The following is a 132,225-nucleotide window of genomic DNA, read 5'->3' as shown; positions in this document are numbered from 1 at the left end:
CGGCTAACGAATTAAGTCTTAGTTCATCCATTAAAGTCGATGAGTAGAAAAAAGTACAATTACTTAAAAATAAGTCAAATCAGATTATTATTTACAATACAAATATGAAATACCTATTACCGTAAAACACCCTATTTTCGCCTACTTTTTGACATATTTTTGAAGTTTCCTCTTAGGGTACATGTTTATTGTGTCATCACTAGTATCTAAATGGTATATATAATGATAACACCTAAATTTATTTTAAAAATAACCCAACTGTATGTATAATTATAACTAAAAAAGGAGCTCAAAGACAATAGGCGAAGTTTCATCTTTTTGCCTAATTTCGCCTACCCTATCAAACATGACTGAACATAGGCTCATTCCATTAAAATTAAGGTCTACCCTCTGTATGATTGACGTAATTTATATTGAATCGTACGCCGGTGTTATTAAGGTCCTATTACGCACATATTTTCATCATAGGCGAAAATAGGAAGACATCCAGCGTGTTTTCATACATATTACTACGATCGTTCAGGGTTGTCAAAAATCATGTTTTTAACCAACTGTCGCAATTAAAGAGGGTTTTTGGTTTTCATGCCATAAATCATATAGGTATGAGAAAAAAAAATCATTTCAAAATCAACCACAAAATGTATTTAAAGAGTAATATTAATTAAGTACTTACTTAACAAAAATCCCGCTTACGTTAGGTGAAACATAGATAAATCAAGCTGCATAATTGCATGTACTAATCAAGTGTCCATGCAATTTTGCAACTGAGTGTGCATGATCGAAAATAAAGGTTTGTAGGGACCCAATAAGTAACTAAATATTTTATATCACGATTCAAGTTATCTTGTAAAATACCACGACACAAGAAAATAACTTTGTATAATCAATTTACAAACGCATAGACCATGCGTTTGTAAATTGGTTACTCAGTTAGGTACCTACTCAAAAAATAATGTCAACAAAAACACCACATGACATGACTCAGTTAAAATTTTAGAATGACCTGAACACAACACAATAAACACGTGAATCGGCCATTCTGAAATTAGTCAACCAGGACCGTTATGGATTCGTCTTGTCTGTCTGTCCGTCTGTCCGTCCGTATGTCACAGCCACTTTTTTCCGAAACTATAAGAACTATACTGTTGAAACTTGGTCAGTAGACGTATTCTGTGAACCGCATTAAGATTTTCACACAAAAATAGAAGAAAAAAAAAAACAATAAATTTTGGGGGTTCCCCATACTTAAAACTGAAACTCATTAATTTTTTTTTTCATCAAACCCATACGTGTGGGGTTTCTATGGATAGGTCTTCAAAAATGATATTGAGGTTTCTAATATCATTTTTTTCTAGACTGAATAGTTTGCGCGAGAGACACTTCCAAAGTGGTAAGATGTGTCCCCCCCCCCCCTGTAACTACTAAAATAAGAGAATGATAAAACTTAAAAAATATATATCATGTACATTACCATGCAAACTTCCACCGAAAATTGGTTTGAACGAGATCTAGTAAGTAGTTTTTTTTAATACGTCATAAATCGCCTAAATACGGAACCCTTCATGGGCGAGTCCCACTTGGCCGTTTTTTTAGATTTAGGTTAATTTTAGATTAGCTTTATTTTAGAATAGTTTTTAGTTTGTATTTAGTTTAATTGTAATTTTAAGTTGTCTTTATTTATTGTTTTTTTGTCATGTTTTTGTACAGTGCGTAACACATTTTGAAATACAAAAAAATACGCAACGAGTTCCTATTTTTTTTTTTCATTAAAGTGACAACCCTAGGGGTAGGCGAAATTTGGAAGGAACATGGCGTTTTGACCTCTCAGCTGACATATTACAAGATAACTTTTTAATTACGAGGGATACGTGAAAACTAATTATTTCATGCGAAAGATCATTAAATTTCGATTATAGATTGAAGTATTTTGTTGACTCACCTGTTAAACATGTGCCGCTGGAGACAGAAGTATTCACGAGCAAAAAAATCTTTGTCACACCTAACACCCTTTAAGACACTCTAAAAGTGAACAAGCTGAAGGTAGACACAAAAAAGTAACAGCAGTGTTGCCACAAATAAATTTCCCAATAGATATGGTAGTTAAATATGCCACGTTTGATACCAATTTTAGTAGAAAATTTAATATTTTTAATTTAGGCGATGTTTGGCTTGACAGGCGAGATTAGGGTGTTTTACGGTACCGCACAAGTTCGTTAATTATACATGCTTAACAACATGAAACGCAATAAAATATTTGAAAAATTTGAAAATATATTATGAGCTTAAAAAAAGGTTCAAACAACAAGTTCCATATTACGAGCAATGTGTGTTGAAAAACAGTTTCACTTTAATGAATAAGACCGCGCTGAACGGCGAATACTTAATCCAATCAGCAAGTTTGCAACGTTGCAATATGTGAAGCACGTTTGTACAAGTTTGGTTTAACTTCAGCAAAAATAGGTTCTATCGTCAGTTCTTGTTGTTGGCGAAGAAAATACGAAAAAATGATAACACTTTATTTAACCCAAGCAAACATAGGGGCATGGCACACCGCGTGCGTTTCGCACGACGCTCCAAAGTTAGGGTTTCCCCACAAAAAAAGCTTAATATCTAGGCAATAAGAGCGAAAAAGTCGTCATTCTGCTCTGCTCGCATCGGCCGACGCCTGCCGATGCGTCGACGGCTTTTTCACTCTTCTTGCGCAGACAAAGCCTTTTTCTATCGGCTTTTGCCGATTCTGCGTCGATATATCTGGGGAGACCCTTATAGCGACACGACATCTCGATCACACGTCGGCGCGACGCGCAAATCGGACAGTGTGCCAAAGAGTAAAGTAAGTATAATAGCAGTGTGCCATACCCTATAGAGTGCTGAAAGACTTGAAAGTTTAAACGTATGTCGAATATATTAGTTTCGCAGTGTAGTACCTATTTCCGTACAAATACGACCTTCAAACCTTCAAGAGGTTAGGTAGCCCCAAATTTAAAGGCTCGCAACGCACTTGCGACCCCTCTAATGTGGCAGGTGTCCACGGACGGCAATTGTTTACCATCAGGCGATTCGTTTTTATTACGGTTCCGTACCCAAAGGGTAAAAACGGGACCCTATTACTAAGACCCTATTACTGTCCGTCTGTCTGTCACCAGGCTGTATCTCATGAACCGTGATAGCTAGACAGTTGAAATTTTCACAGATGATGTATTTCTGTCGCCGTTACAACAACAAATACCTACTTACTAAAAAGTACGGAACCCTCAGTGCGCGAATCCGACAAGCACCTGTTTTTTGTTTTATTTTTTTTGCAAGATATACAAGTACTTATACATTTCTCTGTATTCTTTGTGGCCCTAGGGGAATATCCTTAATAGAAACCCACAATAAGCACTCGAAGAAAGAAAAAGAAGAAATGGAAGATAAATGACGATAGGTCGCATTTGCACTGTGTTCTAATTTATCGCTGCTATTTAATAGCACGACCAATATTGGACTTTATATAATTGCAATAAGGTTTGTTTATGGTTAGATCTGCCTTGGTATTGGAGTAGTGATGTGGCGTAATAATCAACTTTAGATTAATATTACCGGCAATGAGTAAAATATGTTTGGTTGATGTATTTCTGCAGGTAAGTACCGTTCGGATTCAGACGTCTAGCATTACTTAACTATTGTAGTGCGCGTCGCCATTGCTGCCGACCGCATTGCTGCTGAAATTGTCAAAAACCCGGCCAGCATCATCGAATTTGACATTTAAGGCAAGCAAAATATAGTCGTCAGTAATGTCGTGCCACATTGCTGCAGCAGTAATGCTGGTGTAGTTTGAATCCGAACGGTAACATATGAAATGACGACACGGTTGCCGTTAGGGCTTGCAATATCGGACGGTTTCCAATTCCGGAACTGATTTTCGATATTCGTTCCCAATTCCGGAATTCCGGAACTGGTTCCGGAATTAGGGTTTATCATATTTTTATTAGATTTTTTAATCAAAAACAACAAAAAATACGAAATACTGATACTAGACATTTATTAAAGAAAGTATTGTTTTAGAGAAATTTAATCTGACGTATTATTAATCGAAAAATATCAATAAATTGAGTACTTAGTGCCGTCTTTGCACCTTATTACTATGGTCACTTTTATTCACTTCAATGATACGGTGTATTTATTTGGGGAAACTACGGATGCTAGAAATCGGTTACATGCCCAATTTTATATAATGTATACATGTAACGGCTTCGTAGCCTAGTAGGTATGTAGGAAGTGGCCCTGTTTACGAAGATGAAGGTCCTGGGGTTCCGATCTCGGTAAGGTCATTTATTGTGCTATGACGATTATTTGTTTCGGAGTAAAGGTTGTTTTCTATGCATTAAAGTAGGTATTCAGCTATACGTATTATACATATTACCTTTATGCATTGCCGACTAGTGCCAAAAACGCCATCCTTATTGAGATTACGCTTTTTAAGTATGGTTTTTTCCTTACTAGTTCCTAAATTCCTAATTCAGAATATAAGCTTCTACAGGATCCAAAAATTCCATCGAGGAAACTTCTTTCTGAATTGAGAATAAAATATCCAAATGTTTATAAATTTTAAATCAAAAGTTTCGTGTTGGTAGGATTCTGGGCAAGTAAATATATGGCTTTGCTTCAAGTATAAAAAGTAAAAAAAATATGGTTACGTTAACGGGGCATGTTAATGCATGCTTCTAGACTTCAGACTTTTATCAGTGACGGCTAATAACACCAGCATATTGTAGTTTTCTTGGAAATTTTAATAAAAGTACTTAAATCTAATTCCGGAATTTTCGATATTCAGTGGTCTCAATTCCGGAATTGTAATATCGGAAAATTTGTCCGAGATTACGGAATTTCGAAATTCCGGAATTCCGGAATGCAAGCCCTAGTTGCCGTACCCGCCGTAATGTCGAATAAGGGTCTCCCCAAACTTATCGACGCGGAATCGGCAATGCCAATAGAAATGAAACTTTATGTCCACGCAGTAAGAGCGAAAAAGACGCCGACGCGTCGGCCGTCGGCGGCCGAACGGAGCCGAACCGAACCTTACCTGTTTATGCTGTTTACTATCGGCTTTCGCCGAATCCGCGTCGATAAGTATGGGGAGACCCTAACACATAGTACTACGGTAGGTAGTGTCACCCAATGTATGGGAGGTGCAAATTTTGGTATCGTCGGATGAATTCACTTGGCACAGATGGACTGGCCCTCCTGCCTTCCTGACAGGGGAAGGCGGATGGCTACCGGGTTCCATTAACTTAGCTTAACGTATATTACATCTGTGCTAAGTGAATTCATCCGGTACCAAAATTTGCACCTTATGGCACTACTTCCCGGGCTATAGATAGACACATACCCTATACTACTTAATAAAGCGAAAGAAGACAAATAATGGATGAGAATAATGCATCTTCTTTGGTTTATTTAAAGGTATAACATTTGAAACAAAAACTGTTGAAACAAAAAATAATCTTGGGTACTTTTCGAAACATTCCCATGGCAGAAATATCGGCCATGAGAAAATCCACACATAAACTAGACAATATTTTCAAGGGCAAGCTCTAACCAAAAGTTTAAAAGGTTACAGTTGGCTGGATAGGAAAAAATCACGAAATCAGGTATAGTTTTCATTAATTTTCAGTTGAATCGCTACCCCGCATACCAATATAGGTAATATTGGTATGCGGGCTAATTAGTGGTTAGTGGTAAATATCCTGGGCACTTTTCGGGAACATTCCCAAAGCAGGAATCTCGGCACAACTCTATAATCTACCGGGTGCACTAGAGGAAATTACGACTGTGACTGGCTTATAGACAATTTATTGCAACATTTTCGTTAAGACTTTGAAGCTTTACATTTTCTGAATGGAGAACATTCTGCTTTGGTTTCATTGCACCTTCATTTCATTTTATTAATTGCACCGTAATTTCATCTTAAAACGGAATAATACACTAACCAACTTGGTAGTGGCTAAATTTCAGACAACTTAACTTTTTTCCCCGAAATAACTAAACTTCAAATCGACGTGGTGTCAATGATACCTAAATCGCAAATTACCTACATTAATAAGGCAATTTTATCCAATATTAAGGTCTTTAGTTCATGAAGTGTTAAAAAATATTTTTGACACGACAAAGGTTATAAAAAAACCGGACAAGTGCGAGTCGGACTCGCCTACCGAGGGTTCCGTACTTTTTATCACGGTTTATGAGATACAGCCTGGTGACAGACAGACGAACAGCGGAGTCTTAGTAATAGGATCCCATTGGGTACGGAGCCCTATTAAAAAATAGTGTGTTCTATGCCTTAGAGGGCTTAGTTAGAGCCACCCTACACTAGCGTCTTTCGAGCGTCGGCGTCTAGTCAGAGTAAAATGGCGTCGCTGCGCAGTTGCGCCAACGTTGCGTCGAGCAGCAGCAGCCATAGAGTTGACTAGACGCCGGCGCTGGAGAGACGCTAGTGTGGAGTGGCCCTTAGGAACACAATTTCCTGCCCCTAACAGGCTCGTATTTCAATACCGCCGATATTGAATTGGCGGATTAAAAAGTTCTTGCCGAGCTGTATCCGAGTTTGTTGACTGCGCGTTATTGAGTTTAAAGACGTACACCGAACGTTTCAATAGAATATATTCGTAAGCACAAACAAACGAGACAATAGGTACATACGTAATATAAAAGAAAAACTCAAAATAAGATTAAAGTGCCACGAAATGGCCTTATCTCAGCATGTTGGTCGTGGCTTCCAGCGCTGGTCTTCCGATGGCTTAGATGGCAAGAATTTGGTATTGGGGGTCCCTTTGTTTCCCATAAAGTTTTAAGTCATAATGTATTGTTTGTCATATCGTCATTAGTCATAAAACTGAAACCGTTATCTTTTCAGGATTTTCGTTAGGTTATCCCATAGACTAGGAATCCTCTAGACGGAGTTTAGAGCAATTATTTCATGAAACCGATGCTGCCAAAAATACTGGGGTGCGGGGGACGAGGTGAGCGAGTCCCGTGCCGTGATTGGTCCGTTCAAAGACACGGACGTCACAGAAAGACACTTTGACTCGAAAATGGAGTAAAACTTTATTTTTGTGGCAGGGGGGCAGCGCTACTATGCTCAGTCTGGAGGATGTCTTGTCTGTGGGTTATCCTATAGAGAAACCGGTTAGGTTAGGTTCGTTTTATAGCAATCCTGAAAAATGACGCGTTTCTGAACCAGTTGAATTATTAGTAACGAAAAATGCGGGCAAACAATATATTATGACTTAAAACAATTTGGGAAACAATAGACCCACCTTATTCGTATTTTCGCACAAACTTCGTATACTTCATTTGATTTATTCGGTTATTTCCAAACTTCCACTATCAGAACGGAAAAAGAAACGCGTAACCACTCTGGTGTCGGAAATTGGAACTTTTGGGTCCGGGAGCCGAATTCGCTGTTACCATCCGATTAAACTTTATAGTTGTGAAGTTTGCTAATCAGATAATGAGAAAAAGCCTTTTTGTAAGCAGATAGCTTTTAAATAGCCATAAATTAGCCACCCATTAGCTAATGTGCATTTATTATTAGTAGGTTTTCGATTCCGGCCTCGGCAACTCGAGTGCTCGGTGTTTTTTTCTTTAACTTATGATATATGAATATGACATCTATTTCAGTTTATAACTTCAAGTTAAATTTAAATACATTATTAGTTCCCTTCAGAAAGATCTAATTCTAATCTAATCAAAAAATATTCTTTCTAGTTCTACATAAATTATAATAATTAATATTATTTCGAAGACAACGTTTCAAGTATTTTCATTTCATCGACAAGAAGTCATTGCGTCGAAGAATCGATACTAGTTAATTTAAATCTGGGACTTTTAATTGGTACTTGAGTTATTTTGTGTATAGTTTATATCGTGGTATTTCTTTACGGGTTTTCTTATTTCATTTTGGATTGCATTTAATAAAATTTATTACGCATAATAATTATTATTTAAATTTATTCTTTAAATATATTTATTAAACTTTTCAATAAATTTCACATGAACAAAGGAACAAATCACACATATTATATCGCATAGCAAAATAAAATAACAGCATGGAACGATATCAAAATAGCTCACACCTGCCAGCCTATTATGGATATGTCGGCGGCAGATCGTAAACTCGGGCATATCGAGATATTCCTAGGCATATCATGAAACGCCGCCATTTCATGATCTGACTAGCGACTACCAGCCATATCGTTCAAACATCAACGTTTGACGATTTGCCTGGCGACGTTTAGGCATATCAAAAAAAGGAGGGTGTGATATTCCTAGGCATATCATGAAATGCCGGCATTTCATGATCTGCCTAGCGCGACCATCAGCCATATCGTGCAAACCTCAATGGGTGATATTCCTAGGCAGATCATGAAACGCCGGCACTTCATGATCTTCCTAGCGACCACCAGCCATCTCGTGCAAACCTCAATGGGTGATATTCCTAGGCAGATCATGAAACGCCGGCATTTCATGATCTGCCTAGCGACTACCAGCCAAATCGTGCAAACCTCAATGGATGATATTCCTAGGCAGATCATGAAACGCCGGCATTTCATGATATTCCTAGGCAGATCGTGAAACGCCGGCATTTCATGATCTGCCTAGTGCGACCATCAGCCATATCGTGCAAATCTCAATGGGTGATATTCCTAGGCAGATCATGAAACGACGGCATTTCATGATCTGCCTAGCGACCACCAGCCAAATCGTACAAACCTCAATGGGTGATATTCCTAGGCAGATCATGAAACGCCGGCATTTCATGATATTCCTAGGCAGATCGTGAAACGCCGGCACTTCATGATCTGCCTAGCGACCACCAGCCATCTCGTGTAAACCTCAATGGGTGATATTCCTAGGCTGATCATGATACGCCGGCATTTCATGATCTGCCTAGCGCGACCACCAGCCAAATCGTGCAAACCTCAATGGGTGATTTTTCTAGGCAGATCGTGAAACGCCGGCATTTCATGATATTCCTAGGCAGATCGTGAAACGCCGGCATTTCATGATCTGCCTAGCGCGAGCATCAGCCATATCGTGCAAACCTCAATGGGTGATATTCCTAGGCTATCATGAAACGCCGGCATTTTATGATATTCCTAGGCAGATCGTGAAACGCCGGCATTTTATGATCTGCCTAGCGCGACCATCAGCCATATCGTACAAACCTCATAGGGTGATATTCCTAGGCAGATCATGAAACGCCGGCATTTTATGATATTCCTAGGCAGATCGTAAAACGCCGGCATTTCATGATCTGCCTAGCGCGACCATCAGCCATATCGTGCAAACCTCAATGGGTGATATTCCTAGGCAGATCATGAAACGCCGGCATTTCATGATCTGCCTAGCGCGACCTCCAGCCATATCGTGCAAACCTCAATGGGTGATATTCCTAGGCAGATCATGAAACGCCGGCATTTCATGATCTGCCTGGCGACCACCAGCCATATCGTGCAAAACTCAAGGTGTAATTTTAGTAAATACGCATGCTGTTCAAAAGGAACGTAAACTTGTATTAAAATGTACGATCTGGCAACACTGGCGGACGCAGCGCCACATAGAATGCATTGACGAATACATTGCTCCCATCGATCTGCCGCCTCTTTTATCAGACAGATCGTGATATGCCTGAGTTAATTTTAATCAGATCATGAAATGGCGGCGTTTCATGATATGCCTAGGAATATCTCATCAATTATTTTACGATGCGCCCGGTATGAAGCTAGGAATATCAACGAATACATTGGTCTGACCGATCTGCCGCCTCTTTTATAAGGCAGATCGTGACATGCCTGGGTTAATCTTAGTCAGATCATGAAATGGCGGCGTTTCATGATATGCCTAGGAATATCTCGATATGCCCGATTTTACGATCTGCCGCCGACAGATAGCTTTATCCATCTTTATCCACGTGATAAAATAACTGTCACTGTTTAACACCGTGGGAAAGAAAGTGACGGACACCGTTTTATCACGCTGTCACGTAGACAAGAACGACCATCATATCCGTACTGAATGAAGCCCGTACGAGCTGCTCGGAACCAGCTGCCCCTCAACCTTTTACCCCGAGCGCGCTGGACTGCAGAACCAGCCCGTCTGAACCCGGCGCGAGCCGAGTACTCGTTCTTCAGCCATCTACTGGTACCACAGGTTCCATCGATGTTACCCAAGAGGTCGTGGACAACCTCTAGTCAGGAGAGGCCGTGTTGGCAACACCGAGTCTACCCCACCTCGCATAGGGTATAAAAAGTAAAAACCGGTGCAAACCGTTGCTCGGGACATTTTGCCTTCGGCCGCCATCGTGTTCGTGTGAGCTATTTTGATATCGTTCCATGCTGTTATTTTACTTTGCTATGCGATATAATATGTGCCATTGCCTAAGCGTTAGTGTGTGCCCAGATATTTTTGAGAACCTCGGCAGTAACATTCAAACATAGCGTAGGCGGAGGTCAAACAACGAGCGATTTAATTTCATACTAACATAACTAACTCAAATAAGTTCTCCTATTACTAGTTGAATTATTTCCAACAGTTGATATGAAAGCAGAATTATTATTAGGTAGGTATGTTCTATTTTTAGGATTGGAATTTCGTATTGGAACAGATAATTACATAATTATATGAAAACATATCTAATACCTACTAGTAGGTCATCAATTCATCATCTTCCTCGCGTTGTCCCGGCATTTTGTCCCGTCTCATGGGAGCCTGGGGTCCGCTTGAAAACTTATCCCAGGAATTGGCGTAGGCACTATAGTTTTTACAAAAGCGACTGCCATCTGACCTCCCACCACAGAGGGAAAACCACCTTACCCCGTAGTCCCTATAATTGGGGTGAGATGGGATTTTATACAAAGGTGATTTTGGAAGATTGTTGGATCGATTTTTTTTTATTATGAGTATTACTATAGCTCCATTTTAAATTGGAATACATTATTTTTGTAGCCTTAAAATTCCATCTCACCCCCCTTTCATCCCTTCTCTCCCCATTCATAACCCAACTCTCCCCGCGAACCCTACTCACCCCATTTTACGGTAATGTCTATTATATACTTATTTATTAAATGATTTTAAATTGTCAATTATATATTTGGTTTATTTTACAAAGGAAACGAGTGCTTCTTTTTTAACCGACTTCCAAATCTAAAAGGAGGAGGTTATCAATTCGGTTATGTTTTTTTTTATTTTTTTTTTATTTTTTTTTTATGTTTGTTACTCCATATCTCCGTCATTACTGGACCGATTTTGAAAATTCTTTTTTTGGTTGTATGTATATGCATACAGATTGGTCCCGTTTTTGTCAAAACCCAGTTCTGATGATGGGATCCATGAGGAATCGAGGGAACTCCTCAAATCTTAAAGGCACACATATAGTGATTTTTGTATTTTCATCAACAAATCAAGCATATACATAAAAAAAGTGACATTTGATGAAGTGGAACTGCTGATGATGATCAGAACAGAACTCTTCAACGACGCATAGTTCACGTTTGGCGATTTGTCCTCTTCGTTATGTTTGTTAAGCAAGTTAAGTTTTTAAGCCACAATTTTGTCAAGCTCGAGTTCTGATGATGGGATCCACGAGGAATCGAGGGAACTCCTCCAATCTTAAAGGCATGCGTATAGAGATTCTTGTATTTTCATCAGAAAATCGAGCATGTTCATTAAAAACTGTCGCATTTGATGAAGTGGAACTGCTGATGATGATCATAACGGAACTCTTCAACGACGCATAGCTCGCATTTGGCGATTTGTCCTTTTCGTTATGTTTGCTAAGCAAGTTAGGTTTTTAGGCACATTTATGTCAATCTCAAGTCCTGAACATGGTATCCATGAGGAATCGAGGGAACTTCTCAAATCTTAAAGGCATCCGTATAGAATTTTATATATTTTCATCAGAAAATCAAGCATTTACATTAAAAACTGTGGCATTTGATGAAGTGGAACTGCTGATGATGATCAGAACAGAACTCCTCAACGACGCATAGTACATTTTGTACAGTGTACGTTTTGTGATTTTCAATTTCGTTTTTGACTTGGATTGGGCCCCAGACTCCGGACTCGGACCCGTACTCGGACTCGGACCCAGACCCAGACCTTGACCCGGAAAACCACTATGATACCTAAACTAAATCAACCACTATGATTACCATAAAATGTATACATATTACCAAATAAAGTAGGTATAAGCACCGTTAAGTGGGTTAGGCTAGTAGTTAGAGAAGTCGGTTTTTTTCTATTAAAGATTATTATCTATCAGTTGTTTAATTAATATTATATGGGTCTATGTTTGCAGCATATGGTATCATGTGTAGTTCTTGCATAGGTACCTACAGGTATCTTGGGCAAGTTTTAATGAGATGTTCAATTGTCTGCTTAGTAATGTCGTCATATTTTACAGGAACCGCTGTTTTATGACAGCATCAATGTATCCTGTTCCCAGTTTCTCTCCGGTAAGTAGGTTAGTTGTGTTGAGGAAAATGCGGCCCTGGCGGAACGGGAATGTTGCCAGTAGGGGTAGGTTCGGAACTGAGATGTTCATGAAGTGGTATTCTCCCTGAAAACATAAAGTAACTATTTTAAACACAACTTTGGGAACAAATCAATTTATTTTATTAAATATCGCCTAGTCTTAGTAAGTGCCATCTTATAAGACTACCTATCTATAGTCGAGAAATTGGGACGGGTTCCACCGTGGCGGGTGGCAAAGGGGTTCAAGGCGTTAGCCCAGATTGCTAAAGACGCCGGTTCGTATCCGGCCTTCACCACTGGAGGGCTTCGTCACGTTTTCTTTAATGTATTACATCTATTATTTCAGTTTATAACTATTTTATAATTTTTGGTTTTGAATTTTTGTGTTATGTCGACTGGTCTTGCCTAGTGGGTTGTGACCCTGCCTGTGAAGCCGATGGTCGTGGGTTCGAATCCCGGTAAGGACATTCATTTCAGGGAGTCTTTACTATGTATATGAGGAGGCCTTAGCGTCTATTGCAGACGATTTATGGTGTAAGACCTGCATTACTCTCTAGGATACACTGACTTATTATTCCACAGGAAAGGAATACTTGTGGAGACAGGTCTGCTGCATGAATCTGCCGCTTATTTCAGGTATCACGCTTCTATTGTTAGGGCGTTAGAGTGCGTGTTCAGATATTGTGAACATCTTGACCGCTCCGATATATCTGATGGCGACTGTACACTGGACGGCCCATTATGTAGACAGACCGTACAGACTTCGATAGCTTGTGATTCGGCGGTTATGAGTATGAGGCAGTAATAATGGTACTTGTTTTTACGGAGAGGATGGTTAGCATTTTTGGCCCTGGCCCCTGATGGTTAAATAAATGAATGAATTGTGAATATAATGAAAGAACATAACCAACTACCCAACCTTCGTAAATAAACTAAAATCTTTCCTAATAATTAAATGTCCATATACTCTACAAGATTTCATGGACACTTAGCTCAAGTACTAGTTTAAGACGGTGCTTAATTGTTATAAATTTTATGCATATTGTTCGATATCTTTATCTTATGGTTGTGTACAACTTAGAAGATTAATTATAGTTTTAAAATGTTGCCACGCCCTAGTAGCGTCCATGTATGTACTGAACAAAATAAGAACATCTTGTAATACCATGGCTGCAATAAACGATTATTATACAAACCCTTACCTTTGGAAAAGGGCATGATGAGGCGTTAATGTACTTCATGTAGAAGGGCTTGAAAACGTCGTACTTCGTGTCGTTAAAAACGTCGCAGAACCTAAAACGCATTTCGAGAATGCTGGGCCGGTACTCGTTGCTCAGGAGCTCGTACACGTTACAGTCGAACTGTAATTAATTAATTAATAGGGAGTATTACTGCAAACGTTTGCCGCCAGAGTTCAGCACTAGTGACTTAAGTATACCATAGAGTTAAGAGTAACTTGTACATACTGTACCTTAAACTGTTTTTTGACAAGTTTTCACAGACAATCAAATATGATATTGATACATCAAGGCGGTTTATTTACAAAGGGCCTACCGGGAAACACGAAATCGAAACTCAGCTATCTGCCTCTTTATCGCTCGAATATACAAGAGTGATAGAGAGGTTAGATAATAAAATTTCGACTCTCTCGTTTGCGGTAGACCCTTAGATTGTGAATTATTTTGAGAGTGGCGCCCCCTACGCAGACTTTCGCGTAATAATCCCTATTAGCACACAACTTTGGAAACAAATCAAGTTATTTTATTAAATAGGTATGTTGATTTGTGTTTTTTAAGTAGTCACACTACTATTCGTATATATAAATTATAAACTGAAATTGATGTCATATATAAAAGAAAAAGTGACAAAGCTCCAGTGGTCAAGACCGGATTCGAACCGTATTTAGCCCGATTGCTAAAGACGCCAGATAGCTGGGAAGGGTGAAGGTAACCGTTGATTACTTCATCTACGTAGGCGAACAACACGCGAACACGAAGCGAAGCGATGCGGCGCGGGGTGAATCACTCCTTTGATACGTATAGGAGTGTCCTACGTGGGCGATCTCGTTGCAAACGCGAACGCCGTGGGCCCGCCGCGCCGCTTCGCTTCGCGTTCGCGAGTTGTTCGCTTACGTAAGACGCAGCGTTAATGAGGTTAAATATTTCGAGTTATAGAGGTTTTGGGCTTAGAAGGGAATGGCATTTTATTTCGTCTTAACGAGGATTTCGCCTTATCGAGGTTTGAGTTATTGAGGTTCCGCTGTATATAAATTATAAATCAAAAAGTCAACTCACTTTAACTTCGTTGGCAAAGGAAACGTAACTTTTGAAATGAATGTTCAGATAGTGGATGGGGTCTCGGCGGTTGTACCTCTGGGCTGTGAACTTCACATATTCGAAGTATTTTGGATTCCAGTACGTAATGTTTGGATGTTCGACGTCTATGTAATATGTCTAAAACAAATTAAATATTTAGTGAATAAGGGTCTCCCCAGATATATCGACACGGAATCGGCAAAAGCGAACAATACGTCGCCGTGTCACGTCGGCAGGCGCCGGCCGATGCGAGCCGAGCCGACCGACGACTTTTTCGCTCTTATTGCGCAGACATAATGCTTTTTCCTTTCGGGTTTTGCCGATTCCGCGTCGATATATCTGGGGAGACCCTAAGATTTCATTGTCCTGTTTCGGGCCATGCATTATCATCGTGAGAATTTTCGATAAACTAAACTGACAGCTTCAGATATCATAAATCTGTGTTCGAGATTTTCAGATTTTTACTAATGCTCGACATGCTAATGCCCAATAGATGACACCCTGCCGTCACCTCTATTGACAATGACTTAAGTTTCAAGATGACATGGACTGGGACCGCATCGAGCACCAGTACGTTTACCTTATTACCTGTATATTATGGCTATGTCCTAAAATTTAAGACACCGGCAACACCAATATTAGAATGGGAGTACGATCTTTTCTTGAAGGTTTGAAGGTCGTATTGGTCCATTCCACAGTTTAGCTGTGCGAGACATGAAGTTTCTGGAGAAATGCACAGTTGAGGATGAGGACTGCCAACCATCTAAGTGGACCATCATTGGACCCTTGGCGCCCCGCTCAACACGCCACTGGGCTCTCGCCTCAAAAGCTGTACTCTAAATGTGTCTTTCCATTAAAAAAGGGTCCTATGCTTAATGTGAAGCCAAAATGCTTGTGTTGAAACACGTTTTTATTCCTAGAGAGTGTTCAAATTACTGACCAGTTCCTTGGCGGAGAGCATAGCAGCGTAACCGACGACTAACAGCATCGGCCACATATTGCCGTTGAGAAAAAGGACCCCGACCAGTGCCCTGGTTATCAAAAGCTTGTTACTTGTTGTACACATCCACCCTTTTGACAGCTTTTGTTAGAAAGGGTCTTCCACTTGTATTACAAGTTACAAGCTTTTGATATGACAAGTTACAAGTTTTTGATAAACAGGGTACGGGCTAGGTTATTGTAAGTAAATAATTCAGACGTATTACCTAAACACCCTAAAGCACTGTACTGTACTGGGTTAGTGCATGATAACCGCGCCATTTTATGCTTTTTATAGTACGCATTAGTCACACATGAATGCCTATAAAAAATTATCATGCTTTTTTTTTGTAAATTCTTAAAATTATTATAATTACAAATTGTATAGAGGAGTCGGGGGCTTAATGTAACAGGGGTAAGTAGTAACGCTCAATTTTGACGGGGAATTAAAAACATTTTAATTATTTTTTTGCTGAATGACTTTCTTATAACTCGAGGAATAACGTAAACACCGCCATTGCCTCGCCAGACAAGCGAGTGGATGTAATCGGAATTAGTGCTTAGATTACAAACCCTCATACTCAGAATCATAAAATTAAACATGCCTATTTTAGACAATACGTACAGGCCTTTTTCCTAAAACTGTTAACAACTCCCAGTTTTTCAAAAAGTGTCTGGTGTAAAAGATCCCACCTAGAGTTTGCACGACGGATCCGAAATGTATGGGAAGATCCGCGGATCCGGATCGAGATCCAGATAATTTCATACATTTCGGATCCGGATTGCAAACCCTAATCCCACCAAAAACATAAATGTAAAAAAGGAGAGCCAAGTTCAATACAAAAATTATGCTTGGCTGTGGGCTTCGCCGCAAAAAGAATGGAGATCTAAATGAGTGCCAAGTTCTATGCAAAATCCAAATATGTATTTATAGGAAAAAAAAAATATATGTTGAATAACTTTATAAAATGACTGATGTAATGGAAACTGGCCAAGTCAAATCTAACCTACTTTAAGATCTCACATTTTTTTTAAATAACAGCAATTGTTATAGGTATCCAATAAAGCAAAGAAATAGAGTTTAATACTTGTTCATAATGTTATTTTTTTCCTATAAATACATATTTGGATTTTGCATAGAACTTGGCACTCATTTAGATCTCCATTCTTTTTGCGGCGAAGCCCACAGCCAAGCATAATTTTTGTATTGAACTTGGCTCTCCTTTTTTACATTTATGTTTTTGGTGGGATATCATTACTTTTTGTAAAGAAAACTAGGCAGGTATTCAGATTTAATCGTTGGCTGGTTGTTTAGCGCGTATTACAAGTTTTTTGTATGGGGACACTACTTATTTTTTGACTTAACTTTATTTTTATATTTCTGTTATATAGAAAATATAATAATACATATACTGGGATAGTTTCAAATAATTGCTTGTAACGGTTCCAACGCTACAATAAAATAAAATAAATTGTATGGGGACCCCCCCTATTTTTTAACTTTTTTTTTTAGATTTTTTCCTACGCTTACACACAATTACCGAGCTGGATTCCAAATTTCATCATTCTAGGTCATCTGGAAGTAGGTTAGGTTTAGGTACTATATGTCAGTCATACAGTCAGTGCTAAAATTCACGACTTTTTGACCTTCATATCTTTATAACCGTTTGAGCTAGCTTCATTAAATTTGGGCTTCTAGATGTCCTTATGGATATAATTAAACACACGTAGTTTTATGTGTTTACGTTAAAGAGGTTTTGAGTTATAGAAGGGTCAAAAGTGGCACCAAGTGGTTCGTGTAATATTACACTCGGCGCTGGCTAGCCAGTTCCTTTGCTTGAACTTGGCTTGACACACTGCCGCGTGCCTAGATGCGTAAACATTTAAAATTATTTTGTAATCGGAATTAGTACTTATATAGATTACAAACCCTCATACTCAGAATCATAAAATTATACATATCTTAGACAATACAGGCCCTTTTCCTAAAACTGTTACAACAAGCCCCCCCCCGCTCCCCTACAACAAATAAAAATATCAAATTATGTTATAAGTAACATAATAGTAATAATGTATTGCTCCTGTTACAAGAAACACCCTGTATATTGTGATTGCTTACAATCACAATACATTAATACATTATTAAACTGTAGGCTGTACTCCTCAAACTGACCAACATTTGTTCAGCAACTTTTAAAAATAAGTAACTTATGTTTTGATTTTTATTACACTTTAAAGTTTATTCTAAGACGCAATGTATTGCAAATTTTATGTTTAAAGCGTGACAAGCAACGTCAAACACACTGATGTCAGCATACATTGAAGGCAATATTTATTTTGTATGAAAAAGAGGAAGTCTAAAGGATTCATAATTTTTAAAAGTTGTTTAACAAAAGTTTTATACATTATTAAATTGTACAACGGGACTTAATCGCGTATCTGAGTTTTAAGGTTTACCTCCGACGTTTCGAGGACGGCGTTATACCCGTGGTCGTGGTCATAGTGGTCGTGGTCAAAAGTTTTATAGTTTGAGGAGTATAATATAATTATGTTTTAATTATTTGCTCGTGTTATAGGCAACACCCTGTAGATTTTTATAAATTGACATTAATGTAATTTGCAATGTAATCTATTTAATCTAATCTATAACTACCTACATCCGTGAATCTAGCATTAGATCATAAACATATCATTAAATTGCTATTATATTTTGAAATTTAGTGAAATTAATTTGCAGTTATGGTATCATTAGATCTCATATATGTTTTATGTGTGACGTAGGTACATGCCTAATAAACATGAAAAAATTTCGTTGCTATGGGATTGAGACCAAATAGGTAGGTACCTATTTACTTTTCTAGATTTTTCGATTTCATATTTTTATTTCTCTTGCATGAGAAAGTTATATTAAACCTAATCAAATATTGAATACCTATACGTAATAATAAAAAATCTGGTTGAATCGAATCTTATAAATATTTAACCTTTGACCCATTGGTTGACTGGTAGAGAATGCCTTAAGGCATTAAGTCCGCCATTTGTACAATTTTTATCGTGCAATAAATTTTAAATAAAAAAACCTTGCAATAAAATTGTCAAACGAAACTTAATATAAGTAGCCCATAAGAAATGCATTTATTTTCAATAAGTATAACTTTATTATATTGTATAGGTACAATGGTTTCTTAGTTTACAAGGTGCCTGGTTCCATAGAAAACGAAGCGCTGGACGCTCCGGCCCGGCCCCGGCCCGGTCTAGCCTCCTTCCTTAATACAACGCGAATACGCAATAATCGGAAGTTTGCGCTAATTTTACGGCCCGATTCGAATTTTAAGATACGTCAATTAATAGATCTAGAAACGATAATGTTTTAGATATAAGGGAAGTCAATTTATTTATCACCAAAATTACATTAATTATATAAAACATCACATAATTCCACACTACATTTTTACAAATTACATAACACAAAAATAAAACACGAGTCAAAAACAAAGCAGGCAGCAGTCAGTCAAAAATCCCACCCCGCGTTATCCCAGGCGCAAAGGTGCCCAAAACGCTCGCCGCATTACCGCGCTGAATCGCGATGGACAACCTCTGCACCAGGAATGACCCGGAGCGGGGATCCAGGCCTCTATCTCGCAAACGGATCCCAACCTCCTTAAAAAACTCTCTAGCCTCTAAGCACCAACAGCCAGCCGTTTCGACCCATAAATCCATAAATCCATATCGTTTCTAGATCTATTATTTGCCGTATCTTAAAATTCGAAACGGGCAACTTGCGATCATCGCGTAGTCGCTTTGTACGAGTATTAGGACGTACCCCGAAGACCCCGCCGAATTGGAAACTTCTTTTTGAAGTCAGTCAAAAATTACCCAAACATTGGTTTCAAAAGAGTTAAAGGCAAACAAAGCAAATTCATCAATTATTCAATGTATGAGGAAGCCTTTTCTAGAATACCGTCTAGAAACATAAATTGACATCTAGCCATACGATTTCATATCCAATACTTTAGAAGTTAAGGTTTCTTTTTGCACGCGAGTGCGTCGTTTGAGGCTTAACCGAAGCATTTGCTCTTAGATAATGCATAAGGCGCCGAAGTGTTTTCGAATTAAATACCTACACGAGGGAAAGTCGTTTCAGGGATCGATAATAAAGAAATCATAGATAGTGACCTATTTGTGTTGTGTTTTTTCATCGAGGAGTTCCATTGTCTTCCTTCCGACTGCATCATCAGATCAGTTCCATGTTAGCACACCATTATTGCATTGTCAGCGGAAAAAGAGAAGAAAATTGGACACGTTAACGTTCGTCAAGTCGTTTCAAGGATCGATAATAAAGAAATCATCAACTCAGCTGAAAACTTCCGAATTGAAGGTAAAAACAATAAAACTATATCGCAGTAGACCCGTTTGTGTAATTAAATATAAAGTCTTTCTAAAGAGTTCAAAATTCAAACAAGGTATAGTTGAAATTTTTTAAGCTAACCGTGTAGAACTATTGGAGCTCATAGTTCTACACGGTCAGCTTAAAAAAATCAAGTACTTATACGAGGTAATTGGACCTTACTGCATTTGTTAGTTAGGTACTTAATACGCGGTAGGTATTGCAGAGTCCCCGACGAGAATTGGCGCTCTTATTACGCTCTTATCATTCAAAAATTGCTTCAAATTGATGTCGATAGAAGAGTGAATATTTAACTAAGCACTAGCAGAAGTGCATTTTTGCTTCTGTCAGACCATCATCATCATCACATCATTTTAGCCCTCGGTCGCCCACTGCCGAGCATAGGTCTCTCTTCTTCTCTTCTTGTACGCCACTTATCCCGGTCCTGTGCTAGTCTCATCCAAGTACCCCGCGATTTTTCGAATGTCATCCACCCAACGAGCCAACGGACGCCAGGCGCCTCTTTCATCCGAAAGCGGCCACCAATCCGTCAATATTTTGGTCCAACTGCCATCACTCTGCCTAGCAACATGTCCCGCCCAACTCCACTTAAGCTTGACAATGACGTCACCCGCGTCCCGCACCTTGGTGCGGCCTCGGATTTCGATATTCCTCACTCGGTCTTGCAGTTTAATGCCAAGCATGCTGCGCTCCATGGCTCTTGTCAGACCTTAGGGCTAAGATGGCCGGCTCTTTATCATTTGTCACCATGGCTGTCACGTTCTAACAAATATGTAAGTGCGAAAGTGACGCATAGGATGACAGGTGATAAAAATGCGACCATGATGCTGGTCAGGGTTTGGTAATTTCACCCCAACTCTCCTGCCGATACAAACAGTGGGAATACAGGCTGTCAAACAGGCTGACATTTGACCCAATTCGCAAACCTTTCATGATTCAATTAATAACCATAATAATAGCGCGCTATTAGGATTTATGATCAAGGCGTAGATAATTAATCATTCGGTGTCAGCATCAAAAGCAGATCAAATTACGCAACAAAATATCTAGGTACCATTAAATCAATAAATATTATCATACTCGTACACAGATCAACCTAGCTCCAAACTAAGCAAGCTCTTGCGTAGAATCGTGATCTTAAATAAAAATTTGTCAAAAGTTTTAAAAAAATGTACACTTTTTTTTAAGGTTCCGTACCCAAATGGTAAAAACGGGACCCTATTACTAATTAAGACTCCGCTGTCCGTCTGTCTGTCTGTCTGTCTGTCACCAGGCTGTAACTCATGAACCGTGATAGCTAATACAGTTGAAATTTTCACAGATGATGTATTTCTGTTGCCGCTATAACAAAAAATACTAAAAACAAAATAAAATGCATTTGCGTAATGGTACGGAACCCTTCGTGCGCGAGTCCGACACGCACTTGACAGGTTTTTCTAAAAAAGCACAGCTGAATCGGAGACGCATGGCGCTCTATGCGTCAACAAATAACAAATAGAAGTCAACATCCTACAACGCAATTAATAACTTACTCGTAGGTCCTGCAGCGGTATCATGGTCGTTTTTTTATCACCTGTCATGTCATGCGTCACTTTCCCACTTATATATTTGTTAGAACGTGACAGGCATGGTGACAAACGATAAAGAGCCGGCCATCTTAGCCCTTCTGGACATGCAATTGGACTAATATTTTATCACCCAACTAAGAATTCAGCACTAACAGCGCACATTAATCTCAAACTGTCTGAAACTCGGCTGGATAACAAAACATCGACTGGTCGCAGTCGCAAATGCGACCAGCCCGAGCGACCGAGCGTCAGTCTTCCGCAGAACGCCGCGCAGACAGCACGCGCGCCCGCCGGCGCTTGTGACATACCGAAACTTTTCACTAGTATGCCATGTTCGGACTTTGAGGTGTTTTACGAAAAAGGTACCTTTGTGTTGATGTAAGAGGATTTTAGGGTATTTGGGTTTCGACTGTTTTATGCTTGTCTGTCGTAAGTGTTGGTGAAAAATAGTTTTTTTTTGTATGTTACATTTTTTGTTTTTACTGGATTTCTATACTATAGTACATATCGGCCCTTTAGAAATTGGAATAATTGGGTCGTAGGAGTTAGTAATCTACACTAATGTTAAATAAAAACTTTTACCATACCAAATACCTATTAGGTAAATATCAAGTTTTTACCATATAAAGATATTTAAGTTTTCTATGAATTCGTTTGAGTTGAGATTTCAATTAGATGCAATTTTTTGGTGAACTTTGTAGGTACTAGACAATTCAATTTAAAGTAGATTTACCAACTTTTAAAAAAATACTACACTTGGTAAACACACATCGAACATATATAAACTGATTAGAATGAGTTTTGTATTTGAAAACAAATACTAATATAAATAATATCTTAATTTTATCAAATCACAGCACACTATACAAAACAACCTAATTAAAAGCACTATAGACTTTAAAGATATCGATTAATCAAACCCTTTACTTTTCCAAAATAAAGTAAAAAAAAATAGCAAAGGAAACAAGTCCTCGTTATTACAAGGAATAATTAATTACATATAAATGTACTTAATTAATCTATAAATTGTAAATACAGATGTCATTAACAAAAATCAATCGGTCAGATGTCAAAGGAAAAATATATTAACATTTATGTATTTAATTAAAACGAGACACTCGTATTTCAATTTGATATATAAATCTCCGTTCTACTGCTTTAACGGTAGTGACCCTGCGGAGCAGGGAGGTCCCGGGTTCAAATCTAAATTTAATGAAAACCCGGGATTTAAAAAATCTATACGTATATTTTACGTATTATATACAGGGTGCTTCCTGTAACATAACTTAAACTGTAGGTTGTACTCCTCAAACTGACCAACATTTGTTCAGCAACTTTTAAAAAGAACTTATGTTTTGATTTTTATTACAATTTAAAGTTAATTCTAAGACGCAATGTATTGCAAATTTTGTTATGTTTAAACCATGACAAGCAACGTCAAACACACTGATGTCAGTGTACATTGAAGGCAATATTTATTTTGTGTGAAAAAGAGGAAGTCTAAAGAATTCATAATTTTTAAAAGTTGTTTAACAAAAGTTGTATAGTTTGAGGAGTACTTATAACATTTGTTTTAATTATTTGCTCGTGTTACAGGCAACAGCCTGTATATCCGGCACGGAAATGAAATCCCGCCTATATTTTCTTTCCCATCACGGAACAATGGTGTTCGGGACCTTTGGGAGGCGTGCGCGGAGCCGAAGCCAACACGTAGTCGTAGAGTCCCTTTATACACTTTCATGAAATATAAGGGGTACGGTACACCGAGCGGAGTTCTTGCCCATTTCATGGGACGTATGCAGAGCCAGCACCCGCCAGGGTGTAGGCACTATTGAGAGTTGATGGGATTTAAAATGAACTATTAGGTTATTGGGTGAAAGCCATATTATTATTAAACTAGCGACCCGCCCCCGCTTCGCAGGGGTTAACAAATTATACATAAACCTTCCTCTTGAATAGAGTTTGCACGACGGATCCGAAATGTATGGGAAGATCCGCGGATCCGGATCCAGATCCGGATAATTTCATACATTTCGGATCCGGATTGCAAACCCTACTCTTGAATCACTCTATCTATTAAAAAAACCTAATCAAATTCCGTTGCGTAGTTTTAAAGATCTAAGCATACATACAGACAGACAGACAGCGGGAAGCGACTTTGTTTTATACTATGTAGTGATGATTTGATGAAGACCCGTGACTTGTAAAATCAATATTTTACGTATTATCCGGCAAGGTTCAAGGTGAAGCAATATTATTACACTAACGAGGGGAATGATGACATGGTGTTAAATTTACGAGTATAATGGGGATGACACATGTCATGAAGAAAAGGGCGTACTCCCATCTTCAAGGTCGGCAACACACTTGCAGCCAGGGCTGCCAGATCGTAGAATTGTATACGAAATTCGTATAATGGAATTTTTTTCGTATCCATTACGTATGGATACGAAAAAAAAAACACCGATGTCAAACTACTGACAATAACTTCAAAAACCGTGTGTCAATACTGTTATAGGTATAGCCTGACCAGTAATATATGATAATTGTCAAGAGGGCGCTGTTATTCTCATGTATAGGGTGACAATTCAGTGTAGTATGAAAAAAATAGTTCCAGTGAAATTCCGCAACATGGCGCACCCTCAATAGATCCTGGTTCACCTATACAATTTAATGGAACTGTACGTCAACGTCAGAACTATAATTGCGAAAATCGAAGATCGCAAATTGCGGGCGTCCCTCTCTGTCACTCTTATTACGCCTTCATAGGAGTAAAAGAGAAAGACCCCCCGCAATTTGCAAATTTCGGTCTTTCCGATCGATTTATTATTAATCGTTTTTTTTAATTGTGTTCTCGTATAATGCAATCGAATTTCGTATAATTGCAGGCACTGGATCGTATAATAAAAATTATGTACTGGCAGCCCTTTTTGCAGCTTGCAACCTCTCTGGTGTTGCGGGTGTCCATGGGCGACGGTAATTTCTTATCATCAAGCGATTAGTCGTCTGCTTCGTATAATAGATATTATTAAAATGTAGAATTTTACGTAATCTTGCACTAATCTTGTTCCGTGGTAGGAATTTAACAACAAATCATAATACATGTCATGAGCCAGGCATAGACAAGACCAGGTAAGACTGATAATAAAGTTGAAAATATACAAATGTTGAAATCTAAAATAATGAAATATTTATACGTAAAAATGGAAAAAAAAATACATTCGATTTGTTACATTTCATTAAATAAACAATTGTATACTAACATTCATAGTATATTACATGTAGTATTAATATTTATCAACCCTATATGGGTTTTTTTGCCTAAGGGTTTCATCAGCGCGTTTTCAGTGCATGAGAGGCATGCGGGTTAACGCTGTACGGGATTAAAAACCCGGGCCAATTTGGCTGATTCAATTTAAAATGTTCGTGATCCCGTGATCCATGGGCTTCCATGAAAATTGAAAAACGAACTGTAATTCAAGTCCAGGAAAAAAAATGAAAACCGTTTTGTCTGCGTTTGTTGGGTATTCAATTTGTAAAATTCCCGATATTTTTAAAAGGTTACATTAGATAATTGTTTGCTGTTACAGCGTTGATGCAGGAAATGTCACTATAAGACGAAACAGGAGCTGAGATTTAAATATTTTAGGTAAATATACCCGTCTCGCTAACGGAAGCGGCTCCTAAAAGTAGTGCGATAAGGACAAGGCGAAAAATCCTGCGTAAAAATCTCAAAAATCGAGGTTTCGTACTCGACTGTTTCCTCCTCCAAAACTTAACCAATCGTAACTAAATTTGGAAATATAAATGACTATGAAATTATCTGTGTCGGACCGTTTTGCTTTTTTGGCTAATTGATATCAATTTTGAATACCACGCCTCTCATTTCGGCATAGTCAATTAGGCCATTTTTGAAGGGCTCTAGCGCCTTAAAAAACAAAAATAGCAAAAACATCAAAACGGTCCGACACAGATATTGACAATATTAATCTGTGTTGAAAAAATCATTGCTCTAGCTTCAAAACCCACGGAGGAAACAGTCGAGTACGTTTGTATGGAGAAATGACCACTCCTGTTGGCTCTTACAGCAATGGCAAGACGAAACAGGAGCTGAGATTTAAATATTTTAGGTAAATATACCCGTCTCGCTAATGGAAGCGGCTCCTAAAAGTAGTGCGATAAGGACAAGGCGAAAAATCGTGCGTAAAAATCTCAAAAATCGAGGTTTCGTACTCGACTGTTTCCTCCTCCAAAACTTAACCAATCGTAACCAAATTTGGAAATCTAAATGATTATGAAATTATCTGTGTCGGACCGTTTTGCTTTTTTGGCTAATTGATATCAGTTTTGAATACCACGCCTCTCATTTCGGCATAGTCAATTAGGCCATTTTTGAAGGGCTCTAGCGCCTTAAAAAACAAAAATAGCAAAAAAATCAAAACGGTCCGACACAGATATTGACAATATTAATCTGTGTTGAAAAAATCATTGCTCTAGCTTCAAAACCCACGGAGGAAACAGTCGAGTACGTTTGTATGGAGAAATGACCACTCCTGTTGGCTCTTACAGCAATGGCAACTTTTTTTTGTATCATGTGTGTGAGTCAATCGGTGCTCGCTAGAACGCTAGAAATACGGGCGGCCAGTTGCTCTTTATCAGCAAGGCGGCAAATAGAGCAACGCAATTTATCAATAAAGTTGAATATGACATTGATTTCGTGAACGCTGCTACCTAGCTATACGTATAGTAGTTTGACATAGTATGTAGTAGTATAGTAGTAAAGGTGGAATTTCAACGCATATTATTTTTATGCTTTAAGAACTTTATTTTCTGAAAAGAAATTGTACATTTCACTTTATGGGAATACCTACATACTAAAATAAATGTAAATCAGCTTCGCAAGGTATACAAAACAAAAACAATAAAAAATTATGTTAATTCTCTTTTGTCACAATAACAAGTAACAGGCTGCATTATAAAAGTCCAGAACCTTACACGTAAAATGCAGAACAAGTTATTTTTTAAGGGTTTATCAGGCATTATATACATTAAAGTGGCAGGGCACTTAATAAATGCCGGGGCTGATTTGGCTTTTATTTAAAGTATTCATACTCGTATCGTAAAATTGAAAAAGTTGTACCGTAAATTAAGAATTCGGGGAAAGGAAAAAAAGAGAAGAGATGGCCATTTCGACAGCGTTATATATTATTTGATTTAGAAATTTACCGATCATTTTAAGTTAAAAGTGACATTTGTGCTGTCTTGCGTTGTCTTCCAAATATTTTACGAGTAAAGAAGCAGATTTTTCCTTTTCTATCTATCAAAGGAAATTCCTTTTTATCTTTAAAAATCGTCGAGCCTCAGAGGGTATAAAAATGTGATAAAATCGTTAAATTAATTTGATTGACACCTGAAATCTTTTGCTCATTTTATGATGAAAACGCTCTAATAACAATCATTTTGTTCAATTGTAGATAATTTTGGCAGGTACCCTCTTCTTCGTTGTTACACATTTGACGTCGTTTTGTCATTTGCAGATATTTTAGTCATTTTAGAGGCCGTTTTAGCGAAAAGTAAGAGTGCCTCTATTTTTTTTATGTATACAGGTTCTGTTTTCGAGGAGTGCAATAATATTATATTGTGTCACAAGGGAGCAAAATTGATATATACATGGCGTGCGTCCATTGAATCCTGATCGTAGTGAGGGATAGAATCCACGTAGGTAATCGATTATAAAGAAGTGGTTTATGTTGCACACTATTTACATATTTCATTGTTATATTTTGTACTAGCAATAAAATGTCCTAGAACAGAAAAGTGCCACTTTGATCCATCCTAGCAGGGAATAAAAAGCCCTTTGCCGAATAGGTTAAATAAAAATAAATTAATAAATATTATATATTAACAATATTTTTTTATAAATACCCACAACAAGCCTTATTGAGCTTACTGTGGGATTTAGTGGATTTGTCTAATATTGTCCTGTAGGTAATATTTATTTTTTTATTTATTAAATTTTACCTTCTTGATAAGATATTAGAGAATGTACAGTCACGCTCCCTGATTATTACGCCATTTAGGGTTCTAACTAAATTGGACATTCCATAGCGTAAGTATCGAACAACCAATTTATCCAAGTATCGAGTAACAATCCTGTGTGGTGACTGTACCTATCTAAACAGGCGTCGTCTGTCCGTTACTTTTGATGCTAACTGTACTTTTCGGTTTCGCCGAAATAGGGTAAGTAAACAATTTTAACAAGCACATTTACCCCGCCATTTGTCCCATTAACTTGTTTACTTACCTTGGCGAAGGACTCGGATTATCAAAATATTTACTTCTAACTTTATAATTTCAGGAAATTTGCGCGGAACTCTGATTTAACAGCTTTAATTGGACCAGGTTGTAGCAATTTTCATGTACTTTTAAGGTTTTGAAAATGTTTGTGCAGAGTCGAAGGAATTTATACGGTTTCCTCACTACGTTTTCCTTCACCAAAAAGCGACTTGTTTATTTCGATTACGTACATACAATCAGCCATATTCGAACTTTAAGATACTTCAAATATTAGATATCCAAACGATATGGATTGGATATGTCAGTGTCAAACAAGTGTCAAAAGTGAAAATCCTTCAAACAAAAACGTCACTTTTGACACTTGTTTGCACTGACATATGTTATGTCTAATAGATATCTAATAGATATCTAGTTCAAAATCCGAATCGGGCCCAATATCTCCTTGAGCGTTAACACATGAATCTATTTTGGAATCCTTCGCTTCGTTCAGAATTCAATGTCAAATATTGTCAATATGTCATTTTGCTCCCATCAATTATTTTCCCATCAATTTCGGTTCAAGTATTAACACGCGAATGGCTGCATGTGATGTGGGATGGCATCAAAGCGTTCATTTTCCTTAATTGGTGTGAAATGGAACTTAAAGAGAGCGGAAAGCGACCAAGTTTGTCAAAGCAGGTGTACAGCCATAGATCACCTCATATAGAATCCGTTTTGTTTTAATGTTTATTTGGGCACAAACGGTACAATAATTCTAACAAATGGTAATATTATTCAAATCATGAACCAATGAAGTTGCCACTAACTAATAACGCGTACCTATACAAAAAATAACGGAATAACACAGATATATCTACAGAACAAACATTTGTCTATTTTAAAAGGCGTTACTTCTTCTTCTTCAAGTGCCGTCTGATATCGCAGTTTGGCAATCATTATAGCAATCTGAACCTTCGACACAGCATTTCTGAAAAGTGAGCGCGTGCTTTTTTGGGACCATTGGCGCAGATTTCTAAATCACGATATTCTTATTCCTCCAGCAATTCTTTTACTGTGAATCTTCTTCTCATTAGGTACTACATTACACATTTCGATAAAGATAACGTATTTAATAAATATAATGAATATCATACTGTATCGCCAATCTGTAGTGAACAACGCGAGTTGTCTCACATGCTCCATCTATAGTAAAATAATCTGTGGAAACGCTAATTACAGAGTAGGCCGAGCTCCAAAACGAGGCTTCAGTCGACCTGAAAAGATGTTTTTTGCTTCACTTTTCTCGCTAGAGGCTTTTGAACTTTTAAATTCTGATCTTGATTAGATAATGTTGTGCTGCTTGCTAGCAAATACCTATATTGAAGCATTGCGAATAATGATATTATTTAACATTATAAAATCAATTAAAAATCTTAAGGTTTAGTTAAGGTTGACCGGGACACTAACAACTATAGGATTATTCCGCCTAATTGAGTTGTTTTTAGGGTTCCGTACCCAAAGGGTAAAAACGGGACTCTACTAAGACTTCTCTGTCCGTCTGGCTGTCTGTTTGTCACCAGGCTGTATCTTATGAACCGTGATATCTAGACAGTTGAAATTTTAACGGATGATGTATTTCTGTTGCCGCTATAACAAACAAGCAACAACGGTTGCACTCCGGGAGTGCCGATAGAAGTGAAAACTCACCTCACTACATATGTTACCGACGCCCGGTAACACGATACATACGTTTAGCGGAGGTATTCTATTTATTTATTATATATTATTATCATTCTCAAATGAGATCACACTTTTTCATTGACATGTTTATTTACATACTGCCATGACAACGTCAAATTCCATTCAAAAGAGTCCGCAACATAAATGTCAAATAACATTGAGTTTTTCTTTATTGATTTAAATTTAATTTAAATTATGAGTGGTCATCTAAACCTTACGCCTCTTATGGTCACGTGATCGCCTTACGCTGTCTCGAGTTTATCATTTTTTCCCCACCTCAAAAAGTGCCCAGCGCCGCTAAAGAAGTTTTCACTTCAAAAATACTAAAAAGTACGGAACCCTCGGTAGGCAAGTCCGACTCACACTTGTCCGTTTTAAACAACGTTAATTACAAGAGCTCCCGTCATTTTACGATAAAAGCCTGGGTTACTTGGAAATAAAACAAAACAGTGACCTAAATTGATATATGAGGATACGAAAAATAATTTAGTATAACAAGCAAACAAACAAATTGAAATAATTTATTGAGAAAAGTATAGTAGAGTGGATGCTCTTACAGACTAAGAATTTATAATGACAAGTGGTTTACAAATAAAATATAATAATAATATTCGTAGTCATGTTTATAAAAAATGGCCGCCACTTTGATTTTTTTTTTGTATAATCATGTAAAAAATCCGATAAAGTAACATTGTAAACGACCTACAACCTTTGAAATCTGCAATATATTTCGATGTTTCTCGGACAATAAAAAAAAGTTTTATAATATAAAGGTTTTCTTCTCGAAACGTGAGTAGCCTCTTAAAAGGGACAGTCACTTGTAAAAGGGGACTGAAAATTTGTGATTCAAAAGGGACCTTAGATAAGTGTATATTTATTTTTATAACTAGGTTGATCGCGTCCTATAATAATATGGAAAGAGAATATTGAATTTTAAATTGTTTATGTACAGCCTTTGACAAAAACTGGGCGTTGACCTTTATATCCGGTCCCGATTAAAGGTACCATTCGGGTTCAGACTACCTACACCAGCATTAGTCCCTACTGCATTGCTGCCGCAAATGTTGATGTTGCTGCCCGGGTTTTAGACATTTCCGGCTGCAATGCAGTCAGCAGTAATATCGATTTTGTCATTTGCGGCAGCAGTGCAGTTGGCAGTAATGTTGCGCTGCAATATTGCTGCAATATTACGGCCCAATACGAACAATGATTATATGGCACAAGCTATACGATGCTAATCTGTCAGTATCAAAAGTGACATTTCTTCAAACAAAAATGTACCGATCTGTCAGTATCAAAAGTGGCATTTCTTCAAACAAAAATGTACCGATCTGTCAGTATCAAAAGTGACATTTCTTCAATCAAAAACGTCACTTCTGACACTGACAGATCGGTATCGTATTACTGTAAAATCTTATAAGAATTGTTCGAATACAAACATGCTGGCAGAATTTTCTTGTTTTAAAATGTATGTCGAATATCCCCCATTAAAAACTCGGCGCGGTCGCCTGGCAACAGGGAGCAGTTTAGAGGGATTTATTCGATATACTCTTAGGGACCTCTAGTTATTCACATTGCTTCCATGATCGTAAGAGGCCAATTCGAACGTACATCACTTGACATCAAACCGATATCTGAATGATGTCTATAGGGGGTCCCGTTGTTTCCCATAAAGTTTTAAGTCGTAATGTATTGTTTGTCATATTATCATTAGTAGTAAAACTTAAACCGTTAACATTTCAGGATTTTCGTTAGGTTATCCTATAGATAGGTTAGGTTAGGTTTGTTTTATGGCAATCCTGAAAAGTGACGCGTTTCTGAACCAAATAAATTATGAGTAACGAAAATGTGACCAAACAATATATTATGGCATAAAACTATTTGGGAAACAATAGAGACCCCAAAACCCCGTACTTGTATCACAATGACGTTACAATAGGGTAACTTGGGGAGTAAATGGAGCGGTGTTAATGAACACGGCTGTGTTAATTAAAATTTAAATATCTGGGAAACCGAGAAAAGCTCGGAAAACATATAAAAACTCGAAAATGCGCGTTTTCCAGGGATAAGACTTAGCTAGATCGATTTTTCGCCCCCAAAAACCCCCATATAGCAAATTTCATCGAAATCGTTAGAGCCGTTTTCGAGATCCCAGAAATATATGTATATATATACATAAATAAATAAATAAACAAGAATTACTCATTTAAAGGTATTAGATAATCAAGGATTTAATAATGCGAAAGATTCTAAAATTTTACCGCGCAGAGTGAAGTGAGCCTTAGCGAGTAGTTCAGTAGTTCGAAAAGTGGAAACTTAAGCGTTGCGTGGGCTTAACTTTGTTACCGAGTAAAAACAAAAATGTTATCTTATGAATTTAAATTAGAAAATACAATCTTGGAAACATTACAAGTCCAAATGAACGTAAGGTAAACTACTAGTACTCGACATGCTAATGCCCAATAGATGACACCCTGCTGTCACCTCTATTGACAATGACTTAAGTTTCAAGATGACATGTACTGGTACCGCGTCGAGCACTAGTACGTTTACCTTACTTACATATTTTATTAAAGTCACTTAAAAGTTAATTGAGACATTTCCATAAAAAAACCAATGAGCAAAAAATTTTGCATCGAATTACTTTGCCACTCTTGTAGATATAATGCTTTATCATCAGATTTAGCTTTTACGAGCTGGCGTGTTGAAATTTTATGACAAAAACTTTAGATACCTATATCCCGCCAAGCAATATTAAATAACACTCACAGGCCACAGCCATCGACCCTCTTTGAAGGATTTACTCTACGCAGATGACAGGGGCTTTTACACATGGGCCTAAAAAGGTCGAATTAAAATTGTTAAACGCCAAGAATATGAGATGACATGGACAAGAATGAAGGGATGGGTCGTTCTTCAATGTCACTTCATATTTTTGATGAATTAGCTCTAAATTTTGACAGCATTTCTGGTCAATGTAGGTATTTTATTTTACATTTTTACTTGCAAACTTTAAAAAAAAAAAGTTATACTTAGGTAAGGTAAACGTACTGGTGCTCGACGCGGTCCCAGTACATATGTCATCTTGAAACTTAAGTCATTGTCAATAGAGGTGAGAGCAGTGTGTCCTTTATTCCATCTGTGCATTACCATGTCGAGCACTAGTACGTTTACCTTAGGTCACATGGGGCGCGAAATTGCAGTGTACAGTTGGTGACACCTCAACATGCTTCGGCAGCTTTTCGTGGGAGCTTTAGGTACATGGCAAGCCGCTGCTGGAACAACATTCCTCCACCTCTCAGGAACCTACAAAGCATAATAAGTTTTAAAGCCAAGCTTAAACTATGTACACTACAACACCAGCGGCAACAGGAGACTTTAAGACATGATACTAGCTTCTTTTAGTATAATTTCTTACTCCAATAATTATGTGGTTGTTACTTGTTTTACTTTTACTTTTTACTTTTTACTTTTTACTTGTGGGCAAATCAAATCAATAATATTGTTAAGTCGAAAATATTGTAATATAGGTTACCTGTCATTTTATGTCCCATCCTCACGTTCACTAAATGCGTCTGAAAACTGTTGTTTGTTGTGAATTCTTTAACCTTACAATTCTTGCATCACCATTCACCATTGTGCGTTATATTTATATTTATATTTATGAATTTCATCTTCTTCATGTAACTCGTAAAAACGAAAAGCCAAACTTTATTTTAGTTCTTGTCAGTGGTAGGTAGAAACTTTCACTTCGGCAAAATAAACACATTTTCTAGTAGTTGTAAACCATAATCACCTTGGTAGTATTCTTTGTTTTATATTGTAAGATTGTAGTTTATTGTTTTTTTATTCATCATGTAATCACGTTTATTTTCTTTTGTGTTTTGCACTGATACTAGTGTTTTAGGAGATAATTCTTATACAAATAATGGACTTGTTATTTTATCAGCACGTGTTGTACGACATGGCCTTATGTCATCATGACATCTCACCGGCAGATAGATGGCGCTGATGCCCGTCCACTTCCCACCGCTAAGGCGCGTTCGGTTTTATGATGGGGCCGTGTCGTACAGCTGCGTTTTCGTTTCGTGACCCACAAATGGCCTCGCCGGAAGATCAGCGCTAACTTCTGGGTTAGCATTATGCTGAGGCGGGACCATTTCGTGGTAAACTATGTATTTATATTATCTTTAATTTTCTCTGTTTGTTGTGTACTTGTGTATGTTATAGTTTATCACGAATAAATGCGATGATTATGATTATGATTACCTTATTGTAGGAATAATTAACTGTGGCTAAGCAAACGTGTGTGAATCGAGTTTGCTCCATCTTGACGACGCGGCGCACGCACCATCCACTCCTTGAATATGTTCGGTTTCTAAAGATACTGATGAAACTATGTTTGTCTCTTCCACAGATGAAGGCGTGGACCGCGACAGAGCAGGACGTCTCGTTGCCATGCTGCCGCACGCTACACATCAAGCATGCGGCGTATGCGAGCGCACTCTATACATTGGTAAGTCTCATAGGGTTCCGTACTAGACGTGTGCGCCGATTAAAAAATGATCGGCGGCGGCGTTTGCCAAAAAATCGGTGGCGGCGGCGTGTTTTCGGCGTGAAATCGGCGTGACCTTGACTTTCAGGTTTCTTAAGAAAAATCATTAATTTGTTGTTTTTCTTGAAGATTTGATCAATCCAGGTTGCTGGTCAGTGAACTACATATAGTTTTGAAGACTGTGAGTAAAATAGGGGTTGTAAATGAATATAGAATAGCTATAATAACTTAAATTTCTCTAGTAACTGGCTTGCATTAAGGGGTTACCTGGTCCCAATGACCTTCGATCAGATCGGTAACTCTCAATTTTCTCACGATTTCATTAGCTTATCGTAATACAAATGACGTACTTTAACAAAACAGAACTCCAAATATCCTTGAAGTTTGCTAGACATAGTGGACTGCTATGGCTTCTGTTTATTAGTTTTCTTGTCGTACAAGCAGTAAGCACCAGGCTCACTGAGACGTATCTTCTTTATCGTTTTCACATTGCTGAGGATTTACGACCACATGTACTTTGTCTCCATTTCGCGCGGTCAGACTGCCGCAAACCGACCTCTTCATAGCGTTCTACCATCTTACACATGCTCCAACTCGAGCACGTCTGCCATTCGTTCCTAAATTCGTGTGTTTCTCCACATCATGCGTTGGTTAATAGGTATGTCCGAAGAATCTAAGGGCTCACCTATGGCATGTTGTGAAGAGCTGAGTGGCGATATTGAGCTCTCTGAGAAAGAATGGAGGGGTTTGTTCTTCTAGCTGACCAAGGTTTATAGCAGCAGTCTTCGTTAACACTAGATCTCAAAAGCGCCAACCACTTCACATTTTTTGAGGCTCCATGTTTCGGCACCATACCACCACCGGCACTGGTTATCAACCCAAGATATAAACTTACTCGCTTTTTCGTAATCGCCTTACTTTTGGAATGGTTGATCTTAAGACCTCTCTAGAACTTTCATCTTCAAGTTTCTTCAGAAGAGTCGCCATTTCGATGTATATCTTGTTGTTAATCCCGTCAGGAAGGCGATAATAGTAGCACAGTTTGTTACAAGAACTTATAACCATAGCATCAACTGACAAGATAATGATGCTTTACCCATTTACAGCTAGCACATTTCCGCGGGGCAAGCATTTGCGCTGTTCGTCAGATTGACAGTGAATCTACAGTGTTGTCACTGTGTCTCTCTCTTCTCGACATTTTTGGCACACGACTTTTTTTAGGAAACTCAGGGTCTCGAGAATTTTTGCACACCAATGTTCTCAGATTTTTGCTTGACTCGCATTACATGAGCCCTGTTTTAGTTGTCTAGTTAATTGTAAGTATTTTCATGATGGAGCATCTGCCTTCGTATGCGAGGCAATGTGAATTCACTATTAACAGGAAAAAATCCTACTTCATAATCCTTATCTTTACTTTACTTGGTGTATCAAATAGTTTGTGCAACTGGCTACTCTATTTCATTTAATTAATAATTGATGTATATTTGACAACTGTAACATATATTATACAAAAAATCCATATTGTAATTTAAATACCAACTCGGAATAGCTAATTAACAATACTCAAGGTCACGCCGATTTCACGCCGATCATTTATCGGCGGCGGCGGCGTGGCAAAAAAGGCCGGCGGCGGCGGCGCGCCGGCGCGGCGCACACGTCTATTCCGTACCTTATAGAATCACTCGTGCGTCTGTCTGTCGTTCTATCTGTCTGTCTGTCTGTCCGACCCCCCCCCCCCCCTTAATCTCCGAAACGACGGGGACTAAATTAAAGAAAAATACACAAAATAGTTCTTTACCTTTAAATGACAGGAAAATCTATTAGAAATGTAGTCAAGCGTGAGTCGGACTTAATGTAGGGAACACTTGAAACGCGAGTCCGACTCGCACTTGGCCGGTTTTACTTCATGGCATTTGTAAAAATAGGTTAAAACTCAATATAAGTAATACCTAACTACAATTTTACGTTAGCTCCCTCTTAAGTTAATACCGATCCAAAGGAGATGAGAGTTCAGAAGTGGGATTTGATCTCAAAGGGTTCTATAGTCGTTCTGATTGTCTTTGAACCCGAACAATCGAAGTTAAGAATTAATTTCGTATGGTGTGAGGGCTCACTTATATAAACTCCACGAGGATTTACTATTTGAAACTTCTGATCTTATATCTAAAAATAGGTTATAAGGTAAACGTACTGGTGCTCGACGCGGTCCCAGTACATGTCATCTTGAAACTTAAGTCATTGTCAATAGAGGTGACGGCAGGGTGTCATCTATTGGGCATTAGCATGTCGAGCACTAGTACGTTTACCTTATAGAAATGTTTTTATTCGTAAACTCACAAACGCAAGAAGTACCTAACAAAAGAAAAACGTGGAAAGAATAAAGTGCCACGAAATGGCCTAAAAGCTTGTAATCATTGTCACTTGGCTAAACCCGGCATGTTATGTAAAGTACCGGTCTTATAAAGGATGACTCACGCTTGACCGGCCCGTGCCCGGGCCGAGGCGCCCGACATGTCATTTTTTATGACGGCTGATCGGTGATCACGTGGTGCTTTCCATAGAAAACGAAGCACCGAAAGCTCCAGCCCGGGCCCGGCCCGGTCTAGCGTGAGTTATCCTTAACATCCCAAGAATCCGTGAAACGTTCTTCACTTTATTACACCAAAAATTCTCGAGTGCCACATACCAACCGCGCCGGAAATTTAAACTTTAAGCTTGAACGATTCTGCCTCCCCGATATTTGTATACCTGGATGTCTACATCTAGGTATAACAGCACGGACATTTATTTTAAATAGACGTCGTAAGAGAACTAAGTGAAGTACCTACATTATTTGACACCTTAAGGGCCCGGCCACATGTCAGCGGTGCGGCGCCGCCGCCGCCGCGCGGCGCGGCACCGCAGAAATCTGCGGCGATGCCCGCCGCAACGCAAAATTTTGCGGTGCCGCGCTGCGGCGCCGCAAAGCGGTGCGCGGCGCCGCGCGCGGTGCCGCAAAGCGGTGAGTTTCGCCGCGCGCGGTGCCGCCAAGCGGCGTGCGGCGCCGCGTGCGATGCCACGCCGCATAGTAAAGAATAAAATTCGACTACCAGTCAGACATGGATCCCTTCACACGTGTTCTGCTCTTGCTGTTATTATAGCGATAGCGGTTCGCCAAAAAACGCTGCAAATGGTGTTAAAGGTATGAAAATCGGTACGATTGATCTTTAGGACATTTGAAACAATTTGACTAAGAGCAAGTACCAGGGCCTCATGAGTTACTAGAAGGTGTCGCTGACCATCCGGCCGTGGGGCGCGGGGCGCGGTGGCCGGGTCGCGTATCTTAGCTGTATACTTTTGGTTTGTTTACCTACATATATGTCCTATATGATTCCAGCGCAGCGCAGCGACTCGCCGTGCCGCGCACCGCACACACCTCGTCCCGAGTTATAACGAAACGGGTTTTTAGTGTGAAGAACATAACATCATTTGCAACTGCACTTGAGTCTATTGATTGGAAAGAGATAGTGGCTAGGCACAGTAGCAATTGCAATCAATTTGCAACAAAAGTCGTGAACACCCTCACATACCTACTCGAGATCCATTTTCCTTTAAAAAATATTAAAACTCATCTCAAAAATAACCCGTGGATTGATAATGAACTGAAAGATTTAAAATTATTGGTTTTTGATTATATTCGTTTGTCAAACAAATACCCGGGTAATATTTCCTTACACGACGCCTCAAACAAGATATTGAAATCGTACAACAATAAATTAAAAAGTAAACGCACTTTGTACTTTAACTCACTAATTAGTAGCAACCCGAATAAAAACAAAGCGATGTGGAAGGCCATAAACACCGAGCTAGCTCGGGCGCCGCGCCCGCGCGTCGATTACACGGAGCTGCTCGTGGACAGCGCCGGCCGCCCGTTCGCAACCAAACAACTCGCGGTGGACGAGCTAAACCATGAATTTGTAACGGCTGCCGCTGCTTGCGGTGCGCTCGCCCCCGACCACAACTGCTGTATCGCTTCCCTATCTGACGGGTATGCCGCCAGCGATAGCTCTATAAGACTGAGGCCTTTTACACCTGTAGAAGTCGCAGATATATTTAAAACTTCTATCGCGGCCAAAAATAGTACCGACGTCTACGGCCTCTCCGCTAATCTTTTGAAACGTGCTAGTCCCGCAATTAGCTATGTTCTTTGTGAACTCTTCAATAGTTGTATGCGATCAGGAGTGTACCCCGAAAGCCTGAAGAAAGTAAAAATATGCCCACTTTACAAAGGGAAGGGCAAAAAGTCCCTAATAAAATCCTACCGCCCCATTTCCCTAGTCCCAGTGCCCAGCAAATGTTTCGAAGTTGGGTTAAACAAAAGGCTACTCAGCTTCTGGGCACCAAGGAATACATTGTCGGATAGCCAATATGCCTACCGTCATGGCAGGTCCACCACAGACCTAGTGCGAGAGGTAGTACGCTGCGTATTGTGCGCCCGCGAGACGGGGCGCCATGTGGCTGTTATCTGCTGCGACCTGTCCCGTGCCTTCGACACGGCAGATCACGCACTCGTCGCTAATAAGCTGGCCCACTATGGCATCCGAGGCCCAGCCACCAAGTTAATATTGTCATTTATGTCTGACAGAGCGCAAGTGGTGGTAGGCGACGGAGGGAAGGTCGTATCAGGAGAGTTAAAAAATTTGATGGGTGTCCCTCAAGGATCGTGCCTCTCCAACACCCTGTTCAGCGTTTTGTTGAACGATCTGCCCAAGGCGATTAAAGGTGCCGAGATATTCATGTACGCAGATGACGTCACGGCAGTCGTCAGCACTACCGCTGAGCGGGAGTTGGAAGTGGCACTAAATTTCGTTATGGAGCAATTGCATTACTGGTTTCAGAGAAACGGCTTAGCCCTAAACAAAGAAAAAACCAGCTACATGACATTCAAGCTAAACGGCCATACAAGCCCAACCATGAGGGTGTGCGCCGGCGGTGCCCCTATACAGCACGTGGACGGCGCACGCCTACTCGGCTTCCATCTTGACAGCGCGCTAACATGGGAAACGCACATCGACCAACTGTGCAAGAGAATGGGAAGTGCGTGCTTCGCGCTGCGCCGGTTGACGATCACGGCCGGAAGGAGTGCAGTGCGTGAATGTTACTTCGCGACAGTGCACTCGCTCCTGACTTACGGCGTCGAGCTGTGGGGCCGCGCCTCTGACTGGAGGCGTGTGTTCTCGCAGCAAAAGCGCGCCATCCGTGCGATGGCCGGCAAAGCGGAGGATGCCCCGGCGCGTGACCTTTTCCGCGACTTAAAGATTCTCCCCCTTCCTTGCTTACTCATATACCAGGTTTCAGTTTTCACACACGAGAACCTGGATATGTTCAAGCGCAGGGGCGTTAACGCGAACTACAACCTGCGCAGTAATAAACTCCACAATAGGCTGGTCGCCGAACCTCACAGACTCGCCAAGTCAGAGCGATCTGTATACTTTTTAGGCCCCTCGATTTACAATCGCCTGCCTAGTTCGATAAGAGATGCAACTTCCACCTTAGCATTCAAGGTTCGGCTTAAGAAGTGGTTGACGCAGGAGGCATTCTACTCATACGACGAGTTTTTTAGCCAGCCGATTAGTGAGTAGGTAATTGTTAAAAAAATAATAATGATATAGCCGATATAAAAATTCAAATTAATAAAATTTATATTCTATTGAATACGTAATATTGTACCTACGTGACATGTAACAATTGTTATTAATAAACAAATTTCATTTCATTTCAATTTCATTTCATTTCATTTCATTTCATTTCATTTCATTTTTCATTTCATTTCCACTTGTTTAAAGTATTATTTTTGTTGAATGAAAAATATTTGTTAAATTTACATTTTTTTTTTCAAAGTAAGTAAGTCGTAGTAAGCTTGGTCGTAGAAAAAGTATTGTATGCAACGTTGTTTAACCGAGTCAAAAAATACTCGTGGCGTCTTTATTAACAAATTTGGGATAACAACAATAAAGGTGAGATTTTTCAGTTAATTCTTACATAAATAATTTTTACTACGACTTATAGATTCCGAGATATAAGCGACTTTCTGGAAAACCGTTATAGTTATATTAATTTTATGCTTTCTATTTAAATATTTAATTGAGAGATTCATACATCACACTTTGTAAAATTGAAAAATTAAAAAAAAGTATACTTCATGTAATTATTTTCAAAATTGCTTTCTTAGGGTTAGATACCTAATATCCTCGTAGGATATTAGGTATAATTTGAGGTATATTTTACAAAAAAATATTGAACGGTATTGTATCTGGAGAAGCCCAAACTTGGTATGTTTTGAAAATTATTTTTATTATAATAAAAAAAAACCGGCCAAGTGCGAGTCGGACTCGCGTTCCAAGGGTTCAAAGGGCACATTACACAATTTTTAACAATATGTTTTTTTAATGAAAAGTCAGTAAAATGTCTTTAAAAAACCCGTAGGGGTCGGATCAAAAACTAAGTACTTAAGTCCGACTCACGCTTGACTGCATATTTCTAATAGGTTTTCCTGTCATTTATAGGTAAAGAACTATTTAGTGTATTTTTTTCAATAATTTAGACCCAGTACCTAGTTTCAGAGATAAAGGGGTGGAAAGGGTCATTTTTTGCCTATTTTCTTGAATAACTGCTGAACTATTTATCTTAAAATGATCATTCCAAAGTTTAATTAATAATTAAATTAATAAACTTTATTTTGAAACACTTTTAGGTACAGAAATTTACAAACTTTTCTCAAAATGAGCTCTTTCATTTGATATGTAACACGATATCTTAGTTTGAAAAACTTTATTTTTTAATTTGCTCTTTTACCCCCCAAAAGTGGCCTACATATTTAAAATTCATTTGTTTACGTTACATATATGTCCGTGTTTGGGTCACAAACTTACATATGTGTGCCAAATTATAACTTCATTAAAAGTGAGTAAAATGTCTTTAAAAACCACGTATAGGGGTCGGATCAAAATCTAAGTACTTAAGTCCGACTCACGCTTGACTGCACATTTCTAATAGGTTTTCCTGTCATCTATAGGTAAAGAACTATTTAGTGTAATTGTTTCAAAATTTTAGTCCAGTAGTTTCAGAGATAAAGGGGAGGAATGGTAATTTGTTGCCTATTTTCTTGAATAACTGCTAAACTATTTATCTTAAATTTATAAAAAAAAAATTTGAGATTCTTAAAATGAGCTCTTTCATTTGATACACACACGATATATTTTGAATAACTTTATTTTTTTATTTGCTCTTTTACCCCCCAAAAGTGGCCTCCATATTTAAAATTCATTTGTGTACGTTACATGTCCGTCTTTGGATCACAAACTTACATATGTGTGCCAAATTTCAACTTATTGAAAAGTGAGTAAAATGTCTTTAAAAAACCCGTAGGGGTCGGATCAAAAACTAGTACTTAAGTCCGACTCACGCTTGACTGCACATTTCTAATAGGTTTTCCTGTCATCTATAGGTTAAGAACTATTTAGTGTATCTTTTTCATAATTTTAGACCTAGTAGTTTCAGAAATAAAGGGGGGGGGGGAATGGTAATTTTTTGCCTATTTTCTTGAATAACTGCTAAACTATTTATCTTAAAATTATAAAAAAAAATATTTGAGATTCCCAAAATGAGCTCTTTCATTTGATATGTAACACGATATACTTTGAAAAACTTTATTTTTAAATTTCTCTTTTACCCCCCAAAAGTGGCCTTCATATTTAAAATTCATTTATTTACGTTACATGTTCGTCTTTGGGTCACAAACTTACATATGTGTGCCAAATTTCAACTTTATTGGTCCAGTAGTTTCGGAGAAATTAGGCTGTGACAGACGGACGGACGGACAGACAGACGCACGAGTGATCCTATAAGGGTTCCGTTTTTTCCTTTTGAGGTACGGAACCCTAAAAAAAATGACTAAAATGTAATGATATGATATTTTTGGAATCGGCTTAGAAAGCCCTTTCGTTTAATACCACACACGATAGGTTTCAAAACAGTTTTTTTAAAATTCCATACAAAAAAAAGCTAACTCATCTCGTTTTTTTTTAATGGTGCTTCGGGTCAAATTGTTTCAAATATCCTAAAGATCAATCGTACCGATTTACATACCTTTAACATCATTTGCAGCATTTTACTGAATTTCTCGGTGTACTGCCAGCGCTATTAAGAAGGCGCAGAAATAAAAAAACAATTGAAAAGAAAATTTTGGGTGAACCCATATCTTCGTATAATGAATGAAGATGCAAATCATTTCAAAAGAAAATACCGGCGCGGCACCGCAGAAATCTGCGGCGCCGCACGCCGCTCGGCGGCACCGCGCGCGGCGAAACTCACCGCTTTGCGGCACCGCGCGCGGCGCCGCGCACCGCTTTGCGGCGCCGCAGCGCGGCACCGCAAAATTTTGCGTTGCGGCGTGTGTCGCCGCAGAGCGGTTTGCGGCGCCGCGCGGCGGCGGCGGCGCCGCACCGCTGACATGTGGCCGGGCCCTAAGATTAATTGTTTGTAGGTACCATCGCCTACGCTGTTAACTGTACATCGTTGAACCTTATGCCTATTTGTAATAAGGCCCACCTATGTACAGTTCTGTTTATATGTGTTGTTGAACAATTCCGCTTTTGCATCATTTGTACAGTCACCTGCAATAATATTTTACTCTTCGAATTGTGCAAAAATATGTGACACGCTCTTATGGCTCTACAAATAAGAACATGTTAGATATTTTTGCGACCTTCGTTGTATAACATATTATTGCAGGTGACTGTACATGCCTTGATATCTAGGTGTAGGTAAACGATCGTAGATACTCGTAGGTATATTTTTCAAATAGATATCGTGAAAATCAAAGAACTAACTAGGTACCTACACTATTTAACATTTTAAGGAAGACTCGTGCTAGATCGGGCTGTGCCCGGGCCGAGGCCTCCGACATGTCATTTTCTATGACGGCTGATCGGTGATCACGTGGTGCTTTCCATAGATAACGAAGCGCCGGAAGCTCCGGCCCGGACCCGGCCCAGTCTAGCGTGAGTTATCCTTAACTTCCCAAGCATCCGTGAAACGTTCTAAATGTCAACATACATTTTGGATCTAAGATGAAAAACTTTTCTCAGTAGATCCATTTTGGATCTATCGACTGGATCTATAGAGAATGATTGAGCTTTAGTCAACCTTTACCATTATAAGTCATAATAGGACATATATTTTAGCTCGAAGAGTTGTCAAACTTTTTCGTTGGTGTTTTTCGCCTGATGTGATCATTAGTTTAAATAAAAGTTACATTTTAGTAGCGTTACTGACGATTGATGCTTGTCATCTTAAAACTTAAGTCATTGTCAATAGAGGTGACAGCAGGTTGTCATCTATTGGGCATTAGCATGTCGAGCACTAGTACGTTTACCTTATAGAAATGTTTTTATTCGTAAACTCACAAACGCAAGAAGTACCTAACAAAAGAAAAACGTGGAAATATACACCTGTGCCGGTACGTATTTGATTTTATCTCTGAACACGTAATTCCGCATAACGATTGAATTTACGCATGAATGAGTTTAATTGCTTTCTCGAATATTATAGCAAACGGTGGTTTAAATAGTAGAAATGATTACCTTTGCCTTTGCAAATGAATACGCAATCAGCACCCCTAGTGTATTCGATAGCTTGACGTGACGTACGCGTTTGCATTAAGGATGAGTCACGTTAGACGGGGCCGTGTCCGGGCCGGATCATCACGTGATCACCGGACATCTGTCATAGAAAAGTAAGCGCCGGAAGCTCCGGCCCGAACACGGCCCGGTCTAACGTGAGTCATCCTTTAAGAGTAATTTTGTATGGGATTTTAAGATTCCACAACGTCCCGCTTGGCATCCTGTATGGAAACGGATTATATCGCGTAGGTATAATCAATTTAATCGTCGTAATACGTCGGGATATATAATAATTATTCGCGATTTAATCCGTTTCCATATTTTATTCCATGAATAACTATCGCGGTAACCGAAGACAATATTATTTAGCACGAGTCAAAATTCGAACAATCAGATATAGACCAGAATCTCTAGAACTGTGTCGTATGCATAATTTTTAGACCGCAGTTTAACTTCTGATCCTTGTAGCGGTGCTCACAAGCTTCAAGGAACTCGATGTTGCCGGGCTGAAAAGTGGTGCCGTTTCCACCACCAGCCCCTAAAATTTTCCCTTTATAATTCTCATAGAATCGCTGTAGCAAAAATTAAACCTTTTTCACAAATAGGACTTATGTGGGTCTAGATCTTAGGGTATTGGCACTACATAATTAAGATTGGTATTAATTGAAAGAACGTTTATTTACCTTTACAAGGACATATTTTAAGTTTACAGAAAATATTGTCCTATTGAGTTTAAGATGTTTGAAAAAAACATGAAAATAACTGTTTGAAGGGTGGCGCGTTATGCTAATTTCTAAAGCGTCTCCGACTCTCCGTTATGGTAAAAACGGCCTGAAAATGGTCAGGATCATACTTATGCACTTAACAGATGTTAGATAAAGTTGTGTTTAATGCTCGTTTCATAACTCAAGACAGAAAATTATCATGAATAATAGAAACTACTGGAGCTAGATCAGTTAAAATGGTGGACTAGTTCTAATAAGAGTTGGGTCGTATAATATGTTTACGGTAAGTGAATTCAGCCGTTTTGGCATTTATCAGGTTTTCAGTGATCTAAATAAATTGAAAACTACATTTCAAAATGCTAAAAAAGGTTCTTATGATGCACATTTCATACGGGCCTCTGCTTTTGCAAACATACACAACACCGGCCCTTCAAACTTGTACTTGCAACTTTTTTTTTAAAGTCCAAAACAGGGATGTTGCGGATGCCGATTTTTTGACATCCGCGGATGCGGATTTTTAAAGGCTCACATCCGCGGATGCGGATGCGGGTGTCAAGATAGGTACAAAAAATCGTCAAATATTAAATTTTAGTAATTTTTATTTCAAAAAACTGGCCAAGTACGAGTCCGACTCGCGTTCCAAGGGTTCCGTACATTAAGTTTTTTTCGTTTCCGTACACTCACACTTGACTGCTAATTTCTAATAGGTTTTTTTGGCTAATGACTAAATGACCTAGCAGTCTAGCACTTACGCCGATGCTAAGACGTTCCTGTACCGACCTGTTCCACATCCGCATCCGCATTAAATCCGCATCGATTTTATGCGGATGCGGATGCAGATATTCGCAACATCCCTGGTCCAAAACTCAAATAAATAATATTTTTTGCAAACAAAAAATATGTCATTGTAAAGGTAATTAAACGTACTTTCATTTGATATAATTTTTAATTAGGTAGTGCAAATACGCTAAGAGCTACATAAGTCCTATTTGTGAAAAAAGTTTATTTTTTTCGACAGCGAATGTATGAGAATTGTAAGGGGAAAATTCAAGGGGCTGGTGGTGGAAACGGCACCACTTTTCAGCCCGGCAACATCGAGTTCCTTGAAGCTTGGGAGCACCTCTACAAGGATTAGAAGTCAAACTGCGGTCTAACAATTATGCATACGACACAGTTCTAGAGATCCTGGTCTAATATCAAAACACAACTGAGTAGGTACTATTCTCATCATTATCATCATCATATCAGCCTTTTATCGCCCACTGACTGAGCATAAGCCTCTCTTCGAGTACGCCACTTATCCCGGTCCTAGGCCAACCTCCAGAAGTGACCCGCAATCTTCCAGGTGTCGTCCACCCAACGAGCCAGACGCTTCTTTCAACCGCGAACAAAACGCGAACGCGAAGCGAAGCGATGCGGCGCAGGGTGAATCAATCTTTGGATACCTATAGAAGTGTCCTATGTGGGCGATCTCGTTACGAACGCGAACGCCGTGGGCCGGCCGCGCCGCGCCCCGCTGCTTCGCTTCGCGTTCGCGAGTTGTTCGCTTACGTAAAGAGCACTCCACACTCGCGTTCGCTGCTACGCGCTGCGATTTGTGCACGAGTGTGGGGGGGGCTTAAGACGCAACGTTAGCCGATCTTGAAGCTTGATACCTTGATAAACACAACTAATAAACACATCACTAACAATCATATCTAACAACACAACTAAGTAGGTAACTATTCTTATATCCCACAAATTACGAACACATAAATTTCCCCTCCCGTCTCCTGCAGTTGATAAAGGCGTACATAGACGTATTAATTAAGGTAGGCAAGTCAAGCGATGGTTATCGCTAAATTGTCGTATCTGGAAGGCCATTTATTATGTACATTCCGCGCGTTAGGTATTTAAGGAATCCCCTCTCCCTTCCGATCTGAGCGATTTGGAGCGCACCTAGTTCAAAGGAATTTGAAGATTCTGTTTTGTAGTTACACTACCTGTAGGTGTAATGTAAATGTATAAACGACCCGCCCCGGCTTCGCACGGTTTATCAAATTATACACCGAAACCTTCCTCAAGAATCACTCTATCATTGATAGGTGAAAACCGCATGAAAATCCGGTCAGTAGTATTTGTGTTTATCGCGAACATCATACAAACAGTAAACAGGCGGGGGACTGTTTTATAAGGTTTAGTGATAAATCATTAGTAACTGCTAAATTAGTACATTAGGTACTAAATGGTACAACAGAATTGGAAGAAGTTTACAAAATATAAAATGAATTTGGAAAAATCTCAAAAATAAGTGATTTTTTTTTATTTTAAGTATAACTGATTATTGCTACGCACTCAATTTATTTTCGTACAGAAAATCCTTTTTGAAAGAAAATCAATTTCAGCCTAACCGTATTCGACTATAAGATAACTATACATTTTCATCTACCACGGTTTAAAAAAAAGTTTCTTTTTATAATATCAATATTTATTTATCTTTTTTAATTTAGTTTTATTTAGTTAAGTTAGTTTATTTATTTATTGATGAATGTACATTTACCTGTTAATTTATTTATTTCATTAAAAATATACTTTACATATCAACTACACAACTGAATAAGAGTCACCTCACACTAAGCGTCTTTTGAGCGGGTCTAGTCAGCGCTATGGGAAATGGCGTCGCTGCCCAGCTGCGCCAACGTTGCGTCGAGCAACAGCCACAGAGTTGACTAGACGCCGACGCTCGGGAGACGCTAGTGTGTGGTGGCTCTAATGAAAACGCTACTAGAAACTTTCTAGTAGCGTTTTCATTAGAGCTTAGAAAGCTCATTAAGCGCGTTCGCCCGTAAATATGTAATAAAAAACCGCTCCCGCAAAACTTGTGACAATGACCACGGCGTGTCAATTTTATGAGCCCTGATACCTAACCTATAAAATGGACATTAAACGGGCGGGCCCACTTAAGAGGAAAGGGGACCACCACCTCCATACAAAAGTAGGTATTCCCCATTTTCCTCCCTGAATATTGACATGGAACTTGGTTTAAATTTTTTGAACTAACCGAATTTGCCGCTTCCAGGCTTCGTTGAGCAGAAAAATAGTATCCAGACCTCGACCAGTAAATAAGAAAGCCACAGATCACATTTAATTGACGGTCGAGGCGAAGCCGAGGACGACAACGTCGACATTTCTTACTTACTGCCTTCTGGGTATACCGGGTGGGGCTAATAACAGGCGTAAAAAAATTAACTAACCAACATTTATTCAGCGACTGTAACAAATATTTTTGTGTTAATTTTTAGCACACTTTAAAGTTTAGGTATTCTTGCAATGTATTTTAGGTTTATTTTTTTATTGCGAGTTGTGTTTAAGGCGTGTCAACGTCAATTACAACGATGATGGCGGACATTGAAGATAATATTTAATTTGTATGAAAAATATCAAATCTAAAGACTTCACAATTTAAAAAAGTTATTGAACAAAACTGTCATCGTTTGAGGAGTACAATCTATGTTTTAAATATTTGCTCGTGTTCCAGAGCCCGTACCATGAGTCACTGACAGTGTCAGAACTGACATTTACGCTATCGAGAACGTAATTTACTTTCTATACATCTCGTTTGCACTAATATGCGAGTACGTGCGAGATGTATAGAAAGTAAATTACGTTCTCGACGGCGTTTATGTCAGTGACAAACTGATGGTAGCCGTACAGGACACACCCGGTTTACATGACATTATGTACCTGCCAGATATTCTAATTAGCAAAATCCCTGCTTATGCAAATATATGCATGAATACGTTGACTTAATTACTATTCAATCATATGGTAATTGTGTTAAAATAATATCGCGGCCATATTGGAATTCGTAATATAAGTTAAATAATGAGACTACAATGGAATTATGATTGCAGGTAGAATCTGTTATTTTGATACTAGCTTTTGCCCGCGACTTCGTCCGCGTGGTGTTAATCTAATACCTTTAAACGAGCAATTCTTGTTTATTTATTTATTTATATATATATATATTTCGGGGATCTCGGAAACGGCTCTAACGATTTCGATGAAATTTGGTATATGGGGGTTTTCGGGGGCGAAAAATCGTTCTAGCTAGGTCTTATCTCTGGAAAAACGCGCATTTTCGAGTTTTTATATGTTTTCCGAGCGAAGCTCGGTCATCCAGATATTATTATAGTAATTTGGGTAGGTAGCTTATTTTTGATCCAATCTGCTTTTTATCGATTCCCCATCAATCATATGGTAATTGTGTTAAAATAATATCGCGGCCATATTGGAATTCGTAATATAACTTAAATAATGAGACTACAATGGAATTATGATTGCAGGTAGAATCTGTTATTTTGATACTAGCTTTTGCCCGCGACTTCGTCCGCGTGGTGTTAATATTATAGTAATTTGGGTAGGTAGCTTATTTTTGATCCAATCTGCTTTTTATCGATTCCCCATCGATTTCCCCTTTTCACCCTCTTAAACGATGACTTCCGGGATAAAAACTACTCTATGTCCTTCCCCGGGACTCAAACTATCTCTATACCAAATTTCAACTAAATCGTCGTCGTCGTAAAAATTTCCAGAACGAAAACTAGTACCAGACATAATAATACTTCCAATGAGAGGTAAAATGAATCCGCAGTGAAAATAACGAATCTTAATTGAATAAAATAAATTAACCTCGCGCACGAGATAACGCGAAGAGCGAGAAGGAACGCTGAAATGATAAAGGAACAATTAAAGCTATAAATTATAACAATTTACGAGATAGAATGAGAAGGATAAACGATAACACAATTGAAATTCTGTATGCCACACCCGCACACTTGGAATGAAAAATACAACCAACAGAAATTCATTAAGAATGAGTATTTAGAATTTTAAAATAAGATACCTATTAGAACCGATTTGAATTTTCTTGTAGTTATCTTTTCGTCAGATTCCAATAAAATTGGATAAATAGATAATGTTAAATAGAGCGTGCATGAACTATAGGGGGGGAGGACGTACGAGAACGGTAGACGGTAGCACTTGCTTTGGCAATGTACATGTTTATGTTTCCGATTTAGGCCACAAGATGGCAGACCCTCCAACGCACACGGCACTTATTAGGTATAAACCAGGGATGTTGCGAACATCCGCATCCGCATCCGCAACCGCGGAACTTCCGCATTATTTTCAACATCCGCATCCGCATCCGCATAAAATCGATGCGGATTTAATGCGGATGCGGATGTGGAACAGTTCGGTACAGGAACGTCTTAGCATCGGCGGAAGTGCTAGACTGCTAGGTAATTTAGTAATTAGCCAAAAAAACCTATTAGAAATTAGCAGTCAAGCGTGAGTGGGACTTATTGTACGGAACCCTTGGAACGCAAGTCCGACTCGCACTTGGCCAGTTTTTTGAAATAAAAATTACTAAAATGTAATATTTGACGTTTTTATGTACCTATCTTGACATCCGCATCCGCATCCGCATCCGCGGATGTGAGTCTTTAAAAATCCGCATCCGCATCCGCGTCCGCGGATGTCAAAAAATCGGCATCCGCAACATCGCTGGTATAAACGCAATCTCACTGTGTCCTAATAAGTACAAAATCTTCCCCTGGGTTACGGAAACTTATAGCATTTTCGTTACTCAACGGAAAACTAAATATACATTTTTATGACACTGAGATTCCGTATTATTATACCTACAATAGATTTAGTAGTGATAAAAATTAAAAGGGTTGCATTGCACATAGGTACCTACTACAATTTTATCATGGCAACGAGTCCCTCTCAGTCAATCGTGAAATCGTTATCACTGACCTAATTAAAACATAAACAAGTAAAAAATAAGTTTTTGACAAAAATGTCATTTTTGGTACACGCTTTTATCGCTGACTGTACTTTTCTTACGACAGACAACTAATACTCATCGAGACAATTCTAAAAACCCCTAACACAATTAGGTTGCGTTGTTTCATCACTGAGTTCCTATGGCAACCTCCTGTCTCCATCATCAGATCAGCTCGATAGTACCATAATATTGCATTGTCACCCGACTTACATGTGTATGCAAAGTTTCAGCTCAATCGGAAACTGGGAAGTGGATCAAATTTAACTTGCAAGATTCCATTACATGTTAGTTACATACAGGTCGACCTAATAAAAGCGTGTTAATCTATCTAATCTAATCTAATACCTTTAAACGAGCAATTCTTGTTTATTTATTTATTTATTTATATATATATATATATATACACATATATATATATATATATATATATATATATATATATATGTCGGAGCGAGACACCAGAAAGACGTATTGCAGCATTACAGTTCATAGTTGACGCCTGTAAAAGTCGATTAGCAATGTTTGGCTATGTATTATTTGCTTGTAATGAAATAATGAAGCTGCGTAGTGAGTAACGCCGCCATCTATTGGTGTATTGTTGAACGAAAATGACAGGTAGAAGGCTTTGGAACGTCAAGAGGCGTATCTTGAGTGAACGTAGGCACGAGCAGGCATTTTTGTCGTTATGTTGGTAGACTGGTCAGGCAGGTTTACCAACTTGAATTGGAGGCGGGAGCGGTTGGCTCCGCCGCTGGGACTGGCTTCCTTCTTCTTGATCGGACCGCGCTAGAGATCGGACGTTAGCCAAGCTCGTGCCTAATTCGCTACGTTCCTGAAGGCTTACACCTGAAGGATTATTCTGAAAGCTTATAGATTCTCACGTTGTTTAACCGTTTAGCTAAGTGTTTTATTCCAAGTGTTATTTTGATTTCTTATGTGCCATTAGAAGCTTACTTTTGTAAAATAAAGAAACTATGTGTTGTTTTGAAAAGATGTGTCCCGCCGAGTTTGTTGCCGGGTTAAATCTTCTCGGGTCAGAGGTGTAGGGTTGGAACCGGTTTAGTTTGACTGAAATAAAGATTTGAACGATTTCATGTGATCTTTTTATTTGCAATTTAACCAGTCAACATTCTAATAGCAATTAGTTCTTTTCATCATTTAGTACTGAAATATAGTAGGCACTAGTATGGTTAATGAGTCCGAATATTTATTTCATGCGTTGGTAGCATACCTACTATTTTGGCTGTGAAGTAATACATCTAGGTACTACCCCCACGCGCCCACCGCCATCGGGACCATCCGTCGCCGACATCAGCAAGTGGGATAGATGCGGAGTTTCATGTATTGCTTACACAGCCACCTGGGAGCGTGGTGTATTTCTGGTGACCTACATTCCATAATCTGGACACTTTGTAATGGTAAGCTCACGTGTCTAACCTTGATTGAATGGTGAGTGTAATTCATTGTTATTTGGTGAGAATTATTGTGAAATTGTGAATTATGATTGAGGCAGTCGAGCATAGCGGTCGTTACGTGACGTCATCTCTGGTATCGCCGCGTTTCTTTACAATTAATTTTTGTAATCCATTTAGATCGAGGCGATCTCGAGTTATTTTGATTTGAAATCCATACTGTTAATTAAAACCAAGTATTAGCTATCACGACGTGATATTATTTCATCGCTCACTTGTGAATCTACCCTCAATAATTGATTTGAAAATACAATTAATTTTTAAAATCCGTTGAAATCTAAGTGATCTTAAGTTATTTTGATGTGAAATCCATATTGTTAATTAAAATCAAATATTGGCTGTCGCGACGTGATATTATTTCATCGCTCACTTGTGCATCTACCCTCAAAAAATATTTTTTTTCATAAAAATACAATGCACCGTTAGAAATTGATCCTGCTGATTTGCCAATGCAAGCATTATGTAATCTTTACCCTGTAATGTTTAGTAATTAATAAAATTGCGACAAATTATTGCTCGTAATGCCGTGATAGATCGCAAATCGTGTATACTATGGAAACATGAGCTACGCATATGAAAATTAATGTTACAGTGTCCTGCAGCCAGAGCCGAGCGAACTTGCAGACACCATTACGCCCGTGACACAGAAGCAGCTGTGCAGTATCTTCTGTGCTGGAAATTTGGAAATAAAAGGACAGGTTTCGTTCTAATTGTTTATTAGTGAATTTTATTTTGAGTGTAATGGCGAAGCATAACAGTCGAACGTAACTAATAAGCTGTCACTTTTCGTATTGGCCCATTATACCGTGTTACTTATTTTTGGAACACGTGTTTGTTTGTTCATAGAATTAAATAAAACGCACTCATTGAAGTTTAAATTTTATTCTGAGATTTTTGAAGTCCCGTATACATTGGAAACATGTTTTTTTTTGTGTCTGCTACCTTGCATTTCATAAACCTTTTGAGTTTAGCCTGTATACATGATAAACCTGATACCGTGCTAATGATGATTTCAGTAACAGCCAGCTATGTTGAACCACATCGTATCTCTCGAAATCTGCCGCAGCAACGGCAACGGCAAGCGGAAAGGATCAGCCTCCGTGCTTGGATTGGACCTCACCACCAACACCTTTGACTTGGTCGCGTGCATCATACTTTATTAAGCTGGTGAGCAGTTCCCATTTCGTTGGGATTATTTTGAGATGTTTTACTTCTGCATAGAAGTCTTGAGCGAGTTTCTGTTGTTAAAGCTAAAGAAGAAAGCTATCTTTAGTGATTTTGATCAGTAATGTTCAGTTTCAGTTGATCAGTTGACGCTGATAGTACCAATGGTTCTGAGTAACATGATTTAAAGACCTGTTTTTATTTTCTTTTTTTTGGAATTCACTGTTAACATTGTTTTGCTTTCGACGGACTGAAAGCTTGTACTTTCGTAGGACTGAAATTACGCCCAATGGACTGGGCACTACTGTTTTGCTTTCGATAGACTGAAGGCACGCCCGATGGACTGGGCAATACTGTCATGCTTTCGATGGACTGAAGGCACGCCCGATGGACTGGGCAATACTGGTTTGCTTTCGATGGACTGAAAGTATGCCCGATGGACTGGGTATTTTTTTTAGTGACCGCATCAGAAGTGCCGGAGCATGTAAGAGGTGCACGTGGTCTGCTTTTTATGTGCAGAATGCTCTTTGCGAGGAGTAGCACTTACGCAGCTGAGATGGTTACTTCTGACGAGGGTCTGGTTATCTGGTATCTGCCGAAGGACTGGCAATGCACCGAAGAACTGGTGTTGTTTTGTTAAAAATGAATTCCCGTTTATGTACTGTGTTCATATGAGTAAAATTGGAACTATCAATTCAGAATGTTATTTATTTTAAGATGTCTTACAAAAATTTTGATCACATATGACCAATTTTTTTTTAATGCCAGATTACTTCCCCGTAAATTGATATTGATGACAATAGTAGTGATACTGTCGAGCAATGAATTAGAGCTGTTGTGATTTGTGTTTTTGATGTTTGGGATTGTTTTGTTTTCACATAAATTTGTGAGTATCCGCCAGATGGAGGCGATGATTATTGGAGTGTATCCGTTAGATAGCAGCGATGATTACTGACGAGTATTTTTATTTAGTCGTTGCTCGATGGACTATTTTTGACTAGAGAATTGAGGATTGTTAAAGTAATTTTGAACAATTATTTTTTTTTCTGGTTTGATTGATAACAAACTTTGATTTTAATAGTAATTTGAATGAGACCCAAATTGTTGGTCAGGAATGACCGAGCGATGACATACTGTGCTGTATGTTTTGTTTCAGTATCAAATGCGTACACCCACACACGAGGACGTGTGTAGCGCAGGACGGCCGTGTCGGAGCGAGACACCAGAAAGACGTATTGCAGCATTACAGTTCATAGTTGACGCCTGTAAAAGTCGATTAGCAATGTTTGGCTATGTATTATTTGCTTGTAATGAAATAATGAAGCTGCGTAGTGAGTAACGCCGCCATCTATTGGTGTATTGTTGAACGAAAATGACAGGTAGAAGGCTTTGGAACGTCAAGAGGCGTATCTTGAGTGAACGTAGGCACGAGCAGGCATTTTTGTCGTTATGTTGGTAGACTGGTCAGGCAGGTTTACCAACTTGAATTGGAGGCGGGAGCGGTTGGCTCCGCCGCTGGGACTGGCTTCCTTCTTCTTGATCGGACCGCGCTAGAGATCGGACGTTAGCCAAGCTCGTGCCTAATTCGCTACGTTCCTGAAGGCTTACACCTGAAGGATTATTCTGAAAGCTTATAGATTCTCACGTTGTTTAACCGTTTAGCTAAGTGTTTTATTCCAAGTGTTATTTTGATTTCTTATGTGCCATTAGAAGCTTACTTTTGTAAAATAAAGAAACTATGTGTTGTTTTGAAAAGATGTGTCCCGCCGAGTTTGTTGCCGGGTTAAATCTTCTCGGGTCAGAGGTGTAGGGTTGGAACCGGTTTAGTTTGACTGAAATAAAGATTTGAACGATTTCATGTGATCTTTTTATTTGCAATTTAACCAGTCAACATTCTAATAGCAATTAGTTCTTTTCATCATTTAGTACTGAAATATAGTAGGCACTAGTATGGTTAATGAGTCCGAATATTTATTTCATGCGTTGGTAGCATACCTACTATTTTGGCTGTGAAGTAATACATCTAGGTACTACCCCCACGCGCCCACCGCCATCGGGACCATCTGTCCCCGACATATATATATATATATATATATATAAATATATATATATATTTCGGGGATCTCGGAAACGGCTCGGCTCTAAGGATTTCGATGAAATTTGCTATATGGGGGTTTTCGGGGGCGAAAAATCGATCTAGCTAGGTCTTATCTCTGGGAAAACGGGCATTTTCGAGTTTATATATGTTTTCCGAGCGAAGCTCGGTTACCCAGATATTAATGTATAATACAAGTAACCCCAAATTCCTATCATGTTCAAAAAACCTAAATATTCTTTAAGCTTATTACGCGGTCCACTTTTCAAAATGAGATATTTGTCTGTCCAAATTTCATCGTGAGGGTTTCCCGCCTAATTTAGATGCTATCTCCAATTTGCGTTTTATTTGAGAGCCCTACACTCTACAGGCCTTCGCGTCTCGACAATAAAACTGAGAAATATATTTGGATTTTATTGTTTCTGCTACTTTCTGTGATTTGAATCTAATTCGTATACTTATCCCGTTTTAGGTTGCTAAGAGATGACGATTACGAAAGAAATGAACCGCCCAATTCGAACCACAGAACAAGTTAGAATGGCGATGCGAGCAGGGTACGTGTCGCAGCCGGTTTTGAGCAAACGCTCACATGCTACTCGCCCGCGCTGACCGAAAACGAAGTAAACATGCCTTTTTGCGCCACAATAACCTTCAGATTAAGAAGCCAGACATCAAATCTGTCTAAAGGAGGCGTATCCATTCACCAGGCACACAAGTTTTTACTACCGTTGCGCGAGTGTTAGAAAATGTGGAGAGGAACGAGCGGCGACACCGGTTCCGATACTAACTAATGTTCTGTGATTCGAACAATGCTTAAAAGATGTGACAGCGATACGATACCTGCTGTCAGCAGCGTTACAGCAGCGTTAGTGATAGTAATGCTGTTGCAGTCTTCATTCAAATATCACCATGGTTTACTCGTAGTATGTATAAACATGTTCTGCTTATTAAAACGAAATATTTACGTGAACTTCAAACAAACATTTCAAAAACAGGAAAATTTGAAAATACTCAACAACAAAAGTCTTTCCGATTGCGTGTATAATTTATCAAAATTTACCTTTTCTAATTTCCCTGAAAGGTGCTTTAACTTGAAAGTACGTAGGTATACATAATTTAATGAATCCAACATTAAAAGCCTATTGTTACGAGTCGGACCTTTGAGACTACTAAACTAACAATAAACAATAAGTAAAATAAATAAATAATAAACAATACCTACTCTAAGAGTCGGACAATGAATAATCTTAAACTGGATTGCGATGCGTACCTACGAGAATTTGTTCCGTATGCAGAGCATTTTATAGTCTGTCAAGCTGGATGTGTCAGTAGCAATGTAAAGCAAACTAAAGTATGGTATCCCTAGGAAACGAACAAAAAGCAGCAACGTACATCGAACAACTATGAATTGTACACGAAAGACCACAGATAAGATATAAATGACACGCGATTTTCGAACAATTCAAACGTAGTGTCGCTAACCCGCGTTTTTTTTCAAATTTGTCGCCTTTTTCTACTGACAAGATTTGTTTGACCAAGTTTCCCAAGTACGTTTTACTAAATTTCTATTAAAATTTGATTTTAAACGGATTTGTTGTACATTTTCCATTCTGATATTTAACTCTCCATTCCATAAATATTATAAAATTATATGTATAGATAACGATACTTTTACCTAAATTGTCAATTCTAAGTAGGTAGCTACAAAACACATATATTCATCGTCTGAAGTCTTGTTTCTCTCAAGTGTGCTTGACTCGACTTAGACAATGTACTTTCTCATTAAGACTTGTTACAAAAAAGGCATTGTTATGTATTTAATTCAAGGGAAACGGCAAGAAAACATAATATTTTTGTGGTTTGTAATTCATTTTGAAAGATTGGGCGCCACGCGCCTTTTTTGACCTATTTAATCTATTTTTGCTTTTTATAACCTGGGACTCAGTACCTAAATGTAAGTCAAAATATTAATTAATTAATATAACAAAATACGTTTATAGGTTTTTGAATATTATACGTACAAGCGTTTATACTAAACGTTGAGAGTGAAACATACATATTTCTGATCACGACTTATAAATTCCCCTGTATAGTTTACTATATAGGTAGCGGTACAAATCCCGGTACAAACCGAATGAGTTTTTCGGAACTTATGTACGAAATATCATTTGATATTTACCAGTCTTTTCCGTGAAGGAAAACATCGTAAGGAAATCGGACTAATCCCAATAAGGCCTTTGCCCTCTGAGTTGGAAGGTCAGAATATGGCAGTCGCATTCGTAAAAACTAATGCCTACGTCTATTCTTGGGATTAGTTGTTAAAGCGGACCACAGGCTCATGATCCGTGGCAAAATGCCGGAACAACGCGAGAAAGAACTATACTACAAAAATCTCAAAGGAAAACTTATCAAAATGTGAGCGAATAATCTTTCGCTATAATGTTTGTAGCTTTGGCTGAAAGATGGTCTAGCAAGTTTAAAGCTGCAGTGATAGAACAGCTTCCGAGGGATTTTGTCTCGTTTAGTATAAGGAAAGGGGAATGAAAACCCTTTTCTTAAGTAACTTTAGGAGGAACTAAAGATAGGGGAACGTAGGCACCATTCAGACACTTTTCAGTATTAGATTTTTCAAAAATTGGTAATCAAAGATAGATTGCTCAAATTATTATAACATTCTGCGTACATTAAGCTCTTTACCCCACCGAGGGGGCACATTCGTACATAGGTAGGGGAACATTCAGAAAATATCAAAATAATTATCAAATATCGTTTTGATTGGCCATGGAAATAGCAAAGACGTCATAAATAAAAATGTTGGTATAATCATATTATAGGTAATGTTAAATAATTAAAATAAACCACTTTTTTAAATTCTTGTTCTCCTTTTATGCATTTTTTGTCGTTTTGCGTGGTTTTGCTAGGCGTGGTTCACTCCGCGATTTCGTCGCGTCGCTACAAGTACCTACAATACATGCGGCCCACACCAATTTTTGTGTCTAGCCATAGTAGTTGCCACGTTGCACGCTTGTGCCACCTAGCGGTCATGTCTGTTGTAATAGATAGAGTTTTGTTAGAGAGTGAATCTTCTGTACCTAGTACTATTAATTATTCTGTGGTTTTGCGTCGGAATAATGTGCTAGTTCTTCCTCACATTGTTTAAAAAAATAATTTTAACTTATAATCTTTTTCTTTGTTTCAGAACATATCAATATTAGTGGTGCTGTTATACAGTTGGAGGATTGGAGTTAATGCCAAGCGGTATAAGGAGTTGGACGATGTTTATTATGGTGAGTTGCGAATTATTTAAATAGGTAGATAGACACTTTACTCATTTCCATAACATACATTTATAAAAGAATAGTTATTTACGATACAAGTGCGGAAAGTAGGAAATTCGCAACGAGTGGTGATACATTAAAATACGACCGAAGGGAGTGTTTTAAATCGAAACGAGTCTCGAGTCTATAATTAACTCCAGCCTGCAGCTGTCCTGAATCTATAGAAACATTTTAACGGTAGATTAAAGGCAGGTAAGGTCAATGTGGCTAATTCCGTCATAGGGACTATTCCGTCCACGAGCGTAATATTTCTTTGCTTTTCAATCGTAGGAAACAAAACCATCTGCTTTTGATTGCTTAAAGTAAAAGCAATCGCTGTTTTGTCGATGAAATTATCAATTTTGTTTGTTGTTCAAGAAAAACGCTAGTAGACGGAATAGTCCCTATGAAGGAATTAGCCACATTGACCTTACATGAATTTTACAAAAATCTACTTTAATTTTAATGTCAAATAATTTCTAAACCATAAATCTTATGGGTACCTAACTGAAGATTTTCTAGGAGTCATATTTGCTCTTTCACTGACCCCACCCGGTAGCGTTTTTATTGTTCTTTTTCCTAGGTATAAAACAGTATAAAATAGTAGTAGGTATAAAATAGTATAAAACAAAGTCGCTTCCCGCTGTCTGTCTGTCTGTCTGTATGCTTAGATCTTTAAAACTACGCAACGGATTTTGATGCGGTTTTTTTTAATAGATAGAGTGATTCAAGAGGAAGGTTTATGTATAATTTGTTAACCCGTGCGAAGCCGGGGCGGGTCGCTAGTAAAATATAAACTCAAAAAACCGAAACAAATTTACATAATTTACCTATCCATCACAAAGTAATTTTCGCCTGTAAATATCCATACAATCTAACCAGAATGTAAATCTTCGTCTTAAGAAAATCGTGGGCATTTTGTCATTATGTTATTATTCCCTTCGGTATTCAGTCATTGTCAGGTAAATGAGAAACGTCGCAATTAGGGACTTAATGGGAAAGCCAAATTAATGCCAAATAATGTCTTTGTAATCATAATTGTGACTCGTTTTACTAGCATTATTGTATTTATATTATCTTTCTCTCCTCCACGGGACAGGCATTGCCTAGTGTGGAGGTCAGTAAAAACTGTATCCAAGCGAATATTATTCGGAAATAAACGATTTTAATTTTTTTTTAATTAAGAGCCCCACTAGCGCCATCAACGTGCACACTAGCGCCACTGCTAAATAATCGTGATTATTTAAATTTAACTAAATATATTTAAAAAAGGGGGCCGCTACGTTGTATTAAAGTACCTTTGTTTTGAGTACATAAAACTAGTTTCTGTTGTTGGATTCGTCAATCTATGCGTCCAAAGTTAAAACGGCCGTTTTTGTTTTGAGTTTATAGATTGACGAATCCAGTAACATATAAACTAGATTGATGTATTCAAAAGGTACTTTAATACAAGATACAGTACGTAGCGGCCCCCTTTTTTTAAATATATTTCGTTAAATTGAAATAGTCACGATTATTTAGCAGTGGCGCTAGTGTGCACGTTGATGGGCTCTTAAGATGTGCGTATACAAGTAATTATAAATTCAAATAAATAGATAAAACGTCAATTCGGGTTTTGAACTCTTAGGGCCACTTGTACCATCCCACTAACTCGGGGTTAAGCCGTTAAACCATATACCCAGTGTCAAATTGTACTGGTAATGACTATCATACTTATCCAAATAAAAGGAGTACCTTTCTTGTGGATAAGGGTTAAATAAAAAAAATACTTTATAGCCTACTTTTGTGTAGGTATGTCTCCAGGAATGACGCGAACACAGTTTTGCGTTTGACCCAGTTATAATGTTAAGCAGCGCTCTGGTAGGTAAATGGTCTGTGTTAAGGGCCTACTGCAGCCGCGTCTGGCGCTTCGTAAACCACGCCCGCTAGTTCTTCCCTCCCCGCTAACACGCACACATGGAAACGCTTCGCGCCGCACGTGAAGTTTGTGTGACCTTTTAGCACCATCTAACGTTACAGAAGTTAACTACCATTATACGTGGTCGCTGCGGTCGGCCAGAAACTTAAATTCGGAAAAAATTGAAACAGATGGCGTTGTTACTTGTTCATAATAGCAAACAATAAAATAATTAATTCATAAACCTGCATATTTATTGTTGTTTTGGAAGATGTTAACATCATAGAAGCAGCAGCGTATATAGCATATAAGTTAAGAGTATTGATAATAAGCAGGGGTCGGACAAAAAGTGCCGATGACGTAAAAATGACGTAATCTTGCACACAGGATGATGTTTGAGTTTGTATTTAAACTTCCGTGTGACATGTAGTAACAAAGTAGTATTAATGAAGTAACAAAATAATCGTAAATAAATCCATGGAATTAATAATACAGGTGGTAGGGTGATGTAGTGAATAAAATAAATTTCTTCGTTGGTATATCTTGATTACAGCAAGAGCAGTATACGTGTTTGTCACGTACCTCCAAAAACGGAAAATTGCCACAATATTCGAGTACAGATGACATTTTAGAGCGTTTTCTTATACATTAGTAAATATACATTTTAGCTAAATATAATCGTGAAGATACAATAGCTAAACAATAACGAAGTCAATTTTTTGTTCATCTGATTGACAATGTGTCAGTCAAAAACGTACTTACTCATTTCAAGTGGCGATATCGTTTAATAAAGAGGTTGATAAATGATAAGTGATAATTGTTTATGAAAATCAAAAATACTATTTGAAATCATCCTATAAGTGGTTTGACGTCATCCGCACTTTTTGTCCGACCCCTGATAATAAGAAAATAGCACAAGAACAGAAAAGAGATTATTTTTGATAAAATATGATGAAAACAGATTTACTTGATTACGCTCACCTGACTTTGCGGTCACTAAATGCAAATTTCAACCTTATTGTTATGGGGTTACAATAACCCTGGGGTTGCAGGCGTCCATGGTCGTTATTATTATAAATGCTTTGGTTGAAATGCTTTTTATTAACCCTCGAATTTTTCATAGGTACAGTCACCTGCAATAATATGTTACTCTTCGACGGCCGCAAAAATATGTGACACGCTCTTATGGCTCTACAAATAAGATCTAACATGATCTACCGCAAAACGGCCTTCGGTGTGTAACATATTATTGCAGCTGACTGTACTCGTATTCATTGTTGTATAGGTAGGTATTAATATCTTTTATCCGATCGATTTGCATTTATTTGAAATAAATCACAGTGTTTAGTAATTATATGTTTTATTGAATAAGAGATTATTTAGGTATGTAAGGAATACAGGGTGCCTTTTTGAAACACTAATTTTTAGGGTTCCGTAGCCAAATGGCAAAAAACGGAACCCTTATAGATTCGTCATGTCTGTCTGTCTGTCTGTCCGTCTGTCCGTCCGTATGTCACAGTCACTTTTTTCCGAAACTATAAGAACTATACTGTTGAAACTTGGTAAGTAGATGTATTCTGTGAACCGCATTATATTTTCACACAAAAATAGAAAAAAAAAATTTTTTTTGGGGGTTTCCCATACTTAGAACAACTGAAACTCAAAAAATTTTTTTTCATCAAACCCATACGTGTGGGGTATCTATGGATAGGTCTTCAAAAATGATATTGAGGTTTCTAACATAATTTTTTTCTAAACTGAATAGTTTGCGCGAGAGACACTTCCAAAGTGGTAAAATGTGTGTGTCCCCCCCCTGTAACTTCTAAAATAAGAGAATGATAAAACTAAAAAAAATATATGATGTACATTACCATGCAAACTTCCACCGAAAATTGGTTTGAACAAGATCTAGTAAGTAGTTTTTTTTTTAATACGTCATAAATCCCCTAAATACGGAACCCTTCATGGGCGAGTCCGACTCGCACTTGGCCGCTTTTTCTGGATAATTTTGAATTTCAATTGTCAGGGGTGCCTACATTTTTACTACATTTTTAATACATTTTACAACGACAACAAACAAAAGTTCAAATTCGCCGTATTTTTATTACCCGGGTCGATCGCAACAAAATAGAAAATCATGTTTTTCAAATCTAAGCGTTATTGTAATTTATCTCAAATAACCAAAAAGTCAATCTGACTAGAACTTAAAAACGAACTGAATTATTTTAATATGTCGATTTTTCTTGGTGACCCAGGAGAATTTTTTTTTATCCCATACAAAAAGAGCGTATCCCAATCGCGTATCGGTTTTGGTTTTTACTTATAAGTGTGAAAAATATATTCTACCATATACGAAGGATGTGTGTTTTTTCATGTTTTATATGTCTTTTTGTACAATAAAGTGTTTTACTGCTACTAATATATCATATTAACGATTAACTAAAAAGGTATTTACATCTAATTTAACTGGTAAATTATTACAGTCCGCTAAAATTAATATATATTCAAAAAAATATTTGTTAATATGTCCCAAAATCATGGCTCATTTTTTAAGTCTCCTGACTTACCAAACATATCGCAACGAAGGCAAGGGTACAACGCGGCATCGTGAACCTAATAACGTAACGTTTCAGTTACTTTTTTAGTCGCCGACCATTTTATCCGGGGTACGAAAAGAGGTATTAGATCTATCCTGGGTCTAATATGTTATAAAAACATAGTTTTTTGAAAAATGTTCGTAGGTAGTACACAAAATTTACATTTTCTTTTAAATGTGATTTGGGTCATCGTTCTCCCTGGTGACTTTTCTGGTGACCCAAGAGACATCAATTTTATTATGACTCAGGAGACTTTTTTTCTATGCACTTTGATTTTTTTGATGCGCTAATTTTGTAATCTAAAATAACTTTAAACTGCTGATATACTTATATCACTTTGCTGATGAGTGGAAGTGGAATTTAAACTTAATTTATTGTTCTCTCCCTTGACATTTTGGCATACATTTGACATGCTGCAGTGCACTCCTAACGTTAATAAAGACATAATTTTTAGAAAAAGCTTTAGGAAAACTCACTCTTGAGCTTAAAACGATTAAGTCCTTATCATATTATGTTAGATTTTTAGTACAGACCCCAAATCAGTGAAAATGTGTCTTAGCCAACTAAATTTGTCTCTGAGAAAAGTACGATATCCCTAAAAATTTTACGTACATTTCGCATTTTTCTGAAGGAACGGAATTCATAAATTGGGTTATTATTATTTTTTCAGATTATTTGATTGCATTGACATATCACCAAGATAGATAGAACATTTAAGTTACCAGAAGAAAAGCATTTGTGTTCTTTAATAGTGTGGAAAAAGTAGGTTCGATTCCCGGGCGCGATTAAGCGAATTTAAAAAAAAACAACGTGTTGCATTCCGGGAGTGCCGACAGAAGTGAAAACTCAATGACTAGTCCAAAATGTCTGCAGCACTATGTATAATTGACCCATCCTCCTTTCTATTGAAAACTTTTGGTTCCGAAATTGCTGGTCAGTGAGCTTGTTTAAAATTCGAAAATCAAATTTATTAATTATAATAATTTATTTATTTGGTCATGATATTTTGAGTTTTATTCACCAGTACTAGAGTTCACTTTTATTAGCGATTTCATCAAGATGTAGCTTTATTGAATTATATTTGAGTGATATAAAGTTATAATACTGTGAGATCCTCGTATTTCAGCCCGTACAAGATTATAACCTTTTTCATGTAATGTCATTGAGTTTTTCTTTATTGATTTAAATGCCATCTAAACCTTACGGTCACATGATCGCCTTACGCTGTCTCGAGTTTATCATTTTTTCCCCACCTCATAAAGTGCCTAGCGCCGCTAAAGAAGTTTTCACTTCAAAAATCTTTGAATGCAGTTGTTTCTTTAAAAAACAATAATGTTTCATTTAAGTAAAATGAGCAAACTTAAGGTTTTAAGGCACTTTCCCTCCAGGGCCCATAATTTTTTTCCACCCGGTAGTAGACAACTATTTTTTTCGACTAAATGAAGTTTTATTAGATAAATCTTTGATCACATGGTTCGTTTCACACATCACATCAAATCGTTTGTCATCACAATCAAAATTTGTCAAAAGTGATGAAATTTATGCCAAAAAAACATAAATAAAACATATAAATTCAACACATTTTTTTAATAAAAATCTTTCTCGATGATATAAAAAAGAACATCGACAAATTATGTTCAAAGAATTAATATCAAAACAGATGTCATAATTAGGATTGGCTACTTTAAGAAAGGGACAGAGAGATTTAATCCTCTCGCTCTGCACGTTTTTCTCATTCCTCCTTGTCAAGCCAAAATAAACTATAAAATGATAGTAACACAGTACATTGTAATATTCACTTTTTCCACGGTATCATGTCATTGTAAATTACTTATGTGAAATTGTAGTGGCGTGCGACTTTCAAACCGGAGGTCACGGGTTCGAACCCCGGCCCGTACAAGTGAGTTTTTGTAAGTAGAGACCTTTTTTAGTGGTACTTAAATATAATAACTTTTCGTATTATTGAAATAAAATATTTTATTCAAACAAACTTAATAATATAATAATTAAAACGAGTAATATCAATTAGTTTTTAATATTTATTCAATTATTTTAAATTATTTGAGCATGAAACATACTAGATTTATTTTTATCATTACAATAGAAAAAAAGCAATAAATATATTCTTATAGATATTTTATTTTCAAACAAAATAAAGCAAAAAGTTACGGTTAGATTCTGATGGCTAAATACCAAACAGCTACCGATACATTTCAATATCTGTCGAAATTTCCTAACCCGTTGTAACTGACAAAGAGTATAGATTTCGACGTAGCATGACGTAGCTAAGCAAACACGCACACATGCGTAACGTATAGGCCTGTAAGAAGGCACCATCATAGGTTTACCTCCGATTCCGTTACTACTCAATGGAGTTACGACTCAACGTTTATTGGATATTAAAATTTTACGTAATTCGGAGCGCTGCGCGAAGTGACATAGGTCTTACCTCTTTGAGGCACGACGGCCATCTAACATTACTGGCATAAAGGATGCATTTATGACTTTGACGCATGACAGAAAGAGAAACGGAACTGCGTAAAATGGGCGTTTGCTGTTGAATTCATAAAATCAAAAATCGATAATAAATCCATCGGTAAAGGATAATAAGTTAATATTTAGTTCTTTGAAAGTTAAGACGAGATGAAAACCTTTGCTGTAAGGTGGGTTGTGCTGGATATGGATGTGTTTTCTAGTTGCACGAAGCTAAAACCGAAAAATGAACACGTAAGTTTGGATTTATTTTCTATCGAGAAAATTTTAAGCATTCGTGTTTCGACTACTACGAAATCTCTTATCATATAGTCAAGAAACATATATCCGAAAATCACTACTGTTTGTTTCCGGGGCTAGCCACTGCCACCTTTCTAAGATCCTGTTATTTTTCGATGCACGGCCTTAAATCCACAAGCGGCCAACAAAGGTGATTGCGGGCCACAATTTGTGTATTTTCCGCGCACAATTTCCAGGCCGGGTTGATCGATGACCGAAAGAACTCAATTGTTTTGGCCGTTTTCATATTTCAGCCTCGGGTATACAGGGTGGTTTAGGAGACGGGACTTTTTTGTAAATTGTTTTTTTTTTATGTTTTAGAACCTAACTATTTATATAAAGATTTTTTTTTGTAAAAAACAACTTAATATTAAGCCACGATATTATGTGGTCCGGATGTGGAAGTTAAGGAAATAAATGTAATATACTTTTTACACGTTAACTAAAATTAATTTAACATACCAATACTAACGAATTAAATACAAATCGCAGTTAAGTCGCGCCTGGAATAAACTAATGATATCATAAAATTTTAAACCAAAAGTTATAGGCAAATGTACCTAACCTAACTTAATCAGTAGGTCTTTCATTTTCCAACATTTTTTATACATTTCACGCAAAACAATTAAATATCCAAGCATTACCAAATTTCCATGAAATAAGACTTGAAAGGGTTTATGGCCCCAAAACCACAAATAAATGTTCCCTGTATAGGGACATATATTTTCTCAGCCGATACAACGCTTAAAGGAAACCAATTTTGCCCGTAGATGAGGGTGACTACACGTCCCGATTTGTTGGGACGTCCCGATTTTCAGACCATGTCCTGATATTTGGGGTGTTCGTTTGGGACAGAACACTGTCCCGAATTTTGATCAGTATACACCAAAACGGAATAAAAGTAAGCTATTTTTAGGGTTCCGCACCTCAAAAGGACAAAACGGACCCTTATAGGATCACTCGTGCGCCTGTCTGTCCGACCATCCCTCCCCTTTATCTCCGAAACTACTGAGTCTAAAATTTTGAAAAAAATACACAAATGAGTTCTATACCTACATGACAGAAAAAAACTAATAGACATGTGCAGTCAAGCGTGAGTCGGACTTAATGTACGGAACCCTTGAAACGCGAGTCCGACTCGCACTTGACCGGTTTTTAAGTTATAATTTTGATTTCAAGTAAATGCAATATAATTACTTAGGTATTATAAGTCCTGCATTTACACCCTCAGTCCCATATCACAGAATAAGTACCTAATAATATTATCATACAGAACGGCCACGCACCGCCCCGCCCCGACTCGCATTACCTCGCCCCGCGACCATCCCGCGACATGAATCTGGCGGACTTCTGGCGTGCTCTCAGTAAAGCGACTTACCCACACATACACAATGACGCGTGTACAGACGTGCCGTGCACACATATAAACGCAATTGATTTTTGATGGTGAGTTCGACTAAGATCGGACACCGGGTAAGATCGTATGATTCAAATTTCTGCCTGTTGCGGGGCTTTTTTTTTAATGCTGGCGATGCAATGCGCTGTTTTGCAATGTGTTTTGTCCCGGGACAAAACAGCCAGCATTAAAAAAAGCCCCGCAACAGGCAGAAATTTGCATCATACGATCTTACCCGGTGTCCGATCTTAGTCGAACTCACCTTATGGCGTGTCCGCCCTGTGCCCATATTTAAAATGTGGCTGTCCCGTAAAATAGGGAATCTGGGGTGACCCTACCTTATTCAGGTATAAAGAATGAGCAGGTATTAGGAAGAGAATGGGCGATTACGAATAATGAATGTTTAGAACCCGCACATTGCGCTGTTTAGCTCATTATCAGGTTTATTTTTCTTTATTTTCCAACTGTCATCATTTCTAAGGACAAAGGAGAATGGGGTAATTACAAACACTTGAGAGAAACTAGAAAAAATCGTTTAGCATCATCTTCCTCGCTTTGTCCCGGCATTTTGTCACGGCTCATGGGAGCCTGATGGGTTCCGCTTGGCAACTAATCCCAGAAATTGCTTAGAATAGTTCTTACGAAAGCGACTTCGATCTGACCTTCCAACCCAGAGGCGAAACTAGGCCTTTTTGGGATTAGTCAGGTTTCCTCACGATGTGGGACTATGTCGATCTGTGTAAAATTGTCCTATTTGTATTTTTATTTATTTCTCGCCGTCCGTGATTGCCCGACTTTTCCCTACATTACTGCGGCTTTCGCCTCATTGCTCCAATTGAGAAAATTCTGTTATTTTTCAAGCAAAAAAGCTTGTTAGAGAATATTTCGTAAGCAAATCGTCTTTTTACGCTTATTACAAGTTCAAGGCGTTATTGCGAGACGTTTTGTCATTTTGTATAATTTTTATTGTGGTAAATACACCAATTTGTACTAAAACGCCAAGTACGATGTGCAGAGTGTGCATGGAAGAAGAGGAAACGACTAAACACATTCTTCTGGACTGCAAACAGGTAGAAGTATACAGGAGCAAATACCTAGGGACTCCGTGCACATTAAAAAAGGCAGTCAGCAACCTTAAAACTTTGCTATGTTTCATGGAGGAGCTGGGGTGGTTAGAGTAGCGCTACCTCGCTTCACGCAAAATAGGCACAATGGTTGTCGATTTGCGGAAAAATGCCCAGAAGCATTAACACTAAGAGCGGTTTAGCACTACGTCCGATCCGAATCCGATCCGAATCTGTACTAGATCCGTCTGATTTCTTTCCGAAATCGGATGACGGAGTGCGTAAATTACCATAGAAATAGTTCTACGGCTACTTCGGACCATATTTTCACGGATTCGGATCGGATTCGGATCGGACGTAGTGTGAAACTGCTCTAACTAACACTATGACAAGAAGAATGGCACCAGAAAATAATTTTGTTAACGAAAATAAAAAATAAATTACTAATATGCCTATAAGATTTGAGGAGTTCCCTGAATTCCTCATGAATCACATTATCAATCAGATTTTGTCAAAAATGGAACCAATATGTACCTAAATGAGTTCTAAGGTAACAATTAACTATTAAAAAAAACATACAGCGGAATTGAGAACCCTTGTCGTGAAATCCTCTTTTAGGAATGTTGAAGCCGGTCAAAAAGAACAAATCCGACTTTGGTACAAATTAACAGCTAAAAACCGGCCAACAAAGGCGCACGAAGGGTTCCGTACCATTACGCAAAAAATGCCAAAATAAACGTTTCTTGTATGAGAGCCCCAATTAAATATTTATTTTATTTTGTTTTTAGTATTTGTTGTTATAGCGGTAACAGAAATAACATCATATGTGAAAATTTCAACTGTGACATCCAGCACCGTGATAGCTAGCACGGTTCCTGAGTTACACCCTGGTGACAGACAGACGTTCAGATGGACAGCGGAGTCTTATAGTAGTAGGGTCCCGTTTTTACCCTTTGGATACGGAACCCTAAAAACTCGATGTTTCAGTACTCTATCCTGAATTACGTGGCAGCCCAAGACTATTAACGTTACTTTGCTTATTTTATGTACTCTAGAAAGAACAAATTTCAATACCAGGGGCCGTTTCTCAAAAGCTTGTAACTTGTAATACAAGTGGAAGTCCCTTTCTTACAAAAGCTGTCTAAAAATTACATCCGCTGGTATTACAAGTTACAAGCTTTTGAGAAACGGGCCCCAGGCCAACAATTCGAGTGCAGGAAATACAGCGAGTCCTTACTTATTCAAAACCTACGGAAGCTGTTTTAAATTTCAAGACGCGATTCGGTCGTAAAATACGCTTACCTTACATCAATATGTGCATAGGAAACTATACTTTACTTTAAAGTCCAGAGCCCGTACCATGAGTCATTGACAGTGTCAAAACATACATAAACGCTTTCGAGAACGTAATTTACTTTCCATACATCTCGCTTGCACTAATATGCGAGTACGAGCGAGATGCATAGAAAGTAAATTACGTTCTCGATGACGTTTATGTCAGTGGCAAACTGGTGGTAGGGGTACTGATCTAAGGCCCGGTTCACATCTAAGTACTCCAGTAGCTCTTCAGAGCCCGTACCATGATTCACTGACAGTGTCAAATCTGACATGTACCTACCTACGCTACGGGGGATTTCAGACAAAAAGGTACCATTTACTTTTTTCGAAAAACCATCAACTTTTGGGTTATTTACACTCAGAATCACGAGAGAAAGAAAAAAGTGTCCCCAGTTCTTAATACAAATTTTGGGTGTCAGTTAGGTGGGAACGGTCGAATATACAGACGCACGAGTGATCCTATAAGGATTCCGTTTTTTCCTTTTGAGGTACGGAACCCTAAAAATCACCCTGTATCAAACACAATGTATATATTGCAAATGAATTAATAAATGAAAATGAAAAATGTATCAGCACATCATAATAATATAGAATATTGAAAAATGTTTCAATCCTTATTAAATTCTTTGTGGGCCCCTATTTTCGTATTTTTTTTGTCAGAAAAGTTTCAGAAAGTGTTTCAGCCGTGACGCCTCATACATCACGGGATTATGGAAATGAGAGTGATGTATCAGATATAATTTATGGGCGAGATAAATTAATTTGCTGCGAGTGAGGAAAGTAACAAGTTTTTTAAATATAATTTACGTCTTTAGGTATATATAAAAAAACTCAATTAAAATCAAGTGTGAATGTCAAATTGAAATCAATTCGTTAAGTGCGAATATCGTTCTTGTTCGAAGAACCAGAACCCGTACCATGAATCACTGACAGTGTCAAAACTGACATTATACATCTCGCTCGCACTAATGTGCGAGTACGACCGAGATGCATAGAAAGTAAATTACGTTCTCGATGGCGTTTATGTCAGTGCCAAACTCGTGGTAGCATGTTCTATTCTAGTTCGCAGTGGTTTGGGCTCATAAATAATGTATTAGTTTGAACGCGACAATATTACAGTTGTCACTGTGGTAAGGCCTGTAGTGTTAAATATTAATTGTCCTGTGTAACGGAATTACTTCCCCAGTTAAGGTGCTATTTGAATTCTGGCAGCAATGTTGCTTGCAGCGGCGATCGAGTGCTGCGACGCAATTCAAATTATTTAGGTTACTTTTAAAAACTTACATCTTAAAGGGCCCACTTTGTTCGGAGCTGTCAACTTTTTGTTCTAACTGACAGGCCAATATCGTCCGGCGGACTGTTAATCAGTGGGCCCCTTTGATTTAATTCAAGCAAGCGTGGCTCACTCCGCGATTTAGCCGCGTCGGTGCAAGTACATGCGGCCTACAACAATTTTAGTTGCCATAGTAGTTGCCGCGCACCGCTACGGAACGGATGGTTGCTCGCGCTTGCGCCCCCTAGCGGTTAATATCTGTCGTAATAGACGCGTTTTGTTAGAGAGTGAATCTTCTTTATCTAGTACTATTATTTATTCTGTGATTAAAATTGTATCTAACGATTATTGCTCTTTTGAAGCTAGAACGTGAAAGTTCGTGCATCCAATTTAAAATATTTGGTCCTCAGCTGCCTTAATAATTACGTAATTTGAGTAACTTTGTAATCGCACATATTTATATAGGATTACAAACATAGGTTATGCGTGCGAGACTCGCATACGTAACTTTCTAGATTGTCCGGCAGAGAAAGTTTCATCAAAACGATCTGTCTTTTTTCGATAGGTACTTTCTTTTATTACCAACTAGCGACCCGCCCCGGCTTCGCGCGGGTTAACAAATTATACATAAACCTTCCTCTTGAATCACACTATCTATTAAAAGAAACCCCATCAAAATCTGTTGCGTAGTTTTAAAGATCTAAGCATACATAGGGACAGACAGCGGGAAGCGACTTTGTTTTATACTATGTAGTGATAAGTGCGAGCGAGATGCCTAATGACACCAAGTCCTGTCAAGTTTGTATCAAAACAATATCAAAAATGTAATTTATAAACTCTAAATAGCGCTCTGTTACGCTTAATTAAAGGGTTAATTTATTATAATGATGAAATATTTTGAAAGCAACGTTGATTGATTTATTTTAATTTGTTTTAAAAATCGCTTAATATTAATGAGTTGGCTCAGGTGATTGCAATAAACATTAAATTGCTTTTGTTTAAATGGCGGCAATTTAAATTATCAGAGTCTGTGCGGAAAGAGAAGAGTCGTAGAATGTATTGGATTCCATACATTTCACGACTCTTCTCTTTTCGCACAGACTCCACATTATACATGCGTGTGTTCTGAGCGACTGACTGACCAATGAACGCAAAGACATCACTACATATTATAAAACAAAGTCGCTTCCCGCTGTCTGTCTGTCCATATGTATGCTTAGATCTTTAAAACTACGCAACGGATTTAGATGCGGTTTTTTTAATAGATAGTGATTCAAGAGGAAGGTTTATGTATAATTTGTTAACCCGTGCAAAGCCGGGGCGGGTCGCTAGTAAGAACTAAAAAAAGCTTTTAAGGACTTCCTATGATCCATATTGAAACCAACACCCTGTATAGGGGCATATTCACTTACCTGTGTACCGTTAACGGCCGGTTAGCAATCGTCACAAAACTGACGGTCAATTTGAAATCCCATACATTTTGTCAGGAATGTGACGGTTAGACGTTACTGAAACACGACTTAAGTCGCGCTTTAAAGTACAAGTTAAAATTAAAATGGATATTGTATATTATGCCTATTACACCCCATACTTTATACTGAACATAATATTAAATTAAAGACGTCCGAGACAATTTAGACTCCAAATCGTTTAAAGATTTTATATTAACGAAACGCTCACATTTCCTCTTAAACTAGATAGTGAGAAAATTCTTGAATCGGCACCTGAGGATAGCAGTAACTAGGAATTCTCATTATCGGCCCGGGCAGTCTGAGGGACACCCTGTATACTGAACAGAGCCGAACGCGAAATTTGTGGATTTTAGAATTTTTCTAAAAGGACGGACGGACGAACGATATCAAATTTCATTGTTTTCTTTTCGTCATCTTGTGACGTCAAAAATTTGACGGAGTGGAGCTTTTTGTATGGGATGAAATTTAGTTTTCACCATACCAACTGGTAAAGGCTCTCTCGATTCTTCGAAAACTGATAGCAAAGTTGCATTTTATTAACATGTGAGGCAAAGTAATCATATGCAAATTTTGAGTTGTTTTCTTATGTTTGCTGGTAGAATTGAATTTGAATGATAAATATTAAATAATATTCATTTGAATTAGATTTTGTTTGATATCTTACATTCATTATTATCTTCGGGTTGGTGCGGTGAAAAATATTGTGTTTCACTCGGGGGCAAAAATTTTGTTTAACCCTCGTGCTTTGAAACGCTCGCAACGCTCAAGAATCCACTTTTTATCCACTCGCTACGCTCGTGGTTCAATTTTGGTATCTTTCGCTTGCTCGGGTATCAATATTAGCACGAGCGGTTAAACAACAACTTTGCCCCCTTGTAAAACAAATACTTACTGCTGTGGCGCAACGACCCGAAGTGGATCTTGGCCTCCGACGCCAAAGACCGCCACGCTACTCTGTCCAAAGCCGTTTCTGTCCAGTCGACGGCGCCGAGTTTGCTAAGGTCTTCCTGCACTTCGTCTTTCCAGCATTAGCAGCTGCACGGTGTCAAAGTGATATGCCGTTAGTGATTTTCCACGACATTGTTTTCGCCCAAGGGTCTCTCGCTCGCTATTTTGATTATCGATGGACTATTGTAGACTTCTACAGATATTTAAATAAGTACCGTAAAACGGGGTGAGTAGGTTTCGCGGGGAGAGGTGGGTTATAAATGGGGAGAGAAGGTTTGAGAGGGGGTGAGAAGGGATTTTTACTACAAAAATAATGTATTCCAATTTAAAATGGAGCTATAGTAATACGCATGATAAAAAAAATCGATCCAACAATCTTTATATACACCATTCAGTTTTCATATGTAATAATAAAATGCTATCGAGGTTTTAATTTCAGTTTTGACCCTACTCACCCCATTTTACGGTAATGAGAAATTGAAAGGGGCTAGAATTGTATAATAATGATACGGCTCAGTGTTTAGAGTATTATGTATGTACAATTTATGATTTATGATTAAAACTTCTTATACAGGACTCGAAATAGGTACTTACGCTCAAATAAATTCAGGTTTTTTAGCCCTTATTTCAATATTATATTTTTCTTTTAAAAGCTAGGGTTGAATCAGTATGAGCCACCTTATATACACCTTATGTCATAAAACAAGCCGGAATTATTTTCTATACACGCCATCAGATATATGCCCAAAAATATCTGAACAGGAACTCTAACGCGTTAACAATAAAGGCGTGTTCAGATATTTGTGAGCATCTCGGCCGCTCCGATATATCTGACGGCGACTGTACATCGTTGACGTCGTTGAAATATAACGGCCCCATTTGAAATAGGAACGATAGAATATCGAGAAGCAATTGTTTCCGATCCCTTCGGCATTTAGCTGCGAGCATATTTCTGATATTCGCTGCAATTTCAGTTGAAGATAGACTTGCAGTCTGTGTGGTCTACAATTTAATATCACAGAGCGTATTGGAATAACTAATAATAATAGAAGTCTGACTAGAGCTCAAAAGCCGGCCAAGTTCGGACTCGCGCACGAAGGGTTCCGTACCATTACGCAGAAACTGCAAAAAAAACACGTTTGTTGTATGGGACACTACAATATTCATAGGTAGTCATGTTTAATAATATACATATATGCTTTGCAGTGTCTCTGCCCGACCGAGCGAGGTTAGAATTTTAAATCTATAGAGGAGGTTTGTCTAGAATCTGTGCTACATTTGGCTTAGGTATATGAATTTTAGAATACTATTAAATTGTAAAACGGGACTTAATCGCGTATTTAAGTTTTAAGATTTACCTCCGACGTTTCGAGGACGGCGTTGTCCCCGTGGTCTCGGAGAAGACTTGTTTTACAATTTAATAATGTGTAACAATCGTGAAAGTTTAAATCTGTATCTGTATTCTTTTGAATACTCAATATAATTTTGAATATGTTTACAGATGTGTACATATATGTGTATCGTTTATATAGGAATTGTTCATTTATTAGGTACAGAAATTTACAAACTTTTAATTTATTATAATGTCTCAAATAGCATCTCAAGTATTTTATAACATTACAAATTTTCTTATAGGTAGGTATATTAATATTGTATTAAGCAAAAACGTCTGTAAACGTAAACGAGACGTGAGTTCTTAAAATTGTCCTTTATTTTTAAGCACATTTTCATCGAATTATAACACTTCACTCTGACTTACAAGTAAGTAAGTAAATAAAATTAGCATTGGTCTTATTTCCTACTTACCTATTTACTGAGAAGCTTTAAGGAGCAAACACTCTGGAGAAAATTGTGATCGACTTTGCCCAGTTGCTCCTAACAGGCTGAGGAGCATTGGCCTCAAGTATACCTAAACTAATGTAAGTATAGTCACAGAATAAATAATAGTACTAGGTACAGAAGACTCACTCTCTAACAAAACGCGTCTGTTACGATCAGCATAGATATGGCCGCTAGGTGGCGACAGCGCCATGCGCGGCTTATGGCTGGCCACCAAAATTGGTGTGGAACGGATGTACTTTTAGCTACCTGTAGCAATAGCGACGAAATCGCGGAGTGAGCCACACCTGGTATAGTGAAAAAACCGATATATAATAAAGGCACATTGCAGTGAACCCTGGGTTACCTCAAAAGACGAAGTTCGCAAATTGCGAGTATTTTTCTCTTTCACTCTAATTACGCCTTCATTGAAGTAAAAGACAAAGATCCCCGCAATTTGCGAATTTCGGTTTTCGCGGTAGCTCCTCTGCTCTAAGCATGGCCTGTATCGCGGGGGTCAAGGTCGCGAGTTAAAACTGTAGAAATTAAATAAAATGGTATTTAGTTAATATTATCATTTCTCCACTAACTAAAGGTTGTCTGGAAGAGATCGAAATCGCTTTTTAACGATAAGACTGCCTGTTGTTACCTCTGTCTGTATTATGAAATATCTCTGTAAAAGTTTTATTGAGGTTGTGCAATAAAGAGGATTTGTATTGTATTGTATGCCTTCAGGTCACTGTGAACTTAACTTTCTAATTAGTGTAAGGCTTGAGTGGACGCTCGAAGCGGAGCGTTCGGCGGGGCGTGCAGCGTGGCGTCGGGCTCACAAGTGATTTGAGCAGCGTGCGCTAAGGCCGCTACTAATACGTTTGCATTTGTTTAACATGCACGCCACACGCCCCGCCCCGCTGCACTCCTAACACGAGCGTCCACTCAGGCCTTACACTTAGGAATTATATGATTGACGTTCGCTGCTGCATCACTGCCGCGATTATGACTTTCATTCCGTCACTCATTTTATCAAGGAAATTGATAGAGAGGCGGCAGTTGACATCCGAACCGAAGTTTGAATCCTTCAAATCCCTTCTACCCTGTATATCCATATACAGGTTGCTCGAATCGGAAGTAATGAGAAAGAGATTATATAGCGATCTCGAGGTCACAGATGTCACAGTTAGTTAGTCGACTCTTAAAGCAGATGACTCAAAGGACTCGAGTCTTAATCAAAACTAGTTAGACTCCTGCGAGTTCCTTCCACCCTGTATAATATACAGGGTGCTCGGAAGGGACCTGAAGGACATATATAGCGATCTCGAGGTCACAGTTGGTTGGTCCGACGTATTCTCGCGTATAGCGTAACCATAGCAACGGGGCCAGATTTGTTCTCGCTCTCGGGAATCGATTGCGTTTCAAGTTTCTTTGTTTGTTTTAAAATGCTGTGTGATGGAACGGGACCAGTTAAGGGGAAGATGTATGCTTGGGTTCTTAGTATGAGAACTTCGATTTTGAAATTTTCAACTATAGCCGGACTGACAACTTTGTCAGTAGAAATATATAGGCGGGAAAGACACATTTTCTATGGGACGATTACCCTTCACGCTATTTCATGAAATGACTGACGGAATTGATCGATTGACAAATTAATTCAAAAATTATAAACTGAAACAGGAGTTAGACCAGAAAAGGCTGCAACGATTTTAATAGCACACGCAGTGCAAGTGTTGTTTAAACGTCAAACTTCTATGAAATTATGACGTATAATTAATAATAACACTTGCAATGCGTATGCTATCAAAATCGTTGCAGACTTTTCTTGGTCTAACTCTATCATACAACAAATAAAAAGTGACCAAAACTACCAAACAAAAAAACAAATGTAAAAATATTTTTCATAAAATAATTTTATTTATTCCCTAGTTCAACCAAAAAAAAAGAACTAACAAATAACAGTCGAGAAAAAGTTTTTATAACATTTATATATAAAAGTTTTCCAATGTCGAGGAATCCTTAAATATGTGAGAGCGCTCCGACACACATTAATTATTACCAGAGGTCAAAAGCTTCATCTGTTGATTCTAAATGAAGTGAACCCATATGGTCTGATTCGAACTTTAAGATACGTCAAAAATTTGCTAAAGATACGACATGGATCGGATATGTCAGAAACGTCACTGAAGAAATGTCACTTTTGACACTGACAGATGGGTATGGTACCGCTGTTGCTTAAGCATTGTTCGAATCAGCATTAGATTAGTATATGTTATTACGTTGTTGGTAAGATATTTCATGACAGTTCCTAAAAAGAAGCTGATTTGATTTGTCAGCCAAACATGTACATCTTATTACATACCTACCTACGTTTTTATCCATTTACGTACTTTCTTGACAGCCTGTCTAACTTTGACGTGAAAATTTCCATGGCTGAGCTAAAAAAATAACGTACGAAAATTCGGCACATGAATTTTTTGGATTCGTTTAAGACACCATTAAATTCAGTGACGAACTGCACTAGACTACCCGTAACATCCATTGGAAAACTCATTGGAATCACTACATTATCACCGCGCGATAGGTCCCAAATTCAAACGGCTTTCCAATGGTGGTTACGACTGTGTGTCGAGTTGGTGAATGTGTGACGAGAACGCCGAGGAAGTGTGGAATTATGTCATTTAGGCATGTCGCGAATAAATAATATGATCCTTACCTGAAATTGGGTATTAAAAGTTTCAAGGGCGTTGGTGTGATATCTCGATGATATGTCTGATAAATTATTACGATTTTTGTTGTGAATCGTGACTGAAAACGTCCTTGAAAACACGTTTAGGACGACCTCTGCTGCGCCTTTTAAAACACGTTTTACTAATACTTGCTCAAATATTGATTTACCGGTCTACATTAAGGATGACTCACCCTAGATGGTCTGGGCCCGGGACGAGACTTTCGGACACTTCTTTTTCTATGACAGGTGATCGGTGCTCACTTGATGCTTTTTATTTAAATCTGAAGTGTCGGGTGCTTCAGCCCAGGCCCGGACCGTTGTGGCGTGAATATACTTTATATTATCTTTACTATAAACTTATGCTACAGTAACTCTGTCTGTCTGTTAAGTACCTCTTCATGCTTAAACTGTTCACCCGGCTTAGATGAAATAGTATGGAGATAGTTTCAGTTCCAAAGAAGGACATAGAATAGTTGTATTAATCATCATCATCATCATCCCACTCCTAGATATTTTCATTTTATATGCACACACATACAAAATGAAAAGCCCTCAGCTATCTTTCAAACGTTTCAATTTTAAATTATATAGCTATTTAGGCCATATTTTTTCATTTCATTTCACAGCAAGAACTTTGTTCAGAATTTCATAATCCCATACCAGTTTTGCAAAGTAGCGAAAAAATTAAATACAACCGAAACCGTTCGTCAAAAATCCGATCATGAAATGAAAAGCCCTTAGCTATCTTTCAAACGATGCGATGGCTTAACAATGAAGCCGGTGCTTCAAAAATTGAAGCACACTTCATCCGATGGAGGCGGCAACGTGTTCCAATAAAACATTAACGTATAGGGTGATTCTCGACACATTCAAAAGTCGACACAACTTTGTTCAGTACTTCCGTTTTTACCGTGTGTACAAGAAATAATCGCACGTATGTTGCGGGTGCCGATTTTTTGACATCCGCGGATGCGGATTTTTAAAAGCTCACATCCGCGGATGCGGATTTCAAGATAGGTACTAGGGCTCTCGGTATCCGTGTTACACGCCGAAACGAATACCCGTGTTCTTAAGCCCGGCGGTGCTAAGAACACGGTTTACACGGAACCGCCGGGACCCGGATACGTATCTAATAAACGTTCCCAAGACACGTTTCTCAGATACGTATCTCCGTTTACACGGGTACTTAACACCGGCCCGAACGGATCCGAAACAGGTTGACCCAATCAATGCTCTAGGTCTGGGTATGTAAGGTCTAATATTGAATGTTGACTTCAGATGAACTCGTTTGGCGTACGATTTTTTTTAAATTATTTATAACATATTTAGCCAACTATACAATATATTAATCGAAGTAGGTGTCCCTATCCTATATTGTCTACTATTTTTAATTTTAAACCTACTCGTCCCTAGTTTAAATTAAAACCTTCATTTTTTTACTATTATTGCTTTTAAGCTAACATATTCATTATTAATTACATAATTAATATAATTATATTTCAATCAAAGAAATACATTTTATACATGTATAATTGTGTAAGTAATATAGTTGCGTGAAGAATAGATGTGCAGACAAATACTACTTATATTAGTTAAAAATAACAGTTAAGAAAATAAGTATGAATTACTTCGTGGTTATTTCTTCTTGCAACGGGCGACCCCCGCGCGGGTAGCTTTCTCGCGCAGAGAATTGCAATCACAATTCAACGCGGGAACGCTGCCTGCGTATTGGGCACCCTCCCGAGGGCACCAAATCTTATTATTATCAATTTACTGCTGAGCGAAAACAGCAAATCTGCCAACGACGCAAAAAAAAGTACACACAAGCGGCATTCGAAACGCAGGATTTCACGCGAGAACCTTAAAAAGAAACCCATGCTACCTTGGTTACTTAGCGATTATATTGTTAAGAACATTAAGATAGATCTCAAAATTGGTAATCATTCATGTTCACTTGGGTCACTTTCACACGAGTGTTCAGGTAATAAATGCCGGCCGCTGGTGTTTCATTCATTAGAACGTGTTGTTTTCCAATACCCTTTTGTCTGATATCGCCGAAAACAAGTAGGTTCCCAAACCATTATCAGAACTGCCACAACCAATTATAAGCTTTATGTCGGTGTAATAAGGTGAACACGTCTACACAAGAAATTGTAACAAATGCAGCGGCAGATACATATGATTATTTATCATGGTTTACTATAATACTTAATACCTAGATGCCTGGCTTACGTAAGTTAAAAAATAATACGATTAAAAAATATACATTTCTTATTGACAGAATATTTATTCGATAAAATATACCTATTCAAGACAACTCACACATACATTGTAGGTAATATCAGTAATATGATTGACAATTGATTGAATTTTAATTATGATTATACTTATAGGACTTATATCTACAGATTATTAAAAATATAAGAACTGTTTAATAATGTGCAATTGGTAAGAATATTGTATGTATTACCAGATCATGCATGGCCAGTTTTTATCGTACAGTCTTCTCTTTATTGCTTTTATTTTTTATTACTAGCACTTTATATTTATTGCTATCAAGTTATATAATAAACCATAAAGTATTAGTATTTGAAGTCTTATATAAAATACTATTTTGATAGTAGCATGTAGGTATACCTACTGTATTTCTAATTTTCTACTCGTATTGCAACATTGCAAGCAAAAACTACCTGCTCAGAAAAGGGTTTTGTAAACCGTTTATTGAATTTCGACTCTCTGAACCACGAAATAAGGTTAAATATGACAGAAACTCCTCATGAATCTTTTGTCTATTCATTTGTAGCTCTGAAGTACCTACGCCGGTTCGTTCCTTCGCTACTCGTCAAGGACGTCTCCGGAGCCACGGGTAAATAAGATCCGTTTCTTCGAATACCCGTTTATCCGTGGGAACGGATCTTAATTACACGTTTCTTAATTACATGTGCGGAACGGGCCAGAAAACCGTGTACGTGTTATTCGGAAACGGGTATTCGAAACGTGTAAACGAAACACGGACTCGACCGCGAGCCCTAATAGGTACCTACATAAAAAACGTCAAATATTACATTTTAGTCATTTTTATTTCAAAAAACCGGCCAAGTGCGAGTCGGACTCGCGTTCCAAGGGTTCCGTACATTAAGCCCCACTCACGCTTGACTGCTCATTTCTAATAGGTTTTTTTTAGTTAATGACAATTACCTAGCAGTCTAGCACTTACGCCGATATCAAGACGTTCCTGTACCGACCTGTTCCACATCCGCATCCGCATTAAACTCCGCATCGATTTTATGCGGATACGGATGCAGATGCGGATGTTGAAAATAATGCATTAGTTCCGCGGTTGCGGATGCGGATATTTGCAACATCCCTGGTTCCAATAAAACAATAACGTATAGGGTGATTCTCGACACATTCAAAAGTCGACACAACTTTGTACAGCACTTCCGTTTTTTACCGTGTGTACAAGAAATAATCGCATGTTTTTCGTAGTTACGCCTTAAGTAACTATTATTAAGTATGTATCTAAATATAATAAACAGTGTTGTAAATAGACAACGCATAGTTTAAGCTTTTGAAAGTAGGTCCTTTTTGGAACATATTATTTTAATATTGAAAAATATTCATTTTATTGAATTATATTTTCAGAAATCATTCAGCTTTCTGTTTCTAAAATAACAAAACCGCTGCCAACTGTTCTTACAACAGACAAAATCTGCACACATATAAAATATCCACATCATAATAAAACGGAAAGTTAATTTGCAAAACGCAAACAAGGTTATGCCGCCCTGCCTCGTGCCTTTTGACGACCTCGCTGAACCCAAATAGGCGTAACACAAACTCTTTGCAGCCGAAACGCAAAGCTACATTTAATAAAGTGTGTATGTACGGAATACCCACATCCATCACCCATAATGTCACGCACACACGCACAAACGCAAAACAGAAATGTTTCACCCAAAGAGAAGGATGATATTCGCAACACTCACTGCCAAAGACATAGGTACGGTGAAACAAACTGAAATATTACACTCAATAGCAATAAAAAAACAGTCGAATTATATTCCCCCCTTTACATTAATCTATAAGTGTAAAAGTTATTTAAAAAATAATAATTTCAACCTATATACGTCACACTGCTGGGCACAGGCCTCCTCTCATGCGCGAGAGGGTTTGGGTTATTATATTTAAAAAAACTCAGACAAAATGTTATAAACGTACTACAAATAAAACACATTCTTAAAAAAATCGTAGTACGCATCTTTATATTATTTTCTTTGCAGCCTGTTCATTAAATCAAAAATAATAGTTATTTGTTTTACAAGGGGGCAAAGTTGTTGTTTAACCGCTCGTGCTAATATTGATACCCGAGCAAGCGAAAGATTCCAAAAATAAACCACGAGCGTAGCGAGTGGTTCGATAAATGGAATCTTGAGCGTTGCGAGGGTTTCAAAGCACGAGAGTTAAACAAAATTTACCCCCGAGTGAAACACAAATTCGCCCCGATGGTAATGAAATGACTAGTGTTGTAATAGTTTTAATTTATCAATTTGCCAACATTCTGCCTTTGTGCAATTATTAAAAATTACGCCTTTAAATTTGATACAAAACACATTACTTAAAAAGTTAGTAATAACTTATAATTCGCCGAAATCTTACAGGATGTAAATAAATGGATCCGAAAGTCCGAGACCTATTTTGAGTTAGACACAATTTGCTCATATAAACAAAATCATAATATACATATGATGACTAGACCGTTTATTCGTCAATGTATAACTTCACCCCAGACACCATTTATTTTTTCTTTTACTAATTAGAATGAGGAGGTTTGTGTCGAGATCAAGTTATACTTGTCACAATACAGTGCATAAATATGAACGTTTCGTGAATGTGACCACTTTAATGAAGAAAGGTGTATGTATGATACGCAGCCTCTCATGCTCCGTAATTGGCGGGATATGAAATATATCGGCGGAATAAATGTAATTTTATGTCGAGTTGAAATGGGGAGAGAACAATAGAATTTAGAAAATGTTGAATATTAGGCTTTAAAAGGATGGAAATATTAGGGTATTTGACTGTATATAAAATAAATTATTTTACACCATCCATGAAAAACATACATTGATAGCACTTACTTTTAAACATGAGTTCTTTTTCATAAATCGGATAGAAATATAAAAAGTAGGTGTGTTGACCGTGACGTCACTGTGTAATGTTTCATATAAATTCCATTATTAGCGAATCGTTTTGACAGTTCTAAAAAGAAGCTGATTTGACTAGTAGGAAAATACCCAATTACCTTAGTATGGTTGGAAAATTTAGCTGTATTTACAATTTAATTTATTGTACGTAAGTTTCAGTACTATCAATTTTAAAGTAATGCTCGTCATTTGAAAATAATTATATTAAGTAAAACGATTGCGGATAATTTTGGACTTTTACTATTATTTTCGTTATAATATTACCACTTACCACAATGATAGCTATGCCATTGTTTGGCATGCTTAATGATAATTAATGTCATTACCCTCCAATGAATACGACACCAACTTCATTAAAAGATCAAATAACATTTGAAATTGCTTTCTAAATTAGTTTAGGGCTGCCCAAAAAAGAAGGTTCTTTTTTCATGGTTCATGTTTGTTTGTGGGTTTTTTTTTTTTACTTTTTTCGCTTCATTTTATTCCACCATAACTTCTGAATGCTTTAACAAATGCCATACCCACATACAAACATGAACCCTGAAAACAATACACTCCTTTTTTGGGGCAGTCGTGTTTATTTAGATCTATGATGTATCATTAGAATCCTTACATCATCGTCAGTGACAAAGATTATGACGCCATAATAAAAACAATATGGCGGACTAATACACCAATTTACTTAGAACAATGCGCGACCATTAGAAAAAACAAATGATGCAAACCTTTCGAGTGGGGTATTAAAATTAAGAGCTTTGAAAGACCCTTTGAAACATTTTCAGTCTTATTTCGGTAGGGTAAAAATTTACAAAATATGCTAAGTAGGTATAACAAATCCCATAAAAAGAAAACTTATTTGGATTAGCTATCAAAAATTTCAACAGATTTTCTTATTGTACCTATAATAGGCTATAGGGTTTTATAAAAGCTTAGAAATAGATGAAAAGTGGAAAAAAAACACTGTTTTGGGAGAGATTCAAACTCGTAACTTTGGATCACTAGCCCATCGCTCTGCCAACTATGCTACCGAGACTTCGTTAATAGCTTAATATAAAATTAACTTAGGTTTTTATGTTAGTTATTCGTGGTGAGGCAAAAGGTGACCTATATATTCGTTTGTGTGCTACTTAAATGGTATGTTATGCTAATTTAATATTTTCTATTGTTTCAGGTGTACAGATAGCGTATTTTGCAATTATAGGAACCCAAATGTTCATGATTATGCTCAGTATAATCTTGTTCTACGGGATTTATAAAGTAAGTATACCTATAAATAATAAAATATTAATAATTCAGCCTATAATACTAGTATGTCCCACTGCTGGGCACAAGGTCTCCTCTCATGCTTGATACGGCCTGAGGGGCTACCGCGAAAACCGAATTTCGCAAATTGCGGGCATTTTTTCTGTCACTCTAATTACGCCTTCATTGGAGTAAAACAGAAAGATCCCCGCAATTTGCGAAATTCGGTTTTCGCGGTAGACCCTCTGGATCCCCACGCTGGTCCAATGCGAATGCGGACTTCATATTATACACCTTGGTGCCCTATCGGTGGTAAGATGAGCCAAAATTTAACTCACGGGTTTGGGACTACGACCCACTTACTGTTTTACCATTATTCTCATTATCAACTTATTATTATATTACACCCATTATCGCATAAAAAACACTAGAATATTTGAACAGCCCCGAAGTCCCAATGGCGGCGAATTTTTCATTTTTCCCATTATTAGAAAAAATGTTATTTTAACAAATGGCTGACTACAGACATTACTTAAGCAAGTTTTAGTTACATTTTACAATTCAATTACATTTAGTATAATCCTAGTCTTCAGGGAAACGGACTATTGAAATACTTTGGCTTAGGAGAGATTGATAATGGCCCATTAGTGTACTATTAACAGAAATTGAAACGTCCAGTATAACCTGACCTTCTTGAAACAATATTTCCCTCACCATGGTATAGGAGTTGGTAAAAACTCGTATCAAATTATATAAGCATTGTCTTGGCGCTGGTATTGTCAGGCGTGGCTCACTCCGCGATTTCATCGCGTCGCACCTAAAAGTACATGCGGCCCACACCAATTTTGGTGTCTAGCCATAATAGTTGCCGCGCACCGCTACGGAACGGACGCCTGCTCGCGCTTGCGCCACCTAGCGGTCATAATCTGTCGTAATAGACGCGTTTTGTTAGAGAGTGAATCTTCTGTACCTAGTACTATTATTTATTCTGTGGTATTGTATTCCGATTGGTAGAGAGCGAATATAGCTTTTGAATGTCTTGTCATAAATTAACGGCTTTCTATGCTAGTTGGTAGTGACCAACAAAAAAATTCAAAGGTGTATTGAAGTCCCCAACCCGCACTGGACCAGCGTGGGGACTACAGCCCAAGCCCTTTCAAGTATGAGAGTAGATATGTGCCCAGCAGTGGAACGTATATTTATACTGGTTCAGATAAGTTTAGGACTGATGTTAGCTGGTGGAACGACGCATCACTTCCCTTCCCGCTGTCTGTCTGTCCCTATGTATGCTTAGATCTTTAAAACTACGCAACGGATTTTAATGCGGTTTTTTTTTTAATAGATAGAGTGATTCAATAGGAAGGTTTATGTATAATTTGTTAACCTGTGCAAAGCCGGGGCGGGTCGCTAGTTGGAAATATATTTGTATTTAGTATTAAATCAGGGCCTACGTTTCCCTGAAAGTCCCTTGAGTCTACATGATCCTTTTTTGTAACGAAAAAACTTTTGTGTAAGTAATTGTAGGTACTCATGTCCCAGAATGATTTCTAATTCAAAGCATATTTTATGTCTTATGATAGATAGGCATTTTTTCGATCCTTTATTGAGAAATTTCTTATTTTAAAGAAATAAAATATTTTACTTCATTATTTTAATTACTTTATAAAATTTTTACTAAATAAGAAAGTTAAGTCGTAAAATTATAAATTAATATTTTCATATTACACAAGAGTAACACGAACCCTACCCAGCCAATTATCGTAATTATATACGCTCTCATTTTAGAACGACATTCTGAACCAAAACTACTAAGTTTTGTTTTTGACTGAAGGTCCCGTTATAGCTGCTACATAGATAAGCGCCACAATCACGCACATAGCTAATACATAGAGTCAGCCTTATCAGTGAAATTAAACTATAACTTTTTTATTATAAATAATAAAACTGGTAGTAAAGCGACTCGTTATATGACCTTTTTATGGCCGAAGGCGTGGCAAATAGTTAATAACATGATAGTTATAACGTGACGTGGCAAGTAGTACTGTGTTCATAGCGCGCTGTTCATAATTCCATACAAAAATAGACATAACGCAAACGAGAACGCTCGTCACGCTATCGAATGAAATTTACACTAGGGGTTCCGTAAGTTATTTGAATAATGCCTTTTAATCGATATTAAACTTTCGTGAGACGTATTTTAAACTGTTTAGACGACAACGGTTTCACTCACTTGAATTTTTAATCGCTATTGGCGACATGTTTCGGGCCCTTCGGGGGTCCTTCCTCAGGCTCGAGTGCTCGCGGCGACTGCAACTCGTGCACTGATCCCGGGCCCGAAACATGTCGCCAATAGCGACTAAAAATTCAAGTGAGTGAAACCGTTGTCGTCTAAACAGTTGAATGCCTTTTACTTTACATAACTTGTTTTTTTTTAGGAAAACGTGGCGTTCCTGGTTCCATGGGTGGTGGGCTGCATGACCTTCATGGCTTTAGAAGCCATGGCTGTGGTCTACTCCAACATCCTCAGAGATCATGTTAACAGGGTGAGTATTAGAGACAATTTGTTATTCACGGCGCCTTAACAGATTTTAAAATCAAAATACCGCTCCCAGTGATGACACTTGATACGTATCAATATGCGCTGCGATATTACTGCCCACTGCATTCCTGCAGCAGTATTGCAGCACCATTTAAGCACCAATTTAAAATATGTATTTTAAAATCCGAATAAGCTCCTGGTGTCCTATCAATTTGGACAACAATCCGTATATATTGTTCAACAAACATCACAACACGGTTAGCTTTGTTTATACGTTATAATTGTGTTAGCTGCATTCAAAGGACCGAATATATTTTAGTCGAAACTTGCTACTTAAGGTACCGTTCTGATTCGGACTTTACCAGCATTACTGTTGCTTAGGGTGTTTCACTTTTGTATGGTGAAAAAAAAGTTGTAATATTTTTCCTGACTTTGCTCACCAATCGAGTCTCCCCACTCTAAAAACTATCTATTTCAATTTTCATAATAATCGATTAACGTTTAAAGGTTGCACAAATTAAAATATGGAGGGAGAACCCCATAAATTGCGTGAAAATTAACTTTTTTTTTTTAAACAAAATATAATGAACGGATACTAAAATCTAATGGAAAAACTGAATTTTGCGTCTAAAACACGATAAAACCACTTTTCCTTTGGAAACAGGTGGAAAAACTGAAAAATCTTCATTAGAACATTTATCGAGTACCTAACCAAAACCCAAGTTAACTACTAATTTTAAAATTGATTTATATGTATCTAGAAGGTTCAGTATCACACTACTCACCGCTTTGATGGTAGCCGCTTAAACCATTTTCTACCCTCCGATGTAGAGTCGTTGGTTATTTGAGAAAACTTTGTTGATGTTGTGCAACCTCTAAATATTAACCGATTTTAAATTTTTTTGGTATATAATATTTTTTAATCAGGAAGAACCAGAATTCGTGCAAAGTCAGATGAAAATCGAAAATTCGGAAAAGTGAAACACCCTACTGTTGCTGTATTGCAGCGCGACATAATGTCAAAAATCCGGCAAGCAATATCGAATTTGACTTTACGGCAATAATGCAGTCAGCAGTAATGTCGCGCTGTAATATTTCTACCGTAAAGTTGCTGACTGCATTACAGCAGCAGTATTGCACCAATTTAGCAGCACTTTAGCAGATTTTTAAATCTAAATACCGCTCCTGTACCCAGGGCCGGATTAACCCTAAGGCAGAGTAGGCAACTGCCTATGGGCCCCGCCTCGGCTAGGGGGCCCCGGCTCGGCTAGGGGGCCCGGCGGCCGCGCGCGCGCCAAAAAAAAATGTGTTTGCAAAGTTTGGCATATGGCCAAAATTCATAAATATTTTTTTATGTTACCTACTTATACCTAATGTCCAATATCAGTTTCTCAGACACACAATCATCAAATGATTATGTAAATTATGTTATTTTATAGCTTTTAAAGTCTGTAAATCGAGCTCGAATTTCAGGCTCCCGAGGGCCTAAAACCTCCTTAATGAAACTTTGGCCCTCCGAGTAACTCTTGTATGACACATATATTATTGTTGAGTAACATTTGACGATTGGTTCGTGTCAGAGCGCTGCTTTGATTCATTGATTTCAGAAGATGAGCCTTTTGCCTCGCATGAAAGCTCACCTCGCTGGTTATAAGTACGCTTCGGGCTTGTTAAGTATGTGGAGATTGCTGAGCCTCACTTTTTACCTCAATTTTTGGTTCGCCTACCAAATCTCTTCTTCAGCTTAGCCTTAGGCCTCGCTGCGCCAAGCTCGGCCTGCGGTCTCCTTTTTTAATACAATGGACATTGGTTGTCGTCTGTGATCTAGCTGAGCTTATCCTGAAGCACGGCTTTGACCTCGCATGAAAGCTCACCTCACTGGGTAACTTCGGATTTTTAGGCCTTTTTAACACGGTTTCACAATTTTTTCACAAAAAATTTCGCGCTCGCTGCGCTTGCGATTTTTATTGCTTTTCCGATTTACCCTGTACTTACATGCTAGTTTGACTGGTTAATGAATAATCATTTAAACACATGTAAAATCTTTATTATTAGGTTAATTTTAATCATGTGGCTCATATGGTCGGACAATCACTGTTCAGCCTCGCAAAATATTTAACTACTTATTGAGAAAAAAGAGCTCTCCCCACACTAGACGCAAGGAGGAATCGGCAAAAACTAATATAAAAAACCTTTATGTCCACGCAAGAGCGAAAAAAACATTCGGCATGTTCGGATCGGCTCAACCGACAGCTGAAGGTTGAAATTAAAACCGCAAACTTACTTGCCTGTACTGAACAACTGAACTTATGTATGCAGAATTAACTGTACGGGGGCCCCGAGCATTGCACTGCCTAGGGGCCCCGACTTGCTTAATCCGGCCCTGCCTGTACCCCTAGTGTAAATTTCATTCGATAGTGTGACGTGACGTACTCATACCTACGCGTTTGCCTTAAGTCTCATTTTGAATGGGATTTTGAGTTTCCAAAACGTCCCGCTTGGCGCGCTGTTCAAAATCTAATATAAACTGAGACTTAACGCAAAGGCGTACGTCACGTCACGCTATCGAATGAAATTTACACTAAAGGTTCTGAACCCGTACCAGTCACTGAGAGTATCAAAACGTAATTTACTTTCTATGCATCTCGCTCGTACTCGCATATTACTGCGAGCGAGATGCATAGAAAGTGTTAATGTTAATGTGTAGAAAGCAAATTAAGTACGTTCTCTATAGCATATATGTAAGTGCCAAAGTGGTGGTACGCTATCGAATGAAATTTACACTAGGAGTTCAGGTGTCGTATCAATTTGGACAACAATCGGTATATTGTTCCACAAATATTACAACTCGGTTAGCTTTGTTTGGATGTTGTTATTATGTTAGCTGCAGTCAAAGGACTAAATTGATTTAAGTTAGAACTTGCTGCTATGTGTTCGGTATTGCTTGTAGTTTCATATACTAACTGCCGTATTCGAACTTCAAGATATTCACAAGATACGACACGTACTAGATCCATTCTAGATACGTTATAGTTTAGATTTCAACTAGTTCTCTTTTACAGCGCAATTCTATTAGATGTGAATTGGATCTCTAAGTCATATCTTGTGGAAATCGTTCAAGAGTATCTTCAGAATCGTGGAAATGTCAAATTTGACAGGTTAGATCCTAAAAATATCGTTATCGTATCTTGGTGATGTCTAAAAGATACGATAACGATATTTTTAGGATATTTCAAAATCCGAATCGGGCCCTATTAAGTACCTACATACAATAGATATGTTACCTTAAATTAACTTCACACCTTAAGTTTCACACCGTGCACGAAAACTTCAGAAAAATATTAGAAAAACATCGACAGCAGCTATTTTTTGACACAATTTCTTTGATCTAAATCGGATAGAATTTTAAAAAAATGTGTTGACCGTGACGTCACTTGTTCTGTTTTAATGTAAATTACTGGGTCATCTTTTAGACATTTCGAAAAAAAACTGTTTAAACTAGCAGGAAAAAGTACCCTATTAATATTTTGAACTCAAATTGCCTAGAATGTGCTGTTTTTTTTACAATATTACAGTGAAACCTGGTTAAGTGGGACCTGGATAAGTGAGAAACCTCTATAGCTGGGACTCATGGTGCGGTCCCGACACTTTAGCACTGAATTACCTCTGTTAGTGAGATAAAACGAACCTCTATAACTGGGATTAGCTGTTGTGATTTTATAGTCACATTTACCTCTATAAGTGAGACAGAGAGTGTATTTTACCTCTTTTACTGAGACTATATTTATAAGATTACATTTTCCTAATTGTTTTTTTAGAATTGTATAGGAATTGACCTCTGTATCTGAGATAACGTCAATCTATGACCTTTCTAACTTGGACTTTATTGATCAATTTCCGTATTCTTACTAACTCTTAGTCTATGCACAAATTCCGCATTTGCTTAATTGTGTCTAAACGACATCAAGTTTCATTTAGTTACTTTATGTAGTTAAAACTATCGAAACGAAAGCTGAAATTTCGATAAGTAACACAAATAAACAGATTTTTATTTAATACATTTCTAAGATGCAATGAAGTCCGTATCAAATTTAATTGAAAAAATCTGTCCTTTGGAGAATCATTCAAAATAAATTCAAAGAAATATTTAAAGAGACTTAAAAAATATTTAGGGACAAGGATTATTTTACCTTATTTATTTTTAAAGATAATTACAAAATACCTTATTAACCTCCTCCTCCTTTTACCTCTATAACTGAAATATATCCTCTATTCTCACCTCTATTAATGGGACCCTCTGTAAATGAGACAGACATTTATTTGTACCTGGCTAACTGAGAGCCTGGGTAAGTGAAATACCTCTTTAAGTGAGACAAATCTGCTCGTCCCTTGAAGTCTCACTTATCCAGGTTTCACTGTATTACATTATTACAATATTATTTAAAAAATAAATAGTCGGAACTGGACCATACTAAACTTGTAGTAAGGGCTTGGTTTTACGGTAAGCAATTCTCATTCAATTTTATACCCTATTTCCAAGCAATACATTCCAATTTCAAACCGATTTCCAAATGGTTGTTACGGCGTAGGTATGCGTGCATACGCTTTCACACTTCAATGAATATGCATGAATGCTATTCCCAATACGGTAGCCGTACAGTCAGCAGCAGAAGTTGCTAAGCGGGCGAGGTGTTATAAAATTACCTTGACACGCTCTTATTCTCTTAACAATAAAGTCGTGTCTAGATCATTTTGAATACCTGGCCCGCTTAGCAACTTCTGCTGCTGACAGTACACCATTTATATCGTGAAAGTTTTTCATTAAAGGCCGAAATATGCAAATCATTTTGAATATTAATAATATGGTTTTCACTTTTGGGCTTTCGTTGACTTCACATTTCTGAGGTTTCAATTAAATGTGAAAATTGTGAAAAATTATATCCACTGAAAGTTAAACGCAAAAATTGACAGTTCCGAACAGTTTGACAGGCCGATATCGTCCGGCGGACTGGTAATCAGTAATTCATAGTCTTCGAGATATTTGGCATCAAAGTTGAACAATTTTAGGCCAAAAAACTGGTTTTCTGGCCATAACTTTTGTGTTAATTAGTTCAAAATTAAAATCCTCGACACGTTTTTCGAGACGTCAAAGACGAACCCAAATATGTAGATGTCGTATATCTAAGATACTTTACAGCAAACTAGATACGAAAAAAGTGTTTAGACAATGTTTAAAAAAACATAAAAAATAAGCATTCATTTCTTTCAAAATCCGGTCGACAAAAATGCAGATAAAATATTGAAGAACTGATAGCCGTTTGTCTTGTCTGTGGTGCAAAAAAAGGAGATACGATTCAAAACTTGTCAAAAATCGATGAAAACCCCAGGTAGACCCTTGGAAAAGGTAATAGGGTAGATATTTGCTGAGAGGGTCGTATGGATTTACCCGAGTTTTAGGTTAAGCGACACAAATATCCCCGCCCGCAGCTTTGAATAGATACCCAATACACAATTACCCGCTATTAAAAAAAGTTGTTATTGGTCACTAAAAGTTTTTAATTGGCTTTAAAATAAAATGGGGACTTCCGGTTCGAGTGCCATCTCGATAGTTAGCCTCGTGATTAATTATTTTGTTTTTTTCTCATTAATATTGTTTAAAGTGTAATACCGATAGCTCATTATACTAAAGTTAATAGTATACGTATAAGTCTGTAAAAAAAGTAAAAAGTAGATTTTTACATTGCGGAACCCAAAAAAAACTACCAACAATCCAAGTGTTGATTATAAACTCCATCAAATTATTGTCGTTTAGAACTTCAGCGAATTAGCCATCGCTTAACGAAATTTGTGTGAACTTGTCAATGTCAAAGCGATTATCGTCACGGTCCTTGGCAATGTACCTAAGTACGTGAAGAATCGATCTGTTTACTAGTAGGGGGCCGATTCTGATTTAACAATTTGTAATCATTTTCATCTTGTTTTGACATGACTAGGATTTGCAATCCGGATCCGAAATTATCTGGATGTCGATCCGGATCCTCGTTTCTTCCCATACATTTCAGATCCGTCGTGCAAACCCTAGACATGACTTTGGCAACCGCTCACGCCTCGCTATTTGGACCCTGCGCTTCATAGAGTCGTGTTATTAGCAAGCCCCGTTATGAATACAATTAGTCGAAAATTAGTAGGTTAAAAAAAGTATCTACCGAAGCAACCTTAACTTTACCATCGGTGTAACTTTGACCAAATAAAATACACTCAGCAGTGGGCGAAAAAAATTATGAAGATGATGACCCAGTGTAGTAAATTTCTGAAAAGTGTGAAACGTGGCATGTAAGTTTTGCACGACTGATCTGAAATATATGGGAAGATCCGCGGATCCGGATCCAGATCCGGATAATTTCATACATTTCGGATCCGGATTGCAAACCGTAACGGCCTTGACCTACGAGTATTCTTAACGACATTGAGTATACCTTTATGTGAGGTCTCGTGTGTGTGTGTTGCCTCCATGTCACACTTACGTACGAATTTACAAGTGCGACAGAGAGGCAAATGTCGTTTTCCGTATTTCAAGGTCAACGCAACAGTGGTCTCATTAATGAAATGATTCGTTAATGTTTGGGAATAACGATCCCTCTGTCGTTTCCGACAGCATTAGACGTATTTACTTGAGTCCATTGTTTTGACGTTTTGAAGGACTTTTAGGCTTTAAATGGGTGGAATTCAGTTCAATTCAATATTCTCCTACTCTACCGTAAAACGGGATGAATAGACACGATTTTCAACTTCAAGTACGATTTCCACCAACAATCCAAATAATAAAAGTAATAATTTTGACTTCATTATTTGAGTCTTGCTTAGTTCTTCAAATGTGCATGCTGCTGCTGTAAAATAAATTTTTACCCACCTAGTTCAGAGAAAATCAAAGAAAACTACCTGTTTTCTTCACTGTAGGTATTACAAGTATACAGGAACAGATATCTAGGGACTCCGTGCCAGGGATCGGGACCGGTTTTTTGCAAAAACTTGGAAATAACCATATATTTCGAATTCCATATGTAGGAATCAGTTGTGTTTTAGGTACCTAACGACTTCGTATTATTAGATTGCCCAGTTAGAAATGAAATAATTAACAAAGGCCGAAAAATACCGGTTATAAAATTTCAAATCTAACCGACTATAGTTATTCGACTATAAAGAATATTTACATTATTTACTTACTTACTTTATAATAGTTAATTCGGAATAAATAGTCTAAGGGCCACTTGCACCATCCCACTAACCCGGGGTTAAGCGGTTAAACCGTTAACGCAATGTCAAATTGTACTGGTAACCATGGTAACTCCAGGTTTAACCGGTTAACCCCGGGTTAGTGGAGTGGTGCAAGTGGCACTAAGTATACCATCGAAGGATACCTTTTACCGCCGCTGCCCAATTTCCTTTGTCATTGAAGCGGCATCTAATCACACATCACATTAATCACATCACACTTACACATCACATTAATTACATTCATGGGCCACATCCACATTGCCAGTTCCACGGCCGGATCCACTTAGCTGAAGACAAATTGGCCCCATTAGCATAGACAAGCTACCCTCCCACCAGGGTTCGCATAAATCGAGAATAAAATGCCAGAAACAAGGATTCGATTCGATGTTGCAAGCAAATGTATGCAAAATTTTATCAATAGGGGCCGCCTGAGGCAGCACCGTAAACCATAGAGTAACTTTTTTTTTCTTTTTTTGAAGAACCATCAACTTTTGGGTTATTTGGACTCAGAATCACGAGTACTATTGAATGAGATAAAGAAAAAGCGGCCAAGTGCGAGTCGGACTCGCCCATGAAGGGTCCCGTATTTAGGGGATTTATGACGTATTAAAAAAAAACTACTTACTAGATCTTGTTCAAACCAATTTTCGGTGGAAGTTTGCATGGTAATGTACATCATATATTTTTTTTTAGTTTTATCATTCTCTTATTTTAGAAGTTACAGGGGGGGAACACACATTTTACCACTTTGGAAGTGTCTCTCGCGCAAACTATTCAGTTTAGAAAAAAATGATATTAGAAACCTCAATATAATTTTTGAAAACCTATCCACAGATACCCCACACGTATGGGTTTGATGAAAAAAAAATTTTCGAGTTTCAGTTCAAAAATTTTTTTTTTTCATTTTTGTGTGAAAATCTGAATGCGGTTCACAGATTACATCTACTTACCCAGTTTCAACAGTATAGTTCTTATAGTTTCGGAAAAAAGTGGCTGTGACATACGGACGGACAGACGGACAGACATGACGAATCTATAAGGGTTCCGTTTTTTCCCATTTGGCTACGGAACCCTAAAAAAGTGTCCCCAGTTTTTCATACAAATCTTGGATGTCAGTTTTAAATTGTAACGGTCCATAACTCCATACAAAATGTATGTGAAAATTCGTTTCAATACTATCATTTTTTTGTTCTTTTTAAATCGATATAGTCCTCGTGATTCTGAGTAGAAATAACCCAAAACTGAATGAATTTTATATGTACCTTAAACAGTTTCTGGACAAGTTTTCACTGATTGATTACTTATTTGTTACGAATAAATATGACATTGATGCATCAAGGCGGTTTGTTTACAGTTTGTTCTATACGAGTATATATATATATATATATATATATATACGAGTATGTTGAAAATTTCATTACAATTCAACACGTAGTTTTAAAATGAGAACGAAACTCCGTTTGTACGGGAAGGTGAAATTCGGCCAAGCTTGCTGCTGACTCTTAAGGGGCCCACGGATTAACAGTCCGCCGGACGGTATCGGCCTGTCAGTTAGAACAAAAAGTTGACAGTTCCGAACAACTGACAGGCCGATATCGTCTGGCGGACTGTTAATAAGAGCCCCCCTTAAGCATGACGTCAAAGCAAATGATTAGTGGCATTCGAAACTTCATAACCTACAATTATCGACATGTGAACTTTATAAAGTATTATCGATTATCGATTTCATGCCCTTGGGTCTTGAAAACAACAACAATAAGATCGATTCTAAATAAGCAGTTTGTTATGATTTTGATCTGGTTTTGATACGACCTTGACGATTGCCTTGAAGATTTCATCTCCGGATACATAAGTAGCAGCCCTCGTACATTCACTTCATTTCCATGCACCAATCAGCGTGAGTCTTCAAGAGTATCAAAACAAAATAAAAACTATATCAAATTGTTAAAACGTAATGGAATTTCTGAAATAGATACATCTACTTTAGGCACGTGTCCAAACCCCCTGATTCGTCTACGTAGATCACGTATGCTATCGTAGGACGTGTAGCTCGTGCTACGTGTCTACGACGTATCCGTAGCGATGCCATTTGCGTAGCGGGCCGATACTAAGTGTAAAATCTTTACTTGTTTGGTTATAGTTATGATACGACTAAGTGGCATTCTGATTTTGAAATTTGTTAAAGTTATAATCTTGTTTGAAACCAGTGTGAGTATCGTTTATCGACCCTTAACTCCGATGTCTAATTATCAGTTACAAAATCAGAATGCAGCAAGACATTAGTTTGTAACTGAATATCATAAAATCTAGAAATTATCTTCTAAATTACAGACATTTCAAATGTTTTGTTCCAACATAATGCTTTGTAGAAATGAAAAATGTAAACTCAGATAAAAACTTTGTGTTTTCTTTTGTTTCAGCAATTCGACGCTATGTGTAAAGCAGAAATAACATTTTTAATACCAAGAATACTTCTAAACGTAAGTTTTATTTATAAAGTACTTTTTAGTATTACAGTTAACATTAGTAAACATTAGTAGTAGTAGTAGTAGTAGACAGCTGATGTACCCAATTAAGGCAATTGCCAATATTTTTGAAAAGAAAGGAAAAATTGCGGGAAAAGCGGTTTGATAAAAATTTGTTCAGCTTTGCAAAACTTTTACCAATTTAGACACTTCAAACTCATAGAGAGAAGGTAGAGGAAGAATATTTAATTTAGTAAATTGAGGTTTAAAAGACCTCATACTGCAGTACATTTTTTGGCCGTTGAACACAAACCCCATTACCCCACACGATCAGTCCATATCCGCTATCAAAGCACTGATTCCACGTAGCTGTGGTAGGTCATCAATAGTACCTACCTCTCTTTACTCTTAATCTTATCTATATTACCTTTCGCTTTCTTTCAACTCTGTGTATAAAATGAAAGTTATTAATGAAAGACCGCAAAAATGGCGACACTAATTAAAATGTCAAAGTTAAGAAAGTAGGTTTAATTAAGTTTCCGAGAAAGGAATAATCCCTATCTAAATCCTCGGCAAAGTTTGTAAAAGAGATCTGTTGGCAAGTAAAAAACAAGTTGAATTAAAAATTTACGGAAACTGAAGAAAAGAGCGAATATTTTAAGTAATAACCATTGTCTTTAGATAACGGTCTTGGAGGCGTATTCTGATTTATTCAATTCAATTCAATTAACACGTTAATCATCGTTTATGTTTAATACAAACAAATTACAAAAAATAATACACATAAAACTAATGAAACATACACACACACTTTAATTCAAAGAAAAAATACATTTAATAGTAAAAAATGGATTCATAAAATCACTACGAATTGATTTGTTTAAATAATTACTTAATACTCATATAACTCTTCAACCGTACTTTATCCATTAGGTATTTTTTTTATTCTAATAACAGGTTATGAATTTGATCTGGATTTGTTATAAATATGATCTGTCAGTGTCAAATGTTTCTTGAACCAGAACATAATTTTTAACACTAACAAATCTTATTCATAACAAATCCGGATCAAATTACAATTACAATCAGAATACGCCTCTTGATCAAAAGTTGGACCTTTCTAAAAGTCTATTTTTTTATTCGGTAGAGTGAAATGACAGTTCATAGTATGAATATAAAATGTCATTTCATACTATGAACTGTCATTCCAGTCTACCGAATAATAAAATAGACTTATACAGATGTTATAATTTTATTCAGTATTTATTTCTTTCTTAAAGTTTATATTACAATTGATGTAAACTTAATTATTATTATTTTACGTTATTAGTACCGAAAAGTAAAAAACTTTGCAATTTAAGTGCGCCTGCACGAACAATGGACACCAGCAATCATATGTGATGTTATCTATGAAAAGGAACCTTATTGTCGAAGGCGCTTACGCCATTATTAACGATGCTCCGATATAAATAAAATGCCGCGCAATGCTGTGCGGCGTAAGCGCGATCGACAATAAGGTCCCTTTTCATTGATAATGCCCCATATTAGCTGTACGGCCGCTTTTATGTATGACATACAGGATGTTTTTTTTTACATTTGCAGTCTGGATCCGAACTTCAACGACAGTTTCCCGTTATCGTCTATAGATTCGTATTTCTCTTCAATTACCACTGAATAAAACAATCTGTATGTCATATTTATACAGGATGTTATTTCAAATTTTTTTTTGTACAGTGCCTGTGCATCTGGTGCGTGCTCCGGTTGTACCACCTCCTCCGCGCTGGCGTCACCTGGAAGGGTGCTGCGGCCATCGAACTGTGACTATTGGAAGACAACCCCCCGGGAGGGCCTCGCGAGTCGACATTACTACTTGGGGGGGCTGAGAGCGATACTGACGCTAGTCTTCACTCGCTCTGACTAATCTATCTCTTTCTAACATATGCAGTGGCTTGACAAAGAACCCAAAAAGTTGAGGGGTAAGGGGAGGGGAACCGAGGTTCTGCATCGTAATAATCGTAATCGAATCAAGATGAGATTTGTCTTTGAATGCTGCTACATACAGGCTGGTCTAAAAATACGTTAAATAATATTTTTTACTGCGGCATATTGCTGATAAATTGATAATTTTAACAAACTAAAGGAGATCTTAATCAAAACTAAAGGATAATATGTTGAAAAAAAAATCGTTTTGATTTAGTTAAAATGATATTAGTTTTAATTTTAAAATACGTAGGTAACCCGTTATAATATATATTTAAGAAACACATAAAAAAAAATTGACAATGTATTTTGGGCCAACTTGTATTATTTTGTACATTTAATAAGTCTACTATGACTGGCATTCACTTTGAACATCAAAATCGACAATAACGAGCTAACACAAAAAATCTTCAAAATAGGCTAAATGCCTGTGCCGATGATGATGATGATGATGATGAGGATGATGTATGTTATGTCGACGATGCGACGCCGAAAGGCTTTCGTTGATACGTGCATGATGAAAATTAGACAGTGCACAATTTTTTGGTTGAGCATGCTTAAATTGGAATCTGTTTCTATCTAATAAATCTAAAAAATGTTGCTGCGGGGTAAGTATGGCCTTCACATTGAGACTTGTTTGGAGACATTGATTAGTATTTATTGCAAGTTCATACATTTTTTATTTATTTTTGCGTTTAGTGGCAAGTGGCAAATGTATGAACCAGGCCCCCGAAAGCAATTTAACTTAGGTACCCTGGGAGCCACACAAATTGACCTTATATTATTTAATTTAAAATTCAAAATTTGTGCTCTGTCTAAAATACCACACTGTATAATATAATTATTGTAAATATTGTTCGTCTATAAATGTTCCAACCTGTATAAAATTTCCAATATTATAGATATTCGTATAAAGTTAGTAAGAGGAATTCAGATTGTACAATTTGTTCATGTTTTGATATTATTATCTTACGACCTTGACATAACTCGCGTGCGCAAAATAGTGCGAGAGAGATGCCAAATGACATGACACACAGTCCAATTAAAACATAAATCAAATATCAAAACTTTTACAAATTTTAAAATCAGAACACCGCTCAGGCTTGCCGCTTGTACATGTACATACAGGGGCAATTTTATTGTGAAATTGTTAATGCCTTGATTTTCTAATAAGTTCCACTTGCACCATTTCACTAACCCGGGGTTAACCGGTTAAAGCTGGAGTTACCACGGTTACCAGTACAATTTGACATTGTGTTAACGGTTTAACCGCTTAACCTCGGGTTAGTGGGATGGTGCAAGTGGCCCTTAAAGATGTTATTAAATTAAACTATAGACAGTATAGGCAGTGTTAATGTGATGTTCGAATGTCGACTGCAGTTGAGTGTTTCTTTTATTTTTTGCCAATTTTATATATTTTGAGCTTTTTTGCCACTTTTGTGTTATTTCTAGTCAGGATCGCGAGCCCTCTTCATCCTTATAGGAGAAAAAAAGTGTCCTAAAATTTCCATACATTTTTCAAACATTCCTTTTTGTTACCGCCATACAAAGTATATGGGTAAATGGTAACACAATAGGAAAAAAACTCTGGGACATTTTTTATCCCGTTAGGATCGAAAGAGCTCGTGATTCTGAGTAGAAATAACACAAAAGTGGCAAAAAAGCTCAAAATATATAAAAATGGCAAAAAATAAAAGAAACGCTCAGACTTTGCATTACTGTTGCGGCGTCGTTGTTGTCTGTATATGTCAATTTCCTTGATAAAGAGTGACGTTTGCCGCCGCAATACTGCTGCGATGGCGTTCTTTTCGTCAGGAGATTGACCGATATTTGTGAGCGCCTTGGCCGCTCGGTTATATTCTCCTAAGGCCCAAAGTCCTACCTATAGTTCCTATTCAGTTCGATGTAATTTAAACCATTTTCAATTGGAACAGAGTCGCTTTTGCATTGTTTAGTTCAATTTCCAAACAACGCAAAATCAACTCTATTTCCTACAATTTAGGTTCAAATTTCAGTGGCAAATTTTGGATCTTTCGTTTGTATGGCTGGGCCTTAGGAGGATATTTGATGGCGATTGCACGGATTAAATTATGTATCATAAATTATTTTCTAAAGTGCCGTTACTTTGTTAAAATTACAAGAGTTAGACATTTCATGTAACATATAACGAGTTATGAGTAATAAATGTCTATTATAATTAATATTCTGGTTTAATTTATTTCCAGGCTTCTAACGATTCTATTTTAATAATTCGCTCTGCAGCGTGAGAGTTCGTATCAAAACAAGATCGAAACCTTAACAAAATTTTAAATCAGAATCGGCCACATAGCCCGCACACAATCATGTCTCCATTTGGCATTCATGTACGTTATTTAGTAAACTCCTACGCTTGTTACATTAAATGTACATGCTTGTTCACGTCCAGAACTGTATCACTAAAGCCACACATGTTTCATCTGGGGAATAAATTCCAGCAAATATTTGGAGAGTTACTAATGTACCTAATGCTAACAAACCGTCTAAAGTAGTGATGTACCGTTAGGAATGTTTCCGAAAGTATTAATAACTTTTGCAAAAATTGTATGTTTCCTTACGTAAAGAATACTTCAGGGAGTATTCCTACAAACGGTACATCACTAAATAAATAAATATTGTTGTAGGTATCTGTAAGATGTGGGTAGTACCCTCTTATATTTTAATAAATCAGTTGTTGTCAAGGACTCACGGTGTTTCATTGAATACTACAAATATTATAGGACATTCTTACACAGATTGACTAAGTCCCACAGTAAGCTCAAGAAGGCTTGTGTTGTGGGCACTTAGACAACGTTATATATAATATACAAACACATAAATACTTACATAGAAAACGACCAAGACTCAGGAACAAATATCTGTGCTCATCACACAAATCACACGCGGCTTCACAGGCAGGGTCACTACCCACTAGGCCAGACCAGTAGTCACTATTTTTTTAATGATCATTTTACCTTATTTAAGAAGTACATATTTCCGAAAGTAGAGGATTACAATAGAAAAAAAACTACACTCAACTTACGTAAGGAAGAACTTACCGGAGGAAGGAGTATGTGAAACACTTAGGCAAGAGATACACTTAACTGTAGTGGATTTTCATACAGTTCATCTTGCTGCGAGCAAATGAAATTGTTTCCTTTTCCACACAATTACTGATAAAACCTGCATATTCAACAGCCGCTTGTATTATAAAATTTAAGTACTTTATTTGTCAAAGTGAAAGTCAATGTATACTTTATTCATGTAGGCCTAGCAACAGGTACTTGTTAATAGTAAGTATTAGGTATTACATATATCTCATTTTCTAAAAAGAAAAAGAGATATATGTATATTATCTTAAACTAATTATTATATTATAGTTATTTGTTATTTAATAAATAAATATTATCAGAGCAATTTATTGATGTTAATATTATTCTAAAATAATATTGGATTATTATTCAGATCAAATTAAACACTAAGAATTTCACAAGTCTCCGTCTCAGTCTGTTGTAGACTAACGTAAATCCTGAATATTCCTGGCAGAAATATTCCTGGTAATAAACATATTCCCGCGGAGCATCACTAGTGCAGAATACATACGTTAAGTAAATATGCTTTTGTTCGTAATTAGGACCATTAAATTCTCTAAGGAGATATATGTATATGGTGAAATTTAACTCACATTGTTGATGATGTAAAATTAAATCATAGGCAAATAACAAAGCATAGGTATGTAAATTCAATTTAATTAAACTTACATTTTATGTTAAAGTTAAACTTACATTTGAATTGGCTATTTTAAAAGCATAAGCTTACGATTATAAAATTAATATTGATAAAATTTTAAATAAATGGTAAAACAAAATATTCTGTAGCTAAGTTTCAAACGTTAATCCCTCCGAAGCTTTTTATTTTATATTTCGTTTTGTTGAAGTTCAACATGGTTTTGTAAAACATGGTTTATTTATTATTCCGCCGATAAATACTAAAATTAAAACAAGAACTCGTTTATACTCTTTAAGGGCAATGTCATTTTAACTTGTGCTTACTTTAAAGCGCGACTTAAGTCATGTTTCAGTAACGTCTAACCGTCACATTCCTGACAAAATGTATGGGATTTGACATTAACCGTCAGTTTTGTGACGATTGCTAACCCGCCGTTAATGGTACACAGTTCAGCGAAAATGCCCTTAGCAAAATATCTGGGAGACCGAGCTTTGCTCGTAAAACATATAAAAACTCAAAAATGCGCATTGCACAGTGTGATTTTTATAAAGTGGCGGATGACATATGTGAAAAAATGCATTTTATTTTGACGAAACCTGAGGTGGATGAGCTTTCTGTATGATGACGAAGCCTGCGCTGTGGATCTGTAGGTACCTATGCTGTTATTATTATCTTGATTAAATTTATTAAAAAAAAAATAAAAAAAAAAGTGGCATATCTGTCCCAGTAAAATTAAATCTATGCCCAAGATTTGTTTCGATAATCGCAATTTCCAGCTTAAACAAAATCCCTAATCGTTTCACAAATTGTAGACCGCCATTCCAGGTCCGCATTTATTTTCTGTCTCGATTTTCAGCCGCCATTATCATTTCCCCCTTTCTGCACGTCACAGCCTACAAAAATGTGAAATTGTTTTTGCTCCACAACTAGTGATGTGAGCAAACCTGGATAAATTTACAAGTCTAATAAATAGTAGAACGTTCCCAAAAGGCCAATTCAAAATTACATTCTGACATCTAAATGATGTCTGCTAGTTATCATTCGCGCGTGCATTTCGCTCGTACTTGTCCGTTTGTCCGTATTGCGAGACGCATACGAAAAGGATATCATTTAAATCCCATTTTAATGTCAAAATTATATCATTTTGATATAAAAATGTAAGTTACCTCTAGAGGTATTTATCAAAAATACACTGTTGGCCTCAGCCTGTGTATTTGTCCCTTGACTTATCAACACCATGAATCTTAATAGCAACGAACTTTTTACACCACTGGAATCGCAAGCCTTCATATCATCGTTACCGTCATGTATCAAAAAAATATAAAAGAAAAACAAGAAAATATTATTCTCGAATCTGAAGCAAATATAGTTTTTGCTTACAGATTTTATGAATTCATTGAGAATGGACGACGATTTCATGTTAAATGCGTATTTCATTGGTCTTTATGTATAACATTAACCTTAAAGTAAAAATTTAAATTAAACTTATAAAAGCCAAATTCCGTTTTTAGGGTTCCGTAGCCAAATGGCAAAAAACGGAACCCTTATAGATTCGTCATGTCTGTCTGTCTGTCCGTCTGTCCGTCTGTCCGTCTGTCCGTCTGTCCGTCCGTATGTCACAGCCACTTTTCTCCGAAACTATAAGAACTATACTGTTGAAACTTGGTAAGTAGATGTATTCTGTGAACCGCATTAAGATTTTCACACAAAAATAGAAAAAAAACAATAAATTTTTGGGGTTCCCCATACTTCGAACTGAAACTCAAAATTTTTTTTTTTCATCAAACCCATACGTGTGGGGTATCTATGGATAGGTCTTCAAAAATGATATTGAGGTTTCTAATATCATTTTTTTCTAAACTGAATAGTTTGCGCGAGAGACACTTCCAAAGTGGTAAAATGTGTCCCCCCCCCCTGTAACTTCTAAAATAAGAGAATGATAAAACTAAAAAAAATATATGATGTACATTACCATGTAAACTTCCACCGAAAATTGGTTTGAACGAGATCTAGTAAGTAGTTTTTTTTAAACGTCTTAAATCGCCTAAATACGGAACCCTTCATGGGCGAGTCCGACTCGCACTTGGCCGCTTTTTTATATCAAATTGATTATGAATATTGGGTATCTATTTGAAATCGATGAATAAAATATTCCCTTAAGGAATTTAAAAATTTTTGGGAACGGGAATATTCCCGCTGCTCATCTCTATTGGCACTGCTCCGTTAACATGTCATTACAAGCGAATAATTGCCATAGTCGAGCAAAATTGGATTCAAACGGTTTAGGATTTCCTTTTGAGCTTTGTCCTGGCAATGTTATCAACTTATCATAGACAATAGTTGTTTGTATTACAAGGGATACAAATGATATATTTCCGTTAAGGGCGTACATTGAATCCTGAGCGTAATGAGGGATTCAAGTGTTAACGCCCAAGACGAAGATTGATCCCTCCTAGCAGGGAAGAAAAAGCTCTTTTCCGAATAGGTGGTGTGAAAAGGGTTTTAGACCGCGAGCCACACAGATTTCCATGACCAATCGCCTCGTATGGTGGTTGCTGATGGCTATGTATAATGAACTCTCTGGACGTCAGCTGTCGCTCCATTGGTGGGCTGAGGAATGGCAGCCATAGAAACTTTAAAAAAAATTAAATAAGTTTTGACATCGCCTCCCGTTTGATACTGTTCACTGAGAACGAGCAAGGTCGTATAGCACCCCAAAGTTAGACACTGAAGCTGTGGTAAGGGCCAAGTAATTATTTATATTGTACTTACGCCCTAGTGCGGTAATTACCACAGTACGTGCTTATGTCGAAAATTTTAAGGGCCATATGTACTGTAAAACGGTTGTACAATACACGTGCGAAAAAGTAATTCGCAACGAGTGGCGATAAATTGAAACACGACCGAAGGGAGTTCCTACTTTTCGCACTTGTATCGTAATGTACTATTATAGAACATATGGTGCTACTTTACCGCCCTAGTGCGGTAACTAGCACTATATGTGCGTATGTCGAAAATTTAAAGGGTCATAATATGTATTTACATATATACATACTATGTACTGTAAAACGCTATACAATACACGTGCGAATTTCCTACTTTTCGCACTTGTATCGTAATGTATTAATATAATACGCAAACACTTATCACTGTTAAAAACCTCTTTCTATATTAAAGCAGTAGATACGTAATCAATCTCACTTAAAGAAAGTCTCAACAACAATCTGAATTCAAAGAAAGTGAACATTAAAAAGCACTTAAACAATTTGCATAATTAATTTTAAAATTAATTATATGTATTCTCAAATTAGGTATTCATAATTCATATATGGACTAAAGATTATATTCGGTTGGCGACTGCAGCAGCGTTGCTGTCGCTGCGTTACTGTTGCCCTTACGTCGACGATGTCACTGTCAATATCCATGATGAAATTAGTGACGGAAAAATCGCGAACGTAAAGATATTAATTATTTATTAAGGAAATTGACAGTGATATCGCCCGGGATACATGATATTTTCCTGTATTTCAAATTAATTGCTATATAATAAACATCGAGACGGCGATCACTCCAGAGGGTCATTATCTGAGAATATGTCTGCGGTTGCCTCTAATTGCTACGACTCATGTCATATTTTGTATGGGTCGCGGCAATTAGACTAGAGCCATATTTTTAGAGTTCCGTACCTCAAAAGGAAAAAACGGAACCCTTATAGGATCACTCGTGCGTCTGTCTGTCGACCCCCCCCCCCACCTTTTCTCCGAAACTACTGGAAACTCTAAAAAAAATTTGAACAAAATTCACAAAATAGTTCTTTATCTTGTTTTGATACGACCTTGACGATAGTTCACAGTGATTGGCGTGGTGTTGGCGAAACGCACTCGGATCACTGGAAGTCGTGTCATTAGATGTCTAGCTTTGACATACGGCGTTGTAAATGGGCCTAAATTGTTCCAAATTTAATGTTCTTTCAACATTACATAGCAAGCTTTGACCAAAAACCCATAATTTTATAATAAAAGTGCAAAAACTGAAAAAAGTGCGAATTTTTTGCAGGTTTTTGCAAATTACGAAGGGAGCACAACTTTTTTTTGCTTGCAAAACATAGTGTCACATTCCTCCAAGGACTCCAAACAACATACACAAAAATATAGAACTACATCACGCAATGTTTTTTTAGGAGATTTTTTTGTAAGATTTGACTGATCTAAAAAGTGTTAATATTTTTCATTCAAGAACTAGCAAAAATGGAGGGCCTACGGGCGGAAAAACAATGAATGAAATTAAAAAAACATGTCTATGGTTCACTTATTTGTCAGAGATGATATTTAAAATAAGGTTGGCAACAATGTATTTCATTCAATATTTTTAAGCGGTCATTACACGAAGTATCTAAAAAGTGCCAAAAAGATACTGCGTGTATGCACGAATGTTTTTTGGGGAATAGACTAAAGACTTGTCTTGACAACTATAAGGTAGGGTTTTAAAGGTGTGTGCACGACCCTTTAAATGACAAATAAAAGTACGGGAGTAGAAAAAGTAATTAGGGTTTTTATTTTCACCTGGGGCTGATGTTTCATTTTGAGGGTTGTTAAAAAGATAAGCTTGATAAACTGTTGCGCGTTTATTGTATTGTACCTACCTACCGTGATACAGAAAAAAGCGGCCAAGTGCGAGTCGGACTCGCCCATGAAGGGTTCCGTATTTAGGGGATTTATGACGTATTAAAAAAAAACTACTTACTAGATCTCGTTCAAACCAATTTTCGGTGGAAGTTTGCATGGTTATGTACATCATATATTCTCTTTAGTTTTATCATTCTCTTATTTTAGAAGTTACAAGGGGAGGGGACACACATTTTACCACTTTGGAAGTGTCTCTCGCGCAAACTATTCAGTTTAGAAAAAAATTATATTAGGAACCTCAATATCATTTTTGAAGACCTATCCATAGATACCCCACACGTAAGGGTTTGATGAAAAAAAAATTGAGTTTCAGTTCTAAGTATGGGGAACCCCTAAAATTTATTGTTTTTTTTTTCTATTTTTGTGTGAAAATCTTAATGCGGTTCACAGAATACATCTACTTACCAAGTTTCAACGGTATAGTTCTTATAGTTTCGGAAAAAAGTGGCTGTGACATACGGACGGACGGACAGACAGACAGACATACAGACATGACGAATCCATAAGGGTTCCGTTTTTTGCCATTTGGCTACGGAACCCTAAAAAGGGAATGTACCTAATAACAATTCATGATTTTAGGGTGCCGTTTCCGTATGTCCCATTTCTTAACAAATGCTAAATAGAGGCCTGGATGGGCTTCCGGTTCGTTCTTGGTACAGAGGTTATCTGTCGCGATTCAACGCGGTAATGGGGCGAGCGTTTTGGGTACCTTTCCGCCTGGAATGACGCGGGGTGGGATTTTTGACTGAGTGCTTTCTGTTGAATTTTTTGTTTGTGTGGTAATTTGTAGTAATGTAATAATTATCTAATTACCTTTAAACGAACAATTCTTCCATATTAATTTATTTATATATTTATTTATTTATATGTATATATATTTCGGGGATCTCGGGAACGGCTCTAACGATTTCGATGAATTTTGCTATATGGGGGTTTTTGGGGGTGAAAAATCGATCTAGCTAGGTTTTATCTCTGGGAAAACGCGCATTTTCGAGTTTTTATATGTTTTCCGATTAAAGCTCGGTCTCCCAGATATTGTTTTTTAAATAACAACGCTTTTTTTGAAGTCCGACTCACGTTTGACCATAGATTTCTAATATGGTTTCCTATGATGTAGGTATATATAGGTAAAGAACTTTTTTGAACTTTTCTGAAAATTTTAGATCTAGTAGCTTTGGAGATAAATGGTATAATTTTTTCGCCGGCCTATTTTTCAAAACAGGTAATTTCTTTACTATTTATTTTAAAATTGAATAAAATATATTAAGAATCTCATAAACATTTCATTTAATATAATAGGTACCTATGTACCTACCTATATAATACGATAATTTTGTAAAACTTTTTTTAACATCACACCTCTCGAATTACATTACATTTGAAACTATTTGAAATGGACTAGCCTAGGGCTCCCGATATCCGTGCTACCCGCCAACCCGTGCGTCCGTGTTCTTAGCCCCGGCGGTGCTAAGCGTCCGAACTACCCGAACCCGTCGAAGTCCGTTCCCGTGTAGTCCGTTCCCCCGTGTAGTCCGTTCCCCCGTGTAGTGCGTTCGGATCCGGATCTCGGCTCCGTTCGGGTATTGAATACGCGGCGCCGACAGACCGAGTGGACCGACCCACGCGGGCCGGTTTGAGTTTTGAGTTGAAAGAAATATAAGTACCTAGGTATCATTAATTCATTATAAAATGTTAAAAATTATGTTATATTGCGTACGAATTTTATTTATTACGTATACCTAACTACTTGTACTAAATATTGATAGAGATACTTAAAATAAATAAAATGTCTTTGAAGTCGTGGTAAGTGAAAGAACTATTAAATTATTCGTTATCAATTATGGCAGCAGCCTTTTGTTTTGTAGTAAAGAAGTAAGTAGGATTAACGTGCAGATAAAGAGAATAATGGTTCGCCGTGGCAATTTTTACTGGTAATATTGACACTGACACCCTGATTCCCTTTGACATTGGTATTTTACCAGGCATACCTTTTGTTTGTAAAGTTGAAGAATTAGCCGTGCTGTTTTAAAAACAAGATAAGAGTGGTATTTTTTCGGTTGTTTTAGAGGGGGCAGCTTTTGAACTCACAAGTACTCATTAGTCATTAATAAGGTTTTAGTTTGCCACACCGCCGGTCGACGTTTCTAATCTGAATTCAGTTGTTTGCATTTATGTATAGTTTTACCTAGTTGCAAAAAAAGTTTAATTACTTACTAATTTTGAAATTAGGTCCATTAGCGGCATTAAGTCAGCCTGTTGTACCTACCTACTCTTTTTTCTTTTTTATGTGCAATAAAGTTTAAAAATAAATAAATAAATTACTTTGATGCTGTAATTAAAACCTTTTTTTTTTTGCGTGCCTCTAAATTTGTCCATGAGGTTTATATTAAACATTTATTTTTCGTTATTGAAACTAATTTTCGTTCTTCGCTCTTATAAAGAACGCGTCCGATCGTCACTGTACGTCGAGAACGGGCCGGACCAGCGTGTAATTAATATCCGTGGATCCGGACACACGGGTAACACGGGTACCCGGACTTTAATTACACGGACCCTAATTACCCGTTCCGAACGGGCCACAAATCCGGTTTCGTGTAGCACGAGAACGGGGCCCCGGCAACGGGTGCACGAAACCCGGACGCGACCGCGAGCCCTAGACTAGCCTTACACTAGCGCATCTCCCAATAACAGCCTGGCACACGTTGATATAGTTCCGATCGCCTTCCGACTCTGCAAAGTAAAAAGCTCTACCAATATTGCAAGTATGTCTAGGTCGGCGGCCGATCGTAAAATCAGGAAAATCGTAATGTCCCTGTGTAATGTTTTAACGGTAGTCACATTAAACCAATAGGTTCGTTAGGCTTCAGATGCCCGAAAGGCAAACCGTCCAGAAATAGGAGCCCCGCTATGCGGGGCTTCGTTGACTCAGGGAAGAAGACAAACATTTTCACGTTTCACGATATGCCTGCTTCTGGGGTCCCTTTGTTTCCCATAAAATTTTAAGTCATAATGTATTGTTCGTCATATTATCATTAGTCAGAAAACTGAAACCGTTAACTTTTCAGGATTTTCGCAAGGTAATCCTATAGATAGGTCATGATAGATTAGGTTTGTTTTATGGCTATCCTGAAAAGTGACGCGTTTCTGAACCAAATGAATTATGACTAACGAAAATGCGCGTAAACAATAGATTATGACTTAAAACTTTATGGGAAACAATAGACGCCTGCTTCTCTCTAAACACCAGTGTAAAAATTCGTCCAGACAAAACAGCCTCTAGTTCTACAAAAACCCACGCCTCTCTAACCAATCATAATTTTACAGCCAGCCAAGCGAAAATACTCCTTCATCAATAGACCTAAAGTCTCAGCCCTTTTGAAGTAGTTTATCTGAGTATCAAAGGAGCTCGATCGGATTTACACGGTCAAATTGATAACGCAGACAAAGGTCTTACACTACTGGGCTTTGAAGACCCTTGATTTAGGCGGTCTTCACATCGGATCTGCACGGTGTGTCCATACTAAGTTTATGAAAGACATTTTATTTCATTTATGGATTTTCTAGTTTTTACTATTTGTTTGTGCTTATGTAATGTTTGTTGTAGTGTGCGTGACCGCTAAACGGCGCCCCTCCGCAGCCATACTATGATAATACTATTACTTATTCTATGGCCATCATACTACGAGTAGTATCTAGGATCCTATCAAAGAGTAGTAAGCAATTAGGAAATCCTACATCCAATATCGGATTGGACAATGTGAAAACGCGCTTAGGCCAAATAATACCACGTGTCGGAACCATTTCACGGGCGAGTACCTTTCTAAGGATAGTTCCTTAGACGGGTGTGAGGGGAATTAAATTTTCACGGTTTAGAAGAAGCTTTACGCCGCAAATGCGTAGTTTTATAGTTGAAAGAGTTTCTTGAAATTGGATTCACTCGTACTTATTGGCCGAGCAAATGTGAAGCGTGAGCGAAGCGTCTGCGTTTCAGCTTCAGCAAAGACATATGTAACTCAGGGATGAATAAAGTTTAAGGAAAAAACGTGCCTCGGAAATCAAGAAAAATACATTCTCGGATAGATGGTGCACACACCTTTGGCCTATGCTCGGCTAGATGGCGTACACGTATAACAATTTTAACACATAGGTATCAGTGAAAGAACATGGGTCAAAATTATATAAAAATAATAAAATAATTTATATAGGTACATATATAAAAAAATGATAGTTTTATATATTTTCATTTTGAGTTTTAATCGCGTGTTGATAGATGGCATGGCAGTAAATTTACTGTGACTACAAAATTTACTATAACAGGACCCCTCTATACTATCTATCCTCTTTGGCTTCAGTAAACTTTTGTATGTCTGTCCGGTTCTTCTTATTTACATCTTCAATAATTATAATGAATTATTTTGTTGATTCATTGCTTAATCTATCTAATACCTTTAAAAGAGCAATTCTTGCTTATTTATTTATTGATATGTTTATTTATATATATTTCGGGGATCTCGGAAACGGCTCTAACGATTTCGATGAAAGTTGCTATATGGGGGTTTTCGTATGCGAAAAATCGATCTAGCTAGGTTTTATCTCTGAGAAAACGCTCATTTTTGAGTTTTTATATATTTTCCGAGCAAAGCTCGGTCTCCCAGATATTTTTTTTAAATGTCGAGCCATGAGGGTTAGCGAGGTATACAGCCATAAGAGAAAGTAGTATTAGATAGTTATTGTACCTATACATTCTGAAGTGACATGTGGGGGTTATAAATAAGAACATTTTTCTTTATTTTATTTATTGAACACAATGCTTACAGTTTCCGACCAATTCACTTACATGCCAGGAATAGATAAATTATCAAAAATAATAAGGATAGGTACATGCTACCTAACTAATCTAGGATTAACATATATATAAAAATCATGCGCATAAAAATTTCAAAACATATTCAAATTGTCATAGCCCTTAACCACTTAATTGTGCAGCCTTAGCCCCGAATTGTGTAGGGTGTAGCCCTTAACTTTTATGCCTATATGTATGCCTACAGGAAAGACGTGTAACTAATTTTGAGTTTGACCCTTATGTCAATAGGTATCCAGAGAGGAAAATTGAGACAAAGCTTGTATTAAGAAGCGGTTCGTCCCCTTCCAATAAATTGTCAACAAAAATTCAGAAAACAGGAAAAAATCTTTTTTAGGGCTCCGTACCCAAAGGGTAAAAACGGGACCCTATTACTAAGACTCCACTGTCCGTCTGTCTGTCACCAGGCTGTATCTCAGGAACCGTGATAGCTAGACTGTTGAAATTTTCACAGATGAAGTATTTCTGTTGCCGCTATAAGAACAAATACTTAAAAGTACGGAACCCTCGGTGGGCGAATCCGACTCGTCCGGTTTTTTAAAAAGCTGTCACTTACATAATATATTTCTGAGGCCTCTAAAGTCTTAATTTTTTGACTTACAGCTTCGACTCTTAGTTGACTAAGTGAGTCTAGTCAGTTTCTTTTTTCGAACTGTCTAAACCATTAGCCACTTTGGAGTCTATATTCTACTTGTCAAACCACTCGCTACGCTCGTGGTTCAATTATGGAATCTTTCGCTTGTTCGGGTGTCAATATTATTTAGAATAGAATAGAATATAATTTATTCGTAAGCACAGACAATACATAATATGAAAGAAAACACAAAATAAGATTAAAGTGCCACGAAATGGCCTCATCTCAGCATGTTGCTGGTGGCTTCCAGCGCTGGTCTTCCGATCAGACCATCAGGTGAGAAGAATCACGGAGGGTAACAGACAAGAAGAAAAAGACATCAAATAACGTACAGTGAACAAATAGTAAAATAAAAGTTACACAGAAGGAAGATTTAGCACGAGCGGTTAAGCAACAACTTTGCCTCCTTGTAAAATAAATAAAACTAATTTCAAACTGCAGTATTTGTAATGACATGAGTGTTCGCCCCATATCAGGCGTGTCTCAATCCGCGATTTCATCGCGTTGCTACAAGTACCTACAACCTACAAGTACATGCGGCCCACACCAATTTTGGTGTCTAGCCATAGTAGTTGCCGCGCACCGCTAAGGAACGGACGCCTGCTCGCTCTTGCACCACCTAGCGGTCATATCTGTCGTAATACTCGTAATAGACGCGTTTTGTTAGAGAGTGAATCTTCTGTACCTAGTACTAATATTTATTCTGTGCCCATATTACCTGGTAGGTACTCACAGCCATATTCGAACTTTAAGATACGTCAAATAATAGACATGGAAACGATATGGATCGGATATGTCAGTGTCCAACAAGTGTCAAAAGTGACGTTTTGTTTCAAGAAACGTCATCGTATTACAGTAGAGTCCGATTAGTACGACTTCGCATATAACAACCAACCGCTTATAGCGACGTAAGTATAGGCACTTGTTTGGTTTTAGTATGAGCTACTATGAAAGTACAACCGTTTATTACGACTCTGCTTATAACGACCGATCGCTTTTAACGACGGAAATTGACTCAAATCCGTCCCTCGAGTCCGGTTACAACGACGAGCGACGTAGTTTTTAATAAATAGGTAGTTGGTATGAAGCTTACTCCGTCCCGCGCACCTAACTCCCCTCCCCCTTTTGCGTATACGCAGCAAGACGAAATAGTCATGTGACTTTTCGTAATCTTGCAAATTAAATAAAACCCAATTCCCATTATTCAATCGAGCTTAAACTTCACATACATAATTATGTACATAAGTTGGGTACAATGCAATATTTTGGTAGGTACCTTCGAGCTAATCTGATGATGGACACAGAAGATGGCCATAGGAATTGTGTGATAAAACAACGTCAGATCCCCAAGAATTACGACTTTTTATTTTACGGGATTCGAGTAATTTGCGGATGACGAGTGAGTTGACTACGCGTAGGTACCTTGAAAAGTGTGGCTTCTTCTAAACACACAAGTCTCTCCATTTAAGATAAAGTGTCGTAATACTAATAACGTAATCATCTTCCTCGCGTTGTCCCGGCATTTTGCCACGGCTCATGAGAGCCTGGGGTCCGCTTGGCAACTAATCCCAGGAATTGGCGTGGGCACTAGTTTTTACGAAAGCGACTGCCATCTGACCTTCCAACCCAGAGGGTAAACTAGGCCTTATTGGGATTAGTCCGGTTTCCTCACGATGTTTTCCTTCACCGAAAAGCGACTGGTAAATATCAAATGACATTTCGTACATAAGTTCCGAAAAACTCATTGGTACGAGCCGGGGTTCGAACCCGCGACCTCCGGATTGCAAGTCGCACGCTCTTACCGCTAGGCCACCAGCGCTTTAGTAATACTAATAACGTAAATAAATATTATAAAGGAAATGTTTTTTTTTCTTTGATTGTCGCATAAGTATTAATAAATACAAAATGACGTAATTATTTTGATTAAAAAAAAATATTAAAATTGGCAGTTCGTTTTGTACGACGTCCGGTTAGTACGACGTAATATCAGCGGTCCCTTGGGCGTCGTTATAACCAGACTCTACTGTATTTGATTGACGTATCTTATAGTTCGAATATGCATGGCTGTTATACAGGTTATTCGCAAAACAAAGGTGCGCTTATATTACGGGCAGAGGAGGTAATCAATCATATTGTCATAAAGTATGCGTCTACGGCCGTTCCACCTCATTAGAGCGCCGTTAAGCGCCACAGAGCACTGAGGGCCTACCGCGAACCACGTTCGACGTATTGCCTCCCTGTCACACTTACGTACGAATTTACAAGTGCGACAGAGAGGTAACACGTCGAACGTGGTTCGCGGTAGGCCTTCTGAAATGCGCTTATAATGATTGTTTAGTTTTCTATCTAAGACTAAAGTGCCTTTTCATACCAATGTAGTCCCCATTTTCCTCCGTTTCAGTCAGTTGCGCCTTACACTTTTAATTTGCATGATCTAGTTTGCGGGAACTCTGTAATTGCCCCGGGGTTTTATTCCCAAGTTACACGATAGCATTGGCTGAGACATTGAGTACGTAACAATTGAATTTACTTTATCTACTTATACATAAATATACCATAAACCGTGTATGACATACTGCCGTATTCGAACTTCAAGATATTCACAAGAGACGACACTTACTAGATCCATTCTAGATACGTTATAGTTTAGATTTCAACTAGTTCTCTTTTTGCAATTCGGACAACAAATGTCACTTTTACGTTAGATAGAGTTAGATATCTATTAGATGTGAATTGGATCTCTAAGCCATATCTTGTGGAAATCGTTCAAGAGTATCTCCAGAATCCCGCAAATGTCAAATTTGACAGGTTAGATCTTAAATATATCGTTATCGTATCTTGGTGACGTCTAAAAGATATCTAACAGATGTCTATTTCAAAATCCGAATCGGGCCCATATATCATAAACACTCGCGTAATGTTATCATGAAATTCACCTGTCGGCTCGTTTTATAAACAACACGCTCGTATTTTAATGCTATTCATTATGTAACAGTCACATTATACTACTATTTTAAATCAGGCAACAAGGCCCAATTTACAATCTCCCTGACACACCATAGTATGGAAATCGTTTTAGTGTTTATGTGCGCAAGACATGTCTGTATACGCATCAATGTTTGTGTACGTTCTTCAGGGGGGCTAGCCAAGATGCTAGCTTTCATGTGACAAGTCCGATAAGACGCATATTTGCGAGCAGAGTCCGTTTAAGATAACTGCACCGACATGAATAGAAAAAAGTGAGGGAGTGTCATTATAAACGCCATATTTTGATAGAAATTCGACATTAATAAAGACATGACCATACTTTGTCATTACGAATGTCATGTATGTATATGTACTTATAGTATAAAACAAAGTCGCTTCCCGCTGTCTGTCTGTCCCTATGTATGCTTAGATCTTTAAAACTATTCAACGGATTTTGATGCGGTTTGTTTTAAATAGATAGAGTGATTCAAGAGGAAGGTCTATGAATAATTTGTTAACCCGTGCGAAACCGGGGTGGGTCGCTAGTGAAGACTAATTTAGAAAATAAGTTCGATATTTACAAAAAGAAATCTGCAATCATCCGATTAGCAGTTTTAAACTGTTTAAATGTATTTACTTGAAGTTCAAGCGTTCGGAATACTAGTATCAGGCCACGAGTTGAAGTTTAGTTGCAATTTTGTATAAGTAGATTAATTGGCGAGAACTTCGCGTTGAGCTGCTTTGTGGGGCAGTTTACCACGAACGTGCAGAGATAATTGCTTGTAAAAGTACCTACAGTCACCTGCAATAATATGTTACCCGAGTCTCTATTGTTTCCCAAATAGTTATAAGCCATAATGTATTGTTTGCCCGCATTTTCGTTAGTCATAATTCATTTGGTTCAGAAACGCGTCACTTTTCAGGATTGCCATGAAACAAACCTAACCTAACCTATCTATAGGATAACCTAACGAAAATCCTGAAATATTAACGGTTTCAGTTTTATGACTAATGATAATATAACAAACAATACATTATGATTTAAAACAAAGTGTACGGACATGTACAGACAACAACAACAGCAAGAAAAGAAAAAATCAATAAGTGAGCATCAGGAAATCGCTATATCGCTATAGCTATTGTATATCGCTAAAAGTTAATGTGTGCATTGGGTGAAATGACCTAAAACGAACACTGTTCTATTATTTTTCCGTTGGATGAAATGGCCTAAAACGAACTGTTATCTTATTTCTTCGAAGGCGAGGGAAACTTTTGGCCGATTCATTAGCAGCCATTAATAATTTATAGAGAACGAAAGCTTAGTTCCATTTCATGCTCAAAAAATATAGAGATATCTATAGCTGGTCAAACCAATTTGTCAGTAAATAGGAACAAAAAAAACTATACTCATCCTTTTCTTTTGGGTTCTAGTACTAGTGTAAGACAAAGCTAGTATGACTCTCTCTGTCTATGTTTGGAATAAGACAGTCCTTTGACACACTATATTAATACTCGTACTTATACATCGCCAAAAATACTATACTGATGTCCAGAATTACAGAGGGCCTATTGCCAACATCAAAAGTCGAAAATCGTTATATAAATGGGTCTCTCTAGCGCCCTTAAGGGATTACAAATACCAAACGAATACTTTACGAACGTACGAATCCGGCCTTCACTACTGGAGGGTGTCGTCCCTTCTTTTCAGTTTATAATTTATATACAGTAGTGTGACTACTTAAAAACCTGACGAATAGGGATTGCTCCCGGTACTGAGTTTGTATGGCGAAAACCGGGAATTCCCGGGAATTCCCGGTTCTCGCCATACAAACTCAATACCGGGAGCAATCCCTACTGACGAACCTGCCTAAAGATTTAGACGCTTTATAAATGGGGATAATTTTTAAATTTGGTAATTAAAATATTGCATGGACCATATTAGTGTAACTATCATTTTATGTGTAAATTGGTTATTGGTCATATGGAGAATAAGTAAAACAAAAATCTAAATATTTATATAATTTGATTTGTACCGTGTGTAATTGTCACAAATCAAAATTATTTTTAGATTACGTAAAACTAGGTACCTAATTTTGACTAGGAAAGACGCGTTTTTTTAATGAATTAACAATCTTACAAACTACCTAGTGAAGTAAAAACATTGGCCAGTAAAGTAGGTACTTTATAGACTCGTATAAATAAATAAATATTAGGGGACATTTCTAGGGGATTTTTCTGAAAGAGCTACGAATTTGTATGATTCCATGTACATATGTATATTTTCTAAATCAAAATTCTATTACACCTTATGTGTATAATTGCATGAATTCTATAGTAATTTAAATTGTATTTTTTCCCTTATTTTCTCGTAATGCATGTTAATTATAAGATGTAATTATTTTTGAAAAGATGTGTCCCGCCGAGTTTGTTGCCGGTCCCATATTGGGATACCCTCCTCCAATTGAGGGGGGATTTAAATCTTCTCGGGGCAGAGGTGTAGGGTTGGAGCCGGTCTACCTAGCTTTATTTGACGTTCATAAGCGCATTGTAATTATGCCTACTTGAATAAACTATCTTTTATCTTTATCTTTATCTTTATCATCCTACACAGATCAACCTAGCCCCTAAGCATAACTTGTACTATGGGTGCTGGCGGCGATATACATACTTATATAGATAAATGGATACTTATATACATAGAAAACACACATGACTCAGGAACAAATATCTGTGCTCATCCCGAAATAAATGCCCTTACTGAGATTCGAACCCAGGACCATAGGCTTCACAGGCAGGGTCGGGTAGTGACTAGGCCAGACCGGTCGTTGTATATTTATAGACTTCATATATCACTCAGGGGTGTGAAGCTTCTGCACCATTTAACCCTCCATTGCTTGTGTGGAGAGGCCCTTTGTTTTCTATATTAGTTTAGGACAGAGATAGGTTTCTATAAAGACTGTCAGTTTGCATTAAATTCGTATTTATCTCCGTTGTACAGTCGCCATCAGGTATATCGGAGCGACCATGGTGTTCACAATATCTGAACGCGCACTGTATCGCCTTAACAATAGTGGCGGTCAGATATTTGTGAGGGCCTTGGCCGCTCCGATATATCTGACGGCGACTGTCGACGACGCGCTACTTAGCAAGGAGCACGTTTCAGATTTCACAACATGTTTGCGCGCATTGACGTACTTATATCTCAGGACGGGCCTTACGGGCACTAAAAATGATACCTACTAGTTCAGCGAATTATCGTGCAGTCTAACGCAACTAGTTTCGACAAATCGTGAGCGTGATGCGAACTCATCAACCAATTTCGCGTTGTAGCGGTGTCACACCGCTGTACTGGCCCCATTCATGCCCCATTCTTATTGCCCGAGGTCAGAATATACCTCAATGCTTGCGCGTCTGAAATATGTCTGTGTCCCGCCGTAGTTTTGTTATACTACCAGTCTCTATTGTTTACTAGTCTCATCTGATATTAGGATGATATGCGGTTCAGGTCCACTGAATCCTTTCTTTATTATAATGGGTAATATAAGGGTCTATCTATTGTTCTAGCGGACGCGACGACACGTCACGCGAGCACATAAAGGGGAGGGTAGGGCAAGATGGAGTACCTACTTAACGTTCGCCGGAGCAGGCGAGATGTTCAAAATTACCTTAACGCGCTCTTATTCTCTTAACAATAAAGTCGCGTCAGGGTTATTTTAAACACCTCGCCCGCTTAGCAACTATTCCTGCTGACTTTACCTACTTCTGTCATCAGTGACGCATCATATTTTTAACAGTTCTTTAAAGCAAATGGAGCACAGATAATGACGGAGAGGCCAAGTTCTAAACTTATACAAGGAGCGACGAGTGCTGGGGCCATAAATCATAAAGTTATCTGTGCAGATTCCACTGAATCTGCACAGAGCGAGCGTCATTCACAAAACACTGTAACCCAGCGGTCGGCAACCTGCGGCCCGCGGGCCGCATGCGGCCCGTGAACCTGTCACTTGCGGCCCGCGAGCCGCGCTGGCTATTTTGTATGTAATATTGACAATATCTGATAATAAATAAATATTAACAAAGTGCAGCCCGCGTCAACTTCGTTAACTACTATGTGGCCCTTGGCTGCTAAAAAGTTGCCGACCGCTGTTCTAACCAAATGAGACTTGGAGCGGTATTCTAAGATAAGATAAGATATATATCTATAAGATACATTTTATTTTATAAAAAAATATCAAAAAATTAATATAATTCAAACAATGACACGAATCGAATTGCATTTCACGCAGTAGAGATCAATCTTAAACTGGCTAGCCTGACAATCATTCATTCATTCATGGTGAATGGCATACTTGAGATTATTCAGCCAAGTTCGTAAAACGTCGCGATCACTCTTCATTGACTTGGATCTTATAAATACTCGGAGTTTGACTCCATTTCCGCCGAATGAGTAATGCAATTTCAACCTTGTGAATAAGAGAAGGTGGTAGCTATTTGTATGCATTTATTGTTATTTACTTGCTATGAGGATAATGTCATTGTTCGCAAGATAATCTCTCAAGTGCTAAACGGTCAGCTTAAAAAGTTACAACTTATACCATCACCCACACTGTTAACTGACTGTTCGTAAACCTTATTACAAAAGGCATAAGGTCGACCGATGGACACTTGCGCTTTGTATACTTACCAAAGTTTTTCGGAACTTATAGTGGACGACATATCATTTTGATATAGCCTACATCTATCGCAACATTAATTTCCCTATTCCTCCAATCTTAACTTCAATCTACAAGGTAAATTAGAAATAACAATTTTTTGTTACAGCTTTCTCCACATTTTCATAAGCCTATTGTTTTCTTATAATTATATCCAGTAGGGGAAAGTATGCTAATAGCCAGGGGTCGAGAGCGCTTACCCTTTTTATAAAGGTCACGTTCAAGACCAAAGGTTGTGTATTTCTGACGTTCCAGTGTATACCTCGAGATCTATACTGTTATTCAAATATGAAATCTAACTCCTGTATATTAAGGTTTAAATTTTTGCGGCATTTTAGACCTGACTATATTACTGGCTGAAGTAAAATACAGTCAGCTGCAATTGAATGGGATAAAATAAAGTTTCAAAGTACCTGTCACACTCTAATAGTAGCCTATAGTCAGTAGTGACCCTGCTTACAAGGATAGTAGGCGTTCAAAGTTCAAGCTAGCGTTTATGTCAGTGCCAAACTGGTACGAGTAGCTGTATAGATTTAAGGTTCCGTCACACAGGCGCGTTTTCCGGGCAGGGCGTGTGCGTTTTATTTGTAAAAGCGGCGCGCCCCGCTCACGCCCCGCCCGGAAAACGCGCCTGTGTGACGAAACCTTTAGAGCAGTCAAGCAATTTTCAACAAAATAGTACCTACAGAAGTTGCGAGCATTATTGACAGTATTGACACATACCTATTTCATGACAAGTACTTCATTGTTCGAGATGAAAGACAATTTTGCCTACAGCAATCTGTAGGCGTAAAAAACACTTTGTTACAGATATATATCAAAGACGAAGAAAAAGTCGCAGATATTGTATCTAGGAGTTCGGCCTTTAAAAGGAGACGAGAACCAATTCAATTTGAATACTTTTCGTTTATCAGTGCGCTGCGTTTTATGATTATTATAAAAATCTAGTGCGAAAAACAATTTCCATAGAATTTTTAACAGCTTCTAATAGGTAATTAAGAAATCTAAAATAAAAGCCGGCCAAGTGCGAGTCGGGCTCGCGTTCCGAGGGTCCCGTACATCAAGTCCGACTCACGCTTGACTGCACATTTATACGATACGATAACGATCTGTCAGTGTCAATAGTGACGTTTTTGGTTGAAGAAATGTCACTTTTGACACTGACAGATCAGTATCATCCTCGTATCGTTGTGACATGTTATAAGCATGGTTCGAATTGGGCTGTTTGTTTTTCCGAATACGGGTTCAACAGAATAGGGGAGACGGGACATGAAAGGGCAAACGGGACAGTCTTTTTGCCCCTAATGAGCGTGTAGGCCTTTGCTCCATCAGGGCGGATGTCTCTCATTCCGGTAAATATTTGAGTGAGACGTCTTTGGTTTCACAAAAAGGAATTTTGGGAAATGAAAGTGAAAGAAATGTTTCCACAAAAATTGGGACTTGCGAATGCGAACTACGTGTAAGGGTATTCCATTTCTGACCGCAGCTGCACTACTGGTACTGAACGCGTAGCTGTTACTGTCAATTTCCATAGTAAAATGAACAGTAGTGCAGCTGCGGTTGGAAATGGACTGTCACCTTAAGGGGCCCACTGATTAACAGTCCGCCGGTCGGTATCGACCTATCAGTTAGAACAAAAAATTGACAGTTCCGAACAACTGACAGGCCGATACCGGCGGACTGTTAATCCGTGGGCCACTTTACACCGGCCAACACAGGTTGGTTTGTAACAACGAAATCGATTTTAGGATATTATTATTATTTATTATTTGTAAAGCACGGCAGTTGAAATAACTGATAATGCCTGTATCTAGAGTTAGGTACCAACAGAGTTTTCCGTGTTGAATACAATTTTCATTGTGTTTATTTAACTCATCAAAATATATATATTGATCAAAATTTATATCTTTATTAATTAAGTTCCGTTGTTTTTTGAAGTAGAGTCTACAGGGGCCCGTTTTTCAAAAGCTTGTAACTTGTAATACCAGTTCCTGGAACAGAAGCTGTCAAAAAGTGACTTCCGCTTTTTTATTACGCTTGTATTACAAGATACAAACTTTTGAGAAACCGCCGGCTGAGAATACGTTTGTGCTATATCCATTTTTGAGCAAAATCGTTTTGTAATGATTTATAAACTAACAAAAAATATGCTATAATTGACACTAATCGGTTTTTGGAAAAACATATTTTTCAAAAATGTTGTGCCATATCCGCATTTTACTATAGGATAATTACACTCTGTTAACAGAAAGTTATCACAAAAGTGTGACATATCCAAAACTTTTGTGTCATATCATACATTGTACGTTTAACATTTACTCATCAAAACGGTTATGTCAATAATAAAAGTGCTTTTATTTCATGATTATCACTATATTCACAATATTTGTATAGTACTATAAATAGTAAACATATGTGCCTAAATGATAAATAAGTTCAATATTTCCTAAATGTAAAACTTTTCGAGAAATTATTTTTTTGCTTCTTTTCGCTCTCCTGTAAACCAATGTACCTAAGTGGCGTATGTCACAAACGTATTCTCACCCAGCAAAACGGGCCCCTGCTAATTATGTTACTCTTCGAAGGCCGTAAAATATGGCTCTACAAATAAGATCGTGTCAGATATTTTTGCGGCCTTCGTTGTGTAACATAATTATATTATTGCAGGTGACTGTAATCAATGAGTTTGGCTAATTATTTTTTTTCAGAGTAAAATCTAATAAAGATTGAAACTAGGTACCTACTACTTCTAATGAAACCTAGTAGGAAAAGAGAACTCTATTGGATACTTTAATTGGCCCAATGTCCGCCACTCGAAGGCTGCACCGAGCCGGGATAGAGTAAATTACTGGCTCGTGCGGTAAAGTTGGCTCCAGAAAATCTACGCTAAGGTTTATTTAACTTTAATTACGGAACTTGTTGCTGAGTACTGAATAAAACAAATGGTGCCGATTTAGAAAATCCTTGAAAAAAGAGCGTACTCCTATCTTGAATTCCGGCAACGCCCTCCTTACGAACTCTGGTGTTGCGAGTGTCCATGGGCACAGTACACTAAGAACAGTAGTGAATCTAAGGCCGCTCGGCAAGTTATTTACCTACTCTTGCGTTGGCGCTTAGGGTTGTCACTTTTATTTTTAATTAAATATTATTTGCGTATTATGAGTAGCACCAGGTTTCTATTTATATAATATAATGAAATGTTCTATCAATTCATAAATGAGGTATAAATTAATTCCGGTAAGAGCAGGCAAATGCGAGCGTACTCGAATGCGCGCAATCACAGTCGCGGTACGGCCCACACTGCCGCCACCCATGGTCTAATAAAACATGGTCTTCTCTTCCCAGAGTGTCACTTGCCTACGTCACAATAACATTGCCACTTTATTTCAACATAACATGTTACATGGGTACATTATATCTATGGTTAATAAGTTAAAATATTTCTTTATAATTTTATAATTTACATTTATACGTATTTTATCTTAAATTTTACAATAACACGTCATTTTTAATTATTCGTTAGCAATATCTTCCGATTCACGAAAGAAATTTCAGACGTTCAGGTAATTCGGTTTACACTACTGGCAACACAGGATAGCGCTGTCACATTTGACAATCCGCCATTTTGTCCCTGACCGTCATCCTTGTCGAACGCGTGTTAATTGTTATTTCCTTCTCGCTCAGTGTCAGCAGCAGTCGCAGTATTTTCCAAACTTTTCACGTCGTAAGCTTGGTAATTAATGTTTTGTTACGAAAATGGTAGGCTGCTCTATTCGGAACTGTAAGAGTAGGAGTGAAAAGTGCAGTATAGATTTGTTTTATTTTACTATGTTTCTACATGAATAACTTAAAATTAATGCCGTTAAAATAATTTTCACCGTTGGTTAAAATTCTCCCACATTTTAAAGTTTGAGAACCTGTAAACAGCATCATGACGTAGGCAAGTGACAGTTAGGTCATTCGCGAATCTCGGAAGAGAGTACCAGGCAAAGTATATTATTATACCATGGCCGCCACCGTATTCCCCCGTATATTATGCGAATGTGTGCGTGGCAGCGCGTGCGTACCAGGGACCGGAACCGGTTACCTTAACCGGGGTTTTTCATAGGGTTATTTTAGAAGTGGTTATAAAAACCCCTACCATAACGGTAACCGTCTGATAAGGTAACACTTTGATTCGGTAACCGTATCAGATCGAGTTAACCCCTGTTACCGGTAACCGAAATAAAAACCCCGTCTATGCTGTTACCTCATAATAAGGTTTTGAACCAGTTCAAACGATTGTAAACTTTACGCAGACTTAAATTCAACTTATTATTGAATAACCGTGGTTGGCATGGGCGGTCTATGAAGCCTCCAGCACAAACAAGTTTTTTTGCCGGTAACTTCGCTTATTGTCAATTCAAACAATATTGCACTTTGAGTCCTTAAGCTAAAATTGAAAACAAGTGAGCGATTACAGTATTATTTTTAGAGCGACAGCCGCGGCGCAGCGCGGCCATTCCTTTGTTTATCTTTATACCTGTGTGTTCCTATTGTTTTTGTCAATTCTAGTTTAGAAATTTTTAGAAAAGGGGTTGCAAGTAAACAACATCCTATCCTAGTAATATCTGCTATTATTTAGATATATTTTATGCTACTTAGATTATTATTTTTATTTTCGGGTTCACACTTGACCTGTACCTACAGATTAAAGACTGATTTAAAGAAAAATTTTCACCTAACTAGTAATTTTACTGGTACCTAGTTAGGTATAATTTATCTAAAGGGATTTAAAAAAAACCACTTTGTGATAAAGATACATGCGCTAGCGGATTGTGGTAGATATTTTACCATTGTTAACAAATGACATATGTACTAGTTATTATGAGCTTATTTTATAATAAGCAATTAAAGTCTATTTTTTTATTCGGTAGACTAAAATGACATTTCATAGTATGAAATGAAATGACACATGATGTTCATACTACGAAATGTCATTTTAGTCTACCGAATAAAAAATAGACTTTAGTTTAAAATGTTTTCAGATGCGGTGAGTTGTATGAGCTAAGTCGTAATTTACCTTGTACCGCTTAATGCAGCGATCAGAAAATATATATCTATAGCAGTTATAAACTTATTTTAATACTACAAATCTTTCATTAATACCAGGGGGCTCAGCACGGTTCCATTTTTATCGACTATCACTATGCCCGTCACTTTCGCACTTACATACTTGTTAGAACGTGACAGGCATGGTGATAAACGATAAAAATGCGACCGTGCTACTAGGGCAGAATTCATTATACATATTCATTGGGTATCTATAACATTGGTAGGTGAAATAGTTTTGATTAAATTAAATAGATACATAATTACATACATACTTAGTAAGCAGTGTTGGGCATTCAAGAATAAAATCATTATTTAAATAAGAATTCCTAAGAATAAAATCATGTTGATTTTATTCCCGTCAAAATTATTCAAATAATTTTGATCGGAAATAATTCGTATGTGAAAAAATTGAATAAGAATAATCTCATTCTTAATCAAATAAATATAATCATGATTTTATATTCTAAATAATATTCCTGGATTAAACATGTAGTATGGGTGCCGTATAGGCGTTACGTATAGATAGAAGTAAATTAGACAAGAAACTATTATGTTTCTTGACTAATTTATACCTGATTTTATGCAATAAAATCTTACAAATTTAATTTACTGCCGCATAGTGCATTGGACGATACCCGTATTTATTTTAATGTGATAACTAAATCATCAGGTACAATTCAGCTGCTCTGAACGGATGGTGGATAGCGAAACTCTTCAATGGCTGTGCCTAAATTAATGTAAAAAATAAAAAACCGGCCAAGTGCGAGTCTGACTCGCGCAGGAAGGGTTCCGCACCATTATGCAAAAATTAGCAAATAAATCACGTTTGTTGTATGGGAGCCCCACTTAGATATTTATTATATGCTGTTTTTAGTATTTGTTGTAATAGCAGCAACAGAAATTAATTATTTGTGAAAATTTCAACTGCCTAGCTATCACGGTTCATGAGATACAGCCTGGTGACAGACAGACGGATAGAGGAGTCTTAGTAATAGGGTCCCGTTTATACCCTTTGGGTACGGAACCCTGAAAAAGATGTTTTTAAAGGTAGGATAAGGAATGGCTTGATATGGTGTATTCCTATTTCTCCCCGCCGGGCACAGATGGGAATAGGCGCTTCATTTAAATCATTCCCATATGTCCCCGCCTCATGTATCGCGGCGATCACGTTGGGCAGGAACAAATGGGGAAAATACTCATGATTTTTTTCTGTTTTCGAATTATGTTTATAATTCGTTTTTTTTAGCATTAGAAAGAACTTGAAAGAAGGTAAGCGATTTTGACATGTCTTTTAATTGAAAAACACTTTTTAAAAACCATAACTATTACTTATGAAAGCAGAAGACTATAAAAGATCGTATTAGATTCATAATTGTTACATATTTACCGTAACTTATTTTTAAAATGTGCTTTTCAATTAAAAGAGACATCAAGATTGTTTACCTTATTTCTAATGCTAAAAAAAAACGAACTATAATATGTGGTTTCAGTATCCGAGTTACTACCAAGACTTATGGTGTTTTTAAAAGCTCTTCTGATATTTAAAATTTGCATTTATTATTTAGACGGAAATTAACAGGTATATCGTTTGACACAACGCTTGCCGCACGTGTTTAGCAAATGCTGACAAAGAATTCACCACGCCACGACTTAATCCTATTGTTATTGCCAATGAGTAATAAATGACGGTCTCAAGTGCAAACACGCCTGCAACTTTCTGCAAATCTATTTAATTATAGTGATAAGCGTAGGACTCTTTTCTTACCTGCAGTAATTTACTATCTCATTCACTTTCCGTAGGTGTGAAAGAGATAGCATACGTAAGACCTCAAGGCTGGTAGGAATAATAAACAAAATACATACTTAATACGCAAAGAAATATACATTGAACCATCATAATTATAATTTCGCAGTTTACTTTCTATGTAGCTTCATTATAAAATTATCATCACCGTTTCGAAGGCTTCAAAAAATTCAAATCAATCCAACCATTGAAAAGAGGGGTGAAATTCATTTTACTATCTATATACATTGTACTACATATAATATGACGTATAATATGACCAAATAAATGCCATTTAACCTTGTTACCACTAACTCATGTATCTACAATTACATCAATTAGTCATGACACGGCAGAGTACTGATAACAATACTGTAGTGTAGTACAATAATAAGGCTTTATTGTTGTCACTATGACTCTCACCGCATTCTGCTTAATCCTAAATATCCTAATACAATAGAAAATACCACGACCTTTAAACATTCGGTGCACTTGCGTTGTATGTAGCGCGTGCCAGCGGAGCGCAGCGTTTCGATTTAAATACGCATGTTGCTTCGCCTGTGTAGGTATATTTATTATCTTCATGTTATTAGGTACTAGGAAGTGCAAATAATTGACTTCATACATGAAAGATATTTTGCAGATTTTGTTCAATAGTCACCTTCAACAACACGAGAGTAATCTAGAGCAGAGTTGGGCAAAAAATAACTTGAATAAGAATAAGAATAAAAACAGAAATTTCATTCTTATTCCAATCGATTTGAATAAGAATAATTCTTGCACTCGTTATTTTAGAATAAATAGAAAGTGAATAAATCATGACACTTTTATTTTAAATGAAAAAGACAAAACGGAATATTTATTCCAGATGTAGGATTATACTAAATAACGTTTTATTCAATTAGAATGTTATTCTGAATTAATTTAACTTTTGTAGTTACATACTACTACTTTTAATTTTGTAAGTTTCTAAAATAAATAAAACAAATAAAATAGATAAAACAAATAAAATAAATGAAATAAATAAAAAAAAAACAAATAAATTATATTATTTACATCTATTTTATTAGTATTGCATTTTAGTTTTTATATAATATTATAAGTATTAGTTTAGTTTTTAAGTAGGTTTATTTTAATTTTAGTTTAGGTTTTAAATTTTTAATTCATAATTTCATAGTTAGTTGTAACTTTTTTTATTATTACCTTTTAAGTTAAATAAATGAACTTTATCCTAATAAAATAAATAAGATAAATAAAATAAACAAAATAAATAAAATAAATAAGATAAATAAAATAAATAAAATAAATAAAATAAATAAAATAAATAAAATAAATAAAATAAATAAAATAAATAAAATAAATAAAATAAATAAAATAAATAAAATAAATAAAATAAATAAAATAAATAAATTAAATAAATTAAATAAATTAAATAAATTAAATAAATTAAATAAAATAAATAAAATAAATAAAATAAATAAAATAAATAAAATAAATAAAATAAATAAAATAAATAAAATAAATAAAATAAATAAAATAAATAAAATAAATAAAATAAATAAAATAAATAAAATAAATAAAATAAATAAAATAAATAAAATAAATAAAATAAATAAAATAAATAAAATAAATAAAATAAATGAAATAAATGAAATAAATAAAATAAATAAAATAAATAAAATAAATAAAATAAATAAAATAAATAAAATAAATAAAATAAATAAAATAAATAAAATAAATAAAATAAATAAAATAAATAAAATAAATAAAATAAATAAAATAAATAAAATAAATAAAATAAATAAAATAAATAAAATAAATAAAATAAATAAAATAAATAAAATAAAATAAATAAAATAAATAAAATAAATAAAATAAATAAAATAAATAAAATAAATAAAATAAATAAAATAAATAAAATAAATAAAATAAATAAAATAAATAAAATAAATAAAATAAATAAAATAAATAAAATAAATAAAATACATAAAGTAAATAAAGTAAATAAAGTAAATAAAGTAAATAAAGTAAATAAAGTAAATAAAGTAAATAAAGTAAATAAAGTAAATAAAGTAAATAAAGTAAATAAAGTAAATAAAGTAAATAAAGTAAATAAAGTAAATAAAGTAAATCAAATACATAAAATACATAAAATAAAAAATAAATAAAAATAAACAAAATAAATAAAATAATCAAAATAAATTATATAAATAAAATTAACAAAATTAATGACAAATAAAATAAATGAAATAAGTAAAATAAACAAAATAAAAAAATAGACAAAGTAAGTAAAATAAACAAAAACATTAAAATAAACAAAAACATTAAAATAAGCAAAATTAAAAAAAAAAAAACAAAAATAACAAAATAAACTAATAATGTTCTATTAATAAATTAACTTTTTCTTTTAGTAGGTACTTTTAGTACTGACGGCACATCACTAAATACGAATGTAGCAAACCAATAAGCAACCGATAATAAAGGTTACCATAACTGAATAAAAACCGGTTAAAAACCCCTAACAAAAACCCTAACGCGATGGGGTTTTGAGATTAACTCGGTTAAAGGTTAAGGTTACCGTTTCAATAAGCTTACCGTTACAATCAGGTAACAGTATGATAGGGTTACCGAATGATACGGTAACCGAATTGATTGGGTTACCGAATGGATAGGATTAAGCGTAAAGAGGGGTTTTCCGGTCCTTGGTGCGTACACGGCGCCCGGCGCGCACGCACACATTCAAGCCGGCAGCGGCATATTTCTATGAAGATTCACTACTGTTCTTGTACTGTGCCATGGGCGACGGTAATAAGGCGAGGAGTTACCTTATGGCGATTCGTCTGCTCGTTTGCCACCTATCATTAAAAAAACTGATAGCAGCTATCGAATAACTATACCGGTATTCCTTTAATATAAATTAACCGGTAGTATTTAATTTCGTTCAAAAGGAAAAAACGGAAACCGAAATTACTGGGTCTATAATTTTGAAAAAAATACACAAAATAGTTATTTACCTATAGATGACAGGAAAACCTATTAGAAATGTGCAGTCAAGCGTGAGTCGGACTTAATGTACGGAACCCTTGGAACGCGAGTCCGACTTACACTTGGCCGGTTTTTAGGGTTCCGTACCCAAAGGGTAAAAACGGGACCCTATTACTAAGACTCCGCTGTCCGTCCGTCCGTCCGTCCGTCCGTCCGTCTGTCACCAGGCTGTATCTCACGAACCGCGATAGCTAGACAGTTGAAATTTTCACAGATGATGTATTTCTGTTGCCGCTATAACAACAAATACTAAAAACAGAATAAAATAAAGATTTAAGTGGGGCTCCCATACAACAAACGTGATTTTTGACCAAAGTTAAGCAACGTCGGGCAGGGTCAGTACTTAGATGGGTGACCGTTTTTTGCTTTTTTTTTTTGTTTTTTTGTTGATGGTGCGGAACCCTCCGTGCGCGAGTCCGACTCGTACTTGGCCGGTTTTTTTTTACCGTTTTAGATGAAATTTGGTACCTATGTACATAATTTGAGAATTAAAGGGATATAAAATAGCTTTTATTAATTATTATCATCCCACGCAGACGAATTCGCGGGCAGAAGCTAGTATTAAATAACGCTTGATGATGATTGTCCGTTATATAACACCCCAATCTACATCAGCTGACGCCTCATGACATCATAATGGCGTCGTCCTACTGATATTCGTGTGTACATTTGCATGTGTTTTACCAGAGACATGTACACAATAAGGTTTGGGTACCATCACACAATGCTTTACTCATGGTCAAAGGTCGGCAAGGGTGAACTATTTGCCTTATAATATGACGTAAGGCATGTCAAATTATAAGCTCAACCCTTGCCGACCTAAGTACCCCTACTACCAGTTTGGCACTGATATAAACGTCATCGAGAACGTAATTTACTTTATATGCATCTCGCTCGTACTCGCATATTAGTGCAAGCGAGATGTATGGAAAGTAAATTACCTACGTTCTCGAAAGCGTTTATGTATGTTTTGACACTGTCAATGACTCATGGTACGGGCTCTGGACTTTAAAGTAAAGTAAAGTTTCCTATGCACATATTGATGTAAGGTAAGCGTATTTTACGACCGAATCGCGTCTTGAAATTTAAAACAGCTTCCGTAGGTTTTAGCGTATATGTCAGTTTTGACACTGTCAATGACTCATGGTACAGGCTCTGCTTGGTTGATGTAAATGCAATCACGTAAGCTTGGTCACTCTCAACTCTCATTTGATGTTGTATGAAGGTATTTAAGAACCCCTATACTTCGTTTTTTTTTAGCATTAGAAAGAAATAAAGCGATCTTGACATGTCTTTTAATTGAAAAACGCTTTTTTAAAATCAGTAATTTAAACTTATGAAAGCAGAAGAATATAAATGTGGTATTAAATTCATAATTGTTACATATTTGCCGTGACTTATTTTAAAAACCTGTTTTTCTATTAAAAGATACATCAAGGTTGTTTACCTTTATTCTAATGCTAAAAAAAAACGAACTATGGTGTAAATTTCATTCAAAGTCAAGTAAAGGTTCAAATAGTCACTCAAACACACGTAAGAGAACTCAAGGATATTGACATGACTCAGAGAGTTTTCAGACGTGGCAATAAGAATGTGATTATCGAAAATTGTCTGTATTATTTACTAGTCTATTGTTCCACATATAACGAGCGCGCACGTGTGACTGATTGCTGTCAGCTTTAACCCAGATTTGATGTAGATTGGTTTGATGTATGATTTAAATATAAATACACAAATCAGTATTCAGATTTTTAAATCTTTGTCGCATTAAGATGAAATTCGGATGCCAAATGCAGCTGCTGATTGATTTCTATCAATTTGCTTGGTAAAATGAGTATGGCATCATTGGCATCACGTCGAGCCAGTATCGTAACAGTAATGCGGCTGCGGTTGACATCCGAATATCACCTGGGTAACATTTCATTTCTGACCGCAGCTGCACTATACTGGTACTGAACGCGTCGCTGTTACTGTCAATTTCCATAGTAAAATGAACAGTAGTGCAGCTGCGGTTGGAAATGGACTGTCACCTGGTGACATGCCATCCAGAAAATAATATATGAAACTTTTC

At 37.2% G+C, this 132,225-nt stretch overlaps 1 protein-coding gene across 1 annotated transcript; it reads left to right on the top strand.

Annotated features, from left to right (window-relative positions):
* The first annotated feature begins 22,039 nt into the window (after nt 1–22,039).
* On the top strand, nt 22,040–98,596 carry LOC134662820 (uncharacterized). The gene is made up of 7 exons (XM_063519143.1): nt 22,040–22,147; nt 34,219–34,317; nt 58,507–58,594; nt 84,300–84,385; nt 86,806–86,913; nt 96,605–96,664; nt 98,384–98,596. The coding sequence occupies exons 2-7, from the start codon at nt 34,219–34,221 to the stop codon at nt 98,468–98,470; spliced, it is 528 nt and encodes a 175-aa protein (XP_063375213.1). The 5' UTR covers nt 22,040–22,147; the 3' UTR covers nt 98,471–98,596.
* Nucleotides 98,597–132,225: the final 33,629 nt, after the last annotated feature.

This window comes from Cydia amplana, chromosome 3 (assembly GCF_948474715.1).
Source record: "Cydia amplana chromosome 3, ilCydAmpl1.1, whole genome shotgun sequence".
NCBI lineage: Eukaryota > Metazoa > Arthropoda > Insecta > Lepidoptera > Tortricidae > Cydia > Cydia amplana.
Note: the sequence above shows the minus strand (reverse complement) of the source record. Positions and strands in the feature narration are given on the sequence as shown.

Bases quoted from the DNA above. Each gene is read 5' to 3' on its own strand.
- LOC134662820 (XM_063519143.1), top strand. From the start codon at position 34,219: ATGAAGGCGTGGACCGCGACAGAGCAGGACGTCTCGTTGCCATGCTGC. The intron at 84,386-86,805 runs GTAAGTATACCT...GTTTTTTTTTAG, and splicing joins TGTTCTACGGGATTTATAAA to GAAAACGTGGCGTTCCTGGT. The intron at 96,665-98,383 runs GTAAGTTTTATT...TTTTTTGTACAG, and splicing joins TACCAAGAATACTTCTAAAC to TGCCTGTGCATCTGGTGCGT.